At 36.8% G+C, this 142,187-nt stretch overlaps 14 protein-coding genes, 4 long non-coding RNA genes, 1 other non-coding gene and 1 pseudogene across 38 annotated transcripts; 8 read left to right on the top strand and 12 right to left on the bottom strand.

Annotated features, from left to right (window-relative positions):
• Nucleotides 1–50,348: 50,348 nt before the first annotated feature.
• LOC147486525 (uncharacterized) lies at nucleotides 50,349–51,043 on the top strand. The gene is made up of 2 exons (XR_015200800.1): nucleotides 50,349–50,581; nucleotides 50,720–51,043. It is a non-coding gene; the product is annotated as an uncharacterized LOC147486525 (long non-coding RNA).
• Nucleotides 51,044–54,304: 3,261 nt separating this feature from the next.
• On the top strand, nucleotides 54,305–56,048 carry LOC147486524 (uncharacterized). The gene is made up of 3 exons (XM_086573763.1): nucleotides 54,305–54,512; nucleotides 54,556–55,155; nucleotides 55,276–56,048. The coding sequence occupies exons 1-3, from the start codon at nucleotides 54,305–54,307 to the stop codon at nucleotides 56,046–56,048; spliced, it is 1,581 nt and encodes a 526-aa protein (XP_086429889.1).
• Nucleotides 56,049–56,631: 583 nt separating this feature from the next.
• On the top strand, nucleotides 56,632–57,788 carry LOC147486523 (uncharacterized). The gene is made up of 2 exons (XM_086573762.1): nucleotides 56,632–57,009; nucleotides 57,081–57,788. Exons 1-2 carry the CDS (start codon nucleotides 56,632–56,634, stop codon nucleotides 57,786–57,788), a joined length of 1,086 nt encoding a protein of 361 aa, XP_086429888.1.
• Nucleotides 57,789–57,821: 33 nt separating this feature from the next.
• LOC147486522 (uncharacterized) lies at nucleotides 57,822–58,743 on the top strand. The gene is made up of 3 exons (XM_086573761.1): nucleotides 57,822–57,878; nucleotides 57,973–58,455; nucleotides 58,615–58,743. The coding sequence occupies exons 1-3, from the start codon at nucleotides 57,822–57,824 to the stop codon at nucleotides 58,741–58,743; spliced, it is 669 nt and encodes a 222-aa protein (XP_086429887.1).
• A 919-nt stretch (nucleotides 58,744–59,662) lies between these two features.
• Nucleotides 59,663–63,366, top strand: LOC147486521 (uncharacterized). 3 transcript variants are annotated; one of them, XM_086574943.1, is made up of 6 exons: nucleotides 59,663–60,575; nucleotides 60,855–60,933; nucleotides 61,962–62,137; nucleotides 62,568–62,631; nucleotides 62,736–62,796; nucleotides 63,064–63,366. In XM_086574943.1, the coding sequence occupies exons 1-5, from the start codon at nucleotides 60,411–60,413 to the stop codon at nucleotides 62,750–62,752; spliced, it is 501 nt and encodes a 166-aa protein (XP_086431069.1). In that variant the 5' UTR covers nucleotides 59,663–60,410; the 3' UTR covers nucleotides 62,753–62,796; nucleotides 63,064–63,366. The 3 variants fall into 3 exon arrangements, 2 of the variants coding, with proteins under 2 accessions (XP_086431069.1, XP_086431068.1); XR_015203000.1 differs by having other exon boundaries at nucleotides 60,196–60,575; nucleotides 62,224–62,631; XM_086574942.1 differs by having other exon boundaries at nucleotides 60,196–60,575; nucleotides 61,962–62,188.
• A 347-nt stretch (nucleotides 63,367–63,713) lies between these two features.
• Nucleotides 63,714–65,357, bottom strand: LOC147486520 (uncharacterized). The gene is made up of 2 exons (XM_086574944.1): nucleotides 64,040–65,357; nucleotides 63,714–63,957 (listed from the first exon to the last, which is right to left on the bottom strand). The coding sequence occupies exons 1-2, from the start codon at nucleotides 64,377–64,379 to the stop codon at nucleotides 63,941–63,943; spliced, it is 357 nt and encodes a 118-aa protein (XP_086431070.1). The 5' UTR covers nucleotides 64,380–65,357; the 3' UTR covers nucleotides 63,714–63,940.
• Nucleotides 65,358–67,519: 2,162 nt separating this feature from the next.
• Nucleotides 67,520–68,677, bottom strand: LOC147486519 (uncharacterized). The gene is made up of 2 exons (XM_086574941.1): nucleotides 67,850–68,677; nucleotides 67,520–67,738 (listed from the first exon to the last, which is right to left on the bottom strand). The coding sequence occupies exons 1-2, from the start codon at nucleotides 68,208–68,210 to the stop codon at nucleotides 67,722–67,724; spliced, it is 378 nt and encodes a 125-aa protein (XP_086431067.1). The 5' UTR covers nucleotides 68,211–68,677; the 3' UTR covers nucleotides 67,520–67,721.
• MEE60 (maternal effect embryo arrest 60) lies at nucleotides 68,628–69,632 on the bottom strand. The gene has a single exon (XM_086574940.1). It carries the CDS (start codon nucleotides 69,310–69,312, stop codon nucleotides 68,758–68,760), a length of 555 nt encoding a protein of 184 aa, XP_086431066.1. The 5' UTR covers nucleotides 69,313–69,632; the 3' UTR covers nucleotides 68,628–68,757.
• LOC147486517 (uncharacterized) lies at nucleotides 69,607–75,040 on the bottom strand. The gene is made up of 6 exons (XM_086573760.1): nucleotides 74,875–75,040; nucleotides 74,582–74,719; nucleotides 74,024–74,434; nucleotides 73,802–73,966; nucleotides 69,981–70,033; nucleotides 69,607–69,822 (listed from the first exon to the last, which is right to left on the bottom strand). The coding sequence occupies exons 1-6, from the start codon at nucleotides 75,038–75,040 to the stop codon at nucleotides 69,607–69,609; spliced, it is 1,149 nt and encodes a 382-aa protein (XP_086429886.1).
• A 5,808-nt stretch (nucleotides 75,041–80,848) lies between these two features.
• On the top strand, nucleotides 80,849–80,920 carry TRNAP-AGG (transfer RNA proline (anticodon AGG)). Its single transcript has one exon. It is a non-coding gene; the product is annotated as a tRNA-Pro (tRNA).
• Nucleotides 80,921–82,426: 1,506 nt separating this feature from the next.
• LOC147486515 (uncharacterized) lies at nucleotides 82,427–86,366 on the top strand. 15 transcript variants are annotated; one of them, XR_015200845.1, is made up of 7 exons: nucleotides 82,653–82,880; nucleotides 83,199–83,237; nucleotides 83,357–83,479; nucleotides 84,298–84,425; nucleotides 84,814–84,924; nucleotides 85,029–85,060; nucleotides 85,339–86,366. It is a non-coding gene; the product is annotated as an uncharacterized LOC147486515 (long non-coding RNA). The 15 variants fall into 15 exon arrangements; XR_015200832.1 differs by lacking the exon at nucleotides 83,357–83,479 and having other exon boundaries at nucleotides 84,328–84,425; nucleotides 84,868–84,924; XR_015200836.1 differs by lacking the exon at nucleotides 83,357–83,479 and having other exon boundaries at nucleotides 84,328–84,425; nucleotides 84,847–84,924.
• Nucleotides 86,367–94,752: 8,386 nt separating this feature from the next.
• LOC147486513 (uncharacterized) lies at nucleotides 94,753–96,596 on the bottom strand. Its single transcript, XM_086573202.1, has 2 exons — nucleotides 95,372–96,596; nucleotides 94,753–95,078 (listed from the first exon to the last, which is right to left on the bottom strand). The coding sequence occupies exons 1-2, from the start codon at nucleotides 95,766–95,768 to the stop codon at nucleotides 95,047–95,049; spliced, it is 429 nt and encodes a 142-aa protein (XP_086429328.1). The 5' UTR covers nucleotides 95,769–96,596; the 3' UTR covers nucleotides 94,753–95,046.
• LOC147486514 (uncharacterized) lies at nucleotides 95,830–96,324 on the bottom strand. The gene has a single exon (XM_086573759.1). It carries the CDS (start codon nucleotides 96,322–96,324, stop codon nucleotides 95,830–95,832), a length of 495 nt encoding a protein of 164 aa, XP_086429885.1.
• Nucleotides 96,597–97,072: 476 nt separating the features above from the next.
• On the bottom strand, nucleotides 97,073–109,649 carry LOC147486511 (uncharacterized). 3 transcript variants are annotated; one of them, XM_086573199.1, is made up of 7 exons: nucleotides 109,510–109,649; nucleotides 108,949–109,046; nucleotides 108,808–108,875; nucleotides 98,617–98,730; nucleotides 98,344–98,506; nucleotides 97,564–97,710; nucleotides 97,073–97,474 (listed from the first exon to the last, which is right to left on the bottom strand). In XM_086573199.1, exons 2-7 carry the CDS (start codon nucleotides 109,024–109,026, stop codon nucleotides 97,448–97,450), a joined length of 597 nt encoding a protein of 198 aa, XP_086429325.1. In that variant the 5' UTR covers nucleotides 109,027–109,046; nucleotides 109,510–109,649; the 3' UTR covers nucleotides 97,073–97,447. The 3 variants fall into 3 exon arrangements, with proteins under 3 accessions (XP_086429325.1, XP_086429326.1, XP_086429327.1); XM_086573200.1 differs by lacking the exon at nucleotides 109,510–109,649 and adding an exon at nucleotides 109,244–109,261; XM_086573201.1 differs by lacking the exons at nucleotides 98,617–98,730; nucleotides 109,510–109,649 and having other exon boundaries at nucleotides 108,949–109,209.
• LOC147486512 (uncharacterized) lies at nucleotides 101,439–105,381 on the bottom strand. Its single transcript, XR_015201588.1, has 3 exons — nucleotides 104,755–105,381; nucleotides 102,219–102,259; nucleotides 101,439–101,648 (listed from the first exon to the last, which is right to left on the bottom strand). It is a non-coding gene; the product is annotated as an uncharacterized LOC147486512 (long non-coding RNA).
• Nucleotides 109,650–119,723: 10,074 nt separating the features above from the next.
• LOC147486510 (Adenine nucleotide alpha hydrolases-like superfamily protein) lies at nucleotides 119,724–121,469 on the bottom strand. Its single transcript, XM_086570179.1, has 4 exons — nucleotides 120,579–121,469; nucleotides 120,375–120,484; nucleotides 120,157–120,275; nucleotides 119,724–120,072 (listed from the first exon to the last, which is right to left on the bottom strand). Exons 1-4 carry the CDS (start codon nucleotides 120,751–120,753, stop codon nucleotides 119,982–119,984), a joined length of 495 nt encoding a protein of 164 aa, XP_086426305.1. The 5' UTR covers nucleotides 120,754–121,469; the 3' UTR covers nucleotides 119,724–119,981.
• A 5,805-nt stretch (nucleotides 121,470–127,274) lies between these two features.
• Nucleotides 127,275–128,908, top strand: LOC147486509 (LURP-one-like protein (DUF567)). The gene is made up of 3 exons (XM_086571763.1): nucleotides 127,275–127,635; nucleotides 127,890–128,126; nucleotides 128,453–128,908. Exons 1-3 carry the CDS (start codon nucleotides 127,402–127,404, stop codon nucleotides 128,594–128,596), a joined length of 615 nt encoding a protein of 204 aa, XP_086427889.1. The 5' UTR covers nucleotides 127,275–127,401; the 3' UTR covers nucleotides 128,597–128,908.
• A 2,906-nt stretch (nucleotides 128,909–131,814) lies between these two features.
• Nucleotides 131,815–134,539, bottom strand: LOC147486508 (uncharacterized). The gene is made up of 8 exons (XM_086573758.1): nucleotides 134,448–134,539; nucleotides 134,215–134,324; nucleotides 134,073–134,143; nucleotides 133,855–133,956; nucleotides 132,444–132,449; nucleotides 132,227–132,316; nucleotides 132,018–132,181; nucleotides 131,815–131,905 (listed from the first exon to the last, which is right to left on the bottom strand). Exons 1-8 carry the CDS (start codon nucleotides 134,537–134,539, stop codon nucleotides 131,815–131,817), a joined length of 726 nt encoding a protein of 241 aa, XP_086429884.1.
• A 2,031-nt stretch (nucleotides 134,540–136,570) lies between these two features.
• LOC147486507 (uncharacterized) lies at nucleotides 136,571–139,784 on the bottom strand (annotated as a pseudogene). Its single transcript, XR_015202764.1, has 8 exons — nucleotides 139,774–139,784; nucleotides 138,667–138,789; nucleotides 138,162–138,277; nucleotides 137,931–138,058; nucleotides 137,746–137,837; nucleotides 137,378–137,608; nucleotides 137,029–137,120; nucleotides 136,571–136,843 (listed from the first exon to the last, which is right to left on the bottom strand). The product of XR_015202764.1 is annotated as an uncharacterized LOC147486507 (transcript).
• A 58-nt stretch (nucleotides 139,785–139,842) lies between these two features.
• Nucleotides 139,843–140,566, bottom strand: LOC147486506 (uncharacterized). Its single transcript, XR_015201452.1, has 3 exons — nucleotides 140,419–140,566; nucleotides 140,247–140,305; nucleotides 139,843–140,165 (listed from the first exon to the last, which is right to left on the bottom strand). It is a non-coding gene; the product is annotated as an uncharacterized LOC147486506 (long non-coding RNA).
• Nucleotides 140,567–142,187: the final 1,621 nt, after the last annotated feature.

Here is a 142,187-nt window from a genome sequence, read left to right as displayed (position 1 = left end):
AGAGATGATGTTATCTTTGATGAAACATCAAACACAAATCATGTCAACCATAAAACAAACAATCCAACTGTTACATCAAAGACAAAAACAAGCTACCAATGATCACATTGAAACACAAGAGATCAAAGCAGTCACAACCTTGCGTTCTGGCAAAATAGTTGTCAATAGAGTAGTCTTGCCCAAAGATCTTGCACCTATAGAAATACCCGATGCAATACCTATATTACCAGAACAAGAATCATAAAAACGGATACCTCCCAATGTCCCCTTACAGAAATTCTAGTTCCTAAACTATCATCTCCCACACCTGACCCAGTTAAGAAATATAAACCAAAAGCACCATTTCTAGCACGCCTGATGACACCCAAGGATGATAATTTTTTTGATGAAATCAGAGAGACATTCAAGAATCTAACCATAAATCTCCTATTTCTAGATGTCATCAAACATTTACCTAAACATGCCAAATTTCTCAAGGATATGTGCACTAACAAAAGAAGAACTAACATTCCAAAAGATGCCTTCCTTACAGAACAATTTCCATCCCACACAGAAACTAATGGAATCGTCAAGTATAAAGACCCCTGCTCGTCTGACCATTCCTTGCACTATAAGAGATAAGTACACAACTACTACTTTGCTCAATCTTGGAGCAAGCATTAATCTACTTCCATACTACCTATTTAAACAACTCGGTTTCAGCGAGCTTGCACCTACAACTATGACATTACAATTAGCCGATCGCTTTATTAAATACCCAAAAGGCATAGTTGAAAATGTCTTAGTCAAAGTAAAAGATTTTTACTACCCTATAGATTTTTTCATCATTGACACCGAAGTAGCTCATGATTCTATACCTATCATTATAGGGTGTCTCTTTTTGGCAACAGCCAACGCCCTTATCAATTGCCGCAATGGATCTATAATCATATCTTTCAATGGAAGTTAATGTTTTCAAGATGATGAAGCGGCATATGGAAGAGGAATTAGAAAGAGAAGTGAGTATGATAGAAGATGTTATCCAAGAATATTGCGACAAGACTTTCCCAAAAAATGATGTGCATTAATTCGTATCCTTTAGAGACTTTAATTTTGACACAGATCATTACATGGAAGAGACCAGTAACAGCTTGGCATCAATTCCCTTGTACAATTCGGATGATGATCCACCCACACATAAAGAAAACCTACCAGCCCAAGTGTTCACTGTGGAAAAACAAAAACCTGTGGAAACTCTGTTACCCAAATCACCCACATTTGACTTAAAAACTCTTCCTCCTAATTAACTTAAAATACATTTATCTTAATTTTCATGGCACCCATCCCATCATCATCTCATCCCAGCTAACAAAAAAAAAAAAAAAAACGTCTGATCAGGGTGATTCAAAAACATCGTTCTTCCATTGGTTGGTCTCTTGATGATATAAAATGAATTGATCCAAAGATTTACACTCACAGAATTGATCTAGAAAAGAATTCTAAGACTTATAGAGAACCATAATATCGGTTAAATCCAGCTATAAAAGAAGTAGTGCGGGAAGAGATCTTATGATTACTGAATGCCGGAATCATTTATCCTATATCTGACAGCAAGTGGGTTAGTCCTATCCATGTGGTACCAAAGAAATCTGGGATTACTATGGTTCGTAATGCAGATGGAGAGTTACTTCCAGAATGAATTCCTATCATATGGAGGATTTGTATTGATTACAAAAAACTGAATGCCGTCACAAGGAAAGATCATTTTCTCTTACCATTTATTGATCAGATGCTTGAACGCCTAGTAGGACATGCATGCTTATTATTGTTTCTTGGATGAGTACTCAGGATATTTTCAGATTTTAATTGATGAATCCGATAAAGAAAAGACCACCTTCACTTGCCCTTTCGGAACCTATGCTTATGCACGTATGCGCTTCGGTCTTGCAATGCACCTGCCACATTTCAACGCTGCATGTTAGGTTACACATTTTCAGTGATATGGTGGAGAGATTCATGAAAGTTTTTATGGATGATTTTTCTTTCTATGGGGATTCCTTCGACGATTATGTATCCAACCTTTCTAAAGTATTGGCGCATTGTCAGGAAAAAAAATCTAATCCTCAATTGGGAGAAGTGTCACTTCATGGTAAAAAAGGGAATAGTGTTAGGTCACATAGTGTCTAAAAATGGTATGGATGTCGATAAAGCTAAAATAGATAAAATTTCTACTCTACCTAATCCGCGGAACATTTGTGATATACGAGCCTTTTTAAGCCATGCTAGTTTTTATATAAGATTCATTCAAAATTTCTCAAAAAGTGGTAAACCTTTAACCAATCTTCTTATAAATGATACACCATTTGAGTTTAATTTAGATTGCATACAGGCTTTTGAAACTTTGAAATCCGCCTTAATAACTGCTCCTATAATTCAACCTCCTGATTGGTCGAGACCATTCGAGCTTATGTGTGACGCTAACAACTATGTTGTTGGCGCCGTACTAGGTCAAAAACATGATAATGCACAGACAATTATTTACTATACAAGTAAAACGTTAAATGAAGGTCAACAGAATTATACAACCACTGAAAAAGAATTTTTAGCCATTGTCTATGCATTAGACAAATTTTGTCCTTATTTGGTAGGTTCAAACACTATAATTTACACCGATCATGCAGCACTTAGATACCTTTTCACAAAAAAGGATGCTAAGCAGAGATTAATCCGATGGATCCTTCTCCTGCAGGAATTCACATTAGAAATTAAAGATAAAAAATGAGTTGAAAACGTGGTGGCTGACCACCTCTCTAGATTAACCAATGATAGCGACAGTGATTCCGAGTCTGTCTCAGATTCTTTTCCTGATGAGCACCTTTATGCTATCCTGTCCGCACCTTGGTATGCTGATATTGGTAACTATCTGGTGATTGAAGACACTCCACCCTAGTAGAATAGAAATCAGCAGAAGAAGTTTTTAGCACAAGTAAAGTACTATCATTGGGATGATTATTACCTTTTCAAGTACTGTCCGAACCAGATTATCCGACGTTGCATTCCAGATTGGGAACAATATGTCGTTCTCTCTTTTTATCACGAATAGGCTTGTGGGGGGCATTTTAGTGCCAATAAAACCACTTCTAAGGTCTTACAATGTGGATTCTACTAGTCAACACTCTTTCGTGATGCATTTCTTCATTGCAAGGCATGTACTCGTTGCCAACACATCGGTCGTATCTCTACACGTAACATGATGCCCTTAAATCCCATTCTCATAGTGGAGATTTTCGACATCTACGACATCAATTTCATGGGACCCTTTCCCACATCTCATGGTTTCATCTACATCCTAGTCGTCGTAGACTATGTATCCAAGTGGATAGAGGTCATACCATGTCGTAACAATGATAACAAAACTGTAATAGCTTTTATAAAAGAAAACATTTTTTTCAAGATTTGGTGTTCCAAAAGCCATCATTAGTGATGGCGGGTCACATTTTTGTAATCGAGTCTTTGAATATGTCATGAAAAAATACGGAGTAACCCACAAGGTTACAACTCCATATCATTCACAAACAAGTGGTCAAGTGGAAGTTTCAAATCGAGAAATTAAATGCATCTTAGAAAAAACAGTTAATCCAAACAGGAAATAATGGTCTCTCCGTCTAAATGATGCCTTATGGGCTTACCAAACCACTTTTAAAACACCTATAAGGATGTCACCCTACAGGCTTGTTTTTGGAAAACCTTGTCATCTGCCAGTGGCACTAGAGCATCGCGCCCTATGGGCAATAAAATACCTTAATTACAATCTCGATATGGCAGGTAAGAAGCTTAATCTACAAATAAATGAACTCAAAGGAATTCAAAATGATGCGTATGATCTCTCTAAAGATTATAAAACCAACATGAAAAGGATTCATGACAAGCATATTTTATGAAAACATTTCAAAATTGGTCAAAATATTTTGCGTTATAACTCAAGGTTACATCTGTTTCCAGGAAAATTAAATACTCAATGGATTGGTCCTTACATGGTCACTGCAGTCACCCCACACGAGACTATCACCTTGAAGGATCCTAAGGATAACAACACCTTCCAAGTTAATGGTCAGCGCCTAAAACACTATAATGAGTTACGGTCTATGGATGTAGAAGAAACCATTCTCAAAGATCCAATCTATGAGAATTAAATTCTCTGTTCCGTGATGTATTTCCAATCCTTTCATTCCCTTACATCTGTTTCTTTGGAGTACATCGGAAAAGCTAACTAGACCACTCCACTTAGAGTGTGTGGTGGTAAGTGTCGAAGCTTTGAGTCCACATATATCTTGCATCTCCAAATACTCCTGTTTTGATCTTCTGCAATTCTTTCTTATGCTTTCTAAGTTTTGCAAGTTTTTCTTCCAGTTCCATAGTATATGCCTCACAGAGAGTCAAAAAACAAAAGGAAGCCAGAAGAATTGTTTAGAAAACACATGTATAGAAGAAGAAAACTAGAAAAATTGTTTTGAAAACACATGCATAGAAGAAGCACTATGGTGTCGTGAGTATCTCACTACAAAGTAGTCACAAAAGAAATAAATATGCATCTTTATAGTAGGATCTTGGAACATGTTATCCAAATCAAGGACATAAAGGTTCATATAATCTTTACATGTTTGGTCCATTATATATGAGGTGGAACGATGGAACATATTAAGTTTTTACTTGAACATTGAATGACAATTCTACTTTATGGAATTATACCCATAATCTTTTCCTCAGATACACGTTCTTGATACCCACAAAGATTCAATACATACACTTGTAAAATATCTATTAACCAAAAATTGTGTCGTGAAAATATGAACCCTAGCACGATTAAAAATAAACAAACAAGAAATATCTTTACTCTAACGGAAAATCCTATAGATCCTAAAATAATTATAGTGTCTGATGCTGGCTATATATTGTTTAGTTTCTTACGTATCATACATATTACTATTTCTAGTGCAAAAGGTGTCATTGAAGGCGGTGCTTTGAATTTATTCCCCACTGAGAGAATTGGTTTATGCAACATATCAGCCAATTTCGAGGCAATTTATTGTAGAACGTAAAAAAAAACTTTCCTAAATATTGGAATCAAATTACATCTGAATGGTAAATCAGAACTCTCAAATAAAGAATAGTCTTACTGTAAGTTAGATATTATAGTTTAGTCCTACTTGTAAGTTAGATATTAGAGTTTAGTCCTACTTGTAAGCACGTGTGACACACGCTCAAAAGAGCAAACGGCATGACCACAGTAAACTAAGTTGACTGACGGCCAAGTAACGGAAGTAGGACCAAAACCTAATATTTCAGCATTTCTAGACCAAAGTCTAATTCCATAATAATAGTAGGACCAATGTCTAAAAACCCCTATATTTTATCACTGCTTTTGTAAGAATCATTTATATATATCTCAACATAGTTTTCAAAACTAAAATGATATTAGATTTATATGAAAATTAAAATCTTACATTCCAGAGTAACCAAAATGATACTAGATTAACGTATGATTTTATCTTCATGCAGAAACCCTCTATCTTGTTAGAGATATCCTTTAAGAAAAACAAGAACCAAAAAAAAAACTCGACGAGGAGTCGACTTCTAGAATTAAACAAATGGTGTAACCCAAAGTGAAACCATAAATTGCTTAATCTTATCATGCACCTTTTTATTATTATCTCGAGAATCTGACGTTAAAAAACTCATTTTGAATAAAAACTTCAAAAATTTCCTACCCCTTTTCTAAAAATTCTACAAAATTTCCAATCGCTAAAAATTTCAAAACAAATTTCAAAAACTTCTTTTCTTCCCCGGCCCTTCTACAAATCTTTCAAAATGTCTAAAGACAGTTCTTTTCCACCGAGCAAGGCTCAATGGAGACGTGTACGCTCTACTTCAGAAGTTTTTCTTTCTCTTCTGATTGATATAAAACATGATATCTAGAAGAGAATTTACACCACCACGCCCGATGCAGGAAAAAGTTCCTACGCTCGCAGACGGCGTGCATTCAGGGAGAACTGGCCGGTGCTTGAGATGTCAAACACTAGACTGCCTTGGGCTTCAGCCGAGAAGTGAAGGCTCAGTATTTACAGTCTACATGTGCCTTACACCAAAGCACAGAGCTCAGCTTCATAGAGTCATCAAACCTTCTGGTTGGGATTGCCTCGAGTCTTGGGGATCTAACTTAAAACGACCCACATTTTTACAGTTTTTCAAAAATATAATCCAAAAAAATTAATTAGTCTTTAATTTTAAGTTTGTATATTCTTTCCACCATCCGTTTCCTTTGCTCTCGTAACACTCTTTTTTATTCATTCTGCTATTTGTGTGCTTTGTTTTCAAGTTGGCATACTCTATTCTTTTTAGAGCTCATTTGTGTATACAACTTATGTCATCTTCACGCTTCAAGGCGTTCATCTATCATCTTTTGTGTCATATAACCTTGGATCAAAGCATGTGATATACTGTTGGATAGGATTTTTTGCGTTGATCGTTTAGACAGTTCGTTTGTCCGAATTGAACCAATAACGAAGCGGGGATTTGCATTTTACACGTTACGAGACGGGACGGGACTTTTTTGGTATTTCAGCATTTCATTTGGGCTTGGGCCAAAAATTCAAAAACCTAAAAACCTAGCAACGGACGGTCGTATGCGGGTTTATAACCTAACCACGCGATCGTCCGACATACCATCTTCTCCAATCAAAACCCTAGCTCGCACACTCAAAGCCAACTTACGCCCGTGCTGCGCCTCAACTTGCACCAAATAAAAAACAGTTTCAGCTACAACTTACCCACCTTCACCCCACCTCATATCCACTTTCAATTTAACCAAAACACCCTCCAATGGCTGCCAATCGAAAGATTGTTCCCGAGATGGATTTTTCTAATTTCTTTGATTCGGGGATTTTTTATGTTTTCTTCAGAGCACAAATCCTTCGAAGAGGTTGGAGGCCACTCTTGCTAGAACCCACTGCCCATTACTCCCCTTCTCTTGTTCAATCTTTTTATCGCAGCTTAGCTCGCGATAATGAAGGCTTGGTTACCATATCGTTTGGGCGTCGCTCTTATGTATTCACTAGGCAGACAGTTGGAGCGGTTTTGGGCATGGAAGCGCGACACGAGGTACTCGAGAGTCAGCAGTTTCATGGCATAGTGTTCGATTTTATGCACTCTACTGTGTTAGAGGGCGAGTACGTTAATGGTTCCACCTGCGCAAGGCAAACTTCTCTGAGAAAGAACCAGTTGGTAGTGGCAATGTGGATTGCGCACAACCTTGTAGGTCGACAAAACCTTCAGATATCAGTAAGTCGATCCTTCACAATCTTTGGATTTTACAGACGCGGAACAACGGGTTCTATATTGCTTCTTTCCTGTGGGACCATTTTTCTCAGTGTAGACGGAGTACTGCTCCCCTTCCTACCCTTGTAACTAGGCTCATGCTTAGTTGGGGAGCAGCAGTTTCGAGTGATTTTGTCGTAGTCAAGTCTGCCACATTCACTCCTGTCTACTTTCATTACGTTCAGCACAACTGGTCCCGAAAGGCTGTATAAGAGATCGAGCACGGTCTCGACAATGGCGACGCTCCACCTCCACCTCCAGTAGACTACTTTGCTCTAGGAGCTCTGTCTCAGTTCATGCGTCACTTGGATGCTTTACAATTCATGCATGAGGGTCAGCGCTTACTACATCAGCAGTTGACTACTATTCAGTAGGAACAGCGCACCTTTCGGGATAGCACTCTCCAAATGCTTCAAGAGCTGTGAGATGAGATAGTTCCACAAGCTTCTGAGAGAACCCGACGAGATAGGAGAGACAGGAGTAGCTCAAGTTCATCTCGACGTCGTTAGTTATCCTGCGCAGAATCTGACTAGGCAACTCCCTAGTGCCCGCATAGTTATATGTAATTTATTGTCGTTGTAGTAACTGTTTTTACTTTCTGCACTTCTAGTTTTTTTTAGTATCATCTGTTATGTTTATCTGTGTTTTGTGGAATGTATGAGGATTTGTGGTATATTAGCAGAAGGACATACAAATACATCATGCCCAAATTTTTCTTATTTTCTACACTATGCATGTTTTACAAATAAAATTCCAAAAAGCCAAAAATTTAATGTTATAATAATTACGTTTTTTTTTACCTTTTAGATAACCCATGTATTTCTCGTTCTATATCTATCAACCCACACTCCAAACTTGTTTGCGGGTGATATATTTTCATAACGAAGAACATAGTACAAGTTACTGCCGTCTTTGCTCATGTTCTTATGGTAATCTCTTTCCTTTTCTTCATACTTTGAAGACAAAGCATATTTCTATTTTGGGGTGTGGTATAGTAAGATTTTGCAAAAACTAGGCATTATTTATTAGCATTTCTTATATTAAATAGATTTTATATATTTCTTTCTTTCTTAAAATATTTTGAAAAGACCAAAAATATTTTTTTGTTTAGTACTAAATGTTTTGTTTTCCTTTTTCTATGATTAATAAATAGTTCAGAAGTCTCATTATAGCAATAGAGTAAAGATTCGTTTTTTGAACTCAGACTAATATACATACCATAGTTTCTGCACCTTTTCATGAATGGCATGCATCAGCATTTGATTGTATATAACAGTGAGTTTCCGATACCAAGGTTAGAACAATAGTTAAGTTCCATATCCTATGAGAATCTAGTCAAAAACTTCATCTGAATGATTATTGAGTGATGACACAAGGATGTCCAGAAAGAGAGATAACACGTCCACTTGCTTGATCACCACGTCATATCCTAGGAGAGAATTTAGGCCCTTTTTGGATCGATATAACCAAATAAACGTCAAAAACCCAAAAAGATAATTTTTCCTCTAGTTACCCCCCTTGAGCCTTCACCAAATTCTAAAAGTCTTTTTATTTATTCATGATCAATCCCTGAACCGTTACCACACACAATAAAAAGTTTACCTAACTGACGAGTTGAGAATTGGATGATACGTAAAAAGAGAAGAGAAGGCCTTGTACAAAAACAGAATAGATAGAAGCTTCAAAAGAAAAATAAAATAAAGAAAAGATTCAAAGATCGAAATCCCCCAAAACTTCAAAATCAAAAGGAGTCGATTCAAAAGAAACAAAAGAAAAGTTAGAACTCCCAAAAATTCAAAATCATATGGAGTCACAAAGCCAAAGGGCTAAAAGAATGAATCACAATTTCGGAAGCAAAGAACAAAACGAGGTTTTTCTCTAGTTACAAATATTCTGAAGACCCAATTTCTCAACTTATTAGAGTTTGTTTTCCCTTCCTTTTATTTCTAAACCACTACTTTAGCCCCGTAATTCCTAATAAAAGACCTCTAGCTCAACTAGGAATAGGATGGTGTCATAATAAGTGGATATTGTGATCAATTAATCGACCCCGGTTTTCTTGGACGTCATTCGAGTATGTGAGGAATAAAAGTGCCTTTTGCACTTGAGAAAACGAAACTTGAGTAAATCTATCAGAGAGTTGTAATTGCAACACACCCCTATGAGGACCTAACTTAAGGACGCTCTCCAAAAGTTTCGGAAACGACTCTGCTTTTGCATTTCACCACTCATGTTTTGCACGTTTATATTTAGATGATTAAACTACTGTATATATATTATTCTGAGTTCAAAGGAGCTTTTCTTTATTCCCTGCTAGTGAGATGTATAAACCTATGAGAATAAATAAGGAAACAATACCCTTTGTACTAAATAGAGGAAGTTTGTGAGTACCTTCTCTGAAAAACTCTCATGAGGCTTAAGCTCGTCCACTAGGGAATTCCTAGTGGTTTAAGGCCTTATTGCATATGATCTTAGTTTTTTCTCTCATCTTTTGCTTGAGAACAAGCAAAATGCTATTTGGGGGTAGTTGATCAGTCCCCAAATATGAGTTTTATTACCTTTACAATGCTTCATATATGCTCTTCTTATGCTTAATGAACAGTCAACTTATAGCTTTTGCTACCGTTTGTAGGATACAGGTCATTTAGGACGCATATTCTTAATACGTGACATTTAGCACAAAAAGGATGGCTATTTACGCTGCTTGGGAAGATTCCAGCTTCGGAGCAAAGTTCCCAAAAAGTCAAGGTCAAAAGTCAAGTAAACTGTCAAAGTTAAAGAATCAATGACTCAAGGCTGAAAGCTACAGACTCAGGGACCTAAAGTCAAAATCAAGACTTCTAATATGTGGGATTAGGTCAAAAGCTCATAAGCTTGTTTCTAAAAGGAAAGGTATAATTGTAAATGGTGTCCTATATAAACCAAAGTTGTAGAGAAAGATCTTTACCCTAGATCTAAATCTTTGGTCATTAGGAGTAGGTTAAATGTTTTTATTTTAAATTGTTATTTTCTTATTTTCCATTTTCATGTTCTTCAAGCTTTAGTGTAAACTAAGTTCTTAATCAATTCAATACAAGTTTTCTTAATCATTTTAATACAAGTTTTCTTAATTATTTCAATACAAGTTTAAGATTGAGAGTAATTCCAAATAGCCAAAAGAGACTAGGAGAGAAGAGTTACAAAGTTTAGTGTTTCATCCATCAAAAACCATCCTCTAAGATGAACCACCACTATCAAGACACATTCGCCACCACCCATCACCAGGTATACAATTACACTCCTGTTTCTCTCTCGCTTTTTCTCTCTACCTCTCAAATATCTATTCCTAACATTTATACAAAAAAGTTCACATAAAACTACACCCCATGGCCTCCTCCCAACCATTCATAAAGATTGATGCTTGGAACTGTCGAGGAAGTAAAAAACCCTCTATAGTTAATTATATTAGACAACAATATAATATACATAAGTTTAATATCTGTTTTATTATGGAATCTAAAGCTAACTACCAAGATAGTCACGCTCGTATTTCATCTCTCCCTTTTGAAAACTTTTTCATCCTTCCTGCTAATGGTCTTAGTGGAGGACTCTGGCTTCTCTTGAACTTATCTATTAAAATTAAAATTATTTTTACTTCTCAAAATATTATTCATACAGAGCTCTCTTGTCAAAACATTCAATATAAGATGTTTGTTTCTTTTATTTATATATGCCCCCTATCAAAAAAGAACGTTTCTTTTTCTGGAATCATTTAAAAAATCAACAGAACTTTTTATATGGGAATTGGATGTTGATTGGTGACTTCAATGAGATACAACATCCGTGGGAAAATTTTGGGAAGCCTTTTAAATCTACAAAAACTTCTAATGAATTTGAAAATTTTCTTTCATCTGCTGATTTACGAGATTTAGGTTTTTCCAGGGTTTTTTTTCACTTGGTCCAATAACCAATGGCTCCTTAGCTTAACTAAACAACGATTAGACAAATCTTACCTCAATGACTCTGCTCTACACAACTTCCTTAACGCCACCCTTTTTACTCATCCCATTACTCACTCTGACCATAGTCTTATTCTTTTTTACTCCAATCCAAAACAAGAAAAACTTAAAAAACCTTTTTACTTCCAATCAGCTTGGACCCTCGACCCATCTTATAAAGAAGTAGTAGCTTTAAACTGGAAACCTCTACAAGATAATCATTCTATGGCTTTCGTAAACATCATGTCCTTGGTTAGGAAAAATTTGTTGCTGTGGAATAAAAATCACTTCAAAAAAGTGGGCACTGAAGTGCAAACCTTGCTTCAAACCCTGAGTCATATCCAGCTTACTAACCCTACATATGAAACTATATATAGCCTTAAAATATGATATTAAATGTAGGATTAATGATATTAACATGCGCCAAGAAGCATATTGGAGAGAAAAATCTAAATATATTTAAAACTTACTTTAAGAAATAATAATACTAGATTTTTTTCATAATGCTACAAATGCTAGAAGAAGCCATAATAAGATCATGATGTTAAAAGATAATGAAGATAATTGGTTGAAGAATAGAAAGGACATTGGTAATCATATTGTTGATTTTTTTTCTTCCCTATTTACATCTACTAACCCTAGTGTTCCTGATTGTATTCCCTTTGTTGATTGCTTGATTGATGTTATGGATAATGATAACTTAACTCAACCTATATCTTTAAATGAGATTCATGAAGCCTTGTTTGCTATGGAACCATGCAAGGCCCCTGGGCCTGATGGTTTTACCACCTTGTTTTATCAAGATAACTGGAACGTGATCAAGGACGACCTGTTTTCTGTCATTCAACATTTTTTTGATAATAATTCTCTAGACCAGACCTTTAATCATACTAATCTTACCCTTATACCTAAAGTTCCAAACCCAAATCAGGTGAAGAGCTTTCGTCCTATTAGTCTTTGTAATATCATATATAGAATTATTGCAAAAAATTTGGCCAACCGTCTCAAGCCCCTCTTGCATAAGATCATTTCACCTATGCAATTTGCTTTTGTTCAACAAAGGCAGATCCCCAATAATACTATTATTCTTCAGGAGATTTTACAAAAGCTAAAAAAAAAAAAAAAGGCATTCATGGGTGTATGGTTGTTAAACTTGATATGTATAAAGCTTTTGATCAAGTTGAATGGGTTTTCCTTTTTCAAATTTTAAAACGTACAGTTCAGTTTTTGCTCTAAATGGATTAACTGGACTAAAATCAGTCTTACATCTACCTCTTTCTTGGTTAATCTTAATGGTTCTCCCTTTGGGAAGTTCACTACTTCAAGAGGGATAAGGCAAGGTGACCCCTTATCCCCCTTTCTATTCATTATTTGCACTGAATTCTTTTCTAGGCATATTTCGCATTTGATAGCTACAAAGCATATTCATGGCATCAAGATCGATTTCTCACTCTGCTATACCTATCACTCATTTAATGTTTGTTGATGATTGCTTTATTTTCATGAGGGCTAACCTAGCTGAAACTCATAATGTTCTTAAGTGCCTTAATATATATTGTGATCTTTCTAGCCAATTTGTGAATTTTAGTAAAACCTCTCTTATCTTTAGTCATAACCTGCATAATAGACATAAAAAGATAATTTCCATAATCCTTAAGATCCCTTTAGCTAACTGTAATAACACCTATCTAGGCATTGACTTCAATCCTACTAAACCCAGTTTTACTAGTTCTACTAGAATCATGAAAAAAGTTTTAGATAAGTTCAAATCTTGGAATAACAAATTTTTGTCCATGGCTGGACGTATTACCTTAGTTAAAAGTGTAACTTCTACTATTCCTATATATGCTATGCAAACTAATCTTTCTCAAAAATCTCTTTGTCATCAATTAGATATGTTAAACTCTAATTTTTGGTGGGGCGTTAATGAGTTTAATTTGGGAATCACAAGATACACCTGTTAAATTGGAATGCTTGTTGTGTCAAAAAAAAGTGTGGGGGGATTAGGTTTTAAACACACCTTCTCTCAGAATAAGTCTCTGCTAGCTAAGCTGTGTTGGAAGCTTATTACTGAGACTAACTCTTTATGGATAAAAATTATAAAAGCTAAATATTTTCAAAATGTAACCTTCCTTAAAGCTAAAGCTTCTAAATCTGCTTCTTTGTGGTGGAAAAATATCATTCGGATTAGAAATGAGATCTCTTTTATATCTTGTTGGATCATTACTGATGGTCGAGGAATCGACATTTGGGAGGATAATTGGATTCCATCCATTCCTTGCAAAAGGCCTGTTGGTCCTCGGCCACTGTTGCATAATAACATCAGGTATGTCTCTAATCTCATTGATGATGTGACTCACTCTTGGAATATTGATCGGCTCCAATCCCTTTTTATTAAGGATATTCAAGCTGAGATTTTAAAAACAAAGATTCACTCCTCTAATATGGATCAAAGGATGGTTTGGTCCTTAGAAAAAATGGTAGGTTTACAGTCAATAAATCCGCGTATAATTAGTTTTATAACCAACTACCTACTTTTGTTGTGTCCCTCTCTTTGAGTCATGTACAAAATATTTGGAACCTAATCTGGAAGCTGAATGTACCACATCGTATCAAATTGTTTGCTTGGAAAATCATGCAAGGTATTCTGCCAACAAAAAAAGTTTTGTTTGATGGGCACAGTTGTGACTCAGATGTTTGCCCGAGGTGTTTATCTGATTCTAAAACGCTTGAGCATGCTCTCTTTAGTTGCTCATGCCTTGAAAGAATCGGGTTTGCTTCTTCTCTGGCTCTTAACTTCAGTAATTGGCCTAGGCATTTCACTATATATGATGTGTTCAACCGTATTATAACTCATAGTTTATCTAAGGCTTGTACTATATAGAATCTTACGATTCTTGTTACGATAGCTTATATTATATGGATAGATAGAAATAACATGGTCTTTGTCTCGATTTATAAGAATCTTAATCCTAACCACATTCTTAATCAGGTCTGTAAGTCTATTTTACCTGTTAAGCCTCCTATCATTCTCAGATATCTTATTCCTAAGTTTCACATTCCACTTCTCTTCATGCTTGCTACTGATGGTGGTTTTGACCCTATTTCAGAAAAAGCAGGTGTCAGCTACGCTATTAATAGTTGGAATGGTGAAATTCTCATTACAGGAAGCAGGCCCAACGCAGCATATTCAGTAGAGGATGTAGAGTTGCAAGCTCTAAGGCTTGGATTGCTTCAGGCCTCTCAGCTTAATCTATGCAAGGTGGTGGTTTGCTCTGACAAATAGGCTATTGTCAATGCTGTTAATGGAGTGTCTTCTGATATCTCTTGGAGTCAATCGAGTCTTTTGCTAGAAATTGTGGCTCTAAAGGCAACTTTCAGTTTTTGTAAATGTGTTTTTTGTTCTAGAAGGCTGCTTCGATCACCCTGCCCACCTTTTGGCTAATGCAACCAAGTCTAGTATGCAGTGGACAGGTGCCTATGTCTGTTAAGTCCAGTTTTAAACAGGTCCAGTCTGAATTGTATCAACTTTTCGCTATATGCTAATGAAAGTGTTGTGATTCAAAGAAAAAAAAAAAAAAAAAAAAAGCTATACTGTTTGTGGATTAGGAGAATTATTCCTCTGGTATGATGCACAACTCGTGTTTGTATTGTCAATTTTCGTAACCGTCAAACGAATGCACACCAGAACATATTGCAACTTTGCAAGTAGCCAATTGACCAATACTACTCGCACCACGTTTTTTAAAGAAAGAACACTTGATTGCATCAGCGAAGGAATATACGGGCCCAATGCCGAATTATGCAATCCAGCCCAAATGGAGTTTAATACAGGTTGGGCTGTGGTAAACGAACATATTTCAATTGTGACAAACTATCTTATTGGATTTGACATGTATTCTCTCCGCAAACCCAAGCATGAGCATATCCTAAAGCTCAAGTTTTATTGAGCCCATTTCAAGTTGCATTCACACATACTTTCGAGATTGTTCCACCCTAATTCTCTAGGTATGTCTGCCTATATTCCATCGTCGAGCCTCTTATCCATATTCAAAATTTTTGTCCTCTACAAATTTGAGTTTATAAAGAAATTGACAATTTGACATAGTATCTCAAATTATAATAGATCTCAGAATATAATCTTATTAGGTGAAATTGCACGAAAAATAAAAAAATGCTCACTTGTGTTTATTTCTAGTGTTATCCCTATAAAAGAGAGTGTTGAGAGTGCTCCACTCCAATTCTAAACATGTCCTATATATATATATATATGTTCTATCCTCCAACATCTCTCCAGTCTTGATATTCAAATAGTTTATGGAAAAATTGTCAATTGGACACATAACTATTAAAGTCATGTCAACTTTTATGTGTTGATATTTGTTTACTCAAAAATAACTCTTTAATTCGATCATTTGCCTACAACCTCTACCTAGCTATACATTGTCATTTAGTCATTCACTTGTTACAACATGTCCTCAATTAGATCATTTGATTGACAGGCAGCTACAATGACTACTGAGCACTTTCCTTCTATGTGGTACCAGAACTGAGCTCTCTACAACTGGCAGGAGACCGAAAGCCTATGCTGTTGGCTGGTTCTTCTTAACAAAAACTACTTGAACAGTGGTCGGTAACTGTGCTTGAAAACAAAATGTAAACTGATAACATGGTTGAATGACCAGATAACTAGAAACTATTCATGAAGGTGTACGTACGCGCCAAAGTACTATCTGAATCTATTTGTATAAATTATACACTTGAAAATGAAAAATAAAATGTATGATGCTTTCTCCGACATTCTTGTGTCAATGCTTATCTACAATTAATTAATTTCTTTTCTTCAGATTCATGGGCCATCTTATATTCTTATCCTTCAACTTTACTATCTCAGTATCTTATCAAGCATTACATGGTTATCCACTTCACAAGTGCACACTCTTAATTATCATATCGAAATTAACAAATTAGTTTGCAACCGGCCATTTTTGTCATCCCTATAGCTAAATATCAAAACCTATGGGTAAACATTTATCCTTACTTTAGCAATTTAGAGTACTAATAAGGAGGGCGTTTGCTTTCTATCATTTCATGCGTGGCCGGAAAAGAGTCAGGTTCTGTGCCCCTCTAGTGGCCAATGTATATATGAAATGTATGCCAACATTTCCTTTCTTGTTGGTCTAGCTTCACTTCCTTCCTTCCATTCTGCTCTTCAGTGCTTTGTTTTAAATGGATATATATATATGATATGGTCTGCTCTTCAGTGCTTTGTTTGAAATGGATATATATGATATGACATTGTAGATTTGTAGGGATATGATGAAGTAGTACATATAGACATATAGTTCTATCAGCACAATCTCAAGTCACAACCACTCTATTAATTTATTATCTAGAACTTTAAGTGGGACACCTGTAAATGATATATATACAACATAAACAGATAGATAAATGATGATGGGATGAATAGCAGTTCATCCTTTTGAGTTAGATGCATCAGTGAATGGTCCTCATTATTCAGATCGACAGATTGCTGACCAAAATACCTTCGTGGGCTTCTTATCACCCCACCAATCATTTTTTTTTTTATCAAAAGGGAGTTAGCCCCTAAAAAAGGGCCGACTTAACTAAGGACCGTGTTGAAACAGGGTCTAGACAAAAATACGGAAGGGTGGGTTCCTCTACTTCTAAAAGCTAAGTTATGGGCGACAAAGTTCAGGATCCTACTAACATAATAAAATTTACACTCAACTAATTTAGATAATAAAAAATATATATAATAAGCTATAGACTTTGCTCCCCATAAAAGCATTGTTCCTCTACGCTCCAAGACAGCAACAAACTAAGGGTTTGACCGTCTGACAATATTACTACTTTATTGATTTGCAACCATTGTGCTAACTGTAATCCTTTAAGGAAAGCTCTGGCTTCAGCCTCTTCTGTGTCTCCAGCTCTAACCCTGTCATGTCCGGCTCCAATGCATACACCAACAGAGTTCATAAAGCAAAACCAAGACCTGCTTCGGTGTAATTGTCAACCCAAGATGCATCTGTAGATATATAACACCAATCTGAGCCTATTGATAAAACATAATTTACACACGTTTTTATTGGCTTTCAGTTACTTATTTTCTTAAGTCCGAGGTCCACAGTCCAAAGTCCGAGGTCCAAAGTCCAACGTCCGTATTAGTCGTACGTTTTAGTCAAGATACCTTACTCACGTGGGATTGGTAGGATAGGTCGAGTAAGGGATCGTCCAAACCTTAGGGCTCGGATAGGTTCACAACTGGAGTTACAACTTTAAGTGAGAAGGATTTTTAGGCTTCTTTTTAGTTGGTTTTTAATTAAAATAACGGTAATGCAAATAAAATAAATTACTACGGCGATTATATGTAAGTAAACAAAATATAGAGAAACAGGAAGAGAGTTAATCATGCTCATGCAAGAATCATTTTTTAACAGTTTTTATTACCAAATCACTACATCTCTAATTCGTCTCGTTTAGAGACGGCGCCGAAGTATTGATCCCTAGTGCATGCCCACATCTTTAGGTCACATTTCACTAGCATAAGGAGTTTTAGTAATACCGCATCTACGGTATATTATTTACGCTCGGCTCGATTTCACATCAATTTGGACGAATTGGAGAGTTGTCCGACACCGGAGAGTCGTAGCGAGGAGATCTGGAGCATCGTGATCCAACTTTTGTACAGTCGATCATTTTGGACCCGGATGTTAATTCTATGCCTAATTCTAAGTAGTGATTCTAGAATATTAACGAGTCAATCCGGATTTTTTACACGAAGCAAAGATAACCCCCCCACGAGGGGGATTAGCTCATCATCATAGAATGAATAATAAAACTTCTTTGTATACATTAAGTAAATAAATGCAGGACGAGAAATTAAACTAGAAAAGAACTAACTCTTATTAAGGGTAAAATAACTACGATTATAAAAGTCTTTGAAATGGAAATGGCGGAATGTAAGTCTTGAAGAAGAAAAAAAACTAAAAGCGTAGCTAAAGCATTAATATCTTTGAAGACCTTATAATGAAGGCGACCCCTTCATATATATAGGCTGATACAAGAGTGATTCGTGAATCATTTAATTTAGTTTTGTTCGGTAGCTGATTTATTTGTTCAAAACTTTGAGAATCAAAGTTTTGTTTTGATATGTTTAGCTTTTTGTCCTTTTTCTTTTTAAGTTTTTGTTTCGTAGCTTTTTGTCCTTTTTCTTTCAAAGTTTTTGAATTGGTACGTGTCTTCTCTCTTGCCAGGTGGTATCAAATTGAAACTATCCTTTGCCACCTGCCTATGCTGACTCATCATGCCTTATGGGCCCGCAGAGTGTGTCCAGTGGCAGCACCGATTTTGGCGTTTTTACGACTTTTTGTCCTTCTTGAGAAGTTCGTCCGCCTCGTCGCTATGGCAGCTTCACTAGCCAACGTCGGCACCTAGATTTATCCGATTTGAGCTTCGGGAGTTTCCTGCTTCTTTATATGTGGGCCCGTTCTGCACTGATTTTGTTCTTTTGGAAACTTCGACTCTAGTCAGGCTTTGTTGGGCTTCACGGAGATTGAGTGGAAATTCCAAATATTCCAGTATTTCTGTTCTTGGCAGCTTCACTAGCCAACGTCGGCATCTAGATTTATCCGATTTGAGCTTCGGAAGTTTCCTGCTTCTTTATATGTGGGCCCGTTCCGCCGGTTACATTCTTTTAGAAACCCGGCTTCACCGGGTCGAGTGGGAAACTCCAAATATTCCCGTATTCCTGTACTTCGATGCATGTTTTATCACTATATTCATTTTAATTGCGGAAACCTACAAAAGTATGAAAATATAATTATTACATGATTATTAAACACATAATCGACCAAAATGCTATGTCTCTCGGGGTTTAATATTACAGTTTTTGGTGCTTATCACACCACCCCCAAACAGCACTTTGCTTGTCCTCAAGCAAAGAAGAGACATTAAAACGATAAGTGGTCAAAAAAAATGTGTTGTCCTAAGCTAAATCTCATTTCGCAGAGTGCGGTTACATTGACCGTATGCAACAAGGCCTTGAACCATTAGGAATACTCTAGTGGACGAGTTATAGCCTCGTGAGAGTTTTCCAGAGAAGATACTCACAAATTTCATTTATACTACAACGACTCAGTAACAAAGGCTTGTATCCTTAATTAATCTCAGGTATCTAGACATCTCACTAGCAGGGGAAACAAGGATTCTATTATTTCAAAATTCAAGTTAATATACATACAATAATCGAAACATCTACGTATGAGCATGCATGTAGTAATCTAATAATGAAATGTACGAGCAGGGCCGTTTCTGGATCCTTTGGATAGCGTCCTTAATTAGGTTCTCACAGGTAGGTGTCGAAACACAATTTCTCTCTTATTTTTCCACTCAAGCTTTGCTATCTCCGGTGTCGCGGTGGGCACACGTTTCCTCACATACTAAATGACGGGAGGAGGGCGAGGTCAAGAAGTCACAACTACTACTTATTATCACACTATCCTATTCCTAATTGAGCTAGAGGTCTTTATTAGGTGTTATGGGGCTTAGGTGGTAGTGTAGAAGAAAATGGAATGGAAAATTCAAAATGCTAAGTATGAGAGAATAAGGTCTTGAGATATTTATACTAGAGAATCCTTATTTTCTTTTCCTGCTTCTAATATGGGTTTCCATACTTGGATTTTTCAAGCTTTTGTATTCCCTTTGATTTGATCCTTGGGGAAGTTCTAACCTTGATATTTCTTTTGATTTTTGGAAACATATTTCTATTTTCTTTTTTTTTTTTTCTTCAAAGCAGTGGCGATTTTTATTTGTGACAAGGGTTTTCTCTTCATTTTTTCTCAAGACTTCATCCTATTTCTCATACTCATCATCTAGGTAGGCTTATTTATTTGTGGTTACTAGATGGGTAATTTTTTTTTTTTTTGGTGAAGTAGAAAGGATTAATGAAGCGGTTCGATTGAGGGCGACTAGCGGTAATTTTTTTTACAGGTGTGAATTTTTTGCTATATCGATCCAAAGAATGCCTAAATTCTCGCCTAGGATTTGGTAGTGATCAAGTAAGTAGACGTGTGAACTTCTCTATTCGGAAGAACTACTCCTTTGTGTCATTACTCATATATCACACATTTTGAGGCTTTTGGTTAGATTCTTACGGGATATGAAAACTAAGTTGTCTAGCGTGGGTCCCAAAACTTCTATTTGTGTACATTTAATGATAGTCGGTGCATGAATGCTCATGAAAAGATGTAAAAATTATTGCATATGTATTAAATTAAGTTTCTAAGGACAAGTCCCGATTCGATGCTAGGGGAGATTTCTAAATATTTTTTTCATCATAGAAAGGAAGCGAGAATTTGTCACTAAATCGTTTATTTAGACATTAAGTAAACTATATACAACTATGCATGCCTAATTTTTGCAAAAGGTTCTCACCACCCCAAAGCAATTCGGACCTTTGTGTCCTCAAAGTGTTAAGAGGAAGAAAAAGTATACCCGGAGGCTTTTGAGCAAAAATAAAGTGACATCTTCCACGAAAATTTATTGTAACACACTATATATTATACATCATAAAAGTAGAAGCACACTGTTAGAGTAGCACACTGTTAGGTCATTTATTTATTTCACATCAAAACATAAAACAAATATGTACATGCATCAACTCACATTGCCCCAACCTTGAACTGGGGGATAGTCCTTCCTTGCCTCGTCCCTGTAGAAATGTCATTCCTTCGCATCCCGCCAATCTATCATAGCTTTCCAGACTTCACTCCATTTCCTCTTCTTTGCATTGTCTAGATGAGCTATCATTTTTTCATCATTAGGGAAAGAACGAACTTTCTTAAGATACCTTGCAGGGCGTGTCCATGTCCGAAATCGCAAGGAACGAATTATCTTGTTTGTTGGACACATAGAGTCGACCTTTACCCAATCTGAAGGTGGTCGCAAACTTCGTGGAAGTATGTCCTCACTATCCGCATCTTTATGGCGGCGGGGTGATGATATAGTGTTGCCGAAAAAGACCGAGCCTTCTTAAGATTCTCAATTACTAGTTTCGTAATGTCGAAGGTGGTACGTTCTTTGGGCCAATGCATGGAATGTCTTACCGCGCCTTTGATGCCGTGGAAAAATGCCAATCTCCCATGATGTTGAAGAATAAATAACATGGCGGTTCAACATTCATGGTCATATTGGCTAGTGGAATAGTGAATTCGGCCATCGGCCCGACCAAGACGTTCTTTGACGTGGGCAAGGCCATCGCCATAGCGGGCAGCAAAATCTTCCCTAGAGTAGTCATTAAGGTCATTCTCTATCGTGTGAAAAAAATTGTGACCTGTTTAGACAAGGATAAACAAATATTAGAGCATGATGAGAATAATTAAGTAAAAACAAATTACCATACGAAAATTAAAAACTAAAAAGAAAATGATAAATAATATAAAATTGCAAAATATAAATGGTTTCATTGGCCCAAGTAACGGCGAGGATCCTTTTGTGGGAGGAATCCGTTTATAAGATTCTCTATGCCGTCAATCCGTTGCAGCGGACTGTTTGCAACATTTTGTTTTAAATGCGGTAAATCTCGCGTGGTTCTCCATTATGAGAGTGTGATTTGCCAAGAATTGGTTGTGGTCGCGTGCAAGAATTGTGCTTGTTCCTCTTCATTTATTGTCCATGCAGTCCCGAAATTCAAGAAGGCTAGTGATAATAATGTTTCGACGTTTGAATAATGTCATCGGTCCTTGTTGAATTAAGCGAAGCCCTTCCATGGGATTAAATCGTTACATAATGCATTTTCGGTAAAGATGTTGTCGGTGGAACAATCTTCGTTTGGTCCCAATACCGACATGGTTCTTTTTGACGTCGGGGTTCGAGAATCCGTTCCTACATACTGAGTGAATGGTAAGAATGTTGGCTCGTTCAAGAGGTGTATGAGGAGAAGTGCTAGAAAAACCCCAATGTATCATGATAAGTGTCACAATGGTTGGTAAAGGGGCTGCCTTTTTCCCCGCGCGTCGCGATTGCATTCGAGAAATTTAATAATGCAAAATCATTGCAGTTACTCTGCGCAAGACCCGAGTAAATGGAGGAGGGTTTGGTTATTTCGGAAGTCTTAGATGTGCCTAGGACATTATGAGCTACCCATTGGATCACAGATAATTGGTTCTTTTGTAAAGATCTCTCGATAAACAATACGGTTTTTCGGTTGTATTAGCCGTGAAGGATAGTTGCAAACATCGGATGCGGATATTATCGAAAGGTGAATCACGAAGGTGAACTCCTTGGTTTGTAATAGGAATTTGAAGTACCTCAGAGATGATTTCTATAGTCAATTCATTTTCGCATCCGTTAGCACGGACAAAGAATTGTCCGTTTTGGAAATAACCACTTTTATAAAATAACAAGACCAATTCTCTGGAATAAAATGCTTGCTTATGGTGTAAAAGAGGGTACCATCCTCGACGTAATAATTCAGTGTCAAAAAAGGGATGAAAAAGACCATTTTGGAAATTTTCCATAAAATTTTGCTCGGGCACGAAACTTCAAGTGAGGGCCATTAAAGATGGAGTGGTGAAAGTTAATTTTGAAAGGAATTTAAATTTTTGAGGTGCCTATCCTTGTTATAAATAGGCACCCATCGAAATGTAAAGATCGTTTGAAGTGTCGCGAGTGAAGTAGTTAGACCCGTGTATCTTCTAAGATATGCGCAAAAGTGGATGTAGTGTGGATGAGAAGAATGGGGCATGTGACAAGGAGTGCCCCCTTTGTTTTTTTTTGTTTTTTTTTTGTTTTATAAAAACGTAAGTAGAAGGACAAGGAAAATGTAGGTATACGATTACACTAAGATGTAAGAACGTACAATGGTATGAAAACACAACACAATGATACGATGACTTAAATACAAACCTAAATGTTAGATAGAACTATATGCCACATTAACAACATGACTATAATAAAACAACCGAGCATGAAGACTTGAGTAGCATATTCAATCTGCTGCTGCTCAAACTTTTCTAGTGCATCCATTAATCTTGAGCTTGGAGTGGTCCAAAAACGGTTTTTAGAATAAGAAGTGTAGAGGGAAGAATATGAAATGAGTGAATATGGAGGAAGAGTTGAACTTATTTATAGAAAGAAAATTGCCGTTTTCTGACCATTTTCTAGATGTGGTCATGACCGTTTTCTGACCGTTTTTTAGTTGTGGTTCATGACCGTTTTTTAGATGTGGTTCATGACCGTTTTCTGACCGTTTTTTGATGCGTTTTCATTATCGGTTTCTGAACGTGTTAGTTACGTTAAAATTTGTTGTTTAAGTATGACATGTGAAATATATTTATATATATAATTTATTATTACCAATATATGTTCCTACCTATATACTATAATATTAGATATAGCTAATATATCAAGATAAAAATATTTAGGAACCATCTACTATTAAGCTAGAAAATGCAAACACGTAAATAAAATATCGATATAAATATTATACAAGACCGGAAAAAAAAATCTAGCTCTTATCGATGATCCTCTCGGTGCTATAGCGAGAATCCCGAGGCTGCGGAGAAGAAGAACGGGGAGTCTATGACGTCGTGCGATCTGAGAGCTCCCGTGGAGGCTAACTGCTCCTGGATATCACCAAGAGTATCCATCACACGAGCACAAACCGATCTTTGGCTTTCGCCATGAACATTATTTGAAACGGTTACGGCGAGTAAGCATCTTGTCTGAAAATGCGATCATGGAGGCTCTCATTTCTCTTTGGAATTCACCCATCTTTGTCGTCATCGACTCATGGCGAGTGGTCATATCTGTCCTTAACTTCGCCCAAGGTGCGTCTCATCGATACGGCGAGTGTACATGTATCTCGGACCACATTCTTCGCGCGTAGGGCCTCTATGGGTTGGGTGATCTTACCCATGGCGATCTCATCAAAGTATGGTGGGTGAGAGGATCCTACGCTAAGCGTGCTTTCGGCAGCCCTAGGTGTTGTGGGTTCCCAAAGGGTCTTGTATGCATTTCTTAAACACCGGCATATTCTCATATTGTGGTATAGGGAGTAGTGGGGCATGGAAATCCCAGATTAATCATGACTTGCGTTACTAGAGCGGCAAGGGGACTGACCTAAGAGTGGCATGTGTGATAATATCAAAAAGAAAGGTAACGATGCGAAGTTACCCTTTCGCTCTGGAGGATCGAGAGAAGGTGGAGGAAGGTCTTGTTGATGTCGGAAGGCTTGAGGTGCCAATGGCGTTCGGTCCGACCATTGAGTCAACGCTAATTTGGTTCCGTCGCGACCACCGTGGCCGATCTGGCGCATTTTTTGTCGATGTTGTACTCTCCCTCGATAAAGCGTGTCGAGCATTAGGTCGTAAAGTCCGTGGGGGTACACGGACTGCTGCCGAAGTCGATGCACATGGTCGACCGGTGGAATGCCCGTGATCCCGGAGAGCAACACGGTGTGACCGTGCCGCACACCCTCGACGGTGACCCAAAAATGGTCGCCATTAAAGCTTCCATTGTCGTAGAATTTCATCACCAAATCCTTGGAATAAAGCCCTCCATTGGCATATAACAAACTCTCCCATCCTCTAGAGTGAATTTCGTGATCAAAGAATGGTGCAAACATCCCATTTTCGAACAAATTCCCAAATTTTTTTTCAACACAAATCCGCCTGTTTCCGGCCATTTCTGGTTGTATAGAGAGGATGGATATTGATTACTGATGAGGGGGAGAATTGGGATGATCTGACGGAAGGGATTCTTGTTTGGAGTTGTGATGGTCTCGCGCGAGACCTGGTTTTAGTGTGGGGGCTGTCTGTCGCGCGAGGCCGATTCGAGAGGGGCAAGATCCGGTTTTAGGAAGGCGAATCGTGGATTTGTGACGCATGTTATCGGGTTGTTTGGGTTTAAATGGACCGAGAAATCGATATTTTGGTTAGGCCTAAAATTTTCTCGAAGCCCAAATCAAGCCTAAAGCCTAATTTAAACCTAAAAATCTAAATGCGTACCCATGACTCGTTTGGACTCCGAATTGGACGAATGAGATATCGAAACGATCGGCACGAAAAATTCTATCCAATTGTGTGAGTCATTCTTGAAAGTCACAATTTTTTTTTTTTAAGAGAAGGAAAGTGTAAAGGTTTTATTTACATACAAGGGAGATATACGCGAAAAACACTGGATGTCCATGGGAGTCACCATCTTAAATCATAGACAATTGTCATGTCGGCTCTAGAGCGAACCCAATCCAGCTAGACTGTGGCTTCACCTCTATGTATTATGGGGTTAGGGGGAGGACGGTACCATCTGGGACCGTCTTGCTTCTGATCTAATAAAATTGCCCTTTTTACATACGGCTATTCTCAAACCGCCCCAAGGGACTCAAAGTAACCAATTCTAGGGTTGGTCTGGTGGAATCCATTGCCCGTTTGTGTTCCAAGTATGCAACATCTGAGGTTTGACACGAATCCCTTGTGCAAAACTTAATGCAAAGGGAAAAGGTAACAAAATAAACATATTTACAAGGTGAGTCTTTTAACGTCAGATCCTCAAGACGAATCCCAACCTGTGGGAGAAACGGCGAGGGCGACGAAGATTATCCTGCGCAGGTGGTGTTAGACAAAAGTATACCTTAAACTGGCTAGTATCGGATAGGAAGTCCGGGCCTAGGAGCGGAAGGGTGTTTGGCAATGCATACACCAGCCCATCCTTCGCGCACGTCGTTAACGAGCAAAAGAACTACGACCATTTCCTATTCGTGATGAGTGAGACTTACACCAAATGATTAGTTGAAGTTCGCGAGGTAGAGAGTAGAAAAGGGAAGAGAAGGAAGGAGGTGAAATTTTAGGTACCCATCGTTTACCCGAAAACACGCGTTTGCTTTCGGTTCTGAAGACATTTATACTCGGTTTTGCAAAAGAGTTTTTCGTGGACTAAGGTTTCGGCGCTTGCAACCACACACTTCAAAGAACTTTGGAGATCATAAGATAGAAGATGGCCCGGCTACCAAAATGGTACCCTCTATAGAAACAAGATTGAGTAATGCCAAATGAAACATCTAGTCGATGTAAACTGGATTACGAAGAAGAGTCCGTTCAACATCGGTGGCGTAATTAGTCGTGGTAATGTTTTAGGCGTTGTCCATTGACTTGAAATTATTTGTTATCTTTTGGATTAAGCAAAGAGATTGCCCCATAATGTTTCATAGGTGACACAATGAAAGGACCGGACCATCGTGTTTTCAATTTACCGGGGAAAGATGTGTAATCACGGAGTTTATGACAATTAAAACTTTTGGCCAATTTTGAAATCCTTACGCAAAAATGTGCTTGTCGTGCACTCTTTTCATATTAGCTTTGTAGGATTTGAGAGATCATAAGCATTACTCGAATCTCCTCCATTTCATTTAATTGCGGTTTTAAGCTTTCACCTGCTACCGATGATATTGTAATTGAGGCTTTTGATGGCCCAAAATGCACGGTGCTCAAGTTCAACTAGCAGATGACAAGGTTTTCCAAAAACAATGCGGTAAGGAGACATCCCTATAGGTGTCTTAAATGCTGTTCGGTATGCCCACAAGGCATCCGATAAGCAAAGAGACCAGTCCTTTCTTGATGGGTTGACAGTTTTCTCCATAATAGATTTTATCTCTCTGTTGGAGACTTCCACTTGGCCACTCGTTTGTGGGTGGTATGGAGTAGCAACCTTGTGAGTAACTCCATATTTCTTCATTAAAAACCCAAAAAATTTGTTACAAAATGTGTACCCCATCAGCGATGATAGCTTTGGGAACACCAAAAGCGAGAGAAAATGTTTTCTTTTACAAATCTCACGACAGTCTTATGGTCATTTGAGCGACATGCGAGTGCCTCAATCCATTTGGACACATAGTCTACAGCGACTAAAATGTATAGAAAACCTTGAAAAATAGGGAAGGGTCCCATAAAATCAATGCCCCAAACATCAAAAATTTCCACAATCAAGATAGGATTTAGGGGCATCATATTTCGTTTGGTAATTCGACCTAGGTGTTAACAACGAATGCAAACTACGCAATGTTCGTGTGCATCGCGAAAAAGGGTAGGCCAGTAAAAACCACATTGTAACACCTTGGCCGCATTTTTATTTCCACTAAAATGACCTCCGTAAGATTGTTCATGGCAAAAGGATAATACGTCGGTGTGTTCCCGATCTGGGAATGTGGCGAATGAGTTTAGTCGGAACAATACTTAAAAAGAGGTAGGGTTCATCGAAATAATATTTTACAGTGGATAAGAACTTTTATGATCGGGGCGTGATTAAAAGGAGGGACTTCCTCAAGTAACTAGGTAGTTAACGATATCCGTACCATGGAGATGAGAAAATAGAGTACAAGTATTCGATGCGGGAAGGAATCAGCGATAGCCGGAATCACTATCGATGTCACCAACTAACCTTGATAAATGGTCGGCTCACGACATTTTCGGTTCCTTTCTTGTCTTTGATTTCAGGGTGAATTCTTGTAAGAGAAGGATCCAGTGGAACAATCGTTGTTTTGCATCCTTTTTCGCGAAAGTAAGTACCGAATTGCGGCATGGTCGGTATATCGATGGTCGATGTTCCAACTAGGTAGGCTGAAACTTATCCAAGGTATAGACAAACAGCTAGGAACTCTTTTCGGTTGTGGTATAATTACGTTGGCGTCGTTAAAGAGTTTTACTAAGCGTAGTAAATGACAACGGGTTTGTCGTCACGTCGTTTGCCCTATACGGCACCAATAGCAAAGTCGCTAGCATCACACATCGATTCGAATGGTTGAGACCAATCGGGGGTTGAATGATAGGAGCGGTAGTCGAGGCGGTTTTAGAGTATCAAAAGCTTGTTTGCAATTGAAATTGAAGTCAAATACTGCATCCTTAAGCAGGAGATTGGTTAACGGTCGAGCAACTTTAGAAAAATCTGAATGAATCTCTGTAAAACCCAGCGTGGACCTTAAAAAGGCACGGATATCCCGAACTGTACGTGGGAAGGGTAGCGAAGAAATTTTAACAATTTTAGCTTTATCAACCTCTATCCCGTCTTTTGAAACAATATGACCTAGAACAAGTCCTTTGGTAACCATGAAATGACACTTCTCCCAATTGAGTACCAGATTTTTCTCTTCGCAACACGTTAATACTTTAGAAAGGTTGGATAAGCAGTCGTCAAAGGAATTTCCGTAAATGGAAAAGTCGTCCATGAAGACTTCCATATAACGTTCCACCATATCACTAAAAATGTGAAGCATGCAGCGTTGGAAAGTGTCTGGAGCATTACAAAGACCAAAAGGCATTCGTCTGTATGCAAAGGTTCCAAAGGGACATGTGAAAGTTGTCTTTTCTTGATCGGCGGGATCGATGACAATTTGGAAGTATCCGGAATAGCCATCAAGAAAACAGTAGTAAGCATGACCGGCTAAACGTTCTAGCATCTGGTCAATGAATGGGAGAGGGAAGTGATCTTCACGGGTTCTGGCATTACGTTTGTGATAGTCAATGCAAATTCTCTATTTTAAAGGAATGCGAGTGGAGATGCACTCACCCTTTTCATTTTGCACAACTTGAATGCCGGACTTTTTGGGAACAACATGGACAGGACTAACCCAGTCACTATCTGAGATAGGGTATATGATACCCACATCAAGTAAACATAGAACTTCCTCTCGCACTGCTTCCTTCATTGCGGGATTAAGGCGGCGTTGTGGTTCTCGTGATGTCTTTGTGCCGTCATCAAGATGTATACGATGCGTGCATATGCTAGGGTCTATTCCCTTGATATCATCTAAGGACCATCCGATAGCGGAGCGGTGTTCACGAATGACATGAATCAAACGTGTCTCTTCGTATGTAGTCAAGTGAGCAGAAATTATTATAGGGTGACTACCATCGGGATCGAGATGTACGTACTTCAAATCAGGGGGTAGAGGTTTTAAATCCGGAGTTGGAGGATTGGGGATCAAGGATTCGTGAGGGATCATCTCTTCAATGGAAAAGAGCGAATTCGGTTCTTCTGAATTAGTTTTCACCGAAGCATTAGGGTCAAATAGTGGTACTGGCTCTAATAATGCATGGACATCCCTTATGTACGAGTCATCGTCAAACTCCGGATTATCAAAAGAAAGAAATTGGTGTATCTCGTCTGGGGCAAAAGAGTTTGTGAAATAATCATGTTCCAAACTATCAACCAAGCTAATCTCGCCCTCCATCATAGGATCGGGAAACTATTTCATTAATTTGAACACGTTGAGTTCAATGAGAAAGGTTTCGAAAAGACAATGTCATTGAACCGTCCCAACAATTTATGAGAGCGTTGGCAGTTGCAAGAAAAGGACGTCCCAAGATGATAGGGATGGAGTCACAGGCTACTTCAGTATCTAGGATGACAAAATCAACTGGATAGTAAAAATCTTAGACCTTTACTATAACGTTCTCTACTATGCCTTTTGGGTACTTAATGGAGCGATCCGCGAGTTGCAGAGTCATATTGGTAGGTTTCAATTCATGAAGACCTAACTGCTTAAATAAGTAGTAGGGAAGTAGGTTAACACCGGCACCTAGGTCTAAAGGCGCAGTAGCGGTATACTTGTCGCCTAACGTGCATGGTACAGTTGGTCGACCTGGGTCCTTGTACTTTACCACACCATTGGTAGTGGTAATCGAGGGAAACTGCTCAGTGAGGAACGCTTGTTGAGGTACATTCGTACGACGTTTGGTGGTGCACATGTCCTTCAAAAACTTGGCATGCTTGGGCAAATGCTTTAGCGATCTAGGAAAGGTAAGTTTATGGTAAAATTTTGAAGGTTTCCCGGATCTCATCAAAATGTTCGTCATGTTTGTTCTTTACCAAGCGGGCGGGAACGGAGCTTTTTGGACGGAATCACGCATTACAAGGATCAATGGTATCTTTTCCTAGGGACGTAGGTGTAGATTTTGATGGCACAACTTCGTCCGTTATAGGTTGCGAGGTAGGAGTTGGAAGGACGTTAGTCGTGGCTTCCGTCGATTCCTCGTCTGGCATACGTATATTATTGTCGATGGTTCGGCCAAAACGAAGAGTGGTAATGGCATTTTTACCTCACCACGGCTTGGATTACTAGGTCCGGTGCATTGTTGAGTTCAAAGCGGTGTTTGTAGGCTTAGGGTTTGGAACCGCTTGGCGGGGAACACGCCCTTTTGACTTTTATCCCGAGCTAACGGTGAAGAGACCATTGGATAGAAGCTAGGATTTGATTCTGTTGATTCATGTATGTCGGGGAAAGTTTCAACCGTTTTATCGGTACGTGGATTGTACCAAAGGAGGAGCAGGGAACTAGTTCGCGGTTATTATTCACGGGTTGATTTTGGTAGCCATATCCTTGGTTAAGCGGGAACAAGGTTCGCGGTTGTTTTGGTATCCCATATTTGCGTTATTGGGAAAATTACTTTGCCCTTGCTGAAATTGTGGAGGATTTCCTTGACGATAGGAATCGTAGTTCGGTGGGTGGTCGTCTGAGAGCGTTGTTTGCCACTGAAGGAGCTTGTTGTTGGATAGGGGGTGCCCAAGCTAAATTCGGATGTTGTCGCCAGGTGCATTAGGGATGTTGAAAGCACAAGCCTCTTGAAGGTTGGGGAGGACACTCAGATACCAAAGGACAATAAGAATCGGCGCTTTCGGGACTTAAACAAAGAGGGCATGGGGAAGCGTTGGCAGCCATGACCTGTTTGGGTTTTTGTTCATTTACTTGTACCGAAAGAGCATCAACCTTTTTGTTTAGGGACTCGATTAAAGTTTTTAATTCCGGATCGGGTTTGACCTCAAACATAGACGTAACTTTGGTAGGAGTATCTTTAGAAGATCTAGAAGAATCAGTGTTTCCCCAATGGGTGCTTCGTGAGGCCTGTTTCTCGAAAAGTGTATGCTTCAAGATGGCGTCCTTGTCCATGAAACAACCGCCGTTCATGATATCTAATGTTTCCTTTTGATGGTCAGAGAGACCATTAAAGAATGAACGGACTAATACAGCGGTGTCGAGTTGATGATGGGGACATTCGAGAAGTAGATCAGTAAATCTGCTCCACGCTTCCGAAAAGGATTCCCGAGGAGGTCTTTGGCGAAAAGAATTGAATCTTTTGAAGCATTTCGTAGTTTTTCTTCGAGTGTAGAACTTTATCATGAATGCTTGAACAAGTTTGGCCCATGTGTCAATGGATTGCGGCGCTTGTCCAGCAAGCCAAACTGAAGCTTTATCAGCTAAGGTGAAGGGAAACAACCTAAGCAAGACTTGTTCGTTGGTAACGGTCGGATGGCGGAAAGTGGTGACTACTTGTTGCATCCGACGAAGATGATTGTACGGTTTTTCATGGTCTAACCCATGGTAAACAGGTAACAAACCGAAAATGTTTGGCGGAATACGAAAATCACCTACAATCGCATCGAGTTTAATGCAGGAAGCAGGTCCTTCCTGTAAGGCAGTATAGAAATCCGAAAGGGGTTTCTCGACTGTGAGATTTTCTTCAGCCATAATTAAAGGAGATAATGGAAATGGAGATGTTTGACGAGGTTGATTTACGGAGGAGGAACTATGCCTAGGAGATAACATAAACAGTTGTTTCTTGTATTTTCGACGATGATATGTAATTTCTAATTCCTTATGTTTACCAGACCGTAGTCTCATACAAATATAAATTTTAATTTAAGGTTCATAAGGAATGAATAATGACTGGAGGTTTTAGAATTTAGGAAGGAGGGAGTTGAAGCACGTCTTCCTGAGCTATTGCTAACTCGAGTAGGGAACCTAGGATAACGTGTGAATATTCCAGCAGCCAGGTCACCTGAGAGAATTGAGGGAGGTTGTTCGTGCTAGCACGTTCCTTAATTAGGCAACCTCAATTTTTTTTTCAAGTTTCCTAGGCACTGATGGAATAGGATGATTTATGATGGTGTATTATGCGGGGTGTTATTAAGATGATTTAGATGAAATTTTTAATTACTATTTTTTTTTTTAATTTTTTTATTATTTTAATTTAAGTAATTAGTGTATTATGGAGACGTGATTACGAAATATGTAATTAAAAACGATAGATGCCAAAATAGAAACTAACTAACATATACTAGTTTACGCAGAAAGTCTACCCATGCAAATCTATATTACCTATACGTGCAACTATGTGTAAGTTATACGTGATCTAGGGGAATGTCGAGAACGAACTCATGCAATTGAATACCGCGTATGTGAATTGATGTAACATACACATACAAAAATATTCTAAGCAGGTGGTTTGGCCACGCGATATATCAAAAATATATTGAATCATATTAATTGTGTTACGTGAATATGTGATGACGAACCACCTTTACATGCACAGAGTTCTCATGCCAATATACAAATATACGAGGTAAAACAGGTTATAGCAAATAATATCCTCGACAAAGTTTGAGGAGTTTAAGAGTTTGAAACACGGCGGCCCCGCGATTCCTCAGATAGCGATCGACTACTCCCGAGCTTATGCTTACTAGTAAAAACGGGACCAAAGAGCCCAAAAGAGTAATCGAAAAGGAAAGTGGCATGTACCTGAAACCGAGTGTTGATACTCCGAGGTTAGTCTCGCGTGCTACTAATTCAGTCGTCCGAGACTCTTTTTGTCCGTTTCAAGATTTCAAATTCCTCACGAGTACTTAGGCGTGCTAATGAAAATAAACAAACTTGGTTCCGAGATATTTGTTAGTAGAAAAAGTTAAGGTAAACTATTTCGTAACTTGTTAGTATTGTAACAGAAATGGAAATTAAAAAGATGAGGAGGTAAGGGAGGGGTTTTTATGGATGTATTCCAGTTATTACGTTAAGTCTAGAGTCCTTCGGCGTGCAGCGGCGCCATTTGATAAAACACGATTTTACACACATTTTTATTGGCTTTCAGTTACTTATTTTCTTAAGTCTGAGGTCCACAGTCCAAATTCCGAGGTCCAAAGTCCAACTTCCGTATTAGTCGTACGTTTTAGTCAAGTTACCTTACTCACGTGGGATTGGTAGGATAGGTCGAGTAAGGGATCGTCCAAACCTTAGGGCTCGGATAGGTTCACAACTGGAGTTACAACTTTAAGTGAGAAGGATTTTTAGGTTTCTTTTTAGTTGGTTTTTAATTAAAATAACGGTAATGCAAATAAAATAAATTACTACGGCGATTATATGTAGGTAAACAAAATGTAGAGAAACAGGGAGAGAGTTAATCATGCTCATGCAAGAATCATTTTTAACAGTTTTATTACCAAATCACTACATCTCTAATTCGTCGTTCGGAGACGGCGCCGAAGTATTGATCCCTAGTGCATGCCCACATCTCTAGGTCGCATTTCACTAGCATAAGGAGTTTTAATAATACCGCGATCTCGGTATATTATTTCCGGCTCTGGCTCGATTTCACATCATTTGACGATGGAGAGAGTCGACACGACAGTCGCGACGCGAGACATTTTTTGGGTTCTTGACATATCTGGAGCATCGAGAATGATCAACTTTGTACGATCTCGATCATTTTGGGACCGGATGTTAATTCTATGCCTAATTTCTAAGTAGTGATTCTATAATATTAACGAGTCAATCCGGATTTTTACACGAGCAGCATAACCCTCCCCGGGGGGGATTAGCTCATCATCATAGAATGAATAATAAAACTTGCTGTATACATTAAGTAAATAAATGCAGGACAGAAATTAAACTAGAAAAGAACTAACTGTTATTAAGGGTAAAATAACTTACAGTATTAAGCTGCTGAAATGGAAATGGCGGAATGTAAGTACTGAAGAAGAAGAAAAAAACTAAGCGTAGCTAAAGCATTAATATGCTGAAGACCTTATAATGAAGGCGACCCCTTCATATATATAGGCTGATACAAGAGTGATCCATGAATCATTTAATTTAGTTTTGTTCGGTAGCTGATTTATTTGTTCAAAACTTTTGATATGTTTAGCTTTTTGTCCTTTTGCTTTTTAAGTTTTTGTTTCGTAGCTTATTTCAATTTAAACCACCGGTTTGAATTGTGCGATGTCTTCTCTCTTGCGGGTGGTATCAAATTGAAACCATCATTTTCCACCTGCCTATGCTGACTCATCATGCCTTCTGGGCCCGCAGAGTGTGTCCACTTAATGTGTCTAGTGGCGGCGCCGATTTTGGCGTTTTTACGACTTTTGTCCTTCTTGGCGAGAGAGTTCGCCGCCCGGGTCGCTATGGCAGCTTCACTAGCCAACGTCGACACCTAGATTTATCCGATTTGAGCTTCGGGAGTTTCCTGATTCTTTATATGTGGGCCCGTTCTGCACTGGTTTTGTTCTTTTGGAAACTTCGACTCTAGTCAGGCTTTGTTGGGCTTCCGCGGGGATTGAGTGGGAATTCCAAATATTCCCAGATTCTGTTCTTGGCAGCTTCACTAGCCAACGTCGGCATCTAGATTTATCCGATTTGAGCTTCGGAAGTTTCCTGCTTCTTTATATGTGGGCCCGTTCCGCACTGGTTCTGGTCTTTTGGAAACTTCGGCTTCACTGGGTCGAGTGGGAAACTCCAAATATTCCCGTATTTCCCAGACGATGCATGTTTTATCACTATATTCATTTTAATTGCGGAAACCTGCAAAAGTACGAAAATATAATTATTACATGATTATTAAACACATAATCGACCCAAATGATATGTCTTTCGGGGTTTAATATTATAATTTTGGGTGCTTATCACCTATGCTGGGCCAATTGGTACTCCTGATAAGTGGTTGGTTGTTCTTGGTGATGAGTGTTTATCGATACTCAATTTATTGATACGTATCGTGGATATATCCCCCTCTTTGGGGATATTTTACATTGTTTAATATGCAAATATCGTGGATATATCTAAAATATCGACAAATACCGTGGATATTGTATATATATATACAATATTGAACAAAGCTTAAGGTTAAGGAGACCCCAACCTATATTAAACTCTGATATAAACCTTGCCAGCTTTGTCCTCCTCGACAATTTTCTTGAGATACTCATCAAGAGGAGGTACGTAATACAAACACTCTTGACCTCTACCTAGACTTGCTACATAGTTTGCTGCCTTATTACACTCCCTATAGACATGGTTAAAACTAACATACAAGAGTGTTGCAGCAATATCTAATATGGCATTTGATATATTGAGACACGCCCACAGTGGCTTGTCTTTCCTATTCAGAATTTGCACTGCCTTCAGAGAATCCGATGCTACCATTACTTTCTTCTGATCCATGAGAACACTACCCTTCAGTCCCTTATAAATTGCATTTAGTTCTTAGAATAAAACAGACCTTGTTTCGCTCTACCCATTGTAACATAACATGGTATCTCCATCAGCATTTCTTACTATCCCACCATATCGTGCTCCCTCAGCAGTTAGGGATCGGATCCATCAGTATTAAGCTTGCAAATGTCTCCAATAGGCATGATCCATGTGCATTGCTTATAGCTTACCTCTTTGTATTCAACTCTGATTCTCAGTCTTCTCAGAAGAACTCTTGCTCCTGTTGTATTCTTCACTGTGACTAATTTCTCTTGCAAGTATCTTTTCATATCCTCTAGTAATCGATCTCTCACCTTTTTCCAAGGTTGTTTAGTGTTGTGAAACCTTCGGAAGTTTCTCTCAGTCCAGATGTGACTGATGGTAGCACATACATATGCTTTCAAAAATTTTGCTTCCAAGTCATTTTTGCTGCAGAGTTTCATCAGATGATGCCACTCACTATTTACATCATTATTAAAGAAAAATCTCATACCGAGGGCTTGCTTAACACTTTTCCAAATGGGCAAGCTATAGGAGCAGCTAAAAAACAAGTGTTTAGAATTCTCCCATGATTGCTCACACAAACAACATGAAGATTCCTGTAAAATTTTCCTTTGTATGAGCCTGTCCTGAGTCGGTATACTTCCTGAGAAGAGCTGCCATGAAGTAAATGAATGTTTGGGGATCACCAACTTGCCCCATATCATGTTATACCATTTTACTTTAGTTCTTGGAGTTCAAATTGCATCATATGCATATTTGGTGGTGAAATCCCCATAAGCTTACGGTGTCCATACAATTCTATCTTCTCCAACATAGTTATTGATCTTTGTTCCTAGAATCAGACTTGTCAATGTGCCTTGCTGTAGATTTTGAATCATTGCATTTCAGTTCCCATCTGTAATAAAAAATACTTACTCTTGCTTCTTCTAGGAATTGAAAACTATCTCTGGCTTCCTGGCAGTCAAAAAGTAGTCTTCCTTCTAACCATGGATCATGCCAGAAGGAAATAGTTTAATTTCACCTGTGGCCAAACTATATTTTATAAATTTCATTGCAACTTTTCTTATTTCTAGGATCTTCCGCCACGCCCAAGAACAGTCACTAGGGACCTTCATAGACCAGAAAAACTTCCCTCTTATGTTCTGACTCCACGTCCATTGTGTCCAGATACTCTCTTCTTTTCTTTCTATCTTGTATACCAATCCACAATAAACTTCTTGATTCCAAACTTTAAGGTCTAGAATGTTTAAGCCACCTTCTCTCTTGGTCTTGGAAGTGCACTTCTTGCTTGCATGTTGCAACTTCTTTGTCATCTCTGGACCACTCCATAAAAATTTGTTACAAATTGTAGTGACTTGTTCCAGTACAGTTGAAGGAAATACAAACGTTCTTGCCCAAGAGACATTTCTTGATATATCATGATATATCATTTATATTTATTTGAAATATAATGGTAAATATTAAATAAAATTGTTATCTAAACAAAATATCCTCAAATATCGCAATATATCTTAAAATATAGAAAATATTATAAATATCGCCAAAATTTGCAGTTGTATATATCTTTAAACTTATCGCAATATTTTGTACTATGCCACCAATAATTCAATTCAATGGCAAAACAACTCTTATTGTTTTGTTTCCATGTATATTCAAACAAGGGGGGCATTGCACATAATGTTGTGAAACCAAATGAATTAAACATTTTTTTAATTGAGGTCTGGTGATGCATTGGAGAATGGAGATCCAAAAGGAGTCTGAATGCCAAATGATAGTCCCTCGATCTGTAGACTTGTAGTATCTTGCTATGAGTACTCTTGCTATAGTCTATCTATAGGTTACGAGAATACGAGTCTTATAAAAAAATTTAATAAATAAACTATTTAATAAGATGACCTTTTTGACTTTTTTTTTTAGGAAATCATTATGTTAATTTTTTATGTTTTAGGAATATTATTAAATGTGCATTTTTAGTTTTAGGAATATTAAACACTCTAGGAAAAATATTCAACGATTATTAGTGTTAGTATGGGAAAAAAAATTATAATAACCGAACTCCTTTCATTAATAATCAACTAAAGAACACTATAATATATATATATATTTGCAAGTAGAGCTAGAGTATATATATTAAATTTATGTGCAGGCGCAACTTGTTGCACGCTTGTGTTAGAGGTATCAATTCTTTTTATTTTTATTATTATTATTATCAGATAAAATAGATAATATATTAATGAAAACCAATAAGTACAAAGTACAGTACATTATATACTTCTCCTTAGATCGAGGAGATAGTTAAGGGAGATCCTCATTTACGATCTGTTATAGTATGGCTAGCTATCTCTATAGAAGTCGCCAACATGTGCCCTCTACCACAAAGAACTCACACTCAAATTGGAGTAGTGTCCTAATTCACCATCAAATCTGTAAAAGAGAAGTTTCTCTTGTCCTTGTGCGCTCCCATCTAGAACCATAGAATACCTTTGATAGCCTGAATGATTCTATCAATCGCTAAACCACCGTTACAGAAAATCATATTGTTCCTTGAGTTCCATAACCCCATATGATGGTGTATGGTAGTAGGCACCATCATTGTTCAAAAACTTGAAACTTGGTTAAGCTCGAAATTTAATTGAGTCGAGTTGGATTGAAAACTCGGAAGTCAACTCGGCAAGTTGAGTTGTCCACATATGTGTATATCTAAGTTTTTTTTTTTCAGTTGAAATTCTATTAGTGATCTTGTAAATATGATTTCAACAAGTACCAACAAAATGTTGTCTAGGTGGTTAGAGTTGCACTAATAGTTCGAATTTCTGCATACACATTTTGTGGAAAAAATTACAATATTGTGTGTGGACACATCAGACTCGGTGAGTGACTCGACCAGTTTTCTCAACTAGTCATGTAAAACGAGTTTGTATACTGAGTCTCATCGAAATCCAATTGAGTCGAGTTCCAAGTTAACTCGACGAGTTTTCAAACAATGGGCACCATAGCTGAGCTTTGAATCCATTAAACATTGGATGGCGGGGCAATTCCTGAGCATATTACACACTGACGTAAAATGGGAAATTGAGAAACGGGAGAGAGAGCACCAAACATGAAGCGATTAGGGATCACTAATCCTCTGTTTCTCAAATTGTCGACTGTAAGATCCTTCCCCAAAGAGCACACCAAAAGAAGAATTTGATTTTTTAGGGGACTTCAATTTTCCACACGATCTAGTATATGGAAATGGAGAGGTGGTAGCCGCCCCATCTACTATCTTTAACCAGTTGAACGTAGAAAGATTTCACTGTGAAAATTTTCTCTTTAGACCACCTCCACTCCCATTCATCATCACCATCGTGGAGGTTAGCATTCGCTAGAGAAGCGTTCAAGGCAGCAAGAGAGATACCCACGCTCTCTCTAAAATTGGGTCTCCTCAAGTGAGGATTCCAAGTCACTACGTTGCCTTCAATAGTCATATGATTCTCTACCACACTGTTGTTATTGGAGGCATACCTATAGATGTTATGAAACTTTGCTGCAAAAAAGAATATCCCCACACCATTTGTCAAGCCAAAAGCGAGTGTTATTACCTCGGCCCACACAATGATGTATCCCATAAAAGAAGAGTATTTTAGAAGCAAGTATTCCCCTCCACAAACTGAACCCATAAATAGACGTCACGTTTGGCGGTTGCCCTCCCCTAGCTAACTTGAGTACCTTACTTATTGATAATGACAATTCTCCATAAGGCTTCACTTTTGGTACCATATCTCCACAACCACTTGGCTAGTAATGTTTGATTCATTAGTTTGAGCTTTCAAATCGCCAAACCTCTTTCATTTTTCAATACACAAACCTTATCCCATGCTAGCATATGAAACTTCCTTTCTCTTCACAAAAGCCCCACAAGAAGTCTCTCATGATTTTCTCGAGACGATTAGCCACACAAAAGGGAATAGTCAACAAGGACATGACGTATATAGCTAGATTTGACAACACACTCATCACAAGTGTCAACCTAACACCCTTAGAAAGGAGCTTTATTTTCCAACCGCAAAGTTTGGTATGGAAGGACTCCACGTACGACCATGTTCCACACATCTTTGTTTTTGTACTTAGCACTAATGGGAAAGGCTAAGTACTTACAAGGGAGAACATCCACATTACAGCCCATAGTCGCAGCCAATATGCTTATGTTGTCGACAAGGCCCACACTGATGATTGATGACTTGGAAAGATTAATTTCAGTCTAGAGATCGCTTCGAACAGTAAAAGGATGGATTTTATCATAAGGGTGCAATCTGATGACGCATCAGTTAGGAAGAGAGTGTCATCCGCAAATTGGAGAATACCGATTTTCAATGTGCCAATGGAAAAACCCTTTAGCAACTCCAGATCCATCTCCTTTTAAGTTAGGTAAGCCAAGGCCTCTATGATCAAAATAAAAAGAAAATGCGATATCGGATCACCTTGTCTTAGACCTCGTTGTGCTCTAAAGTTGTTGTGTAGCAGTCCATCTACCATAATTGATAGGTGCACACAAATGTACTTATCCATTTCCTCCATTTCACACTAAATCCCATACACTTAAGCAAATAGTCCAAGAAAGACCAGTAGACATGATCATATGCCTTGGTTATATCCACACACTTTAATTTGCAGAGAACTCCCATGGTACCTTGATGCAATCTTGAGTCAATGCATTCATTTGCAATGAGTGCACTATCAAGGATTTGATGCCCATCAACAAAAGCACGATGGCTAGAAATAAGCTTGGACAGTATGCCTTTTTGCCTTGAAGCGAACACCTTCGATATTATTTTGTATATGCCTCTAATTAAGCTAATTGGTCTATAGTCACCCAAGGCAAGTAATCCTTGTTTCTTTGGAATCAAAGATATGAAAGTAGTATTATTATGCCAATCCAAGAACTCGGTGTCTTGAAAATCTTTCATATAACCACCAACATGTCCTCCTTGAAAACATTCCAAAGATTTTTATACACTAGCATGGGAAGCCCATCGGGACCCGTGACTTTATCATCTCCTAGTTCTCTAAAAGCCGAAAATACTTCTTCATCAGAGAAATCAGATTCCAGACCATCCCTTTCAATAACATCTAACTCATCGAAAGCCAACCCGTCTATGTCCGGACGCTCTAGGCGCGGATCTTTGTAGAGTTCAGTGTAGAAGTCGACAATGTGCCTTACATGTCCACCATCTTGATTGACATGGCCATCAATTAACCAAGATGAAAGGTTATTACTCTGGTTCCTCATGTTTGCCATTTTATAGAAGAACTTGGTGTTATTCTCTCCATCAGTAGCTAATTGAGATCTTGATTTTTGTCGCCAACTAATCTCCTCTAACTTCAGTAGTTCTTGAAGATCATTTTTGAGGTTGGCTCTCTCAACTACCCCATCGTTAGTAAGAGGGGGTCTTTCTTTCTTCTTGTCGAGGTTTTCAATACCCAAGAGTTTAGATTCAATCTTCTTGTCCACTCTCCCGAACACTTCCTTGTTCCAAACTTTAAGTTCAGATTTAAGATTTTTAATCTTAAGCCCCCACACATATATGTTGGGATGGGCCTAATGGGCCTTGATATTTTGGTAACCATTTGCCGAAATGAACCGACTGAAATTTCAGCTACATTCTAAAACAAAGTTAGGGTATATAAAAGAGAGTGTGAGACAAAAATTGGTTGCTAGGGTTTGAGATTTGGTGCCTCTCAAGAGAGCTTTGGAAGAAGAAACACTTGAGTCTTCTCTTCATTTCTTTATGCCCAAACTCTTTGGTAGTTGTCTATACCATTCAAAGTTGTAGAGTTGAAAGAACATTGTTGTGAGGAGAGAAAAAGAGAGATTTATGAGTTTCTTCTTGGGAAACTTTGAGGATTCTTTAGAATCAAGGTGAGAGCTTATTGTACTCTTTTGAATATTCTCTCTATTGGAAATTTCTTTATTTGGTTGTGGATTAGGCGCAAGCTAAACCACGTGAATCTTTGTCTCTCTTCTCTTGGTTGTTTATTTGAATTGGTGAGTAGTTTACATTGTCTACTACTTGGTTGGTTATTTCTTGCATAGTTGATACTTTGTTTGCTTTGGTTGGTTGTGATTCACCACTCCTCTCAAGTTGTTGTTGTTGTTAGTGCCATTTGTAGTTGTTATCGCTTCCGTTGCACAATAAATTTGTATCGGAGCTAAATATTCTACCTTGGCTTAGTTGGTGGTTGTTTGTGGTGGAAGTTTGGTTGAAATCATATTTTTGGTTTCATTGGTTGTTTCCGCGTTGGTAGTGTTTGAAGAAATTCCCAAGAAGGTGTTTCTTTTGTTGTTGGTATTTGTGGTGTATGAACATTGTGAGGATGACAAATCCTAATGATGATGAGACTCCTAATGACGTTGGAACTTCTTCTAATTCCAAAATAAAGACGGTTAGTGTGGGAAAATTTGATGTCGAAAAGTTCAATGGCAAGAACAATTTTGGCATGTGGCAGTGTGAGGTTCTAGATGTTCTGGAAAAAGAAAATTTGGATGAAGCCTTGGAAGAAAAACCTGAGGCAATGTCAGAAGCAAAGTAAAAAAAGTTGAATAAACAAGCTTGCGGGTCTATTCGACTTTGTTTGGCAAAGGAGCAAAAATACTTTGTTATGAAGGAAACCTCCGCTGAGGAACTCTAGAAGAAGCTTGAAGACAAGTATATGACGAAGAGCATTCATAATAAAGTGTTCTTGACTAGGAAGCATTTCCGGATGAATTAGAGGCCAGGTGTTACCTTGTCTGAGCACTTGGATGAGTTCAATAAGCTCGTTGTTGACTTATTGAATTTGGATGGAAAAGTGCATGAGCACTACAAGGCGGTATGCCTTTTGAATTCCCTTCCGGATGATCTCAAGTATCTCGCATCTAATTTGATGGCGAAAAAGGAAAGCTTGGATTATGAAGTGGTGGCTACAGCATTGGTGAATCATAAGTATAGGAAGAAGGACCTCGCAGTCCATAGGGAGTCATCTATGCCTGAAGCTTTGGTTGTGAATGGAAGAAAATATGAAAGGAATAATGGTAGAGGTGGTGGATCTCGCTCTAAATCAAGAGTGAGACGTGATCGATTAGATGAAGACCAATGTGCCTTTTGCCACAAGAAAGGACATTGGAAGTTTGCATGTCCCAAGTTGAAATCAAAGGACTAAGATACTTTGAATACTGAAAGTGTGAATGTTGCACAAGATGGAGGTAGTGATGACGGTTCAGATTTTTCTTTTACTGCTTCGATGGTTGGTTGCTCCACGAGTGAGTGGATTCTTGATTTTGGATGTTCTCAGCATATGTGTCCCCCCAATAGGGATTTGTTTACTAGCTTTAAGGAGCTAGATGGAGATGTTCTATTAGGTAATGGTCATATCTGCAGAATACGTGGAAAGGGAACTATCCGGTTGAAGATGTTTGATGGAGCAGTTAGAGAATTGGTCGGAGTGCTTTATGTATCGGATTTGCAATCTAACCTCATCTCTTTGGGTTCTTTAGAGTCGGATGGTATGAAATTTGTGTTTGAAAATGGGGCTCTAAAGGTTGTTGTAGGTGCACGTGTGGTGATGAAAGGGACAAGGCAAAAAAATTTGTACTTTCTTAATGGAAGTTTGGTTGGTACAGGTGGAACTCATTTTACTTGTATGGTTGTCGAAAACTTTACCATGAAGGAAGAACGTGGTTTTGGGAAGAAACAAAAATTTGTTTCTTTTGGGCATTTTGATTTGAATGTATGTTCGGATGTTGGAGAAATATCTCAAAAGGTGGAGATTGATGTCGGTCCTTGTTATTTAGATGGGTACACAACTGATGATGGAAATGAAGCCACAGTTGGAGTTGTAGATGCTCTAGGCCATGAGCATAGTGAAGTTGTGAAGCCATTTGTTGTTGGAAGCCATATGAGGTTTCGGGGTGTTGGAACATCTCCTACTCTAGGAGATGGTATTGGAACATCTTCAGTATACTTAGTGGAGATGATATTTGGTACTTTTGACCCCTTTGTGTTGAAGTTTGTTGGTGATCCCTTGAGGGACTCACGCCTTTTCGAGCACTGATATGGCATGGTTGTTTGATTTACCCCTTTTTTTGGGGTATGGAAGAACTACGAAGGCTTGATCCCTTGATCGGGTATGTAGGCAACCACTTTGTGGTGTAGCCTTTGTTGGGTCCTTAGGGACATTGATGGTTAGATTGGTTGGTTCTCTCTTTGATGTTGGTTGGGTGTAGTGCTTTGGTGGTTTTGGTTTGGTGTAGCGGATTGGTCGGCTCGAATTTGAGAAATTCTCACCGAGGTGGAGAATTGTTGGGATGGGGCTAATGGGCCTTGATATTTTGGCAACCATTTGCCAAAATGAATCCACCGAAATTTCAACTACATTCTAAAACAAAGTTAGGGTATAGAAGAGAGGGTGTGAGACAAAAATTGGTTGCTAGGGTTTGGGATTTTGTGCCTCTCTTGAGAGTTTTGTTCATGTCCAAACTCATTGGTAATTGTCTACACAATTGGTTATTTATTAGATGAGAGATTTGTGAGTTCTTCTAAAAGGGGACTTTGGGTATTCTATTGAACAAGGTGAGTGTGTAATACTATTTGATTCTCTCAATTTGAAACTTCTCATTTGGTTGTGGATTAGGCGTAAGCCAAACCACATAAATCTTTGTCTCTCTTATTTGGTTGATTGGTTTGCTAATTTGGTAAGTAGTTATATTGTTTACTACTTATTTAGAAGTTATTTAGTTGATTCCATACATTGTAGTTGTGCGTTGTTGCTTCTAGCGTGTTTGATATTGGTTGTTTGCTTCCGTTGCATTGGATTGGTGTGTTTCATAGTTTTTGGGGCATAACAATATATAACTTGAATTGGTTTTCCAAGGCAAAAATGAAGTCCACCACTCCTCTATCTTTTGACTTAGGGAAGAGTCCTCCAGCCACATTAGCTCAAACTGAAAAGGCCTCAGTTTTCTCGTCACCTTGTTGCAATCGAGCATAATAGCTCTGTGATCTAAGGTGAACTTTGGCAATGCAGTTAGCCTTGCCACCCTTGGTCGCCAAAGTCTACGGATGAGATGAATATGTCAAGCTTCGACATAACTAGGTTCTCTTTATTATCCGACCATGTGTAAGTCGCACCTTCCATAGGGAACCAGTTCATGCTTATTTTCAAATTTAGCAAAGTCTCTCATGCCCTTAGTGAGTCTTGTCCTCCCTCTCTTCTTAAATTCGAACCGAATAACGTTGAAATCACCGCCTATGCACCCCGACAAATTAGACCAAGCTCTAATGTCAACCAACTCTTGCCACAAATGATCCCTAAGGGTGTGTTTGTTAACTGGCAAACTTCTAGTGGGAAAATATAAGATTTGCCAGTATTTTCCCACTATAGATTTGTCAGGCAAATTTCTAGTGGGAAAATTTCAGTTTGCCAGTGTTTGTTTGCTAAAATTTATAGTGGAAAAATATAAGATTTGTCATTTTTGTCAGTGTTTGTTTACATGGTTTTTCTCCAATGGCAAATGATATTTTAACTTTTTGGAGATAATTTTTTTTTTGTTTTCAAACTCAATAAAGTATAACAAAAAATAAAATTAAATAAAATTAAAGACAATACAACTCAACTTTAATAGTATCCATAAAATGCCTTATCAAATAACCATAAAATAAAGTGAAAGTGCAATGAACCATAACAACTATTATTATCCGAAGACATATAAAATGTCATTGTGCCTTGGAGAAAACCGAAATTTTAGCTTGAGCATAATAACTCTTCTCCACCTCGCTAAAATTTTAAAAGCGGATGTTCAGAACCAAATGCCGCATTTGAAGAATTTGTTTCCACCAATGCTCTTGTTGTTACCTCCTCAATACCATTTATTATATGCTCAACAATCTACTAGTGAAGTTAGTGGGCACCCAAAGCAAATTTGTCCATGTAATCATTTATATAAAATCCGGAAGGACTTGATATTTCCTCTCAACCCCCCTCGCACATTTAGTTTCACCACACTATGTTTAGAGCCTAGAGGACTCCAATCTCATTCTTCTACTGTTAGAGCACAATTTAGTTGGGCTGTTATCCCCAACTCCTCAAGGTTCAGAGGCGCTGCATTGAACTAATGTTGCACCCCTTGCTCAAGATACTTGTGTGATGCACCTGCCTTTGAATAAGTGTTTGCAAAACTGAATATGTTGCATTCCTTGTTTGAAATAAACACAGTTCCTGTTCTTCCACAATGGTATAATTTGTGGCAAATTTGAACTCAAAGTTAAATGCATTCGTGATAGCAATGCTATCATGTTAGCAAAAAGTAATTTCTGATTGTATTTTCAGGATTTGACTTGCTACTGGTCTCAAAGACTACAAAGAAGAAGCAACAACATCGCGAAGACAAAGAATAGCAAAGACAAAGAGCAGCATCGCAAAGCACACCACCACAACTCCACCACACACACCACCACACCAGCCCACCCACTACACACACAACAGGTTTACTTCTTTCTTTTTCTCGTGGTTTTAGTTTGAGGGCCTCGGCAATTTGTTAAGGTTAACACCCTAAACGAAGGGGTTGGGATATATCCTCAAAGAATCGAGACTTCCTAGTCTTCTTAGCAAGAGGTGTAGTGCTTCTAGGACCACTAGCTCTCGGTTTGAGAAGTATCCCCACCAAAGATCCGAAGGAGCACCAATGAACAAACATATAGGACAAAATGTTAAACAAGATGCTACTATGCTTATTGCTTACATGACAACATGACATACAAAGCCGTGCGGAAGGATTCAGATTAAGGCCATCTTTCTATGTTTGCAATCAAATTCAGCCTACTAATTTCTGCGTCTTAACACATCCACTTCAATGAGAACCATTTTAAAATAGTTAAAAGCTATTACTTAGTGTGTTATCTTGTTGGCGGTTTATGTGTAAATTTGTTAGTTTGGGATTAATATTACAATTCTCTCATTTTATATAATTAAAAGCAACCAAGAAAAATTATTATGTACATGTAACAATGTCTCATGGTAAACATACATCAAACATGAATTACCTTGTTCTATATATATCTCAACCCAAGAAAAGAACCGATGAGAGAGATATGACTTAATGATAACGAAGTGTTTCACCAATTCGTGGAACACCCCAATGACGAACCTGTTTATCAAATAAAAGAAAGGAAAAATATGAGTACAAAACCTATTGGTAACTACTTGTTTAAAAGCTCTCATAGTCTAAAAGCTGTATTTATTTGGCTAACTAACGTTGTCAAAAATCAAAACATTGAAAACAACTTCATGAACCAATACACCTAGCTACCTACTTGGACTAAATTAAGTAGATTTGGTGATAGCACCAATGAACTAACTACACAGTCTCTCCATCTTTGTATTAACCGTTGTGGTCACTGGTCAAATTGTATAACCATGAAAACAGTTAAAATTAATTAATTAAACATTTGAAAATTAAAAAGTTTTGGTCACAGAAAGAAAAACATAAAAAAAAAAAAAAAAAACAGTAAAAAAATGTGAGACTGAGATTGAGAAACCTAGAGTTTGAGAGAGAAAGAGAGATTGAGAGAAAGAGAGAAGAGAGATGAGAGAAAATACATGAGAAGAGAGCAAGTTGATGAGTTGATGAGAGGGGCAGTGAGAAAGAGAGGAGAGATCGAGAGAGAGGGAGAGGGAGAGTTGTTTCTATTTTCACCGGGTGACTAATTTAACTTTGGGGGGAGGTGTTTTCTATTTTCCCACTTCTAGTGGGATAATTTGATTTGCCGGCTAATTCTAAAGAGTATTTGCCAGGGCCTTTAAATACACCCAAACACTGACAAATGGTACTTCTAGTGGGAAAATACAATTAGCCATCCCCATTTGCCAGTTAACAAACACACCCTAAATCTCTTTATCCGTAGACACTAGTAATGAGGCAGTTGAGGTCATCAGCTATATATAGCGGTACAATAGATGGACAAGGAGTATGCCCTTTAAGACGGTCTTCAACAACAATTTTGGTAGTGTTTCAAACCATGATAATGCCTCCTGAGTGTCCAGGACGTCCTATAGATGGTACAAAATGCCCCACATCTAATTCCATTGAGGTTGCCAAATCCCACTTTCTTTAATCACCCTTGCTCTAAAATCTTCAATTCCTGGATTAATATTACGTCACCTTGAGAATACCGAACAAGTTGTTTCAGACTCCCTTGAGCCGCTAAATTACATAACCCCCTCGCATTCCATGACACCACTTCAATCGTCATTAATAATATCAATTCTTCTTAGAGGTAGGTTTAAATTAATATAATGGATGGATCGCATTTTGGTAGGTATAAATTAAATTAAAAGCGCTTTACATTATCATCCGCCGTGTCGAATCCACCTAATAAGAGTTTATCGAAATTTCTCACCAAAAACACTTGACATGAATGTGAGAGTTAAAGCATTCAATTGCAATCAAGTACATTGGAAGGTTAGCGCAATTTTATTTGGAACCGACCGGTACAGGTACTAAGCTGATTGGCGGGTGTCTTACGAACTTCCCAAAGGTAATTGCTAATGGAGGAATGGATCTTTCTAAAGTTTTCTTGTAACTTCTTTATATCGAGCATAAGGGCATCTCCAATGGAGAGTGTGAATTTACACCTCCACATCAGCTCCAGGTAGGTGACATTAGGATGTTACACCCTCCGCTCTACCTTAATTTATAGATTGTTAATTTACACTCCGATGCTTTTCCAATGGGCAGTTTTTACCAATTGCAAAATAAGTAGACAGATGACCGATAACGTCCGAACAATATAAAAACAAGGATATCACTTCATACACCGTTCCAAAGTAAAACTTAATTTAGATATATCTTCAAGAAGTAAAACTTATTGTTCTTTTTCTATTTGAGATAATACACATCCAACTTCCCCACATCATACAATATATAATCCTATCTCTTTGAAAAGTGAAGATATATCTTCAAGAAGTATCATCCTACATTGGAACAGAGTAAGGAATCTGAGTTTGGGGGAGGGGCCCACAGGCACAGTTGTACGGGGCACTCTCAAAATGTGGTGCGGTACTTGTGTGTGTGGCATGGAAGCATAGTTTCAGATTTTGGAATTGACAGAATTCCAATGGTTTGAAATTCCGGCAAAACATCTGATATATTCCGACCAAAATTAGAATTAACATTTTCCAGCCCTAACATTATTGTGATTTTGATTTCTTTAAAAACCAAAATATCTTATGAAATTCTGAGTTTTCATTTGAAATCTCGAACTGTGTGTGTGTGTGTGTGTGGGTGGGTGGGGGTGGGGCAATTACATTGCATTGCGCCCTTTCTATATAACGGTGTCTTTCATTTTATATGGGAAAGATTTCATTCCTATATTTCATCATTTTTTAGAATATCTCAACACCAACTCAGATGTCCACCTTTATTGTTGATTCCTTGGATTTCAACAGATAGCCAGATATCACATTATTGCGATATTTGTACTATGACCCCCAAGTAATAGTAAGTTCAGTTTATACGGGACGGAAATAAATCGGGCATAATTCGGTTTCCATTTTAAAAAAATCGGATAAAAATTTGATCAAATATTCACTGTACAAGAAACATTTGTCTATATGGTAGTTCCGTGAATAATTCGATATTTTATGATAAAAATTCGGTAAATGATGTATATATAAGCCACTTCTATCTCAGAAAATATAAGTCAAAACCATATAAAATCACTTATATTAATTGCTTTAATTGAAATAAAAACATCTTAACAATGAAAAAAAACTCAAAATTCCTTTTGAACCACACATCTTCTCCTAACAAATAGGAAATTTTCTAAGAAAAAAAATTAAATTTTTTTTTTTAAATCCGAATTTTTGGGACGAATTATTCCCGTACTTGTTTAGAACGTTTGATACCCAATTATTCCTGAACCTGAATTATTTACGAACTATTGCCGTTATATTCGATTTCAATTATACTTCAAAAATTTGTGTTTAAAACACAAATAATTTGCAAATTTACTAATAAGAGGTCAGGTCCCCAATGTCCCTCTGGTCCTCCCCATGTAACTTCTTAGTGGGAATGTAAATGGGGGAGGTCGGGCCCGTCTCTGTCTCTGACTTCGATTTTATTTACCATATACCCGCCCCAATTCCCACTTGAAAGTAGTTGGGGATTCCCCATTCCCACCTCATATAGGTACCGGCTCCCCATACCCACTCCATTTCCCATTAACCAACTTTGAAACAAAGAAAAAAAAATCATGATTTGTACTTATCATACTCATCTAACTAACTAATTGTACTAAAAACTTTTAGATCATTTAATAAAAACTAATAAGCTTTCATAGTAGTTTAAGTAGTAAATTAAATTTCCAAATACAAAAACTATATTTTAGCTTAATAATATCTAAGTCTAAATATGTAACCAATAATATATTTCATATAGCATAAAATGGCTTCAGTGGTTTGAGGATTACTTTTCATAAGAGGGGTATACAAGTGAAAAAAATTTAATTAAAAAAAAATAAAAATAAAAAAATAAAATAAAATAAAATATATATATATATATATATATATATATAATAAAGCAGTTTGGTTTTTTATGCTGTTATATCAAGCGGCTGTGGAGAAAGCAGTTTTGGAATGATCCTACGGTAATTAAATCGCTTTCTTCTAAGAGTCCTACTTAAAAACCCCTTCTTCCCCCTTTTTTTTCGCGCATTTTTTATTTGCTTTTAACTATCCCTTTTTTTCACGCATCTTTTATTTGCTTTTAACTACCCTACTATTCCTGGCCTCGTGATGTTATTCTCATTTAGTTACTTGAATTCTGAACATGCAGTGTGAATCATTTACAAGTGCGAACTAAAACGGATCTTCAACGTGCATTATCGGAAGTTGAAAGCTGCATTGAGGACAACGCCACTTTCCACAGGTTTCATATATATTCATTACTTTCTTAATCAGTTTTATAGTTTCATTCAGTACATTGCTAACAATATTTGGTCGAATAACTATTTATTTGTTCATCTAGAACAAACAGCTGAATATTTGTTTGTTTTTTTATTAACAGATTACATTCAGAGTGGAGTAGCAGCCCAGTAAAAATAGCAAAAGCTGACAAGAAACAATTTCGGAAGCAACGGGGTTGGAGGCAGTCTCTTCTCTATTGTAGATTCTGATTTCTCCTATTTATCCACATTAGTCAGTTCAAACATGCAATCAGTCCAAATGTTATACCTCAATGTGATAAAATATCTTAAATAATTCCCTTTTCTGCTCTATTAAAAAAATATTGATAGAGTAGTGCTTTGAATTTATTGATAGAAACATTCAGGGATATGTAACTCACATTCAGGGATATGTAACTTATTTAATGTAATTATTGCTTTCATCATGTGTATCTTCTATTCATTTTGTCGGCTAGAAAATTTTCATGAATTCTATTACTACTTGTTCAATGCAAAAGTGAATGCCTAGACAGATCTCACGGTTTAGTTTTTGTTTGAAAGCTCAAAGATTAGTCTGTCTAACATAAGTTTACTTTGACTAAACGTGAAATAATTTTGATTATGAAACCTAATTAACAAGTTCTGTGCATCTTCATTTTGCTTATTCTCCGGTACTTCCATCTTTTTGGTTATCTTGCTTTAGTTTTCGTGAACATTACATGTGTGCAAAAGTGAAAAATCAAATGAACTTCCAAGCCTACTTCTATATGATCGAATCTGATGCCAACAACATTTGTAAATTGCTAGGGCAAAATTAAGTTGGCCAACATGAGTGACATTTTTCCTATGAGGCATTGAACGTCCATGTCTTATCTTCCAGCTATTGCCATGCAGAGACTACTCCTAACCCTTTATTCTACCAATGCCCGAATCAAACGAAAGCACATTATATCAAGAAAAAAATAATTTCATCAACATATCCTCCCACCTAAAATACAAGTCCCTCGATGTCTACTAACTACTATAGTTTGGGGAATAATGTGCTCTTGGTCCACACTATGTATCCTAATATATTCAAGGAGAAAATTTCTTATATTTATATATGTCTAATATATTGTTGCATATTTCTTTTTTAGACCGTTGATAATGAAGTTGTACCTCTGAATTTCTCTCCAGCTTTTGATGAAAGGTACGTGTGTGTATATATATTTTGAGATACTTAAAATAATTTTTTAACATGAAATTGAATAGTGTAAAAATAATGTTTAATGCACTTTTGTAAAAGCAGAGTGGCGTAGCCACGGGTTAAATTCTAGTCTATATAATAAAGCAGCTTGGTTTTTTATGCTGTTATATCGAGCGGTCGGATATAATAAAGCAACTTGGTTTTTTATGCTGTTATATCGAGCAGTCGGGGTGAAAGTAGTTTTGGGACGATCCTACGGTGATGAATCAATTTCTTTTAAGAGTCCTACTTGATATAAATCTTATCTAAATTGATTCCAATTAGAACTTGATATTAATCCACATAGATATATATATATTATGATATTATCCAAGGCTATATAAATCTTATCTACATAAAACGGTGATGAATCAATTTCTTTTAAGAGTCCTACTTGATATAAATCTTATCTAAGTTGATTCCAATTAGAACTTGATATTAATCCACATAGATATATATATTATGATATTATCCAAGGCTATATAAATCTTATCTACATAAATCTAATCCAGACTACTACTACATAATAAATCTATAGACTTTGCATCGATCTTAGCTTCAACTACTTATTTTGCATTTGTCGATATTGTTTTAGGTTTATTTAGAGGTGTTATCTCTTATTGAGTCCTGTAGAGTCCTGTAGAGTTCAGTTGAAAGTTGTTCAGGTTATTTGGTGGCATGCCCTCCTCGATTTGGTAGGTTCATCCGTTAAGTTTGTTGTCGATAAAGAGATGGATTGTTTGGTTGACAATCAAATTTTGTTTTCAGCGAGCAACATTAGCGGGACGGCCTGATATTTTAGTTTCGACACCAGCTTGCATTTCAACGTGCATGTCAACAAATGCCCTTTCTACAAAGTCCATTCAGGATTCACTGTCAATCTTAGTTCTAGACGAGGTGTGTCCCTATTTCAATCTATTCATCCTTTTCTCTGTTGTTCTTTTATACTTTATTCACAAAGTTATTGTAGGTCCCAAAAGCATAATAGGTTCATATAGTATAATCCGTTGGTTGCAACTCCTAAAAGAAGTATAATCATCCAAATTGTGTTTAAGATGTATGATAACTCCTAGGAGACTTTTGTTTCAAACAATGCTCTTTCATTACCCTTTTAACACACTCCGCTTGACGGCTATACATGAAGTTCTGATGTTAAGCGCAGCTATTCTTCCAATAAGTCTATGCACACTAAAGTATAGTACATGCATGTAGCTTTGGTAGAAGTTCCAGTGGATCGGAACTCTTTATATTTTAATTATACAAAGTCGATAACTCTAATTGGAGGTACTGGTGACATGGTTGCATTTTACACGACTCCGAACCTCCCTTAATAGTTGTTCCTGATCATAGTTGTATACCACTTTCATTTATTTGCTGCACTTTTCTTATCAATGTTTGATTATCAGCCATGGATAAGGCACCACCTGCAAGTGCATTTGATGTTTCTGTTGTCGACGCACCACCTAAATCTACCAATGAACCTACTACATCTGCTCAGGTATTTGAAGTTCATTTTTCATAGTTTGGTTATGTTTGATTCTTACATGATTTCAAACTTTTAAATTTTGTAACAAAGAAAACTCTTTTGTTAATTTGACAACGTTCTCATTTAATTTTTTATGCCGCTTTTCATGTACCTTGCATCATGCAGCAAAGAGAATTAGATTATATAAATCGAGTACGTGTGCATAAACAACGGATTATTGACCATGTGCTTGCTACCCTTGCTAAGGTATGTAACATATATACGTTCATTATATGTGGTGGTTGTTTACTGCCTTCTGATGGTTATGTTTTATCAAATATAAAATGCAGGTTTTGAAAAAACAAAGAAATGAAGGCCATCAAGTCCAATCACCTCCTGTGCAAAATGAGGTTGTAGTTACTCCTCCATAATCCACTCTTAATGTTAGTCCGACCAATGCTTTTACACCCTCTCAGCCTTCTCGGCGCAAGTTGGCCCAACTCAATAGAAGAGAAAAGGAGCTCATAAGTGGTAGAAGCAGCAAGCGAACAAGAAGGAACTTAGAAGCATGCCTTCAAAATATACCTGTGTCCATGTCTTCCCATATGTAAGTTTCATTTCTTTGTGTGTTTTCTATAGCATTGTTTTCAATCAAAAATATTTCCGTTCCTAACCCATTATGAATTTTTTTTTCTACATGTTAGTGACACCCAAAACGAAATGGAAGTGGATGATCTTAGTGTTAGTCCGACCAATGCTTATACACCTTCTCATACTTCTCGACGCAAGTTGGCCCAATGCAATAGAAGATAAAAAGAGCACATAAGTGGTAGAATGAACAAGCGAACTAGAAGGAACTTAGAAGCAGACCTTCATAATATTCCAGTATCAATGTCTTCATATATGTAAGTTGAATTTCATTGTGTTTTCTATAACATTATTTTCAGGAAAAAAAAAAATCCATTCCTAACTCATTAGGATTTTTTTTTCCTACATGTTAGTGACACCCAAAGCCAAATGGATGTGGATGATTATTTTCAGCCCCTTACAGCTGGTGTCAATATGGCAGAACCTGCTAATATGCACAACAATGTCCGCCATTATCTGGGAAAGATGGATGTGGAATGCTCCTTTTGTAAAGCTCTGCACTGGAAAGATGAAAGGCTAGCAAATACATCGATCAGTCAAAAGACCTTTTTTTGGGATGTGTTGCAAACAAGGAAAAGTCAGTCTTTCTCTACTTAGTCCATTGTCTCTTGCGATTCAAGATCTATATGATGGTAGTGACGCCAAAGCCAGGTCATTTAGACAACATCTTCGTCAGTATAACTTGGCTAATGCATTTACCAGTCTCGGTTGTCAACCGGATGACCGAATATTCAGCGGTAGCGGTCCTATTCCATTCACCGTTCATGGTGAATTACGCCATCAAATTGGATCATTACTACCAGAACCTGAGAAAGAAATGATTTATGCTCAACTATATGTTTATGATTGCCGGTGCCCTTTGATGTGCGTCATCGCGAAATCCGAATTGAGGCGTGATGTTTTAGATATCATTCGTGAGTACACCGCCGATTGTAATAGATTTGCTGAAAAATTTCGTCAAGCATATGATATATTGAGTGCTCACACAACTGAGGAAAATGACGTGGCAGCTTATCTCCATTATAATACATCTACTGACCGACGGCGATACAATCTTCCTTCAGCAAATGAAATTGCAGTTGTTATACCTGGGGATGGAACTGAAATTAGAAGCACAAGGGATATCATTCTTAATTATAGATCAGGCAATGCACTGAAGCGGATTGATGAATGTAATCCCGCTTATCTACCCCTGCATTATCCTTTGTTTTTCCCTCGAGGTGAGCTTGGATGGTCAACCGAAATGAAACTTTATGATGTCAATGACGACGATTCGAGGTGATTGACTCAGATGGTGTTCTATGCATATCATTTGTTCGAACGTCATACTGAATATTCAGCAATACTCCGTGGTGGAAAATTATTTCAAGAGTTTTTGTGTGATGCTTGGGCCTCTACTGAGCAAAATCGGCTATACTATCATTATACCCACCAAAAGGATCTTCGTGCTGAAGTGTACATGAGTTTGACAGATTTAGCTGAGGGTACGGATCCTGATCAGGTTGGTCAGCGGTTTATTTTGCCATCATCATTCATTGGAAGTCCAAGGTACATGTATGAGATCTTTCAAGACTCGATGGCTATAACACGTTACAATAAGCATCCAGATATATTCCTTACGATGACGGCTAATCCTCACTGGCCAGAAGTGCAAGAAGCCCTTTTGGAGAACCAAAATGTGTTTGATCGACCTGATGTTCTTGCCCGTGTTTTCGAACTGAAGAGAAGATCTTTAATGAAATTTATCAAGAAGAAAAATGTGTTTGGCCGTGAAGTAGCTCATGTGTACACCATTGAATTTCAGAAGCGTGGCCTCCCGCACATGCATGCACTCTTTTTCCTCAAGCATGAAGATAAAATTCGTACCGCAGCCCAAATTGATCGAATTATATCTGCAGAATTTCCCGACCCAGATAAGGATCCCTTGCTCTTTGATACAATAAAGAGTTGTATGATCCATGGACCGTGTGGTGTTAAAAATATGAACTCACCGTGTATGGAAAATGGCAAGTGCACAAAGCATTTTCCACATGAGTTTACATATGCGACAACCATACAAAAAGACGGTTATCCACTTTATATGCGCCGCAACACGGGACGGTCTATATGGTGAAAGACAAAGAGGTTGGCAATAGGAACGTTGTCCCATATAATCCACAATTGGTGAGGATGTTTAATTGTCACATTAATGTCGAAGTGCGTGCGGGATTGCAATGTATTAAGTACATCCACAAGTACATCTACAAGGGCAATGACAGAACAACAATGGTGTTGGACGGTGGAAATGAGATTAAACAGTACATTGATGCCAGATATATTGGACCACCAGAAGCAGCTTGGCGGCTATTTGGGTTTTCCTTACATGAAGAGTTTCCAACTGTTGTAAAGTTATCTCTTCACTTGCCAGGTATTTAACACTTGATTAAACAATTTTCATCAATATACTATTAAGTTATACTGGAATGCCATACTGTTAAGTTATGATTTGTTGCCAGGTATGCATCATGTTGTGTTCAACCCTAAGGAACCGATGGAGAATATTCTTGAGAGGGCTTAAACGACAAAAGTCGAAGTCTCACTTCATTCTTATTTGTTGTGCTTCAAATCGGATGCTCGGGCCTATACTTACCAAGAATTCCCGAGCACTTTGTTTGGCACAAAACGAAAAGGTATGGACTAAAAGAAGCAAAGTGGTTATGCTATTGGCGGGATGTATTTTGCCAAGCCCAACAAGGGAGAGAGGTTTTACTTTGCGTCTACTATTGACCATCGTAAAGGGCCCAACATCATTTGAGGATCTTTCAAAATTTGAAGGTATTCCTCATCCAACATTCAAGGCTGCGTGTGTTGCACATGGACTTCTTGAAGATGATGGAGAGTGGATACATTGTTTAGAAGAAGTGACAATAATGAATACTGGATATCAGCTAAGGAGATTGTTCGGCATTATTCTGTTGGAATGCAATCCAGTGCAACCACATCTGTTGTGGGATAGATTCTCAATAAGTATATGTGACGACCTAGCGCACAAATTACGAACTATCTTCAACATTCCTAATCCATCAAAAGAGCAGGTGACAGATATTATATTAATGCCTCCTTCATGTAGCCTATATTATATTATTAATACACAATTTTCCTGCAGGTGACAGATTACGGGTTGCATCTATTGGAGCAGTTCCTCATGGAATCTAAAAACAAAACTCTAGAAGACTTTCCCCCGATGCCCCGACCACTCAAAAAATGGAACAAAGGGATTGGAAATAGACTAATTTGGGAGCAACGCCAACTCCAGTTTGATTTACAAGATGAACAAATCAACCGTAACATTGATCGTCTTAACAATGAACAACGCCATATGTTTGATACCGTGGTTGATTTAGTCATGCAAAATGCAAGGGGAATTTTCTTCTTAAATGGAGCTGCAGGTAAAGGAAAGACATTTGTGTATAATACAATTGCAGCTAAATGTCATCATCTAGGACATATTGTGATTGCAGTTGCCTCATCTGGTATTGCGTCGCTTTTATTAGATGGTGGTAGAACAGCTCATTCAACTTTTTCTATTCCTTTTGATGTGTTGGAGAACTCTATGTGCGGCTTCAAAAAGGATTCGCTCCAAGCAGGTTTGTTTAAAGAAACAAAACTGATAATTTGGGATGAAGTCTCGATGCAACATAGGTTTTGTATTGAAGCAGTCGACCGTTCACTCCGGGATGTTTGTAACAATGAAAAACCATTTGGTGGAATCACTGTTGTTCTAGGCGGTGACTTCCGACAAGTTCTGCCAGTTGTACCACAAGGTGAACGTGAGGATATTGTAGGTGCATCACTGAGAAGGTCTTTGCTCTAGAAACACGTCAATGTTTTATCTTTGGTGCAAAATATGAGATTAGACAGTGACTTGCCAGAGAATGTGTTGTTCTCCAATTTCTTGATGGAGGTAATACTTAATTTCTTGAAAAAAATAATGTTTTTTTGCTGACCATTTTAAATTATACACAATCACTCATCTCATATGCTCTTGAAATTTTCAGGTTGGAATGAAACCAGAAAAAAATGTTCAATTGCCGCCAGAGATTCAAAATTGTAGCAATCTTCATGACTTGCTAAATAATGTATATCCCTATCTAAGTGAGCAGTATGAAGCTAACCCAAATTATTTGACCGAGTGGACTATCCTTTCAGCACGCAACGATGACGTTAGCACTATAAATGCTACGGCACTAGATATGTTTCCTGGGAAAGAAATTGTTTGCTTAGGTGCTGACAAGTTAAAACATTTACCCGGTGTTGTTGATAGTGGAAATGCAAATAGCTATCCGACAGAGTACTTGAACTCACTCGATCCTTCTGGGTTGTCTCCATTCAAGCTTACTCTCAAGAAGGGATGCCCAGTAATGTTGTTGAGAAATATAGCCCCAACAGATGGACTTTGTAACGGCACGCGCCTAATGATTGTGTGCACAAAGCCACATGTGGTGCAAGTTCTAATCTTAACTAGAGAAAAAGCAGGGAATGTATGCTTTATCCCGAGAATATCATTAACGCCTTCGACCAATGAAATACCATTTCAAATGACCAGACGAAAGTTTCCGATTCGATTGTCGTTTGCAATGACGATAAACAAATCACAAGGGCAATCTGTTAAGTACGTTGGTATTGATTTGCGAAACCAGGTATTTAGCCATGGTCAATTATATGTGGCGTTATCAAGATGCACTTCTTCAAAACGAATCAGTGTCATCCTCCTTCCTGATTCTTCAAACCACACAACTAATATCGTGTATCCTGAAGTCCTACTTTAGTTTGAGAGAAGGTGTATTTCGTAACTTTTGAGCTTTGATGTTTATTTCTCAATTTCTTTTTATACATATGGTTAGGAAATAAGGAACCCTTCATTGTATGTGAGGATTTGAATCTAGATCAGCTAACAACGAGTGTGAAATATTGACTGGTTGTTATGTCATAACATTTTGCTAGATAGAGGAATTTGTTTTTTGGTTTCTAGACAACAATATTTTTAGATAAAAAAAAATACAATATTTGATAGGATAATGATTTCTTAAATTTTCTGATAAATGAATGAATTTGATGCATATGTTTATATAACAAAGGTCATCATAATCCAAAACAATCTAAGTAGCATACACCCTCCTATAAGTACTCAATATTAATTTTGTAAATAATAGTTATTAGATTTTTGTGTTTCTTTTGCAGCTTCTAATTTAATTAATAAAAAAATGAATAACGTTATGACTCGAGTGGCATAGCCACGGGTTAATTTCTAGTATATATATATAATCGGTCGGGGACCTTTCCCGTCTCCGCTTAAAATTAGTTGGGGATTCCCCATACCCATTTAATGCTCCCTATACTCGTCCTGTTAGGGTCGGATACCATGGAGCCCCGTATCCATGGCCCATGGGTAATATTTACATTCCTACATCTCAGCCTCTCGTTAACAAAATCACAGAGCCACAAATTGCAGCAACTTTAATCCTGAAATTGATTCCTTAGGAGTTCAGACCAACATTCTAAGCGGACAATTTAGTGGTCTTTCCAACAAGAGAGATAATCCCTGTTGAATCTTCTACACAGATAATGGGATGTACACCACGTGGCAAATAATTGAACACTAGTACAGCATGCGGCGACCCTCAGTAGCACTTGATGTATCTATACTCTTGTTCTCGCATTATGCTGTCACATTATATTTCTTCACTCACCGGCCTCATCCATTCTTCTTGGACTCAACCAACAGAAACCACTCCACCATCCAAATATATTTCACATCCATTCTACACGTACCCTATGATCATAATATGATGGTCCAAATTCTGTTCATACTTCATAGGTCCCACTTAATCTTCAAACTTTATGATGACATGTTACATGGACAGAGAGAGAGAGTGAAGTTCATGAATAATGTGAGAAGAGGAACAAGATGAAGACCCTACACATTTGACCAGACAACAAGATAACTGATAACTGGATAAGGTTGTTTTTGTTTTTGTTTTTCCCATAAGAGCAAATTGAAGAAGGAAAAAAAATACTTCCACTAGATGTAAAATAAGCAAGACACTTGGCAAACAAGGCTGGAGAATAGATTTAGTGGATTCACAAGATCAAGATGTCAAATTGGTGAAAGATATGATACGGAGACCCACGTGTCAGCTTATTAGTTAAGCTTAACTAAAGGACACATGGCAGTCTTTTTGAGCTTATAAAAATAGATACGTTTCATTTCATTTTTTGTTGAGACACAAGATCTTCACGTGCTTTACTTGGCTTTCTGTTTTTGCTGCTACTGCAAATCTTATCTGGTTTTAAGTAGAGAGCTGATTTGTTTTTCTTTCGTTCGTTGTTATTACTGAGTTAGTTGTCAGTGGTTATTTGAAGAAAAATCAAAAGAGGTAGTTTTGTTAGTTGGGCTCTTTTCTGTTGTTTGTAGAGATACGTGACAGGGAAAGAAATGGAAGGTGGCAAAAAACCAACTGCTTCTTCTTCTTCTTCTTCTTCACCTTCAACTGGTTCTTCAATATCTAATGAGCTTTTTGGACCAAAGGGTGGTTCTTCTTCTTCAAAGAATAACTCTTCAACTGGGAGTTTCGACTCTGTTTTCGCACACCCATCAACGGTACTCTTGAACAAATGATTCTTTTTTCTAGGGAGATTTTGCTAGTTTTTGTCTTTGATCATACATTCTGTTACTGGGTTGTTGATTGATTATGTTATTTTTGTGTGTTATACTGTTATGTTATTTGATTGGTTGTTTTGATGAGAACATGATAACTTGGACTATATTTTGCTTTTTGGTTAGTTCTGTTATTATTTGAGTTGAACTTTACACAGTGGAAACTAAAAAGAACTAGAGTTGAATCCTTTTTTTTTTCTGTTATGTGTCTTTGGGTTTCAGTATTCACGCTCTGAGGTGATTGGGTCATGGAGAAAGCAGGATTCAGGGAATCAGGGGTGGAACAAACAAGATTCTACAGGTTTGTGAATTTTAGGCAGTTAATTGGCCTAGTAATGGCTAGTGGTAAAAAATGGTAATTAATTATATACATTCATATTTATGAAATACTAGGGTATTCCCGTGCCTACGACCCGCAAGATCTCGTCGTGCCTGCGCACTACCCTGACAACTCGTCGTGCTTTCGGTGCGAAACAACACGTGGCTCATTCGGCGCAAGGCCAATCGCACCTTCTACCCGCGAAACAACTTGTCGCGCTTTCCGTGCAAGACCAGCCCAATTGCCCATTATCCATAAGCCCAATAGTATTAATTGCGCCAGCCAATTGTGCAGTACCATGTCAAATTTGGAGCCTAACAGTTTATAAGCCAGCACAATTGTTGACTTTTGGCTGATTTTTGGATAGATCCCATGATATTGATTGTACTTAACAAAATTGTACAAATCCTCCAAACACTTGGATCTGCCAAGTCATATTTTGGTGAGAATGATTATTTACCGTTAGATGGGGCCTTTTGGGCCCACACTTCCCTATTTTGTTAGATAGAAGATGATTCTTTGACAACATTTATACAGAAGATCATGTGTATTGATAATTGATGTTAATGTAGCATGAGATTGTATTTATGTTTGTCAGAATCTCGTTCTTCAAATTTCTATGTCTAGAATCTATGAAAACTGAAGCCTGTAAAACAGGTCTCGCTAATCGCAGTCTTTGGTACTAGTAAAGGAAAATAGTCATTTATATGTACACTCATTCACATGTGGTGGATATGTATCAATTACCAATTAAGTCATTTAGAGAAATATTATCAATTCGTATGTTGTACTTGCATGGACGAATATGGGCTTGTGGTAAATAAGTTTAGTATGTTCCGTTCAGTACTCGGTTCATCGGTTGCCCTCTTACGCTATACAAAGAGGCGGTAAAATTCCAATTTTAGCAACCCTATTTCAGAATAACTTGTTTTAAATATATATAATGGTCTGGTAAAGTTGTATGCAAGTCAAGAAATCCTCCAGCGTCTGAAGTTGTATGTCTGGTTCAGGAAATGCTTCACAGACCACTGGAGGTCAGGGGCAAAATACATCAAACAGAGGCCAAAGTTCCATTTTCCAAGATGAGAGGGTTGAACCACATTATCTTAGCTCGTCTATTTTCTATGGAGCTCAAGACGTCTATTCTAATCAATCAACTACTCGGTCATCTGTACCAGCTCAAACTGTGAGTATATATATAACATTGATATGTTTATGCAATGTACCAGCTCAAACTGTGAGTATATATATAACATTGATATGTTTATGCAGAACGTCACTAAATAATTTAGCTAACCTGAGAGGGGAGGGTTCTTGACATGTACCGTCTGGGGTCATAGGCATTGGCTCAAGCAGTCAAAGGTTTTTGATTGATAAGATGATAAAACAAGCCTAAAAATAACCCCGGGCTTGGCCCTAGAATGAATGAGCTCAAGCAGCTGGTTCCTTTTAATTCCAGCCCTGCATGAAAGACAATCTGCTGGCTTTTGTGTTCTGGGTTCATTCTGACTGACATAGAGGAGAAGTTTTATATAGATCATTCTTTGTAATTGCAAGGAGAATAACTCTTCATTAAATAGGTATATTCTAATATTCATTATTCTGTGGTTCACCAGTACAAGAAAGATGGTGAAAATGATGATCCAGATGGAAGTGCCTCGAGAGGAAATTGGTGGCAAGGTATATACATATTGTAGACGATGATAAAATAGCATTATCTTCACCAAAAGTTTGACTTGGGAAGAATTCTAACGTAATGAAGCCTTTGATTTCTCTTTCGACAGGATCCCTGTATTACTAGGTCTTGTATACCAATCCTTTTGGACTATAGGATCAGATAATAAGGTATTTTAATTATCTTAAAACAATTTCTAGCTAGCTCTCTTTTTCCCTTCAGATGCCATACCGTTTTGACTTTTCATGCATTACTTTTACTTTATTCCTTCCTGTTGATGAAGTTACTTTCAACGAAGTTAAGAACTGAACAATCCATATCCAAGTTATGTATATGGCTAAGAAAAGCATATCCTACATTCCTTTAAGATTCTGTATATGCACCTTGGCCTTTTTGGAGACTTATATATTAATTGTTTTCGATTGGTTTCTTTACAGGGACTTCATGAAGGGTCTTTGTATTTGAAGATAGGTGGTGGTATACAGTGGGGCAGTATTGACAGATTTTGCTGTGGATCGTATTTTGTTGGTTCTACCAGTGAAATAGGAGTTGCTACTAGTGAATATGCTTAGTCAGTGATATATGTGACAGCTATTAGTGGTTTCCAGTAGAAACTTGAACTATGATGTTAGCTCATCTTAAGTGAACCAATCGATCTTCTGTAATTAATGTCATGTAATAAGCTGGCTATTATTAGCTATAGACAGATATATCCTTGGAGACTCTCATCTCCATTTTCATGTCATTGGGTTACATCTGCATGTGTTAAAATCACAATTATTCGCCTGGATCCAATTATGGTGTACACTTAAAACAAGTATATATATAGTGACTTTGAAATAGCCACAAAAGATAGGTCTAGCACAGGTGGTTGAATATTATAATAAAGTGTTCAAAAGTACATTTTAATTTTTTTATTCTTTAAGACGCGGTACGTTCGTTAAGTCAATTAATGGTGATGGTATTTAGTCTGGAGCACTGCTGTCTTATAACTTATAACCCTTTATCAATATTACCTCAAGAACTTTGCCTCCCAGTGCACACCAGATTTGTGTATCAGTGTTTAGTAGGAAGTGAGTCATAGGAAAATACAAACAGAAGACGATATTAAGTTTATAATTCTCCAAACAGAACAAACACTGAGGAAATACATACAACATTCAGATGTTTGCAAATCGATCGAAGGACAGAAGCCATTGCTGACTTTTATTGGCTACGCAACAACACTAGGTAGACGATATCACTGCGCCAGTGATGACAGACAAGTATTCTGTCCAGTCCATGGCCTTCAATTATTTGTCTTCCGGTACTCCTTCAAGGCAATGTGTAAGCTGCAAGCCAAGCACAACTGAGTCCATCTAAAGGAACTCGGAACTAAAACAAAACAAAATTACAGTATAAAAGGACCCTCACCTCCACACTTGATTCCCACGGGACGATTAACAAGGTTGCACCGCTTGGGAAGGGTAACAGCAATTTCTGGGACAGCTCCAGACATTTTTGCAGTATTGGACAGCATAACGGCACAGAGGCAGCTAGGGTTCTGGCCAATTTTTTTAATCTGAGAACAACAACCATCAGAAACTGCAGCATTGGCATTTTGTGCTGCAGTTGCACAAGGAGCCAGTTTCCAAGCCATGTTGTCTGGGGACGCTTTTCCGCATTCCCCTGCTCCATTAGCCCTTTCAATACCAGCAATGCCTACAATCAAAAGAAGCCCCATAATGCAAATGTACTTCATTGAAGATTCCATTTTCTGTGCTTAGATGAACAATCTCTCCCCAACACATGGTTTTATAGTGTAGCCTGAACACCAAAAAAGTGATAGCACCTTAGACCCACTCAGGCATAATGGAGATACCACTACAGGCATACAGTGTTGTTTATTGCACCACTTCAGAATCTATTGGAAGAAGTTGGTAATGCAAAGCTCATCCCTTGTCATCAACATTTTCCTTCTTCAGAAATGCCAAATATTTTCTGTTAGCAGAGGGAAACCAAGACGGAATATAAACAGATCAATGCTCTAACCCTTCTCAACTCTGAAGCAATCGGTCTTCCATCTTCAAATGTAACTGTATAAAGGGCCTCCTCCAAAGAATCCAGCTTGCACTAACTATATACATATCAAAGATCTAATCCATCCAAGAAAATATATAAAAACTAAAGTCCTATACCCCTCTTCCATCTATTTATATCTATAGAGCCCCTCCAAATAAGCCATTGAGCTCAGTTCAATTCCTCCCCAAGTCACTCCCTGTAACGCATAACGACTTTTAGCTATTACTGTCCTATTATGAAGGTTAGAAAAAGGAAGAAGAACAAATCAATTCTGTTTTCAGATTTTTCAATTGATTGATCATCAATTCTGTTTTCAGATTTTTCAATTGATTGATCGTGTTCACATATTGGATATAAACTATAAGCAAGATGTCACTTCTCAGGAACCATACATAACCGAGCAAGCACAACAAAACTACTTATAAAAAATAACTCTCTGACCATCCAGCAATCATCTCCTGACCATTTAAAGTGGCGGTATCAGGAAAAGCAAACTTCTAAATGTATGATTGTATCATTACGACTTACACTAATTCTCCCTCATCATGTAAATATTTCCATTTAAGAAAACTTCGTTAAGGAAACCGATCACTGCTGAGACCCATCCCTCTCCCTACTCAACAATCATGATAGGGCGGTCGCTGTTCTACAAATCCGTTTACCATGACCCATCAGGAACGGGCTCCCTGAATTCCAAATATATTTTCGTTTCTGAAGCAATCCCATGAAGCTAATAACAATGAATAACAATGAAAATAGGTGGTTATGTTCAGATATGCATGAGCATTTAGCAGGCACCAGAGACTTATAGCCTGTTTAACTCTTGGAACCTGATGCACTACATCCAAGCCCTCAAGTAAAGCTGACCGAACTTACACGTGTCCAATTCAAAATCCACCTCCAATAGAGCCCAAAACTAGTATCCAAACGCGATACCAGATATATCAAATTCACAGCCCTACAGGCCTCAAGCAAGAGACAAAGTAGCATTGGTATGTAAGTATGTAACTTACGTAACTTGAGAAATCAAAATGAACACACAGCACAATCTGCACAGGAACAACCTCTACTACTAAACATACTAGGCTGCATTTCCCCTAATTCAATTCCTACTTTAACACAACAGTCAAAGAATCACAATCAGATAAACCAACATGCCTAACCATAAAATTACTTCCAAAGAAGAAAATATCTCATTGCAAAGTTTACAACTTACAACAACACATCTAATAATAGTATAATACCAATGAAAAATGAAAGTTCCTTCCTCAAAAACCCTAACCCTAAAATTGAATTTCTAACAGTATCATACAAATGATTGACGTCTGGCTCAATGAGCTATTCATAAAAGCCACCACAAATTGCGCTAACTCTCCTGCGACACATGATAACATCTTCCAATGATTCACCAAATGGATATAAACCAGTATCTTCAACTGGCATCTCTATTCTCAAAAACTGTAACCAAGCAAGCAGAACAAGATAACTTCCTTATTCAGAATGCCCCTCTAACTTTCCAGCTATATCTAGACCAAAGTTGCAGTATCAGGAAAGTGAACTTCCAACTGTATCATACAAAAGATTGACGTCTGGCTCGAGGATCTTGTCATAAAAGCCTCCACAATTGCACTAATTTTCCTAGGAAATTAATTCCCAAAATCTCTATTTATGAAGAATTTATTAGGAAACTCTGTTACTGTTGAGCCTATTAGATAGTCAATATGCTGATTATTCACTCCCTGAACACTCTTAAAAGCTATTTCCCTATTCCATCACACCATTTCTGGCTCATCACAAACTCGAGTATTCACGACCAATCAAGTTTAATTGTTTTAAGATATCCGCCTACTTTTTATAGGTTAACGAATACCTATAAACTCGTGATTATGCTTTCACGGTTCTAAACAGAACGGAGCAAACAATCCTAGTCAGTAAAACCTTCTGATACAATCAATAATTTAACAGGGAAATTCATAGCGCTTTACTTGCATAGAAACTTCTAGCTCATCACGAACTCACATATTCACTACCAATCAGGTTTAACTGTTTTAAGCAATCCGCCTACTTTTTCTAGCTTAACAAATACTTATAAACTTATTATCGAAAAAAAAAAAAAACAAATACCTATAAACTCGTGATTATGCTTTCAAGCTTCTAAACAGAACGGAGCAAACAATCCTAGTCAGTAAAACCTTCTGATACAATCAGCAACTTAACAGTGAAATTCATAGCAGTTTACAAGTTATGACATTCATACACAACTCAATCACCACAATTTTCAGAATTCTTAAGCAATCAGCCTAAACTAGCAATACTACCAAATAATTGATAATAAAATTAGACCACATTACAATCTACATTCACAATATATATCTAAAATCATACTAAAATTTCAATTCCTACTTATACACAAGTACACAACACTCATAAAAATCACAATTAAAGTAAACTACACGCATAAATAATAAAACTAACATCCAATAAAATGTGACTCACACTACATCTCATTGCAAGTCTGCAACAACAATTACATTTACTAAAAACACCTAATGCATAAACGCATACAAAACAAACATAGTGACTTTGAAACAACCACAAAAGATAGATCTAGCACAGGTGGTTGAATGTTATGATGTTCACGACTTGATTTTTATTCTTTTTACTGTTTAAGTTCGTAAAGTCAATGCTGATGGGATTTAGTTTCAAGCACTGCGGTGTTATAGCCATTTATCAATATTAGCTCAAGAACTTTGCTGCCCAGTGCTCACCAGATTTGTGTATCAGTGTTTAGTAGGAAGTGAGTAATGTTTAGTAGGAAGTGAGTAATAGGAAAATACAAACAGTAGACAATATTTAATTTAAAATTCTCCAAACAGAACAAACACTGAACAAATCATAAGACAGAAGCCACAGCTGGCTTTTATTGGCTACACAATAACACTAGGCAGACAACGTACATATCACTACGCCAGTGATGACAGACAAGTATTCTGTTCAGTCCACGGTCTTCAATTATTGTTCTTCCGGTACTCCTTCAAGGCAATGTATAATCTGCAAACCAAGCACAGTTGTAAAGCTTTGAGGATTAGACAATGAAAGGAGTCCATCTAAAGGAACTCAGCACTAGAATAAAAGAAAAATACAGTATAAAAGGACCCTCACCTCCACACTTCATTCCCACAGGACGATTAGCAAGGTTGCACCGTTTGGGAATGGTAATAGCAGTTGCTAGGTCAACTCCAGCCATTTTAGCCGTATTAGACAGCAAAACGGCACAGAGACAACTAGGGTTCTGGCCCATTATTTTAATCTGAGAACAACAACCATTAGAAACTGCAGCATTGGCATCTTTTGCTGCACTTGCACAAGGAGCCAGTTTGAATGCCACGTTGTCTGGAGACTCTTTTCCGCATTCCCCTTTTCCATCCGCCCTTTCCATACCAGCAAAGCCTGTAATCACAAGAAGCCCCAGAATGCAAATGTACTTCATTGAAGATTCCATCTTCTGCTCTTTGATGAACATGTTCCCTCCCAGACCCGGTTTTATAGTGTAGCTAGAACACCCAAAAGGTACTAGCACCTGAAAACCCACTTAGGACTAATGGAGATACCACTAGAGGCATGCAGTATTCTTTATTGCACCACTCATTCTTTCTGGAGAAGTAGGGGGATTTACTCTGAAGGAACCTACCCTCATCATTGATGGATAGAGCCCCTTTTTTTGACTTACACGTAGCAAATTACTTTCTATTGCTTTATTGGATAACTAATAATCATCCTTGTCATCCCCATTTTCCTTTTCCTTGGGAAATGCCAAACTTCTTTCTATAAACGAATCCAAAGAATCCATTGTTCATCCTTTCCTTACATTAATAAAGGGCCTCCTAAGAAGCCACTGATCTCAGTTCATTCACTCCCAACGAAGGCACAACAAAATGAATTTTCTGGTAAAACTTATATTGGATTATATTTCACCAAATGGATATATCTAAACACATAACAATAAAAGTAAATTACGAACAAAATTGAATATAAAAGCAAGTTTACAACAACACATTCAGTAACTCAAACTAACGCGTAAAAGCATACAAAACAAGACTAACATAAATCAGAAGAGCAGCAGGAACAAAAATAACAAGAGGAACAATAGCAGCAATACTATATCTACTCCCACTCCCACAACTCAAACTCCCAAGTTTAAACTGCACAACATTAATCAACCCAAACATCATAAACCCACATCCACAAACTGACCCAGCAGCAATACCCAATATTCCAACACGTAATAATGTCTTATTTACCCTTGCCATCATCACGCTATAATCATTATTATTTTTTCTTCCAATCTTTAAAACTTGTTTTAAAGACAGTGCAATTAGTGATGAGAAGAGAAATGATGCGAATGAGAAGACTTGGAATGTTATTAAATCTTCTGCTGTTTTACGTGACGGGAAACATTTTGGATCTGTTATTAAACTGTTGTTTGGATCTGTTGGGTTATAGGCTAATCCGATAAATACGGCTAACATGAATAATGAGTTCACGTTTACTGTACTGTCTAGTGCTGTTATGTATATGCTCGTTCCGAATTTTCTGGTGCTTCTTGGGATTCTTTCTGGGGACATTTTTTTTTTTTTTGGAGGTTTTGGAAGTTTGAAGAAGATGTGTTTATTTATTCGTTTGCAAACTGCAATGGGAATTTATGCTGCGTTACTTTTTAGCTCAGCGCACATGCTAGTTTGAACTTGGAAGAGAAAGGTGGAATATAGGGCTGGGCCTGACCCGGTCCAGATTAAAAAAGTATATGGGGTATGAAAAGAACAAAAAATAATGAAAACGCCACAGGATCGAACCCGCGTGACCGGCGGAAATACACGCCACTATTTATTTTTATATTTTTTTGGTAATCATTTGTGATTTTATTGATATAAACATGCAACTTCCTGCTCCAGATTATGTTGCAACCATATTGGAGCTACATTAGATCTTCTACTTAATACTTTTTGATAATCCACCTCCAGAATATTAGCAAGCCATAGTGGAGGGTTCTGTGTCCAGTTATAGGATTGTGGGTATTTCACTGCAAAGCTAGCTAGTATATGTGCTGCTTTGTGTTCCACTTCTGTGAACACAAGCTATATTTACATTATCAAAAGCGTTCAAAAAGTATGCTGCATCAGATAGAATTCCATTTGATTTCCATCCTACACTTGATGGCTTCCCTTGTAAGTGATCGGTAACAGCTTTTGCATCCATCTCTACTACTAAGTTAGTAGTTAGATGCCCTCAGCACCATTTGAAGACTTCGAGCATCTGTTGGGTCTGAAGCCCATCCTGAAGTTGTACCTGCAGCCAAAAAAATTCCATTTTCATCTCTTAAAACATATCCAAACCCAGCTCTATTACCTGTAATATGGTAACTAGCATCCACATTTAGCTTATGATAGCTTTTTTATAACACCCCGTCTTTTTATTTGCTTTTTCTATAATAATATAAATATTAATAATAATAATAATGTAAATAGAAAACAGAAATAGGATATCCAGTAGTTTTGAAAAAAAAGCCCGTAAGTAAGTAGATAGGTTTAAAACCCGGGTTTTTCGGAGAGGTTTGAAAAACTAGAAAATAAGGGTTTCTCACGTAGAGTTTTTAGGAAAGAAAAAAAAAAAAGGTGAGAGTTTTACTGAGAGGAAAAAAAAAAAAGGGGTTTGAACAAGAAAGATCGTTGTCGACTTCAGTCTTTGGAGGTTTTCGATTTCGGGGAGCTGTTCGGATTATAACAGTGAGTAGATATTTTATCTTTCACAGAACCAATATTTCCAAGTCTGTGTAAAAACTTTACTGTTGATATCTGCTAATCTGTAAATTCTTTCTGTTCAATTATTCGTCAGTGTTATTCTAAATATCGCTTTTCTACATACATCGCTCGTTAGTTGTTCTTCTTTGTGATCGACTTAGTCTGGGTACTGTGTAAACAAACTTAAGTAATAAAAAGACGATTTTGAATCAAATTTAATTGTTGATATACGTTGGATATAAGCTTGTCCTGTTGGAGTTGGGTAAGCCGATTCTATTGGGTTTTGGATTAAGGTGGTGATGTAGATCAAGTTGGTATGGATTTGTTGATTGAATTGGAGATTTGAAACCGTGAGGGTGATAATTGATGTTAGAAGGGTTGTGTGTTGAGTGGAGGTGGGCTTTGTCAAGCTCCTAATGGCTTTAAATCGGCACCAAACAAATCCCTCTCTGGATCGTTTGGATTAATGTTTTGATTAGTTTTGTTGTGAGTTTATGGTTGGAATTGAACATGGAGGATGTGGGGTAAGGTGTTGAGGGTTGTGTGTTGAGTGGAGGTGGCTCAGTGGTGCCGAGCGATACCTGTGGAAGCTCTGAGAGAGCTTTAATGGCGTCGGTCGTTTTTTTTCAGTATAACAGAATGGTGGATTGTTGATATGGGTAGCTAGGGTTTTTCTCCCTGAACCAAACCGCTGGGTTTGTTTTACTAATGGGTGGCCGGTGGTGGCTACATCGGTGGTGGAGGCGCTGATGGAGAGTTTATGAAGAAGGAGATGAACAGTGACCACGATTTGGGCTTGGGCCAAATCGTGGTGGGCTATATGTTTTTGTTTGTTTTTTTTATTTTTAGACTATGGGCTTTTGGGTTTTTGGATTTTAGGCTAGGTTGACCAATATTGACTGTTGACCAGAGTTGACCGTTGACTTTGACCAGAGTTGACTGTTGACTTTGACTAGGGTTGACTTTGACCAGTTGACCCGAAAATTTGACTTTTTCCTAAAATTATGATTCGGTCTATTAGAATAAGTCTAGGACTATTAGCATGTTTGACTTAGGCTAGGACCTTTATAAATATACTTGTGTACGTGTATTTACTGCTTTGTGATTTTTCAGTCTTTTGCGATACACAACGTTATGACACTTATACATTCATGAAATTAATAACGCATAAACCAAAATTAATTGAATCAAGATTTTCCTACGTTCTCTGAAATAATATATACAATAAAATACAATAATGCGTAAACAAAACTTACCGCACCCTTTTAGAACTCTCCACGCCTCAAGTTTTAGAATTGAGTTTATGACTGATGAAGTCATATGTAGGTGGGCATTTATTGAATGTGTCATAAATGGCCCGTTAGTGTTATATAAGGGTATTCATTGAATGTGCCATGAATGACCCGGGTATTCATTGAATGTGCCATGAATGACCGATTGTAGTTGACCGCCCCTAAAGAGGAACTAAGGTATTCGCCCATGGGTTAGTTGTATTCCTTGAATGTGCGGGAATGTAGGATTGGGTATTCCTGAATGTGGCGGGAATGACCCGGGCATTCATTGAATGTGCCATGAATGGCCCGTTAGTGATATGATAGGTATTCATTGAATGTGCCATGAATGACACGAAGTTTTGTGCCCAAAGAGGTCGTGGAAATATGTGTATGAAAGCCCAGAGATGGCTATGATATTGTGGTATTCGGTGGGAGAGAGGCACACAGGAATGTGTTATTTGGCAAATGTGTGGAGTGCAAATCGTGGAGTAGGTACTAAAGGGTGGGTGTACAAGAAAAGTAATCGAGTAATTGACAAGAGAAATTGATTTGTTTATACGAGCGTGCTTGGGTTTACCTTTGAATACATATAGAATATCTACATCTGTTATATATACAAGTTCTAACTTTCTTTTGCAGGAGGGTAGGACTTAATAATATTTTGTGTAGGGACGCGGTCCTACCCTTATACAACGGCGGATATCGGTAAGTGTAATTCAATTATTTAGATATTAAAAGGAGTTATTAGAATGAGTTAATACAATGGAAGTTAATAAAATGAAAGTTTTGCTTGGGAAGAAACTATGCCGATTGAGATGACGAAACTAACTGTCTTCCAAGCTAAGAATGATTAGGTTATGATAGATTTAAAGTGTTAGTTGAATAAGTAAAGTATGAAATGATTATATGTATTTAGTCTACTCATACCAGCAAATTCAATTTGCTGACCCATGTTTGCTTTGTTTTGGCAACGTGGGTGTGTTCTTGGGAACATAGGTGGAAGGCAAATGGAACCGCGGGTGATTGGGATTCGCGGCCTGGAGCGGTCCGTTAGTTTTCTTTTAGGTTTGATTTCTTTGTTGGAAGAATGTAATAACATAGTTTATTTTTTTCATGGCATGAGGACATGGTAGTGATGAACTTTATTTGGAGAGTTGTTTGATGTTTTATTTGAAAGGATGTTATCTTAATAAAGAGATTTCGGATAATTATTGGGATTATTTTATTTTAAGTTGTTTCTTTTATGACATGGCTATTAGGGTTTGTATGTGTAGTATTCTCCGTCATAGTCTGGGTTTTTAAACAAGTGAACCTAGTGATGTTTGAGATAATTATATTTCAAATATTCACTTTGTTATTGTTTAGAAATTCGGGCTGTGACATTTTTGGTGGTGATTCCCAATTTACAGATGTGGGAACCTTTGTGATATTGGTAATCACTCTATGATTTGTAGGATCAGAGAAGAAGTTAACAATTATTTTTGATATTCTAAATAAGGATGGAATAGTTTTATTGTGAAACACAGTACACCTATCTCTCCAAATATTAGAATACAAAAGCAAACAAAATTTTGTCCAAGTCTCATTGTGGATCAGCCAGTCTGTAGGTGGATTAAACCATAAACTTATCCATTCTTTAACTTGAAGCTGCCTAAAATTCTCAAGTCTGATTAGCCAAGGGGTTTGGTACCAAAGAGCCCTAGTAAAATCACATTCTAAAAGAAGATGATGTATACTTTCAATTTTAGAGCCACATAGCATACAACTCTTGTCAGGTATATAAATAATAGTAGCCAAATGATCTCTAGTTGGAACAACATTATTGTATAGCTTCCATGCTAGTAAAGTCTGCCTTGGTGAATATTTGTTAATCCAAAAAGACAGGTAAAGAGATTGAATTGAGGGTGTCAGAGAGTAGTGTGTACTTAGATTATTATACATAGATTTAACAGAGTGAATCCCTTTTTTTGTTAAGTTCCAGTGCAAAGAGTCTTGCAGATTAGTATCAGACAAGTGACTACAAAGAATATTTCTAACTATACCAGGATCAAATAATGAGTTTAGGATCTCAATATTCCATGATCTAGAATCATTATCAATCAGTTGAGAAATAGTAGAGTAAGAGTTATTAACATAAATAGAAGGTGGAACTTTACCCAGGTGAATGTTTGGTATCCAAGCATCATTCCAAACATTAATATTGGAACCTGTACCCACAAGCCAAATTGAGTTTCTAATGATGAGAGGTAGTATATGTATCATACCTTTCCAAAACCATGATGAGTCCTTGTTTTTATTTTCTTGAGGAAGTGAAGTATGTGGGAAGTACTTAGCTTTGAGCTGTGATGCTATCAAAGAGTTTGGATTAGTAATCATGTGCCATAAAATACGAGAAAGATGTGCTTTATTATTAAGATGAGTGTCTCTAATACCCAACCCACCAGATCTTTTGGATTTACAAATGAAAGACCAACTTTTCAGGTACATAATTTTGGATTTGTCTTGATTTATCCCCCACCATAAATCTCTTTGAAGAACATTTATTTTATCAGTAACAGAAATAGGAATGAGAAATGTACTAGAAATGTACTCATATGATACACAGGGATGGCAGTCAAGATAGATTTTTATTAACACTGTTCTTGCAGCTTGTGAAAGCAGTTTACACTTCCATCCTGCAATACGAGCATTTACCTTGGTGATTAATTCAGCAAAAATCTCTGATTTAGGTTGTCCTAAGAATAGTTTAGAACCCAGATATTTTTCTCCCACCTCAATTTTTTTCATGTTTAAACATTTTTGAATCATAGCAGCATGATTACCTTCCAGATTTTTGCTGAAGTGAATACCAGACTTATTAAAATTGATTTCTTGGCCTATTATGGCGCAGAATTCATTTAATACGTCTAGTATAGTATTTGCTTCCTCCATGTTAGCTCTGCCAAAAATAAAAGCATCGTCTGCAAACATAAGATGTGCTATAGGAGCACTATGATTTGAAATCTTGATTCCATGCAGTTTGTTCTCATTGGTTTTTTTTTTTCAATTAATCTAGAGAGTACTTCCATGCAAATGATGAAAAGTAGTGGAGAAAGGGGGTCTCCCTGCCTAAGACCTTTATTTGAGGTGAAGTGACCATTAGGGGTACCATTGACAATGACAGAAAAGTGTGCAGATGAAATGCACTGGTTAATGAGAGAGATAAAGTGTTGATTAACCCCCAGAGAACTTAAAATATCTAGTAAAGATTCCCAGTTAATCCTATCAAAAGCCGTAGACATATCTAATTTTATAGCCATCAGGCCAGAAGAGCCTTTTTTTTTCTTTTCATGGTATGGATAATCTCGTGAGCAAGAATCACATTGTCAGAAATCTATCTTCTAGTAACAAAAGCACTTTGATAAGGAGATATAGAGGGGAACAGAATAGATTTAAGCCTATTAGCTAGAGTTTTCGAGATAAGCTTATAAGAAATGTTACATAGACTTATAGGCCTAAAATCAGTACAATTTTCTGGGTTTTGGATTTTGGGAATTAAAGCAATGTTTGTGTGATTAATGATATCCAGAGAATGTACAGTGGAGAAGACATTTGACACCATGTGGAAGATGTCATCACCTATAATATCCTATGAAGAGTGATAGAAAATAGTAGGGAAACCATCAAGTCCAGGTGACTTGAGGGCTCCCATACTAAACATGACTGCTTTTACCTCTTCCTTAGTAATTGGTCTTGTGATATCCTCGTTTTTCTCTTGAGTAATGATTAAAGGAAACAGAGATGAGATATTATTTGTGTTAGCCAGAAAGGGAACATTGAGAAAAGTTTTAAAGTGTTTTACAAAAGCTTCACTTATGAGTCTCCACAAATCTTGTTCAGTTTTTAACCAATCAATCCTGTTATATTTCATATGTCTCAAAGTCTTTATGTGAAAGTACTTTGTGTTTCTATCACCCTCCTTTATATCAGAATCTCTAGATTTTTGCTTCCAAATCTTTTCCTCACAGTCAAGCAGAGAGTCAAGAAGAGTTAAAGTGTTATGCTCTAAAAGAACATTTTCTTTAGTTAGAATCTTCCCTTGAATAGATTCTAGTTCCTGCTTTAAGACTTTTATTTGGTTAAAAATATTTCCAAAGGTGGTTCTATTCCAGTATTTTAGAGCTTTTTTTGTAGAAGCCAGATGATTTTTAATAGGAAGCACAATTGAGTTTGAAAAGAGATTCAGGTTGCTAGTATTCTAGGAATTATTAACCACAGATTTGTAATCTTGATGATTGATCCACATGGATTGAAACTTGAATGGGACAGGAGATGAGTGTGGTGGAGGTTGAGAGTTGAGTAAGAGAGGGCAATGGTCAGAGCCTATAGCTACTTTGTGAGATAAAACAGCCTCAGGGAATAAAAATAACCATTCAGAATTTACTAGTGCTCTATCCAACCTTTTCTGGATATTATCTGGAGCAGTTATCTTATTAGACCAAGTGTATGGATAGCCTTTATAATCTAAATCAATAAACCCTTGAGTATTTATGATATCATGAGCAGGTTCACCATCATTATATTCATAAGGTTTCCCTCCTAACACTTCAGAGGAAGAGAGAATGTCATTTAGATCACCAATAACCAAGATTGGGCAGTTATGATTTGAAAGTTTTCTAACAGGGTCCCAACTTTGACTCCTAAGAGGTTTATAAGGGCTACCATAAAAGAAACATGATATCCATCTATGTCTTGTACCTCTATTTAGTTATGAGGTGATAGAGTTTGTCGTTGAGTCAAGAATTATAAGATTGACTCCTTCCTTCCAAAGAAGGCACATACCTCCAGCTAAATGAACAGGTGGTATAATGAAATGGTATGAGTAATTGCACTGATGGATGAGGGAATTGATGGTAGTGATTGAAGCTTTAGTTTTAGAAAGGAACACAATATCAGGATTATTTACAGAGATAAGATCATGTAAGTGTCTCATAGTGGAAGCATTTCCACACCCTCTATAATTCCAGGAAAGTGCCTTCATATATTAACTACTGGTGACTGATCTGGTTCAGTCACAAACCCATTTGAGGCAAGGGGAGCTAAGCAGCAACAATGATAGTATTTAATACATCTACTCTTCATGTTTTTAAAAACCCATGTGAAACAATCTCGGCCATCATAACAGAAGCAGGTAAGTTGCATATAGAGGAGATTGTTATTTATAGACATGACAAACTCAGAGATGACAGAGTGAGACCAATTTTTAGACAAGTGAATATATTGGATATTTAACATGGATTTTTGACGCATAATACTTTTATAACAAGCAAGACATATATATTCATTTTTAAAACCAGGTAGACTTCTATAAGCACATTTTAAACCAATATGAACAAACTGGATATAAAATTTAAGAATTGGAGAATTGGGGGACAGAGGAACCTAGGATTGAGGTGAAGATCCGGAGCCAGAGCCAATTTCCCATGTATGCAAGTTTGATGGATCTTCATGATGATATGACAGTACTGCTACTGATCACTATCATCATGTTGATCACTCATTTGTATTGCCATATTTCCTCCCATTCAGCATGATGATAGTGATTAGCAGCAGTACTGTCAACTAATAGATGTGTGGTTTCATCTGAGAATTGGTTGTTTTGATCCCAACCATGTTCATTCCAGAGAGATTTGATCACCAAACCCCGTGCTAGAAGGAGTTGTGTCACATTTGGGCTGTGAATTATATCAAGGATAGCCTCATTTGAAGGAACCGAATTTGATGGATTTGTGGTTGGTGTTGGTGTAAAATTTTCTTTTTCTCCCATTGGAATTGTGACATTTGGCTGTATGAGTTGGATGACATTTTGATTTGTTGAGATTGGATTTAATGGTGGGGGGAGAGGGATGTACAAATTTTCAGCCTCTAGATCAGGTGTTTTGATTGGTGTTGGGTCAGTAATGAAAACCTTTGATTGTCTTTTCTTTAGAGGACGTGAATCCTTTGACTCAAGCAATATTTTTATTCTTTTGAGGATAGTTTCAGTTAGTTTCGATGAAGCTGATGCTGGTTTTGGTGGTCTTGGGGGTTTGGGATAATTCTGTGAAGTCGGTGATTTTGATAGGTTTTGGGTTAGTTTGGTAGGAAGCGGAGAAAAGTGTGGTTTTGTTTGGGTTGGATTTTGGTAAAGGTTGGGCTTTCTTTTTATGGCCTTTGGTTTAAAGACTTTGATTGGTTTGGGACTTGATAATGGATCACACCAAATCTCCATCCCTTCTAAGCCCAGTTCCTTGATATCCGGTTTTTCAATTGGTTCATCTATTTCTATGATTTGCACCGTTTTTTCTTTCCTTAGAGCCACCGCAACTTTTTCGATAGTTGTCACACGATCTACACATGGTAAATCCACAGTTCCCTCAAATCTACTCTGATGATGCCTTATTTTATCTGAATTCATGTTACTTGTTATCTATGGTAGTACTTGTGGAATGATTTCTTTTCCCGAATAAGTGGCATGTTGTTGGAAATCTGTCCCGATTGCCGTGATCCGAAGGAGTTCGGTCACTGTTGGTGGTGCTTCATTACACATGGATGTATCATGGGTGAGTCGAAAACATTTTTTGTAAGAGTGGAAAGGAACACCTGAGTATTCAAATCCAACCCATGTTGGTCCCATATATAGAGTTTCAGTCATTGTTCCTTGACTGAGTGGCCTATGAAGATCCACCTCTACTTTTGCTCTATACCCAGCTGCCATTCTTGGTGCGTTTTCTGCTGGATCAACCTCTCGAAAGATACATGCCGCAGCAGCTAGGAGCTTTATCACTTCAGGTGATTGATGCTCTAATTGTAACCCAATAAAGGTGATCCAAAAGAGGGTTGTGTCAAAAGCAATATGTTGTGGTGAGAGATGGAGGGAAAATTTCTTGAGTACTAGAAGATACCCCATAATCTGCCATGGTTCATTCTTAAGGATTTTATTTTTATCAATCTCATTCTCAAAAGTGATAATGAAGAAGTTTCCTTGTATTACAACTATATGTAACTTCTGTTTTAGGTTCCATTTTGCCCTTAAAGCCCTCATCACTTCATTTGGATCTAGCTGGGTATCGGTGAAGAGTTTTCTGATCAAAGAAGTTTTCCATTTTATACTAGTTTGGAGCATCAGATCTCTTGGGATTTTTATCAGTGGATTTGGTTCTCTGGAGTTTATTAGATGAGCTTGTGCAAGAACATGGATGATGTTCTCCATGAGAGGTTTTGGGATTGAATTTTGGGTGATATATAGTCGGTGATTTTTTTTTGTTTTTGGTGAAATGGTGTATGTATTTTTGGTTGGCCTGGTGGTTTTGTCAGTTGATTGGAGAGAAGGAGATGTACTCTTATGATATTTAAAGTTTCAATGCTTCTGAAGTAGGGTGGTCGTGGTATCTGCATAGGCATATAGGTAGTCAGTCTCATAGTCAGGTGTAGTTCTATCTGTAGGGATATCTGCCCAGATCTGCTCCAGTTATTCTCGAAGATCCATCAAACTTTCATAGAGTAGAAACTGTATCCAGCCATAAGACATAAAAAATGTTAGTGTGAAAACCCAAAAATCAAGAAACCGAAACCTAGAGTACAGATTGCTCAGATAGTAGGTTGTTAGCTTGGAAACAAGAGAAGACCTACCAAATAGCAGCAGAAAAGAAGGATAAAGAAATTTTGAATGTACTGAAAAACAAGATTTTGACTCAGAGGATATAAAAGAGTGCCATTGCACACTGTGGGTTTCAATGACTTCCCTTCTTGAGACAATGGACAAGATTGTTTCAAATGAAGGCTTGATTCCTTCGTCAGATTTGGCTGCAAGAACATCTTTTTTTCCCCCTCATATTCCCGATCTTCTTTGTGTAGTACTATCCAGTATTCTTCCTCCCTCCATTCCATACCATTTTTCCCGGTTCTTTGTTTGTTCTTATGTAACTCCTTACCTCCCTGTACGAGGGATTCCAAAAATATGTTTAAACTAGGCTCTAATGGATTCAGTTTAGATTCAGGTTAGATTGTCTACTTTCACATTCATTTTGTTTTCATCTTTTGCAGGTATTTCTTTCATAAAGTGAGTTGTCTTGAATTGAACTATGGTGTAAAAAAGAATGTGTCTTGGTCTCTCTTCACAAATTCTCTTTTTGCGATCTCTTATGAAACACATACGCATTTCTAGGTGGGTTGTGTCCGCGTAAAAAATGTGGTCAATTAAACAAGACACAAGTCAAGATGTGGTCAACATGGTCAAAAAGGAAAAAATAAAGCAAAATAATGTAAAAAACTTAAATTTTTTCGATTCTTTTTTTGTTGAGACTTGCATGCTTTTAAAGTTTAATTAAGAAATATTTAGCTCAATTTTGTGACTATTTATCTTAAATAGTTTTGAATTTATGCATTATGATACATTTAAATTAGTTTTTTTACTGTTTAATTGACATAAAATAAAATTACAATTATTAATTAATTTCTATGTCTTCTGCTGCGTTCGCGTCTTACTATTTTTTAGATATAACCGAGTCACCACGTCTGTGTCTGCGTCCTACAATCAACATATCAGATCTCTCATTTTTAAAGAGCTTTAATTTTTCTGCAAAAACTCTCCTCATCATGCCCTCTCTCTCCCCAAAAAATAAAAAAAAACACTAATCTCTATTCTTACTCTCTTCATTTCTACAATTCTACATGCGAGTCTTGTGAGTTATGATGATTTTCTATTTCTTTTATTTTGGTCTCCTACTCTTTCTAATCTATTGCACTTCTACGTCCTATTTACTTTTTACTTTTTCAATTTTTTTACGGAACGGCATCACTCACCTTTCAATTAGTTTTAGAAAATAAAATTAACATTATTCAGAATGGCTACAAAACGGTTAGTATTTGATTTAGTTTGCAAGTTTAATCCATTCCGTTAATTAAGTTGAGACGTTGAGTAGTAAGCTGAAGTCTCTCAAACTCAAACTCACTAAGTCACTAGTATATGAGAAAAGGACACGCACGTTTGTTGTTTAACGGATTGTGATTTAGAGGTTACTGCCATGTTTCGAAATAATATTCCTAAAACCAAAACAAGACATCAAAAAGGGCATTTGGTCTAGTGGTATGATTCTTGCTTAGGGTGCAAGAGGTCCCGAGTTCAATTCTCGGAATGCCCCGTTTTGTTCAAGCAACCATTTCGCTACAATTTTCATGAATAAACAATAAACCACGTTACGTCTCTCTTCCTCCAGGTTTTCCTTGGAGCTTATGTTAGTAATCATTTTTTATTTTTGCTAGGTTTGATAATCATGAAATGTTTGATTAAATGTGTTTATGTTTCGATTTTGAGGGGTTATCAAACATCTCTGAATTTAGTGATTTAATTCACATTAGCTTGTCAAGATTGGGATAATATGCTATTTCATTTATATTTTGCACAACGTGATTTATTGTCAGCCAAGTATTATCTTACTATATTAGAAAAATATAGGGTAAGAGAAATAGTGTTTTGGTGTCACATTTGTGTCCGTCACAGAGACAAAATGGTAATTATCTGATTTTCAAAGATTTAAAAAAACCAAAACTAATAACATAATGGTAAATATTTGAATGTTTAAGTCTTAAAGATAAAAACGGTGGGCCAAGCATAATAGTGTCCACGCATTATTTTATTTTATTTTATTTTGTTTATTTTATCTCTTTTGTGGACCCTACTAAAATAAAATAATTAAAAAATATATAAAAAAAAAAAAAACGGTATTTTTTTTCTCTCTCCAACTGTAGGCCCCACTTATTCTAAATATTTTTTGCTATGGTTAAATTGTCTTTTTATTCAGTTTGATGACGTTTTGATTTTGTGTGTTTTTGGACAACAGAAAATGGTAGGTGTTGAAAGGCTTCACACAAGACGTCAGCAATAGATGCCTAAGAATGAATAATGGCAACATACCTGTACAATTAGGGATAGAAATTGCATTTACATTTTTCCTAATATTTTTTTTTTTTTTTTTTTTTTTTTGCATGTTAGAGATGTTGGGTGTAATGTGACTGCAAGGAAAATATTTTGTCTCAGAGTCACTTAGTAAACATGTGTACAAAGACTAATATGTGTCACAATACAATGTGTTTAATCAATTGAAGGAAGTGATTATTAGTTAAGACATATTAAAGAGATGACACAGGAAAGACAGTATATTGTATATATTTATCACTGTGTCAAGTGCCCATTTATTTGGATGGTTTAGAATGAACTAATCCATTACTATGACCTCATTGTTGAAATTTGTTGATTAACCACTGGATCACGTCAATTCTTTTATTTGTTGTTTCTGACTCGCTTAGTTGAGTAGTAGTGGTAGCATCCAACTCAGCTTGCAGGTGTGCGACTGATTGGAATGCTTATTGCCCCCAAATAGATCATAAATGCTATCCTCCACCAGTACCCATGTGCTCCTAGAACTTACCCGACCTAATCTATAGAGAGAATCTAACTCATATACCCAAATATGCTCTAACGGTCTGACCTACCACCAAACAGTTCATACACTTAATCCGTTGAGATAGAGGTCCTTGGAATGTGTTGTGTTGACTAACACTAGAAATCTCTAGCGATGCTCAATGCATTATTTACTAAGTTTCCCATATATTGTACGACAAACCAACAATACTTTTTCTTTTTCGTTGGGGGGTATTACACGGATAACTTTGTGGATAACAAGCATGCTTATGTATGATTTCGCCTAAATTCAGTCTTTTAGGGTGCTTCCATTGTTTTTCACCATGTAAGGACCATACAGTATAAGTTAGATCAAAACCATTTTGAATGCCTTTGGACTTCGTCAAACAACAATCTTTTCCCGTTCCGACATTATACAAGGACAAGGACATGAACCCTTCATATCTTTTTTATGCCAAATCAATAAAATTATCCACCCTTTGTCTATAGATGGTGCTCACTCGGTTTGGTTCATGAATCCACTCTTTCTGAATTGGCCGTGACATTCTACCCTTATGTAGGTACAATGATAAGAAAGAAAAAAGAAAGGTAACTCTAGAGTTAGTTAGTTTGAACTTTGAAGAAATCATAAATTTGAGAACATGCTCCCTCCTTCTCAAAGAGTTTATTCATGGAAAAAGGTAGGTGAACTTCTTCTCATACTTTAGATTCCTATGTTGCGCTGCCCTTCACTCGTACTTTAGATTCCGATGTTGCTACAATTTATCCTTTTCCAAAGTTTATTACACTTCGTCATATGTTTTCTTCAATATTGAAAGTCCTGCTTTGTTACATGAACTTAACCACTTAACCATTTAATTATTTAAAGATAGGGTCACGAAACGGTTGCCATTTGTTCTCAAGATCAACGCGTCTGGATTTACGAATCTTATTATTGCGTTTGGATTTCCCGGTCTTCTTACTACCAAGCGTTTAAAGAATTTTGATTTATTTCTCAGATGCGCACTGCCGCTTCACCGAAAGGGAATCATCAACGGGTACACATCTCTCTCTATTATTTTTTTCTTTTTCCTTATTGTGGTATTGCGAATTTGATCACAAGAAGATGTGCTTATTTATTATTTACTCAATTTTGAAAATCAAAGTTCTCTTGCAGTAGGGTTCACCATTCAGTTTATTTGCTTCCACCTAGAGTGTTATTTTATTCTGCTCATCAATATTTTTGCATCCTGATTAATTGTGAAGCGCGATGGTTGAATATCACAATTGTTGACCCTAGGTATGACCCACTTCAGATAATCCTAATATTTCATTGCTTATTGTTATTCGTTTAATTCTTGGCGTAAACCAAATAATTATTGACTCATCAAATGATTACTCATAAGTTATTAAGTTATATAATAATGCATTCTTGTGTTACTGGTCCAAAGCCCAAATAAAAGAGGATGGAAAGAGTTATACTGTGATGTTGCATAAGGTAGAATATTACTTTTCCACCGCAGCTTGACGAGGTCTACCAACTCAGGCAAATATACCCTTTTATAGGTGTTTAGTAATTGTTAGAATAAACCAACTCAAATTATATGCTCTGTCAAATCGCGTGTCAAGAGATAAATGAAGCTAAATGCTCTGTCAAGAGAGGGGCATTCAGTCTGCCTGTGGATTGTCGTCTGCATTGTGCTTAAATGACACAATTTGTAAATGAATGCACACTTCGCTGCAATCTATTATAGCTACATTATGACACAATTTGTAAGGATTTTAAATCAGGAACATTTTCTTAGCATCCCTTTAACAAATAAAACAATACATCACGTGATGTATATTTTTTTTTTTTACTTTCTCTATTTTTTGACTTGGAGAGCATTTATATTTCATTGTACAATGGACTGAACTGTAAATAACTAAATATATTAATAAGGTGATATGTTGTTGATACATTGCATGATATTAGAGCTGATTAAAGTGATATGTTACGCCGAAAATGGTTTTTCCATAGAACCATATATTGGTTTTTCCATAGAACCATATATTGATATTCAGATTCAGCCATCTGAAGTCTCATTGTTTCTTTTGGGATGTCGCCTTCTACAACAGTTTGTGGTTGACATGTGTGTCATATTTTAGACAATGAAGATGAGATTTTATCGGGATAATCAGCAAACTATTAGGTCCGAGTTGTACCAAGACATTCAAGATGCACTAAACTTTGGGGAGACATGCAGGTACCTTATATTTTCGAGCATATCTCCACATATTCTAGCTGCACATTGGCATTCTCCATTTGATATTGTCTATCTATAATATGATTCAAATTGATGGTAGAGCTTGAGTACAAAGTTTATCCTGTTGTTATCACCATTTTCACTAGATGTGGACGTGTATTGGCTCATTAGATACTACAGTTTAGTGTTGTAGAACTTGCATTTAGCTGAAAATATTTGTTTTATGAGTTCCCAAAGTCATCCCCATATTGCGCTACCACTGGAAATTTCCTAGCAGTTAAATTTCATGAATAGACAAACATTGGAATTTCATGAATAGACAGACATTGGAATTTCTGTTAGGCAGTTTGTTCAGTAGAATGAACATGATCTTTTCATTCTCTTTCAGAAAAAATATCGCCTAATAACCAAGCCGTCTCAGGTGATATCTTTTTTGCCTTAGGAGTAATGGATCCTCCGCTACTAACGTTATGGATTGTCATAATTTTCTTCGGCGACAGTAAGTTCTGTCTCACAATTTCAATTTGGTTTCTTATTTAGGAGTTTGATAATTTATGCGCGCTTTTGTAAATATTAATGACGGCGGCATGCACACTTTTTCAGCTGCAAGAGCCTTTTCGAATTTTCACAAGAAGGTGAGATAGCACATTAAGTAGTACAATTTAGTAGCACAGAACGTGCTTTATGTAGAAAATGATAGATTACGGAGTTCCCAAAGTCATCCTAACAACGTGCTTCCCTCGGAAACTTCCTAGCGATAAATGTTGAGAATAGTCAGTGGACTTATTACCGAAAACCTTAACGGTTTGTGATTTCTAATAAGCAATTGGTTACTAGAATATCTGTGATTCCTAATAAGATAAATAGCTTATTAACCAAGCCGTAAAATTGTCTCTGGTGGTTTCTTATTCAGGAGTCTAATAATTTCTGTGCGCTTCTGTAAATATTCATGATTGTGGTTTGCATACTGTTTCACATACAACGGTCTTTTAAAACTTTTACAAGATGATGGCTCGAAGAAGAAATACTGTTGTGGATAAGTTTCTGCTAAGATGAAAAGAGAGAAGCGCATAAGATTTTCCTCTCAGGAACTAACGACTGCTACTAACAATTTTGCTAACGTTTTGGGTGAAGGTGGGTTTGGTGCACTTTATAAAGGAATTTTATAGATAATGAAGCTCCAGTAGCAATGAAGATTCTGAATGGGAGTTCTGACAAGAGAATTGAAGACCAGTTTATGGAAGAAGTGGGTACCATTGGAAGAACCCATCACTTCATTCTGGTTCGACTCTTTCGTTTCTGCTTTGAAAGCTGTGTTTTGCAAGCATGGATTTATGGATAAAGCCTCCAAGGTATTCAAGGAAGGGGACTATGATGTCTGCAAACCGAATGCCATAACTCATCATCGTTTCACATGAAGTGGGGTAAATGGATGAAGCCTTGATAACATGGAGGGTGGGGATGGATCAGAAAATTACAACGACCGTTAACATGCTAATAGATCTACACGACAGTCTTCACTCATATCTATAATAGTTTAATTGTTTCCTATTTAGGAGTGATGCAGAGACTGAAGAAAATGTATGTTTCTGATCCGTAGCAAGCAAGGGTATGTCAGATCATGTATAAGACTTTGATAGAGTTCATGTCAATGCCGAAATCGTTGCTCGAGAGCTCCTGAGGAAAATGCTTCTTGGAGTATCGAGCCATTTACTACATGAAACTAGTACAGTAGTTTTGGAGTTTTACAAAATCGAGTTACCTGCTTATGATAGAGAAAACACCCAGCAAGGCTTGAAAATTGAAGATTGTAGTTTTACAAAATCGAGATACCTGCTTATGATAGAAAAAACACCCAGCAAGGCTTGAAAATTGAAGATTAGTTACCTAATTTGTTACACATTGCCCCTATTATATCTATGTTGATAATATATTACTACTTCCACAGGACGTGAATCTTATATCTATTTTTTCTTCTTCTCTTACAAACACGTTACTCGATGCATTCTTAAGAAATTCTTCACCAGATTTTGCATATAACAAAGCTATGTACCATAAATATTTTTGCAAGTAGAACGTCTAACAAAAAAATTGAAATCGAATAGTGGGATCTTGTAGCAAATTAATAGTATAATTCAATTTTCATTTTGTCTATCACGTCGCACGTGCCATTTTGCTAGTTTTCTTATAATGAACTTTTCATGCCATAACTTAACGTTAAAAATTCTTCAATTTAAAGTAATTGAGAATTTGAGACGCCTATCAAAAAATCTTCAATTTTAAATAAATTTGAGCCCAAACCACCCTATGCTTTTGGTTTGAAAAATAACATTCACCCACATAAAGTCAGTATGTATCAATATTACAAGTTTCAACGTTAAAATAATAGGCAAATAAAGTATGTGAGGAATGGAAGCATTTCCCAAAAACCGTATGATTCACTTGTTTGCCCACACGGCCACAATGGAGGACAGTATAGAAATATTAAGAAGAAAAGGGAGAAAAAAAAAAAATGATTTTCATACAATGAGACTCTGTAGTGCAAAAGGACTTTTAAACTTTGGAATGGAAGGAATTTCTTTTTTCCGCCTCTCCTGTGAATCAAGAATGGCTTGCGAGTTATGACTGACGTTCAGGTCATTTACTCTGGCTCTCGGAAGTCGGAATGCAGAGCATAAGTCTCTTCAACAAATCAATACCACATAGCCGCTGATCCCTAAAATTGCCATGTCAATTATGTTGTAGCTTCTGGACGTGTACTCAGTATCGAAAGTGAGCCCTCAACTACATTACCAGCAATCTTCCACTTGGTGTCAATGCCAAGATAGTTTGTCAAGACTTTCTTCATTCCATTCGCATGATGAGGAAGCTTGGAGTTATTGAGGAATGAGCCAAAAGGCGGTGCAGGAGTGAAGCTTGGGTTAGTGAACTTGCTCCACATTGAGTGCCTGAGACAGGCACTGGATACGGAGTTGAAACCTTGTTGTGATCAATCACACTGACGGTAGAAGCTGATACAAATTGATCGGAATGCTTGGTCAAGTCGTCCACATAAAGCACATCATCAATCCGGGTAACAATGTTAAGAGGCCAGGCTCTCCAAAACTCTAGAGTAGCTCTCGAGAATAGATTTTCCAACATCCAGGAATAACAACTCAATAAAATCAGTTGAACCGACACTAATGCCAAAATGATCTTGGACGTAATTATTGAATTTTTTGACAGCCGCCTTTTTATGCTCAACCCAAGTATAAACAGTTCCATGTTCTAGTGCAAGATGTTGTGATTAAGCAACATATAAAAGAGAGGACATACACATTGTTAAATTGGATCTTGCTCATATCTAAAGCTGTCTGTGGGAGACCAGGGAATCGCTGCTTCAGGCAAAGCAAGAGGCTTTCTGCTCTGTCAGCAAGCAGTCCCCTCTTATCTACATCAACCATCATTTCCTTGACCATCCCCCAGGATGATTTTGAACTGGAGCGGTTCATATTTGGGTTTGCTCTTTGACACCATACATACATTGAGGCTTCAACACGGTTAGCGATCTCTAAAACCTGGTGTTCTGAGGACAAAGCAAAGCAATCAAGAAGACATTCAGGGGAGAACTGATCGGATGTTATATAACGGTGCATGACATCACCTAAACTTGCTCTTCCATTCTGAAACCAAATAAGCAAAAAGACATTCCCTTGTCAGTTCCTATTTGTTTCCTCAATAATGTAAAACACTAAAACTGAAGAATCTATTACTATATTTGTGCCACATAGTTATACCTTAGGAAGAGAATCCAAGTAGGATTCAGGCACTTCCATATCACCCAAAACAATGGTGTTGATAGCCATGGATTTGATTTGTACATTCTTGTTTGTGTTGCAAGTGCTTTCCCGAATCATCATGGAGACCACAAGGAGGGACACAAGGTACAGGAAGCCACCATTTCTCCTCTTGGCGCTGGACTGGTCTACGAAATGAGGCTGAGCCATCGCCTTCAGGAGCTAAAAATCCCTTGGGGTGTCGCTAAAACTCTCTAATGTTTCCTGTCAGAAGTAGAAGCTCCATTAGTAGCATAACCGTTGAACTTGAACCAAGGTTTGGGAGTCATGCGAATCATTCCACTTACAAGATGCATGTGGTCTAGTTTACACAGAGCAGGTAGATTGATATAAAGATCACGATGTAGATTGATATAAAGATCAGATCATGGTCTGCAGGTCATGACCTGAATAATAGAATATGAAACAATCTTTAAAATAATTTCATACACAGTATTGATTTACATGTTAATATGCCTTCACATTAGTGAAATGATTTATATACTACCAAGGAAATTTACAAAAGTATAATTCTTAAAGCAATACGACGGCTACTATAGGTGTTCATTGTATAATTCTTAAAGCAATCGATCTAAAATTCTTAAAATGATAATCTTAGAAAATTTAACATAGCTCTACAAATTAGTATGATCACCTCAAGTTTGCTTCCATCAGAAAAGTTTGCCAAGAGGGTATTAGTTCCACAATATGATCACTAACACAAAGAAGCCATTCCATCTCTCTTCTCCACATTGATTTCTTCTCAGATGCTAAAGGCTCTAATCTCCAAAGTTGACCAAAAAGTGTAGCTAAAGGTTGTGTAATCACAAACAAACAAGAAAATCATTAAAATTAAGCTAACGCACAAACCACTGAGAAAAACAATCAAGCAGTTGGTGAGCAAGACACCATTACTCTACCAAACCAAGATAAAAATAAAATCATACCACAAGGTTAGTAATGGCATTCAAAATCGCCAAGGCCGTGCAAACGCCTTTCCCACACCCCGACATATCTTCTCCAAGTAACAATTTAGCAAACCTCTCTTTCATCATTGCAATCTCTACACAAACATTAAAGTCCAGAATTAAATTGCAGAACATAATAAGCAAAATTTCTGTCTAAAATAAAAGAAACACCAATTACTAGTACCTGAAACTTTAGAATTTTCTTTCTCATTTCTCTTATCTTCCAAATGTGACTTCTCTTCATCCTTATTGACATTTGAAACTACACAAATTTTCTTTTCAGGCGTCTCAATATTAGGCCAACTCAATGGTGAAGATGAAACTGAATCTTCTGAACTTTTCAAGCCATGTTCTTCATCTGTTGTATTCGTCGTTGTCGCCTCGGATGTTGAAATACCAGAACTAGTACTACAACTACTACTCTTACTACATTCTTCTACTTCCTTCACTTTCTTCACTTTCACTTACATCACCCCCTTCTTTTCTTTCTTCTACAACTACTACTCTTACTACATTCTTCTACAGTTGAATTTGAATCCATAAAAAACTCACTTTCTTCACTTTCACTTACATCACCCCCTTCTTTTCTTTCTTCTATCACTTCCACTTTCTCAATTACCAATCACTCCATTCCCACTTATTGACTTAAAACAACATTGTTCATACTCAAATACTTGTTTTTAGCTCAAAGGGGTTGATGAAATATATGTATAAAAAAACAAACAGTGTTTTAATGAAAGAAGTAGTTGAGCTTTCACTACTACTCTTACTTTTTCTAGTATACTACTGTTTTTTCTGTTAAAAAACACAAAGGTGTCTTGATCGAGTTAGTTGTTGTGCTTTAACTTTGTTAACATTGAGGACCTGTTTCAAACATTCTACTTGAAAAATTGATTAGCAGCCTCATCAAGTCATAATCAAGTGAGCGTATGCGAACGTTTAGAGTTGGCTTTATTTTGAGAGGGCGTAAAATGTGTCTTGGCTGCTGTCTATCTGTGCCCCCACCCCCTTAATGGTCTCTCCCTCTTCTCCACCCTTCATCTCCCTCCATCTTCCTTCTCTCATCTCCTGATCTTCTCTTCATCTTCCTCCTTCATCTTTCCCCCTCTCATCTCCTGCTCTTCTCTTCATCTTCCTCCTCTCATCTCCTCCCTTGCTACGCTCACGCCCCCACTGCTATGCAGTTATTCTAGTAACCTTGATTATATTTGTTAGCTTGCAATACACATTGAACGTTGCATGATGCAATCCGTTGCTGTGTTGCACAATTGCACCATCGCATTCCTGTCCACATGTTCTTTTTTCTAATACGGATTGCCTCTAAAGTCTAAACTAGAACTAAGAAGAAAGGGCACGAATTAAAGTTAATAAGCTAAAAAGGTGTGTCTGTCTGGTAGCTGTTCCTGCGTTGGAGATTCTGAAGCTAGAGAATCACACTCCCAAAATCTAGTTATACTGAAACACCTGAAAGGCTGGAATGCTCCTAAATTTTTAAAATTAAATCCCAGTCAGTTAAGCTATTAACACAGATGCACTTCGCGTCTTCACCAGATTAGCGGGTCTTATTCAAGAACCCATAATGGAGTGACACCATTGCAAGTCTTTTTAGCATTGTTCAACAATTTTATATACACTAAGCAAAATTGCAGTGTCCCATCTCTGGAATGCAATTTCCAACTATCGGAGTATACTTGTCATGACATCGCATTTATAAAAAGTTTTGAGTAGGAATGATAGTCTGATACACTGGTTGGCATATTAAAGCAAAAATGATCATGTTCTACAAACCTGACATTAAGAACTTTTGCGTTCGATGGGGCCTCTCTTTATTTCAGTTTAACCACCACTCCAGTTTTTCCCCCACACCCATTCAAAATAGAACAATGTCTTCTAACGGTTGCAAGTCATCTTTCAAATAAGAAGCCATTATAACAATGGAGAAACCTGAGGTATACCGTACATAGTTACCATGTGGATGGACTCACACAGTTGCTTAAACAGGGAAAACACCTACAACTCCTACAGGCCCATTTGTGCCATTTGTTTACTCTAACTTTTACTATCATCAAGGAGCACTAATTCCCTTGGACTAGAAGTTCGGTGGACGGTGGTTAGGACCAAAGAGTGGAGCCAACAAACTCAACCATAGCACATTCTTACTCCCTAAAATAAAGAAAAAGAGTACCAGGTTGGAGCTAATTATGAAATTTTTTGTGCTAATAGTAGCTCATCAGCTCATGTCAATTCAGAACTTGATTATTACAATAATATGTTGTGCAAAAGTTATGTACTTATCTGTGATTGCAAGGCAAGACAGGGAGGTGGTCCTGTGCTAAATGAACCCATGGGCAGGGACTACCGGACTAGGGTGCTGCATCTTACCACTCTTTTGAGGCCAAACGGCCAAGCTGTTTCAAGTTTCTTTTCCCCTCCTGCTAAAACCTAACTATACGCGTAACTTAAACTGCCTCTTTTGGTCTGTGGGGCACCAACAAAGCTAGTCAGCTACTTCCAAATCTAACATTGGAACCATATGGCATTTCGAGCATGTAGTAGGCCAAAAGAGTTCAGCATTCTCAACAACTTGTAAAACCAGAGAATTCAATTCAATTCAGTTGTATATTTTTTTGATTGTATTCTAAAGAGGTTACAATTGTTTATATAAAGATTGCTACAAATAGAAACAAAACAGTCGGTGGCTTGAGAAACACGGGGCACAGGGTGCTCCCTGTTTGTACTGGAGAAAGGCATAGGGTGCGCCCAAGCTACTGGACTTCGGTCATGCCTGAGGCGCGGGGTGCGCTCCATCATGCTAATATCTGAGCTCGGCCTGCGCTCTATACATAAAAAGCAATATACAGCTTTCTACACTCCCTCTCAAGTTGGTGCATAGATGTCAATCATGCCCAACTTGTCAACTGAGCTATCAAACACCTTATGAGATACACCTATAGTAAGAACATCACCTAATTGCTCCTCTGAGGTTACGAACGGAAAACGAATAACCTTCCTGTCAAGATTTTCTTTAATAAAATGACGATTAACCTCCACATGTTTTGTTCGATCATGCTGAACTGGATTATGTGTAATTTGAATGGCGGCTTGATTATCACAATGTAAATCCATAGGCTTTTGAAGCTTGAAGCCCAATTCCATCAAGACAGTACGGATCCACAATAATTCACATACTCCGCGTGCGGACCTCGAAATTCAGCCACGTGACTCGATCCGGCAACAACTTTCTGCTTCTTACTACGCCAAGTTACAAGATTTCCACCAACAAAAGTGAAATATCCTGATGTAGAACGTCTATCAGTTCTATCACCAGCCCAATCTGCATCTGTGTATCCTACAATATCCAACACATCATACTTTCCAAACAGTAAACCTTTGCCCGGTGCCTTCTTCAAATACTTTAAGATACGAGAGACTGCATCCATATGTTCTTCACTAGGACAATGCATAAACTGACTCACCACACTCACAGCATAAGCAATATCAGGTCTAGTAGGAGAGATAAATTAACCTTTCTACAAGACGATGATACCTTCTTTTATCAGTAGAAACTTGATCAGGATGAATGGCGAGTCCATAATTCATCTCAATGGGTGTCTCCATTGGTTTGCAATCCAACATTCCTGTTTCAGCAAACAAATCTAGGACATACTTTCTCTGTGATAGTGAAATCCCCTTTTCAGATCTTGCAATTTCAATGCCCAAAAAATACTTCAGTTGTCCTAGATTCTTCATTTCAAATTCTGCCGACAAATACTTCTGCAATTCATTTATTTCCTTCGGATCATCCCCTGTAACGATCATGTCATCAACATACACAATTAGAGCTTTAATCTTACCATCTTTGTGTTTGATAAACAAGGTATGGTCAGAATTACTCTGTTTGTACCCAAAAACTCTCATTGACTGTGTAAGTCTTCCAAACCAAGTTTTTGGAGACTGTTTCAAGCCATACAAAACCTTCTTCAGTTTACACACCTTCCCAACATCTTTGGGATGGTTCTTCACACCTGGAGGCATATCCATGTATACTTCTTCCTCCAAATTCCCATTTAGGAATGCATTTTTCACATCAAGCTGGTGTAAAGGCCAATCTTTATTTGCTGCAAGCGAAATTAAAATTCGGACCGTATTGATTTTCACCACAAGTGCGAAAGTCTCCTCATAATCAATTCCATAACGTTGTGTATATCCCTTGGCAACCAATCTCGCCTTATATCTATTAATAGTTCCATCTGCATTAAGCTTCACAGTAAACACCCAACGACATTCAACAGTCTTCATTCCAACAGGCATATCAACTACCTCCCATCTTACATTTTTTTGAAGGGCTTCCAATTCTTCATTCATTGTTTTCTTCCATTTTGGATCTTTCAAAACATCTTGCACGTTATTAGGAATAGATACAGTAGATAGTTGATTTATGACAAGTGCATGTGACTTAGAAAGGCTATGGTTAGACATAGAGTTAGCTATAGGATATTTGGCATTGGCTTTGATGTCTGGTTCATATTGTTTCTTAGGAACTCCCTTACTAGTTCTTTGTAATTGTCTAGTTTCAAGACTTTCTAACTCAACAAATTCATTAACGGTTATAGGAGGTACCTGAGGCGGATCATTTTGATCGAGATCTTCAGTTATTGATGTAGAGGGGGAAATGTCTTGTACTACAGTTTCAGATACATCTGGATCATGTGCTTCTGTCTCTACTGCTACAGGATCAATTTTTGCTTCAGGAACTTCAAATCGTTTCTCCAAGTGTTCCAATTCCCCAAAGACATTAGGATTCCCTTCACCGGCACTCTCCCCCTGAAGGGAATTATGGGAAACTCCCCCTGAGTAATACGGGTCGGATTCATGGAATGAGACATCAAGAGATATATGCATCTTGTCAATAATTGGATCATAACACATATACCTTTTCTGAAACTCAGCATAACCTACAAAAATACACTTCTTCGCACGAGGATCAAGTTTACTTCGTTCTGGTTGTGGGATATGAACATAAGCTGTACATCCAAACACCCGAGGCTCCAAATTAGGCATAGATGGGATAGACAAAAGTGTATGGAGTTTCTGATAAAGATTCTAAAACTCAATTACCCGTGAGGGAGTACGGTTTATAACATAGGCTACTGATTTCACTCCTTCACCCCAATAGGATCGAGATACATTCATGCCAAACAAGGAAGCACGAACAACTTCCAACAACTGTATGTTCTTCCGTTCGACTAAACCATTTTGTTGGGGGTACCAGAATTGGAGGTTTGATGACAAATTCCAATTGACCAGCAAAAATCAGACATGAGGCCATTCACAAATTCGCCACCATTATCGGTGAAAAAACCGATAGATTGGTGATCTTTGTGTCGCCACCATTTTGTAAAACCAAGTAAACATCTCATATACATCACTTTTGTTTTTCAAGAATGACACCCAAGTCATGCGAGTGCAATCATCAATAAAAGTCACATAATAGCTTAACTCGGAAAATGAAGAAACTTTGGCAGGACCCCAAACATCGAGTGAATTTTCATAAAAGGAACCGGACATCTATTAATACTTGGTGAATATGAAATACAATGGCTCTTGACCAGTTCACAAATGTCACAATGAAACTCATAATCACTAACAACTGAAAATAACTGAGGTTGCAACCTCTTAAGATAACTAAACGAAAGATGACCTAACCTACGATGTCAAAACCACACAACTTCTTTTGCATTTTCGACCCTATTGACCTGATTAGCTTGCCCCAGAGAATTCTTCTGTTTCTCTCCAGTTTCTGTCAAATCCAGATAGTACAGTTTCCCCCTTCTAACACTATAACCAAGGACTTCTCGAGTCAGAATGTCCTGAAAAACACAGAAGGATGGATAGAACATCACAGTACATGTAAGTGCTAGAATGATTTGACAAACAGACAATAGGTTATAAACAAGGGATGGAACAACTAAGACAGATTCAAGAGTGAGGGTTTTAGATAACATAATAGAACCTTCTCCGCTAACCGGAGTTGGAGTGTCATCTACAGTAGAAACAGCGGTTTAAGATGAAGCTCTAAGACTTTCCACAATGCTAGGGTTATTTGTCATATGGTCAGATGCACCCGAATCAATTATCCATGTACTATTCGAAATAACCTTACCATTCATACATGATTGAGTTACATTAGCCGAAGTATGGTCTGGATGTCCATGCACAGCATTCGCAATGGCAGCCTTACTTATATTCTTTCGTGGCCTCTTTGCGAAGTCCCACCAATCAGGATAGCCAATCACTTCATAACATCTCTCCTTGCTATAACCCAATTCTTCACAAACACTGCACTTTTTATCTGCATAAGGATTGGATTTACCTTTAGGGTGGCGTGAAGAACCAGAGAAACCGGGTGGAGTAATTGTCTTGCTATGAACAACCAAGACAGAAGATTCAATTGATACAGCACGCCCCATAGCATGTTTCTCCGATTGCACCTTGCGAATATAAACATAGCTTTGCTCCAAGGAAAATTTAGGGTCCTTGCGAAGAATCTCTCTGATCATACTCTGAATCGAGTCCACGCAAAAACATATGAACCCGCAATCTGGACATTGTTGACGTGTCCTAGACTACAGCTACAACATTGTTATTATGGGAGGTCACCCTTTGATCAATCTCCTGGAACATGGCCACCAATTCGTTGTAATAGGAAGGAATGGGTCTCCCATTCTGCTTTGCTTCAAAGCACTTCGTATTCAATTCAAAAATTCGAGTTTCATCAGAGTCATCATAGGTCTTCTCCACAGCCTCCCAAATGTCTTTTGCAGTAGGAAGACGAATATATCGATTCATAAGAGAAATCTCCATAGAATCAATAAGCCAACTTTTCACCTTTTTATTATCTGTTGCCCAACCTTCATATTCGGTCGAATTCATATCCGGTTCAACCTTAGCGCCAGTCAAAAAACCAATCTTTCCCTTTGCTCCAATACGCATCCGCATAAGAGGAACCCATATGGTATAGTTGGACTCATCTAAAGAGATAGATTTTGGGAACACTGAGTTGTCTTGTGGGGTGTAGTGGTGATGAATGACGTTTGAAGAATTGTTGTGAGCCATTGCAGAAAAAATAACAAAAAAATTAGGTTTAGGGTTTAGGTTTTGGAAAAAAAATTAGGTTTGAGATTCAAAGATTCACGGATTCAAGGATGGTTTGATTAATGATTGTAATACGCAACGGATTTCAATGGTTTGGCTCTGATACCATGTAGAACCAAAGGATTCAATTCAATTCAGTTGTATATTTTCTTGATTGTATTCTAAAGAGGTTACAATTGTTTATATAGAAGTTGCTACAAATAGAAACAAAACAGTCGGTGGCTTGAGAAACACGGGGCTAAGGTGCTCTGTTTATCTTGGAGAAGCTAGGTGCTTCTAAGCTACTAGACTTCGGTCATGCCTGAGGCGCGGGGTGCGCTCCATCATGCTAATATTTGAGCACAGCCTGCGCTCTATACATAAAAAGCAATATACAGCTTTATACACAACCTGTGTGATCTAAACTAGGTTACATTGACACGCCGTATTAGACATGGATACGAATTGTCAGACACGGCAAAGTATCAAAATTCGAGGTAAATTACATGCAATATGTGTCCGACACAGACACGTGGATACGTATCAGACACGGATTTTTTTCAAAATATGGCATGTCCATGTAACCTAGGATCTAAACAACTTTAAATTGAATTCTTCTGAGTGTTTTGTGATAGTCTAGGCACTATGTATAAATGTACCTCAATACTGCACCTGTGATCTCCAACACTGAACGGACTTTGATGATCAGACCAGATTGACCAGCAAGAAATAAAGATAAATATCAAATAGCTTTAAGCAAAATGAGATGTAATTGTGTTCTTGTTGTAAATATAAGTGTACAACTAGATGGCAGGTAAGGAGAACCAAGACCAACCTCTCATTCCACTGTAGGATGGCGATTTGGTTTACTACACTCTGAAAATGTGTGCCATCTTTAGTTTCAGTTTTTCAGACCGGAAGAGTCCTGAGCAGGAAACAAATCCATTTAGGACTTCAATATTAGATCTGAAAAGTCATGTTCTTGCCTACAAATGACCATTAGAATGTCAACAAAAGCATTTCTGACGATGCATTAGGCATTATATTTCCCCGTACACCTGGCTAGTCAAGATTCATGAGCTACAGTTCTACATTAAATGTCTTATCAACTGGGAAGCTCCTCCATTAAGCCCTATCAAAAATAAGTTACAAAATATTATTAAGGAACTTCACGAAACAGCAAGAGTAAACTTCTAGACATTAGAATAAAGCCTAATTCACCTGCGATATGAACAGCTCAGCATCAGTTCGCTTGAGAAAGTGTATAGAGTGGCGTGCGAGATTTGGTGATTGATCGCTAAGAAACACATCACCAATATCATCAAGGACCCTGACTTTGATGTAAGGATCCTTTGGGGGAACCATATCCTGGTGATTATACGATAACGAATCAAAACTACTAATCCATGAGTACAAATCTGTGTGCTTGAGTGTGTGCATATTTAAACATACATGGACAGAAAGAAAGCTTTCGACTCTCTGACAGCATAGCCTGTTGAGTCATAACGAAAGCTACTGATCATAATGAGAGCATGCTTCAATACTTGCTATAGCTTACATCGTCAATCAAGCCTAACTCATTCCCTTGCCAAATAATTTAACTTCCTCACAAGGGAAAATAATTTTTTCTTAGAAACTGATTTAACATCAATATTGAAATAAAAAATGAAACTTCAGTGGCTGATCAATTACTCTAACAGCTAAATATCTTATGACGGTCAACAAGATGCCAGTTCTTCCACCTTATCTTTTTGATGCATTTGACACATTTACCAGTCCTAAACTAAGTTCAGTATTCCCATTGGACATCAACAATTATGGCTGTAGTTGGAATTGTGGGAAAGCTGCTTGTAAATTGATTTTGACCCATTTTTGTTTGTATAAAGCTAGAAAAATACTAAGTTACAGCAATTCCATACATGCTCCAATATTATATACACTTACACTACCACTGTGTCAGTCACTCAATTGTGTATGACAGACAGAGGGATAGAAACTTACCACAGTCAAATCAACTTCCATCTGTGACATGTACGACTCTAAGGCTGCAGAGTGATTCTTGAAATACTCTTCCTCTGAGTAGTTAACCTTTTGCTGAACTTCTAGTGGGAGGACAGCCCCCACCTTCCATCTCAAACTTTGGATAACTTCTGTACGATTGTACCTGGTTAGTAGCAAAATCATGAGATAAGAAAATAAAAAGATGAAATAAAGCAATGAAAGGTAGCCAGAACCCGTTTCCTACAAACAAATGAGCACGGAAAGAATACTCACACGTAAGCCATAAGGCAACGCTTATTACGTATTAAAGCAAGGTGGTGAATAACAGCACCATAATGGTCTGCATTTCTAGTTGTTTGTATGTCCAATCCTTCTTCTTGGATTTTCCTGTCAATAGATTATATAGAGGACGAATACTGGAAATAGTTAGAGACTAACTGATGTAGAACATTAGTCGAGTCTGTCAGTGTCATAAGTGTGTGCCTATGTTCCCTCTACATGTTATGGGCGTGAGCCCCTTAGTTGAGTCCAAGCTTATGGTTCGAGTCCATTAGTTAGTTGGACACATATCGTGTTCCTATTGGTTTATGCTTTCTAGATTTACTTTAAATAATAGACTTGTAGTTAGGGTTTCTGGAGTTGTGTTTATGTGTGTGATTTGTGATTGAGAGATTCAATAAAAGAGTGATTTTTAGGTCGTCTTTTAATTGTGTTTCAATTAAAGTGTAGATTCAATTAAACTGAAGCTTCTGCCAGTAAGATCTACATTATCCTCTCAATGAAAAACGTGAGGGTGTACCCCTCAATGATGGCGCCGCTCGGCTGCCGGCAGGTGTTGAAGCCCCCCTATTGGGCGCTCCACCAATTTTTGATAAGTACGAAGATCCGATTTGGGAAAATTTTGTGACTCACTTTGACAAACGAAGTGATTTGTTTTTCAAAAAAGCACGATTGCAGATTTGGATTTCCTTAAAGAAAGTCACATATGTTGGTGAAGTTACAAACTTTCAAGACGAGCCATTGGTACCAAAAAAATTTGGTGCATCTTCTGGTTATTGTTTTCATAATCTGTGTGCAAGAGCATGTTATGGGTTACTAATTTTAAGCTAGGAAAACTGCTACAAATGAAAAATTCATGGTCAGATTCCTTCCAGCTGGGGTATTGGCCGATTTCCTAAAGCTTGTAGACGTTGTTCTCTTTACCTAAAGTTTTTGTTTATTAGAAATTCGGTAACGAATTTTTTTCGGTTGGGGAAAGTGATGTAGAACATTAGTCGAGTCTGTCAGTGTCATAGGTGTGCGCCTATGTTCCCTCTACATGTTATGGGCGTGAGTCCCTTAGTTGAGTCCAAGCCAATGGTTCGAGTCCATTAATTAGTTGAACACATATTGTGTTCCTATTAGTTTATGCTTTCTAGGTTTACTTTAAATAACGGACTTGTAGTTAGGGTTTCATGAGTTGTGTTTATGTGTGTGATTTGTGATTGAGAGATTCAATAAAAGAGTGATTTTTAAGTCGTCTTTTAATTGTGTTTCAATTAAAGTGTAGATTCAATTAAACTGAAGTTTCCGCCAGTAAGATCTACATTACTAACATAGTTCTTGAAGAGTATCAATTGCTTGCAAAATTCTCAAAGTCAAGACATAATTGGGCACAACCGCACAATGACACAGTAATAGATTATAAGGTTCGGAAAATGATCGCAACATGAAGATAGCCTGGGCAAATATCCTATACTGGTAAAAATGTTCCAGAGAATATGAGCGCTTATTCAACTGTGTTTTGAGTGGAAATTGGGTGAGATGCGTCAGTTCTTTCTATTAAGATTACGTTCTCTTTTCAGATTTCCTGTTTTTTTCTCCTTCCTACTTTGAAACTTGAATATCAGAAGGAAAAAAAAACAATCTGCTTTACCATTGTTGTGAGCCTAAATAGTCACCTGACATAATGAGTACTTTCCTATGGCCACACAGATTCAACATTACATTTCCCATTTTTAAGCATTATGTTTTAGAAACTAAAAACGAGTTCAGCCCAGCCACTTGCACTAGAGGATACACGGTATGGAAATACTTTCAAATTTTTAAATCTGTCGCTCTAACATTTATCTGATAGTATGATTTTTTGAATTCTAGTTATAATCTAAAAAATAATATAAAACATTAGGAGGGGTTGAATATAATTTGAGTGACATGAATGAGGTTTTCTAAATTATTTTAAATAATATGAAGCTAAGTATAATTTCAATAAAGTGAGAGAGTTTTTGATAAATTATTTAAAAAGGAGGGAGCCGATTAGAATAATTAAGGGAGGTGGTTCTAAAATCATAAAATAGAGAGATTACAAATATACAGTTCGGTTGAGAAATTTTGCTCCTAAAAATCCGGCTATCATATAGTGTATACTAGGTATAACCCGTGCCTTCAGCACGGTTGTCTTTAGGTTTCTTAAAAAAACAAAGTTAATATATATAATTACTCAATATAATTTGTTTAATGTTCACCAAAAAAAACATATATTCCTATAAGACATGTCAACTTTAACATGTGTAGTTGCAGTTTTTGACTTAATTGAATAATTTTTAATTATATTAATATGAGCTCTTATGGTCAACACAGTACATATTTTTATTTAGATACTTTAGTAGGATTTTTTTTTAATAAAAAAAATATAGTTAATTGTTAATGATGTTATTATATCCAATTGATCTACATTTCTAGTGGCCATGTTTATTGGTATAGTTTTTTAAATCATGGAATATGTCTAGAAACTTGACAATGGTATATGTATTTTACAAAATAGACCTCTTTAATTAAATATATTGCATACAAAGACACAATATATAGTTAAGGAGCTACTTAATGCTTACAATTTGCAAGCAATGCAACTTGTACAACTGACTCCCACCAAATATCACCTTCAATAAACTTCATTAAATATGTGTCTACTCTTTGTACAGATAAAAGTAAAAAACTTTGATGAAATAAAATACACAACAATACAATATTAACCAAATATGCATTAAGTTAAACCCATTCAAAGGTCAACCACCCATAAGGTCAAGCTTCAGTGATGATCCTTCAAAAATGCCAACTTTTACTTATACTTCTAAATTCATTTTGGGAGGTTCATCAATTTCCACAATCCACTTGTATTCGATGGACTATAAGGTTGGTGGTACCTTGTTGTCAAGCCAATGCAAACACCTTATACTAATTTCTCTTGGGCATTCTTGATTGAGACGTGTTTGATGCAACTGGGTGAATACCCATTCCAATATATGCATTAGCTAGGTGTTGCAGTCCTGTGGAAAAGAGTAATGTTAGACTTTAGGAGGCTAAATTTCTCATCTAGGATTATCCGGAAAAAAAGAGCAATTTAACATCGCTCGACTTTAAGCTCGATCAAGTCGGCTCAGCTTAGTGAAATTTCCACTATTTGAAAGTACTTATAAAAACAGATCTAGCCATCAACTTAGTCAAATCTCAAAAAGTCTGCACTACAATAACTGTTTTTGGTTCCCAGTTGATTCGAAAATTGTATCGATTTCAAATACCATAAGAATTCTATAATTCATAGATTTTTTCCCGGCTTTCTTGAGAAGAGTCCTAGGGATTCTTATTGTATTGTGAAAAAGAGATGCATATGTGTACATTTAGTCCCAAATTAGGTATGGGGATTGTGAAAATCTATTTACGCTACCTTCTGAAAATTTTGGTTCTACATGACACCACTCATGAAACCATTTAATCCAACAATGGAGGATGAGTAACGACAACAACACAAAAATGAAATCTTTTCAACAAATTAGTTAGCATATACGATAAAAAAAACATTCATTCCATTTCAAAATCTATAAAGAAAAGAAAATGACCTTTATCTTGGAAACCACTATTGTGGAAGTCACAAACATACCTGTAAAAAAAAGGGAAAATAAAAAGTCTGACTTCAAATAGTGAAGAGTGACTACAATGAATACACACAAATCATTCCCAAACCAAAAATTGGTTTTATAGACATGTTGCCATTGCTAGCTTCTTATATACGTCTAGTCCATATAATATTCTACTACTCAAAAAACCCTAGCAAGAATCATTAACACCTACCATGCTAGCCACTACTTCTTCCACGAACAAATTCTAACTAAATCAGGGTAAACTATTATGCTTATATGATGACCCTCAATGCAATTAAATTTGAAAGCGTCTGACAAAGAAAACAAAAGTACTTCCTACCATTTTCTTGGATACATGCTATATATAAAACAAAGTCAAAACATTTGCAATTAATTTAGGATCATAACCCTATTCATCAATAATAGGTTGGTGCTAACCTCGACCCGCATTACGGTATGTCAGCACTCAATGCATGAACACTTGGCGATTGTAATCTTAAGCACATACATAAACTATTATTCTTAAAGATGTGGACCTGAAAGTATAAGATTCAACAAAAGTTTAGAATGAACATCCACACAAAAAAAATGTTAAACCACAAAAACACGAAGTACAAAATTGGTCATATTATGAATAAACAAATTCATTCTTCAACCATATATGAACCGCATAAACAAACTAATATAAATGACACCCAAATGCCTCAACCCCACTAAGCTATATGTATATTAGAAAATAACATATTGAGATAAGGAACAGGAGTATTTCTATCCAATATTATCAGGTGAAAGGGAATGCCTGGTGCTCTAGGCTCCCCAAATTGTGTTTTTGATAACAATTTGCCTACGGAGGCCAACCGGTTCAATCATGAAACAATGGCCACTACAATTATTAGGAGATGAGATCGAGTATCCCTTGTACAACAATAATCCTCTCTTATTATCTTCCTGCTCACCCCGCTTAAGCTATTATTGTTTTAAGGTTACCACCCCATGCTTTATGTTGCCGCCTCCGCCTTTAGGTAGTATCGCTTGTATGTTTGCCAACCTTTTCAACTACCAACTTGCCTCTCATGAATACACAATTCAGTATGCAAACACGACCACTATATACTATGGCAACCCAAAGGGCATAGTTTTTAGTTCAAACCATACTATTTTGCAAAGCAGGATATAATTAAGAAAATCGACCCATGTAGAAACAACCACGACAAACCATGGAAAGTATAGTCTTAAGCATCTTTGGAAAAGAAAAATAAATATGAAACATAACAAAGTCTATGTAAGGATCAAACAACTGCCGGTTGCAAGACTTTGAGTCTACGTGTGACATAGTTTTTTTAGTTCAAACCATACTATTTTGCAAACATATATAATTAAGAAAATCTGACCCATGTAGAAACAACACGACAAACCATGGAAAGTATAGTCTTAAGCATACTGGAAAAGAAAAATAAATATGAAACATAACAAAGTCTATGTAAGGATCAAACAACTGCGGTTGCAAGACTTTGAGTCTACGTGTGATTGGAACAATTAAAATTAGAAATAGGATGCCCATACCATTTCTATGGAATAAAATAAAACCTAGAAGCCTATGTTTTCTTACAATGCTTCTTGTCTCGTTTTAAGGCTCACTCAACCAACTTCTTGTGTTTTGTATTCTTTCACGGCTCTTTCCTAAATATATGAAGTCAAAGTAATAAATTAAGGAGGAACATCTAAAATTAATGTCATCTTTCACTTTTGCTTTTTTTCCAAATCTTTTGGTAAAGTAAAGGCTATATAGTATGTAATTTTTTTCATGAGTAGTATACCTTGTTTAGAAAAAACCAAAGTTTAGAAAAAATACTACAAAAAAGAAAGAGAAAAAAAAAAAAACATAATTAAGAAACCGTAACTTAAAATGAGCAAGTATGACACTTCACCCCAAAGAAATCTGAGATCCATGAGAGACTGATGAAGTGGGATAAGGCGTCTTCAACTCAAATAAAAGTACAGTAAGAAATGAAAGTATATAGTCCAATTCATGCCAACGAAACATTAAAAATCTACCGAGTTTAGTCCTTTCAAAAAGAAAAAAATAAAAGAAACAGAAAATTAGTGGTTTAGTAACTATGCAAGGGTTTGTAACGTGTGTTTTGAATTTATTATCCTTGATAATGCTACTTTTCAAGCTAACACTATAAACTCATTCCCAATTCATATTGTCTTCTACTCAGTCACCTACACCATCAACATTCATAACTACTCTGAAAATTAGCATGTACTAATTTTTTTAGCTAGATCAAATAATTGCTTATGGATAGTGATGTAAAATAAGTCGTCACTATCACTATTTGAACAATGATGATAAAGATATTCTTAATAGATAAATTCAAACATGCACGGTCTAATAAAATTTCATGTGATGTAAGCGAGATACCTCGACAAACGATAGGAACAAAATCGCAAACTACATATTCAAAATTGATATGGCAAAACAATACAACAAAAACTCTATTTAATATCAAACCTGGGTGGATATAAATTATTTGCCATGGAGAGAATACCAGCACCAGTATGTTTCAACTCGGGTTTTATCTCATCAAATTTCTAACCATTTATTGATTCGCCACCACGACTTGTACCAGTAGGATCTCCACCTTGCACAACAAAATCCTCAATAATGCGGTGGAATTTGACATTGTCGTAATAACCTCTTCGAGATAGCTCAATGAAGTTTCTACAAGTTCTTGGAGCATGTTTGTAGTACAACTCGATAGTGAATGGACCCATGGAAGTTTCTAGTGTGACCTCAGGTGGTCCACCTTCTACACATGTTGACTGTACTCAATCCCAATGTGTTAAGATCCAGTCCACAAATGCATGGTTCTGCCAGAGTATAAGTAGACCAACAATGGATGACCTCTTAAGCTTATCAATAGTTTCTCCACAATGTAGCACTTGTACTAAAATAAATAGCATAATACGACAAAAAAAATGGAAAAAATACAATTAGTAAAGTACACACTTTTATATCAAAAAAAGAGAGAATGGGTTAGAGTAGTTAGTTAGGCAACTAAATTGATGCATATTTCATCGGAGTCGTTGCTTGAAAAATTGTCCATATGTAATATTTTAGAAATACATGTAATAAAAGGATGAATCATAGTCCATATTGCACAAAGTCTGTATAAATAATTGAAGATCAATTTCATCAAATAGATACTAATCAAAGCAAAGGAAGGACTCAAAGACACCATAGTGCTAACCCACAATGATTGCAAATCAAGAAGAGAGAAAGCACAAGTGTTAGTATTCAACACAAACTAATTAGCCCATCTCTCATTTCTCTCTACCTTACTCTTTCTTTCCTTAAGTTTCTAGTTCCAACCAAACCTCAATAAAAGGCCACTGATTTCTTGTGTTTTTTCTACCAATTTTGTTCCTAATTAAACATACATTTATGTCTCTTTTACTTCTTGTTGTTCTTATCTTTCCCCTGTCTAGCTATTTAGGTAACTTCTCTTAGCATATTTCTTTCTCACGTAGTGCTACATCAAATTATGGCAGAGTGGAAGAAAAAATATTTGGCATTCGGCCCACAAACCACAAAAATAATAAAAATCACATGAATCACAACCAATACGCACCCAAAAATATATATTAAAATGTCGGCCCAAAAGTTATGTGCAATGTAGGAACAAAAATACCCAAATCTATCTGTACACCAGGTTCCCCAGAAAATCGTGTGCAAACATAAAGTCTTATGTTTCTTCGAACATCACTCACGCATACCAAAAGCAATGGACAGAGGTGACAAATTGTCACAGTGATTTAATCTTCGATGTACAATCCAAGGACTTCCCTGATGTAACTCTCCTTTCCTCCATTAGAACTGAAATTCTTCAGTAAAGGGAATAATGAAATTCCTACTTAATTGGAACAACAAAAAATATAAAAAGGACCAATCATGGAAACGTGTACATCGAAAAACAGTTTTCACATTTATAGTTATGTACTATCTTGAAACTCATTAGAATTTAGAAGGAGCTATGTACCAAAGAAATTCTGAAATTTGGACGAAAATAAAACAAAATCACAATAATTATATCAAATCCCATAATATTGAACTACTTAAATTTAGGGAATACTTTCGCAATTCGTACCTTTTGAAGACCTTTCATGAGATGGTTATAGCAAGTAACTTTTTGGAAATCAAGAACAGATGGAATATCTCACTAAACATGAGAGTGATTGTGTAGAGGCTTATATTTATAGTGGGAGAGTTAAGAGACTCCATTAGAGGCGTTTTCGGTTTTCAAGTCAATAAAGAAGAAGTTAATAGAGATTAGAGAGGGAGTTACGACAAAGAGAGTTTAATTGCCCAAGAAGTTCGCGGGTCTTTAAAATTGGGCGTCGGGGTTTCTTTTCTAAAATACATGTTTTACTCTTATCCAAGCCCAAGCCCAAGCCCAAGCCCAAGCCATTCATCTCACTTGAATCCTCCATCATATCTTAGGCCTAAATCCTAATACAATCTTGGCCACCCATTTTTGGAGAAGGCAGTGGGAGAGATGAACAATTTTGGGGCTTTAAACTTGACCTCACCAGACCATAGTAATTAGATGGAGAGCATTGAGGGTTCAAAATATATTGTTTGAGAGAAAACTTTTAGATTTCAAAAGCAATTCAATTCATCCACCCAAAAAAATTCCATTGTATTATGGTGGAAATGGACGTTTCAAAATTTCTTAAATGGTGTAGAAATTTAAATATAACTATTAATACAGCTGTATTTTTTTAGTAATTGATTAACTTTTTTTAATACAATCCTTAAAAGCACTTAATAAATGTCATTAATACTTTTAAATGGCATTGAATAGGAGTTTCAAAATGTTCTAGATCGTATATCTGTCCCAATCTAACTCAGATCCCCACGCGATCCCGATCTCTCTTTGTCTTGCCATTGTGTTTTATTATAATAGGCGTAAAGGGTCGAAATCGAAAACTAATTGAAGGGAAAGCAAATTGAATCATGTAAAGAACACCTGTTGGAATCACGGCAAGAAGAGTTCGGTTAGCTGAGGCCGAAAATCTAGAGCAAGAAACAAACAGAGAACATGAATTGTTAAATGAACAATTAGAAAAGATGGACGGTGATGTAAAGAAATAGGCATTAGTAATAGAAAAGCACCTCTTTGAACAATGCCGAAACTGGAGCGAGAGTTTAGCGATTTGTGAGAGGGCGAATGATCCAGGTTTTATACTGAGAGTAGAGGAGCAACGTAAGGGAAAAATCATTGTTGTTTTAATAGCAGTCAGTATTGGTTATTTTGGAAGGCCAAATGAGAGAGAGGAGTTACAGTATCTGTGAAATTAGTCGTTGAGGATAGGCATTTTTATGAGGATGTGAAATTAGTGGTTGTGAAATTAACTCATGCCGTTTCTTTGAGAGCTTGAAAGGTGGGAGCGCTAGACTATACTATTAGTGGGAGATGAAGTTGGATCGTTCGCTCACTCAATTTAATTTATCGTGCTAGAGTGTAGTGTGGTTGAAGCCCAAGCCCATTCAAATTAGATCCGGAAGTCAGTGTTTAGAATGTATATATTTGAGAAAGAAAACTCATAAATTAGTCGTTAACTTTGTTTTAAATGCAATAAATAGGAAAGAGCCAAATGGGAAAGAAGAGCAATTTGATTTATGCCCATTATTTTTTTAGTAATTGAAAATTTGATAATATTAAGAATCCAATGTACAACCAATGCATGCATTGCATTGAATTTGCATTAAAAGAATTCCCTCATCAATTAATAAGGGCCAATGAAATTAAATTGATAATATTAAGAGTCAATTCTCTCATCAATTAATAAGGGCCAATGAAATTAAATTGATAATATTAAGAATCCAATGTACAACCAATACATGCATGCATTGAATTTACAACATTTAATTCATTAAATAAATCTGTTTAAATGCCATTGAGAATTAGAAACGGTTTCAAAATGATATAAGTCATACACGTGTCTCTCTTCAGATCCCCATGCACACCTAACTCAGATCCCCACGCGATCCCGACCTCTCTTTGTCCTGCCATTGTGTTTTATTATAATAGATATATATATATATATATATATATATATATATATATATATATATATATATATATATATATATATATATATATATATATATATATATATATATATTTTTTAGCATCATTTCTCTAAAATAAATCAATTTCCCACTAATAAAACCATTGAGCCTCCCAAATAGAAATGATAACGGAATAGGCTTTGATCAACTAAACATTGACCACAATGAAATATTTGATGAAGACAGTGGTGGTGACATACCATCAAAGAAGGTAACTTCTACTCGAGAAGTCGAAAATACTACTAAAAATTACGACTTTAGTCAAAGAGCTATGCAATATTTAAAATAACACACCAGTGAGAAAGAATATCAAATTAGGCATCATTAGATCCCAAACATTACTTACTTCATCGATATCTATGTAACAGTGGCGTTACCCGACCAAAACCTTAATACAGCACACAACAAAGTCATGAAAAAAACATATACCTCATCATGCCCTGAAGCTCAATGTGGTGTGCATCACATTCTTTAATTACTTGATCAAAAGCGTCAGTCTACGAAAAACATGTGATTACAGATTAGCAAAAAAGAAAGATAAAATTGAGGTATGATAAATTTGGAGCTTACATCGAAAGAAGAAAGTTGACCAGGCTCATTGGTGGAAAAATCTTTCAATAATTGAGATGCCCTTCTTCCATACATCATCTATTTCGCTTCCTCTTTTTCTTTTTTAACAATAAATACAAGAAATAGAAAGGTATTAGAAATTTTTTGAGAGGGAAAAAATCTAAACTATTATTTCGAAACCCGGCCGTCTTGACACGCGTTCTAAATTTCGGATGTGAGGGTGAGTTTGGTAAGACATTTTCCATGGTAAATTTGAAGTGTTTGACTGCAAAATATTCAAGTAGAAGAAATTTACATCTTTCTACTTGGCAAAGGATGACTTCCAGACATTTTTGCCCTATGATGCAAGGAGTTTTGTGTGATTTGTGTCGTTGTGTACATGCCAGTGAAAGAAACTGCTCTGTTTGTTGTAATTAGAATCCCACTTGAGAATTTAGAGTTTCACCCTTTGATGACCATGTAAATTTTAATTCGGATTGTTAGCTTGTTAATTAATTAACTTCTATACAAATAAATAATTAAACACTAAATTACCCCATTGCTAAATAGATGAAAATTTACCTACTACAGTAGTTGTATCAAGCAAATCTGAAACCTCCTGAGCTGATTTTGTGGCACATTTCAAGATTAAACAATTGAGTAGAGATTGAAGAGTCACATTGAACCAACTAACAAGCCTAAAATTAGAGTGGGGATGGAACCACTTCCACAAACCAAACCAAACCAAACCGCACCATAAAATTAGAGGTCGGAAAAATTGGATGATGATAAGATCAAAATTCATATTCATATTCATATTCAACCAGCCTTATAAATACTAATCTAATTGACTATCTCTTTCACACATTTAATTGACCGCGAGTTCTGTTTCTACATACAAATTGTAGAACATTATAGCCAAGAGCCCAAGACAATGAAACTCTCTTGGTCTCTTACCGTCCTCTTGGTTCTTTTCCTTATCGCCTCTCATGGTAATATTCTCCAATCCCCTCTCATTCTCTCCTTCCCATTTGAAGGCTTTACGTGATGTGATTAAAGACTTTTGGACTTTAGTTTTTTCCAGCTTTCTTGTCCATTATATAGTGATGAATGATCACAACCATTACCAAAGTTCATATGGACTCGTTTAAGGCTCATTCAGATGGAATTATGTTTTAGTAAAGTTGCGAATGCACCCCAATTTGTCATGTCTACTATCCATTCGATGTCGCCAATACATTTGGCTTCTATTTTTTGGTAACTGCAATATATTTGGCTTCATATAGGCTGTGTTTGGTTCAACGAATTTTGATTCTCAAAGAAAGAGGAAATCCAGAAACTAATTTGCCAGAATCCATTTTTGAGGAATGTGTTTTCTAGTTGTTTGGTTCACAATTTTAAAAACTGGTCCACTGGATCAAACCCCACCTAAAACCTGATAACCTGATAACTCTATACACGAGTGATTTTCTAGTTCCTCTCGAGCGACGAAGATGGAATAACTTCAGCAAATCTCGGCCGACAGACAAAAGGAAAGCAACTTCTCTCGTTTTAAAAAGGATGTTGTTTTTCTCAATAGTGGCCCTGAATGGAAAATGTTTTCTCTGTTTATCATTTTCCGTGGTCTACCAAACACCTAATAGAATTTAGAATCCAGGAAAACATTTTCTTTTCTCCCATTTTTCGTGAACCAAACGTAGCCTTAGTGTGATATGTAAGGTGGAATTTGAGCTGAGCGGTTCGGGCTCCGCGTAGAGCTCGGTTCGAGTTCGTTCATTTAGTAAATGAGCCAAGCTTGAGTCTATATTATAACTGATCTAACAAACGAGTTTGATGAAACTCAGCTCGATAAGTTCAACTAGCATCATTGTAGTGTAAAATAACCGAGCTACTCGGGCTCGTTCATATATTATATGAGCCAAGCTTGAGCTTTTTAACATAGTGAAGCTCCAATTAATTAGCTCAAATTCCAAACCCGGTTAACTATTTTATAATTTGTTGGTACTAAGACTCGAATCTTGGGTAACTATTAAACAAGTTAGGATCTCTACCATTACACCACAACAACTTTTCTATAGACTAAAACTTTGGTTTATTGGAAAATGAAATGGTTCTAAGACCACCTAGGCCACTAATGAAGTTGTGAAAATGTATATACTAAGTGAATTATATAATATTTTCAACTTAAGTATTGACCCACTGGTTGAACCAGTGACCCACTAGTCAAACCAATGACCCAGTGACCCAATTTCTTTGCTGGGTCAGTATTCGGACTGAGGCTGAGTCCAATGGCTCTCTATCCCTTTAAAAATAGTGTTAAAGTTAATAAAATAGAACTAAAGTCAACAAAATAGAGCTAAAGTCAAAGGATTTTATTCTCTATCTCTATTTTACTTTCTATATATATAGAGTAAAATAGAGATAGAGAAAAATCCTTCGACTTTAAACTAATTTTCATTGACTTTAAACAACTTTATCGACTTTTTAATTTATATTTATTAACTTTAAAACATTTTATTAACTTTAACACTACTTTTAAAGGAATAGAGAGCCATTGGACTCAGCCTGAGTCTGATAACTATGTGATATGCCCACTTTTCAACAATTTATATTTTCATAGATAGCTGTTTTTTCGATAAATATTATGTAAAATATATATTAATTAAGCTTCAAAATACAAAGGTTCACCAACCAAAAAACTTGGCGGAGACTGTACACCTGAAAATCTCATGGCCCATTGAGCTACTAAGTGAGGCTCACCATTTGCTAATTGCTATCGATACTTTGTACTAAAATCCTGACATCGATTTCCAATAACATTTGCAGGGATCATCAATGGAGAAGCTAGAAAAAGAAATTGGAAATGGAGGAGCAGTTGTTATACAGGTGGGCCATTCCCAAAATGTGAGCTTCTAAACTGTAGGACTCATTGTCAAGATATGAACGGTCGTTATACGGTCAAAGGAAGTTGTGCTAGCGATTATGAATATTGCCACTGCACTTGCTGAAAATCTAGATATCACTATCCGTTACTGAAAAGGATTGGAAGCAAGTAAATGGTGGACCTCATGTTCATTAGACGGATTACTATCATAACCAAATGTAACTTCTTATATTGTATAATAAATTAATTACAAAAGTGTGTGACAAATGCACCAAATTATATTTCTTGACAAATGCACCCCTTTAAGTTGCATAAGAATATATCCACACACATGGTTTTCTGGCGGGAAACGAAAACCGTAGCGTGAGAGTGTGATATGAATAATATGATTTACTCTAATACTTCTAAACATTTTGCTTATATGGCAATAAGCCAATAAGTGGTGGCACAAACACGTACTCATAATGTTTTCGGTGACTGATCACTGATCAGAGTCTATTAACAAACTAGGCTGGATTATTGGTTTCTCCAGCTGATGATGCAGAAACCTCTTACACAGTTACACTTCTCCGTCCCGAAGAGGTGATCGATCCCAAGCTGACTAGCTGTGTCTTGCATGTATGTCAAACATCATGTCTCGCATTAAACAAATTACTTGTTGGTATACGACTAACTAAATTGATTGTCAAGATTCGTGATAAGTTGATGGTGAAAATTGTGAGTACATAATAGCATTAGCAATGCAGGTGACTATTTTCCCTTCCTTATCACCGCCACCTCAGCACTTATTTACTCCATTTTTACCAAATTGGTGAAAACCAAGGTGAAGTTGTGCAATGCAGAGGTGAATAAAATATCTCGGACGGGATGTTAGATTCCGTCTGGAAGTTTTTGATTGAGACGGAATGTAATATCCAGTCTGGTTACTCAATATGAACAGACGCGAACATGTTCCATTTTCACTTTCTTCCCAGCCTCCATTGCGATTTTCAAGCCTTCATTAACAACTTTATATCACAAACATCCATTCCTAATGACTTCTCCACCCCCCCCCCCCCCCAATGCATCCCCACCAACCTCACCACATGAAGAGCGTAGTAAATGGTTTGGAAGTTTTAAAATTAAAAAAAAAAAAAAAAAAAAGGTTCGTCGTCGCGAACGCAAAATGTGGGCGAGGAGGATGAGGGTTCAATTTTCCACCGCGTTGTGAAATCGAGGAACACCCACCATTAGCGTCAACTTCGGTCCGACACGTAACCAATCGAGTGGCGGAGTCTCAAATAAGTTTTAGATTTTTTTTTATGTTAATTATTATTATTTATGTTAGTTTATATCAAGTTTGTTGTTATGTAATTAGTTTGAATTTGTTGCATTGTTTTAAAAAAAATTAGTTGTAATTATATCATATTGCGTGTTGGTTGAATGTAGGAAGTACACCTATAGAAAGTGCATTGTGCACTTTCAAATATTGTATTGTGGTGGCGTTCTATGAAGTCAAAAACGGATCCTAATTTTGCCACGGTTACCAATATTATAGCCACCACACCATTTGGGAATTTTTTGAATTCTAATTTGGAACAAAATGATCAACCGTTGTTGTTTGAGATAGTTGAGCGGTGGTGGCAAACTACCCACACATTCCATTTTCCATGGGGTGAGCTTGGGATTATCCATCTTGATTTCACAATGCTCACGGGTATCCCAATTGGTTATGGAGATGTCGTTCCTTTTGATGAAAATTTAGAGGTTTTTACTACGGCGATGAGTTTCTTTGAAGGTTTTGATTTGGATGAAGATGATAAGGAAGACGGGTTTTTGAGATTATCGGCTGAGCAGTTTAAGGGAGGAGCTATAAATATGAGTTGGTTTACTTCGAGATATTTGAATAGACTCAAGGAGAAGCCGAAAGACTATCATATTAGTAAGGAGTCGATCCACGAGTATGTACGTGCCTTCCTCTTCTACTTTGTTGGCACGGTATTATTTGGATATGCTGATAGTTATTTACGTATTAGGTGGATGGCCGCTTTCTTAGACGTAGAGAGGATGTGGGATTATGAGTGGGGTCAATCCATCTTGGCATACCTTTACCACCGGGCTAGACCTCATGATTGAGACGAAAAGCCGCTAAAAGGCAATTTCATGCGGCTTTGTTTGGATTATACCGGTAAGTCTTATTTATTAAGTTATTGTTTCATTTCATTTATTTATCTAATTGTTAATGTTGACATGTCTATATATCTATCTATATATCTATCTATATATATATACCTAAACCCCCTCTTCCTATTGATTTATTATTTGTGGTACGAACATTTTCGTGTGATGCATCTTGTGTTGAAGAAGTTGGAAAAGGATGAGACTCATGACCTGATTCCACGTATTCAAGTATGGGGGCTTCATCGTAGGAAGAGGGGGTATGGGGATCTATCGCATAATATTCACAACACTCGTCAGCAGATTGAGCTTTTAGGGGCTACCCGCATTGAGTGGCAACCCTGGGCCGAGTCCTTCATATTTCAGACCCCTTATGCGGATATTCGGATGTTCGAGAACACCGAAGTCGCATGACTATCCTATATATGTCATAGAGCAAGGTTTTTTTCTCAACGGCGAATGATACTTATAGGGTCAGTAACTGCATGATACCTTGGGGTTAGATGTTGGCGGCAAGTATCTGGAGAGATTGTTATACCTTACCCACCACTCATAGATATGACAGCCTCTGATATTCTTCCTGCTACTCTTTCACACTATAGAGCAAACCCAAATGATTGGCCAGATGCATCAGCTTTCATTTTTACGGGAGACTATGACTTGTATTAGAAGAGGGTTAGTCGAGGTCTCTTGCTAGGTGCGTTATGAAAGGGTTACCTCTGAAGCATTGAGGCCCGACATTCATTTCTCAAAAGGAGTGGAGTTGCCACAGTTACAGCCCAGGGTGTTTCATGATATTCACATACCGCAAAGAACTTCACATATATTTAATGAGGATGACCTTTGGCACTGGAGCATGATTACTTCTCAGGGGTAAGATATGAGCATACCTATTCCACCAGTATATGTCGCAGTGGTAGCAGATTTGTCAGTACAGTTTGAGCAGTTAGCCGAGGTTAGTATGATTTGAATTTATTCATGATTTATTATTATTATTATTATTCACTATAGCCCCTAACATGCATTTGTTTTGTTAAACAAGATGAAGTAAGGTCGGAGCTCCTTAACTATAGCTCTCTCAGTTATGTCATGCGTGCGCCCTTCATGGAGTCCTCTCGTCGCAGTTTTGAGTGCTTACAAGAAGAGAGGAATCGAACTTTGCAGTTTCAGAGACGTGTGCAAGAGTTGGAGAATGCTGCAAGTGCCACACCTCAAGCCCAACCTCAACCAGAGAGGCGACAACGACGTAGGGGGGAGAGCTCTTCGACCGAGCCTTCTCGTAGGGGGAGGAGGTCTCAGTAGATATTTTTTTGTAGTTTGTAATAACTGTGCGCCATTACTTGTCTTATAGCGTTTGGGATTGTTGTTTGTAACGGCTATTGATTTAGCAGGTTGTTTTTTTTTTTATGAATTTTGGATATGAATATGTCATTAAACAAAGGAGGTTATGTCCAAAAAATTTCAGAAATTATAAGTTAGTTTTTTTACCGAGTTTCTGTGTTAGACTTGGGTGTTGTTTATGATTGTTGTTTGTCTTATTTATAATTTCCAAAGTATATTAGCAGGTTTTGGATATGAATATGTCAATAAAACAAATGAGGTTATGGCAAAAAAATTTCAGAAAATTATAACTCCGTATGTTTCCAAACTATAAGTTTGTATGTTTCCAAAAATTTCACATTCGTTTAACTTATTTCACTCGTTCCAATAGTTCGTAGGTTAGGCTAAACCTTGCATTTAACTCATTTCCTATGTCCTAGTTGAAACAGAAAATTTTGATGGAATATCACTCATTTTTGCAGGTAGTTTGGTCCTGACAGGTTTTGACAGGAATAGTGTATAGTGTAGATCAAGACGGAATGTAACATCCCGTCTGGTTCATGGTTCCTTCCCATTGCGCCTTTTACTATTGCATACATTGGATTTGTGAATGGTGGGCCATAAATTGGAATTATTGAGAATACATTTGGATAGACATTTGGATACAATGTGTTGTCACTTGGAGAGTGAAAAAAAATCTGATAAAATGTGTTGTCAATTGGAGAGTGGACCAAAATCGAATTATTACATGTGGGGACCTTGTCACATGTGACCTTACCTTTCATATTTCGTTTTACTCTTCTTTCTTTTAGATCAAACAAACAAACAACCATCTTCTTCCCCACAACCAAGCTAAAAATAGAAAAAATGTCAAGAGAAGAAAGAATTGCATTTAATCAAAGGTTATGGGGAGGATCTAGTAGTAATAGTTCGTCTTTTGGTTTTACCGGGTCGTCTTCTGGTACTTCCGCTAAAGATGACTACATGGAAAGAGTAAGAGATGAGCATAATGATATGATGAGGTGAAGGAGGAGGAGGAGGTTGCAGTTATTATCCACTGCTGGGGCATTAATGACTCAAGCAGCCATTGAACTTGGAGATGTGGATACAGAAAAACATGGTGGATCTGTGAAAGGCTGAGAGTACACGTTTAAAGATGGTGGTGATTTCAGTAAACAAAAGATAATGAGGGATTACTTCACAACACCGTGTAGGTGGCCTCCTTATAAATTTAGACAAAGGTACAGGATGACAAGAGAGCTTTTTATGTATATGTTGAAAACTGTTGCATCATTCGACGATTACTTTAAAGACAAAGTGGATGGATTGGGTCGGCAAACAATTTCTGGGTTACATAAGGGACTAGCTGCAGTTGCACAATTAGCAACTGGTTGTTCTTCTGATTCAACAGATGAGTATTTACAAATTGGAGATTCCACAGCAAATGTATCTATGAAGCGTTGGTGCAAGACAATAATCACGGCGTTTGAGGAAGAGTACTTGAGACGACCAACTGAGGTAGACACTGCTAGGATATTAGCTGAAAATGCGGCAAGGGGTTTTCCAGGAATGCTTGGATCAATCATTTGTATGCCTTTGGGTGTGGAAGAATTGTCCAAGTGGATGGGCTGGAACACATGTTGGGTACAAGAAGGAACCAACTTTGGTACTTGAAGCCGTTGCAGACAAACATTGTTGGATCTGGCATTGCTTTTTCGGATTACCAGGTTCGCATAATGACATTAATGTGTTTCATCGTTCTCATATTTTTGAATCATTAGAGCAAGGTAAGCCTCCTGCTGTTGCATTTAATGTGAATGGTAATGACTACGATATGGGATATTATCTTGCTGATGGTATTTACCCAAAATGGGGCACATTTGTTCAAGCCATTTGTTATCCAAGAAATAAGCATGAAAAGATCTTTACTCAACGTCAAGAAGCTGCAAGAAAGGATGTTGAGAGGACATTTGGAGTTTTGCAGGCACGGTGACATATTGTTAAGGCTTCTGCACATTGTCATAGTGTTGTTGTTCTTGGAGACATAATGAAGGCATGCATTATAATGCATAATATTTGATTGTTGAGAATGAACGTGAAAGTGGAGTTTGGAATTAGAAAGGTCAGAGGAAAGAAACAATACCTGATCTCTTTTCAGGAAGAGAATGGTTTTCATTTTGTCTATCAGATGATTGAAGCAAGAAATAAGATCAGAAATGAAGTTACACATACTAATCTTCAAAAGGACTTAGTTGAGCATGTTTTTAATTGGACTGGCATTGAAGAAACAACAAATCCGGTACCAATTTATGATCCAAATTGGTCGGATCTAGAGGAGGGAGAAGGAGGCGAAAATTAAAATGGAAATGAAAGTGTATATCCTATGTATTTCCTAACGTGAACTATGAAGTTCCAAAGTATTTCTTATGTATTTTCTAACGTGAACTATTAAGTTCCAACATATTTCCCATGTATTTCCTATATAATTACAATAAGTTCTTATGTGTTTAATGAGTTGTATTTTTATCTCACTGTTTTTAATTGTATTTCTATGAAAATAATTATATTGGAAAGAACATACATAGTGCATTAATTAAAATCAACAGTGATATAAAAATACATCGTTCATTAATTAAAAATACAATGAAATAAAAATACATAGTGCATTAATTAAAAAGACAGTGAAATTAAAATACATAGTGCTTTAATTAAAATAAAATACTAGATATTACATACGCTTAGTTAGAGCTAGAACCACCTCTAGCCCTTGCCCATTCAGTACGTATTTCAGCTTGTTGTTGCTCGATTAAAAAAGCAGTATCGGGATGGAGGACACTTGTATCGGTCGCTAAAATCTTAGCTTCATATTACATCTTTAGAAGCCGATTTTTTTCCAATTGAACTTGATTTTTTTCCATTTGAATCCGATTTTTTTCTTTTCTTACCATCACAGTTCTTTGACCATATGCAAGTTCCCTTTCCCTAAGTTCTAAGTATTTTTGTATTTCATTTGCATCCTGTGAAAATGTATCCTCTAAACGTATAAAGTAATCCTCCAACATACCAACTGATTTTTCTTGGTTCCTCTTCTTAGACTTGGCTTTCTTCGATCCAAAAGGACGCTCCATTTCTTGAGGACGCTCAATTTCTTGAGAACCCTCCAATTCAACTCCACCAACACTTGGTGAATTAGAAGTTGAATCTTCACCATCATTTTTGCGACATTTTCCTTTTGTGGGACGGCTTGAACTTGCCTAAAAAACATTACTCTACTTTGGATTATCCTTGAGTATAATGTAACAATGATCAAGTGAAAAAGCCGTTTTTTCTTGTAGTTGGTACGCCATTCTTGCCTCGGACAACTAAAAAATAAAATAGAAATAATTAGACTAAAATAATCACTAAAATAAGACTAAGATAATTAAACTAAAATAATAATTAAACTAAGATAATAATTAGACTAAAACTAAAATAGAAATAATAAATACACAACTAAGATAATTAGACTAAGACGGAAATAATTAGACTAAGACTAAGATAATCAATAAATTCTAAATTGACAACGTTATAATTACCCGACTTTATATTGTTGTACTACTTGCATGTCGAGCCTCCACCGCATTCACAATTGCCACGAACTTGCTCATCATTTTTGAAATATATTTCTATCTACCACTAATTGAATCAGAAGACCTATCTGACCCACATGCTTGATTGAACCATTTTGTTACACGATTCCAAAATCCTTTTGCATTTTGAAAAATACCAACAATGGAGTCTTCACTAATTTTTATCCAAGCAAGACATAGAGTTTGATCTTCGAACATGCTAAAATGAGTTTTTGCTTTTGCTTGAGTGCTACCACTTATTTGAAATGCTTAAGTTGATGTCATTTGATATTTTGTTTTTTTGAAGAACTGATTTTAAAGAAGAAGAAATATGATATATAATTGTTGAAATGAAAAAAATATTGTATATATACCAAAGTTTTTTATTTTGACTGTTTTTGACCGTTCTGACTTTCTAACCGTTGGTGAACTAGCCGTTAGGACTCCGGATGGGATGTTTGACTCTGTCTGGAAAAAAAGAAATATAGCGAGACGGGATGTTGGATTCCGTCTGGTGAGTTTTGTAATCCAGACGGAATCTAACATTCCGTCCGAAGTTAACAAGTCAGCCACTATCTCGGTGATGAGTTTCACCTTGAAATCAACTGGGCAAAATATTCACCAGATAATCACCTTTGCATTGCAGAGCAGTTTTTGGCTAAAGCTGGTGACTATAGTCACAAACCCCTTGAAACCCCTGCATTTCAAATGCTCTAAGAAGAACTGGAGGAGGTTGGAGGTGATCACTTGTGCGTGGTGCGTGGTGGGGTTACATCTTTGTGTATTATCGAAACAAAAAAAGGAGTTACATTTTTGTGGTTTCACACTTTCACCAATACTTCATTTTACTCGCCCAAAATAAGAGCTCAAACTAGTATGAAAATAAGAGCTCAAGCTAGTCTGAACTCTGTATCAGCTTTTTAATGCAAATCAACAAAGTTCTCACTTAGAAATCAACATAAGAACTCAAGCAGAAATTAAAGCGCCATAAATCCAGTTTGCATATAGTTTTTAGTTTTAGCACCTCAAGACATCCATGATGCACAGTACCATATGTTGTATTCATCTCATCAATTTCGATGGAGTTATTTCTTGTGGAAACTAGGATCCTTCACAACCGTCACTGGGCAATTAGCATGTGTGATCACGTAATTAGTCACACTCCCCAACAAAATCCTGTGTTCACAATCCCAAAAAAATCAGATCAAAATTCAAAACCCCCCAATTACAGATCCACATTAATTAATTAATTTTACGTACCTTTGAATGTTTCCAAGTCCTCTGCTTCCCATAACCAAAGAATCAAGCTTCAGATCCACAGCTGCATCACATAGTTTCTCCCTTGCATCACCCCAGTAAATTTTTGTCGCTATTGTCACCTAAACAACGATAATGAACAAAAATTAGTCATACCCCATTCAAACATCAAAAATTAACAAACCCATCTCTAAAATTGATTAAAAACAAAACAAGATTACCTCCTTTTGCCTACTAGTAGTATCAAGCAAATCTAGAACCTCAATATCAGCTTTCATGTCATACTTTTTCATCACGTCTGGTTCTCTAAACTCAGATAATGGAATCAAAGCTACAAAAACAAAAGTCAATCAAGCAATAAAAAAAATTTAAAAAAACACACACACACAAATTGATATGTGGGAGATCATGGGTTGGACACTTACGTGAACCAGTTGTGAGCCACATAGAGTTACGACTTTCATCAGCAGAATCAGATTTAACATGAATAACATAAAGGGTATCACCTTTATCAAGGAGATTATCAATAGCCCATTGTGCAGCACATTTACTGCTCTGTGAAAAATCAATTGCCACCCCAATTTTCCTATCTCCTCCCATTTTTTTTTCTTGAGATCTCTGAATAATAAAAGAGTTGTAATAAGCGTGAGAACAAGACTGAATGGAGCTTTAATTGAATGTAGACACGATGGTCCGGTTCCTATAGAAACTGCAAACCAAACCATCTTGTCGGCTTTCCATTGTTAAAACCAAAAGCGAACCGAACTGTTGTGGAGTAGAACTCGATATAAAACCGAACTATTTAATGGTTTGGTTGCGGTTCCGCTATTTGGTTTCGGTGGTTCCGGCCAGTTATTAGACTTGCTATCAAGCTCCATATCCAAAATATTTTAGGCCAATTTAAAACCAAACACAACATATTGAAACCATAGTTATTGGGATTTTAGAATTTTTGAAATTTTAAAAATCTAGAAAATCAAAATTGATATTATTATTATTATATTTTTGATGAAATTAAGGGTTGGGCAGACCGTGACCTGTCTTAATTAAAATCTAGTGTACGTACAACCACTCGCATCCTCCTGAACTATTACAGCTAGCTTCTCCTCCAAAAGACCTATATGACAAGCTATACATGCATCTTCATTACAAGACTTTGCAATAAAATCTGTTGCCCGATTGCCTTCTCTGTAGATGTGAGTAACTTCCAAACTGGTAAGAGTCATCTTGTGTGCTTTTATTGCTTGCAAGACATTCAAGCAATACCACGGGGCATCTTCTGTCCCATTGACGATGTTCACCGCTCTTTCTGAATCAGAATTGACCTGCAAGGAAAGGATTCCCATTCTAACTGCTATACTCAAGCCAGCTTCAATGCCAAGTAATTCTAGAAGCAATATTGACTTTTTCCTAGAACCTCCCTTGTATATGAGTAGTACTCTTCCCTTTGCATCTCTGAATAAGCCACCATAGCCAAACCAGCTTGTAAGGTCCCATCAGTGTTTAACATGACTATATTTGGAGGTGGCTTTTTCCACATCACCTGCTTTGCTACCTTGTTATTGAATTGCATTTGAATGCCCAACATGTCCAACATCACCCTTGTTGCTCTGGTGTTGGTGGCTTCCTTTAGTTCCTTTTGTAAATACAGTAGCATTTTCTTGATGATATCTCTAGTAACCTGTGAAGCAGAGTGATGTATCTTCTTGAATCTTCTACTATTTCTCTCATTCCACAGTGCATAAACTACTGCACACGCCATAGCCCTTAGAATCTCTGAGTCTGTAGTATTTTTCCTGGTGCTCCTAAAGATTCTATACCACTCTTGATTTGAGCTCTGAACATTCGGATCCAGTCCCATGCTTCTCTTAATTCCAGACCATACTTCTTTAGCATATGAGCAATCAAAGTAAAGATGATGAGAGTTTTCATTTGGGTTTCTACAGAAGATACATTCTGACTGATGAAGTATATTCTTCTTAATTAGCCTGTCTTGCGTTGACAAGCTGCCACTAAATAATTGCCAAGCAATAAATGAGTGTTTGGGGTACACAAAGTTTGCCCCACACCAATTTATACCATTTCACCTTTTCCCTGATGTTCTTGTGCCCCAAGTAAGCTGATTTTGTGCTATACTTCCCTGTAGAGGTAGCATTCCAAACTGTCTTGTCTTCCAGTAGGTGAGTTTGAATTTCCACACTCATGATCTTGTGTTTTAACTCTCCTTCAGGCAGTCCAGTAACCTTGTCATTCCATTGCCCTTGGTGAATCAAATCAGCAACAGTAGCCTCCTCAGGTAACCGAAGGAGTTGCCTTGCTTCTGCATTGTTGTGTAGACATTCAACTAAGCTCCAAGGATGATGCCAAGTCTTCTCCCCAATTGCTATCAAATAAATGAAGAACTTAATAGCCTTTCTCCTGTATGTAAGGATAGCCCTCCAAACCCATGAGCAATCAGTAGGTACTTTGAGAGTCCAAAAGTGTTTTCCTCTCAACTGATACTCCCAGATCCACTTTAACCATAGAGAGTCTTCATTGCTAGCAATTTTGAAGATGAGCCCGCAAATAGCTGCTTCATTCCATACCTTTGCATCTATGATGTTTAGTCCACCCTCCAATCTGCTGTATCTTAGTGTTTCATGACTTGCTTTATGGTGTTTCTTATCCATGGAAGGGCCTGACCACAAGAACTTGTTTGTGACTTTAGAAATCTTACTCAAAGCTCCTTTTGGTAGCATAAAAGTCTTGCCCCAATAACTGAGGAAAGATTGATCGAAGTACTGACTGAATTAGTTGCACTCTCCCGACAAATGTGAGCATCCTATTCTTCCAGTTTGTTATTCTTGAAGAGTACATTTCTATCAAAGGTAGGCAATCATTCATTCCCAATCTAGATGCTGTAAGAGGGAGTCCCAAGTATTTTACAGGGGGTTTAACCAGAGAAACTCCTATAATGCCTGCCAAATCTTTTCCTCCATAGTCAGAGATACTACCAGTAAGCATGGTGGTCTTGTTAACATTGAGTTTCAAGCCTGTAAGCTTGGAGAAAGTGTTTTAACACCTCTTTTACTCCTTCTACTGATCTTGCATTTCCTTTGCAAAATAATAATACATCATTTGCAAAGCATAAATGTGTGATTTGCAGCCGACTACATTTAGAGTGGTAATCTATCTTTTTTCCTTCCATGGCCTTCCTCATGAGCCCACCCCTAGCACCTCCATAACCAACACAAAGAGGTAAGGTGACATTGGGTCACCTTGTCTCAGTCCTTTTCTCCCTGCAAAGAGGTAAGGTGACATTGATATTATTTTAACCCATGTGGCCATATCATAATTTGATTTCGACAAATTTCAAAATCATTAATATTTCAACCCTATATTAGTATTTTTTATTTAAAAATAAAATAAAATAAAATATCTAGTGAAATTCTGACATTCCATTTGAAATCATGAACACTGATTGAAACCATTGACTACTTTAAAATTGATGCAAACATTAATAAAAAAAATTGATTATGCAAATTCACAGTTCCACACATAAAGAGACATGTTTATAATCCATTACATATTTTAATATGTCCCAATTGATAAGATAAATATTCATTGAGTTTAATATTGCCCTCCATACCATTTAACTCCACATATATTTACTATAGACTAATATACTCAAAGTTATTATATGGTTTGGTTTCGGTTTTCACTACAAACCAAAGGCCATAAACCAAAAACCGAACCTAACCCACCATAAATCAAACCAGAGTTACCAGGAACCGAAAAAACTGTCCGGTTTGGTTTTACGGTTCAGTTTTTGTTTTTTAACAGCCCTAAATGTAGACTACGGGCCGTACATGGATTTTGTCCGAACAGTGGGCTCCACATCATGTGCTTGACATCTCATCTATAACTGTTAAGGATTATTCATTATTGTAACAAAACGGCTACGGTTTATAACTTTATACTGGAACATGGTTTTATTTTTTGTAGTGGTTTTGATCATTTACGAGTGGTTATGGTATTTTCGTTTACGTTTTCTTGCGTCGGTTACGTGTTGAGATCTTATTGGAAAGGAAGTAACGTAGGGGAGTCACGTGTACTTCACGGGTTGATCTATTGAGCTACTGAGCTGTGAACCTGAATGTTCAAATTTTGGTCTTCCACACTTCCATTGAATCGGGTTGGCGGCAGCTACCAAGTGATTCAGCACTTTGTCTAACAAAAAGTACTCAGCATTTTCTTCCATTCAAAGTCTAGTCAAAGAAACAATATAAGAATTACAGGCAAAAGAATATATAGTTATTGTGGCGTGTTAGGAAGTGCCAAGAGTAATTCTTTTGCGCGACTAAATCCTAAGCTGGTCAAAATTGAATCAATGTGATGTTTCTAAGACAACAAGCGATCAGAAGCTAGCCCTGTCCGCATATTTTCTTTTGCTAAATAGGAATTGTATAAATATCAATCAATGTGAAGTATGACTGCAACAAAAACAAAAGGGATGATTCATGATTGTACATCTCTAAAATTACATTAGACAAAAGATAATTAAAATACGCATGTTTTGGTTCTCTATTCTTTGGACTAAATCATGGCAGCTCTTTTGCTGCGCCATTTACTGTAAATTCATCTAAAATGTCGTTTTTGAAACTGAAATTGCTTGGAAGTGTTGACGGAGGAATATTTAGGAAAACATTATTCTCTTCATATTCTTTGCAGTAAAATTGTAAACTACCTCTTATTCAAAAGCTCAAGTAATAAGCTCAAGTAGTCTGATTTACATGAATTGGTTATTTAGGGGCCATTTGTTTTTGCCTCTTATAATACCTTGACGTCTTATAACTTTTTATAAGATGTGGCCCAGTGATTTTAGACATTTTGTTTGTTTGTTTTTTGCCTCTTATAAGAGGCATTCTACTAAAAATGTCTTATAAGAGGCTCCAATTCTATAAGTACTAAAATTAGATCTACTTAAATTCTATAAGTCTTATAACTTGAAAAATAACTCAAACACCCCCCGTCCATATATCTCTAGCCTCATTTTTCTCTTCTTCCCTTTTCATTATCTTATTCTCCAAATAACTCCACTGCCCTAGCCACCACCGGCTACCACCACCACCACCACCATCACCAAACTATTAAAACCACCACCACCACCATCATCACCTCCACCACTACTACCACCGTACTATTTCACCACCACTATCACTACTACTGTGCTATTAAGACCAATATCATCACCTCCACTACCACCACCACCACCACCGTGCTATTAAAATCACCACCACTTCCACTACCACCACCACCACCACCATCATTACTACTGTGCTATTAAGACCAATATCATCACCTCCACTACTACCACCACCACCACCACCGTACTATTAAAACCAATATCATCACCTCCACTACTACCACTACCACCGTCAATTAAAATAGTTTCTTAAAATCGATATTTTAATTATCAAAATTGATTTGAAGCCGAAAATCAAAATATACGTTTGTTTCAAATTAATCTATTCAAGTTAAATGTGATGTAAAGTAGAGTTATATTTGTCAAATAATTATCTATAAGATGTAATGTATTTGTTTTTTCTATTTTTACAAGTGTTTATAAGAGAAACTTAAAATGAAAAACAAACCACCTTATAAGACCATCTTATAAGACCCTATTATAACACATGGTCTTATAAGACCCTTGTTTCGACCAGATATGATCAAAACATCAAGTGTTGATAAAAGAGACGAATAACGTAGAAAAGTAATTAGAAAAATGATGGTGATCGGGGGAATGATGAGACTGTACCTTGCGGTTGCCTACGTACCCAAATTATCAATGAGATCAAGTTTCAGGAACGTAGTTTTGAATGAAAAATAGTTTTGTATTTATATAGGTAGAGTAGAGAGTCCTTGTAGCTCAAGTAATCTTGTAGCTTGAGTAATTGTGATGATTTATAACTTTTCGGTGATAATTATCTCTTTGATAAGAAATGAATCTGGACATAAATCAATGTATATTAGTGGCAAGCCATGTGGCTAAGGTTCAACATTAAACACATGAGTTAATGGGCCTGTACATTAATCCATGGTATTAATGTTGATTAAACGAATAAAATGGAGATTCCTACCAATAGACGTTCGCTACGTAGGTGGGGTCGAAACAACCCTCTTATAACTTAATCCAAAAAAACAAATAGCCCCTTACAGTATAAACGATTTTTTTTTTGGTGAAGATATATTTTTATTATTTTATTGCTGCACCAAATGTGGAGTGCTAATTCCACGCCCGTCATTATATAATACAATACTTTCAAGAAAACGATCATGTGGGACAACCGGACAAGCCATCATTCAAAGTATGAGCTCGGAATGAAGTAAACTTAACATTCTCGATACATGGGACTCCCGTAATGCTTGAGAGGAGTTCGATGCAAGGTTGGACGCCATTTGAGCCGCGTAATTAGCCAACGCATCAGTCGCTTTATTTCCTTCACGGTATAGGTCCATATAATCTGGTGTGGTTGAAGGATGCTTTTGCCATTAAGAGTGATTCGATAATCAGGAGAGTAAATATGTCATTAACATGCTTAGGGAGACCCTAACTCCCTAAGTACCAACTTGGAACTTAAAAGTCTGAACTGTTAGACCTTTTCCCAAATCATGCAACGATTAGGCACCCTAGAGAATTGCTTTTAGAGATGCCAAATATCTTTTGGTATCTAGCTGTGATTTGCTTTTAATTTTGCCAAAGCTTGAAAAGTAAAAAAGATCATTTGATTGCTTGTTTATCAATGATATTTGCTTCGAAACCCCCCAACTTTCTGAGTGTCTTCTCTAAATTGCCCTAAAACGCAAAAGTTTTTCTGTTGAAAAACATATTCCGTGGGACTTAAAACTTAAAAGTCCTCAATTTTTCAAAAAGGGAAACTAAATTATTGAACTTCACCTAAGCACCAATGACTCATATGGTATATGGATACACTATAACCATATAGTACGTGTGGTTTTTGTCAAAAATGTGGCATTCGTGTATGTCACACTCAAAGGATTCTTCCCTTCTTTTCCTTAAAAAGGCAACTATTATTAGTCAAGGTTCTCTTCTTTTTTATTTCTAATAAGACCTGCCAAACCTTTGGATGCAAAACAACATTTTCCTAGTTAAATCCCAATCACGTACCACTTGCATATTAAGGAGATAAGCATCACAGAAACGTATTATTTTTCTTGAAGTTCAGAAGAATTCTTCAATTCAATTTGATGGCTTCCAAGGCAAATGTGGCACCTATTGTTAGCAAAATGTACTGCTCATCTTCGCAGGCAAATTTCATAGTCAGGAGAAGGCCTCATGTTGTCAATGGGGGAGGCTTTGTGGTTACAAATTACAGTCAGAATGTTGCTTTTAGAGTTGATGGTTGTGGTACACTTGGCGTCGAAGGAGAAGCGATTTTGAAGAATAGTGATGGAGAATCCTTGCTCGTCATTCGTCGCAAGGCACATTTCACTCCCTCCTCAATATATGTTTTATCACAAATTAATCTGCATATATGCACACACAATGTATACTGACAAGGCTGTTTTACGTGTTTGTCTGAACGTCGCCCATCGAAGGGTACGATGTCATCGTGAATACATACACGTACAAAACTCTATAAAACATGCCTAGATGTATATACACTTGTGCACTTGTATTCAGGTGTCCTCATTTTATTTACGAACTTTTATGTATGTTTTTTTTTGGCACTCAGGGTGGTCTTGTTCAAGCATTAAGCATCAATCGACAATGGAGAGGATACAAGATTAACTATGAAGGCGTAGAAAAACTGGTTTTCAGTTTAAAAGAGCCAGTGGTCTGCATTATAAAGAAAATTCCAATTAGGATCAAGGTTGAACCCGGCAAGAACAACTGGGATTTTGAAGTGAAGGGGTCTTTTCCTGATAGAGCTTGTACCATCATTGATTCAGAAGGAAATATTGTAGCTCAGGTAATCCCAACTATAGATTAGTTTGTGATTCGGAAGTCCTTATAGTAAAATCAATCATGTAGGAACCACATTTTAAGTTTCACATCCATTTTGCTTGTTATGATATTGTTAGAGAATATTATGTTCGATGCCCCCACGAAACCATATAGCTAATTTCTAATTAAATGGTGATCATCTATAAGATGAGGAGATCATCCATTGGAAAAAAAGTATTTTCGTTAACTACCATTCCGAAACTGAATGAAAATATTTAATATTCCGTAACTCCGTAAGTGATCTAATATGATTCTTACTTTTGGGATACTTCTTTTGTTAAATAAATGCAGGTCGGAGTAAAGAATGACTTAGAAGAAATGATATTATGCAAGGATCTATATCATGTGGTGGTGCAACCAGGATGTGACCAAGCCTTTGTGTTTGGAGTAATTGCCATTCTTGACAACATACATGGCGAAACTACCGTGTGCTGATTATAGAATGATCAAGAAGGAAATTAAGAGATAAGGCTCTTATCTTATTAAGTTAATCAAAAAGAATAAGAGAACTCTTTTCTCAATTAAAGGAACTCGAAAGGCTGTCTTTTCTGTCCAAGGACTTGTGTATCCATGAAAGTTGTGAATAGGAGAAGAAGGTTTTGGAGTTGTGTATTTAATCAAATTATTGTATGTTTCGATATGTATAAGTTATTTTTGTCTTTTATCACAGTAAAGCTGTGAAGGGTTGCATTTGTTATTGTAAATTCGGATAGAGTATTTGTGAAAATTCACTGGTATTTGTGATAAGTTTTTCTTCTTCTCAATATGTGATATGGTTCAGAATTCAGATCCCAGGAATTGTATTTGTGGCGGACTATATATACAGCTAGTCCAAATATCAATATTGTAACTTTGTAAAGTTGAACATTGATATATTATATATACTAGCAAGATGCATGCGATGTCAAACAAAACTTACCAAATAGTGTAAACATAATTTGGGTGAGCACATTTACAATTGACATATTGCCTGAGCAGACACACTGGCAGCCATTTAAAATTTGAATTGAATGGAACTCCATTCCTATTTGATTTCCAGACATATGTAAGCAATAAACTTTTAAGTATAGCTCCAAATCACATGTACTTTAAGCTTCTCATCCTAGCAAGTGCATGTTGCAAACGACAAAGATAAAATGTTAGTGCATCAAAAGAATCTATGTAACTTTATTCACTGAAATCAGTATCCAAACCTTAGGTAAATAGGTAATATGCAACCGCAGGTATTGAATTGGAAGAATGGGACATACCCTCTATAGTTGAGTCATTTGGTTTGTTAATCAATCATCCAAAATGGAGTTACAATGGCATATGCGGCACAACGGCATACTCAATCTACATAGGATATTACATCAATATAAGAATTAAAGTACACCAATAACAAAAAGAAGTAGGTCACTCTGACTTGTCCTCCACTATAATAGTTGATATGTTGTAACCATCTACTCGCAAGTAGCTACTCGCAGGTAGAGTGAAACGGGTGGGGAATCTATGGAAGTACGTTCTTCTTATGAGTGTTCATGCATTGGCGTTGGCTTGAAACTGGGTCCCAGATACGACCATAAACTTAGCAATTGTCAAAGGGAATGATTCTCGTATAGTAACTGCATTATGAAATGGAATGCATCATACTCACATATATGCACGAAATCATCAAGAATACAACCCATTGAATCCATTGATACTTCAATATTAATCGAGTATCTTAGGGATGAACTTAATTCAATTAGAAAATATTTCATTACTTATTTAAAGAGATTAAATTTCAGATTGTTATAGTTATCTAGAATTATAATTGGATAATCTTTTTATAATTCATTGAATTAGATATTTCCTATTCTAACATGGATATTTTAGGCGTTGGATTTATCGCCAATTTTCTCCAATAAGCACCACCAAATATAGTAATATACCATAATTGTTTTTTTTATTGTACATTATTCACGAAGATTATAGATGAAGATTAGTTAAGGGAGGTGAAAAACGATAAATACAAAAGAGTTAATTAAACGATATATATATAGAACAAAACAGTGTGTAAAGAACACATAAATTTACTCCAAAAATTTATAAGTTTTTTTGAGAAATATTCTTGACATAATCATATTGCTATACAGACATCAGTCCTAACCTCTTCCCCACCAAGGCATATTTTACCAGCTACCAACTTGGTTTATAACTGATTTAGTCTTTATTCTCATTCCAAATGACTAAAGAAGAAAAATATCAGAAAATTGAAACCGCCAAAGCAGTTCCAGAATGACCCCTATAATTCCATAAAGGATAGACTCTCATAGGGTTAAACCCTTTGGTTGCTTTACCAAAAAAAAAAGTCTCTTATAACTTGGATTCACTTTCTGTCATGTATATTGCAGCCTTTACTTCAGTGGGAAGGTTAATACTTAATAGCAACCCCTGCCCTAAGGAAAAACAAAATTTGGGCTAAACTTGAATTGGGTCTTGATAAAAACACCTTTACAAAATTCGCACCTAATTAGTGGAAGTTGTCATTCATTGATCTTGGCTCGAATAAACTCAATGGTTCACTTCCTGATAGTCTTTCCTCTTGTCTAGCACTGAGAGCTATTAATTTTGCTAGGAATAATCTCAACAGTCAAATTCCCGAAAGCTTCAAGAATTTGCAGTCCCTCTCTTACCTCTTGTTTTCTAACACCAGCATTCACAATATTTTAACTGCTCTTGCTGGTTTGCAGCAATGCGAGAAGCTAAAAACCCTTGTGCTCACCCAGAACTTCCAATCTGAAGTGATGCCAGCAGTTGAAGATCTACAGTTTGAGAACCTTACAACTCTTGTAATTGCATATTGTGGCCTAACCGGATCTATTTCACAGTGTGTGGCTAAGAAATTCTACCAAATTGTAGTTGTTGGATATATCGTTGAATCACTTGAGTGGAACCATTCCAAATTGGTTAGGCGGGATGCAATCCCTATTTTACTTGGATTTGTCGAACAATTCTCTTTCTGGAGAAATCCCAAGTAGCTTGACCAAATTAGAAAGCCTCATTGACCGTAACATCTCGTTGGAAGAACCATCTCCTGACATTCCATTTTTCCTTAGACAAAACCAGAGCAATGCTAGGGTGTTGCAGTATAATCAGATTTTGAGCTTCCCACCATCTTTGGATCTTAGCTATAACAACCTCACTGGACCTATTTGGCCAGAGTTTGGGAATCTAATTTGATTTTCAGCTTATACTTACGATTAATTTCTATGGATTCATTGTTGATTGTTAGATTGTACACTCTTACGCCAATTTAATTCTTTCTAAAAGTGGTAAAGAGCATGAGATATATATTGTCCTGGTTCTTGATCGTAGTAGTTAATATTCTTCACAATAGTACACAATACACAAATGATAATTTCATGAAAAGAAAAAGTACACATTACATATGATATGCTTAATGCCGTTAATGGTGATGAATCAATCAAAATGCATGGATGTTGGTGGAGTTGCATTGGTTCTTGTCCCATGGCGGCAGATCTTTGAATCATCAAGTATTAGCTTGCCTTTGTATCAATCAAAATCGAGCCTTTGCTAAGACCCTTTGACAAAATCAGTGTAGTCAAGGTCGAGGAAATCACCTTTTGCGTGTAGGATAAGCGATTGCAAAATAAATCATCACTTTGCCTTCAAATTTTTTTAGTAACTTTGATGTGTAAGCCATTTGGAAATACTATCCCTGCAGTCTTGACTACTTCTCCTCCCTTGATTTTAGTCCACCTGAAATAATTTCATAGTGTTAAATCGGTAATACATGTTAATGCATTATGCATGTCTTATCCACATACGCACAATTTTTTATTATTATAAAAATGGCTTGAATAATTATTACCTATATTTCGTTACCAATGAATGGAGAACAACAAACATTTTCAACTTTGCGAATTCTGCTCTAGCACATAATCTCATTCCTCCACCGAAAGCCATGAAACTCTTGCTACAAGTCCTTACATGACTGCAATCTTTAGGTGGAGCAAAATTGGGTGGATATACTATCTAGTAGTGGAACAAAAAAAGAATTGCTGGTATCAGAAAGGCAACCTCAGGAACCTGCAGTGTTGTACTCCTCACAGTCTCAGGGCTAACAAGTCCAAATGCTGAAAAAGGAGTGATTGCCCCCTCCTGCCCGATCTAGAACTGTTTTCAACAGATAAAAATTGAAGCATTCAAGTAAGTAAGAGTTGAATCAAGACAGGAGCAGATCTATTGGGGGGAAAAATTGACTAAAATATGCACTTTTCGGCAAATACACACGAACCATGACCTGCATATCTACAAAAATATAGAAAAAAGACTGTCAAATGGCAGGATTTCCAATAGAGCAAGATAATCAGTAATATTAACACTACTGAATGAATGGGTGCTTATGTTGGATACTAAATGATGGTTTTATTATTGTTATCTTTTTCATGTTGTACACATAGATTTTCTTAACCTATTTTGCATTTACTAATGAATATCTACTTACACCAAGCGAAAAAAAATAACAATAAGAAAGTTAAAATTAAATTAATATAAATCAGGAATGAATATACGCGAAAAATGTACTGAAAAAGAAAAGGTGTATGATTGCTGATAATAGTCTTTGCATTAAGCATTCACAAAATTTCTAACAACCCGAACTGAGTACACTACACCTGAAGTTTGCCAAAAATCAAATATAAAGAATACAGAATTTGGCCTTTCCAGTTATTTAAGACACAGCAGCAAGTCAACAATTTCAAGTGTTGAGTGCACGGTGCAAGTGTTGAGGATCTCTTAGTTTCACCTCCATACCAATCAAAACAGTTAATAACTTAATATTTTAAGACATTATAGACATCACCTTTGATGCTTAACATAGAGCAAATAACATGAAAACTCTTCAAGGTTTCTGAAGGACCCCAGCCTTTGCCTTTCTAAAAGATTTCTAATAACCGCACATTATGACGGAGAATGTTTTTTGGGACAATCTAACCAGAATTACAGCCTGGGCAACATCTTCGTTTCTTCCTGTTTATTTAGAAGACTGAGACATGGCAGCCCGTGTAACTAAATCAACACATCTGTAAGAACTATAAATATTCCTGCTTTTCATAATAGATTCTAACGGATGCTTGCCCAGTATGCAACACCAGCGCTGAGTCTGGGGAGGGTGGGATGTACGCAGCCTAACCCCTGCAGTTGGAGATGTTGCTACCATGACTCAATGCTGTGTCTGGGCCACAACGGGGATTGGTTTTTAGATTCTAATTATTAGCAACCATAATGAACTTGCTGCTCCAAAAATCACAGACTCAACTTCCACTTTTTCTTTTCTTCCTTATTTCTACATCTTACGTAATCGAGCTATGCGTATATTACTTCAACCATACACAATAAAATAGGGTACATACTACCAAACAAAGTCACGATCTAAATAAATAGATGAAAAAAAAGAGGACACTACTATAGCATCATATCACAAAGGATATCAGTCGGTACCACTGCACTCAAGTAGTCTCCTCTATAATGTCATTCATCTCAGAAATTGTTGGTGGGATCAAAATCACTTAAAGAACAAATCGCAGATGACAGAAGTTAACAAACTTTTAGAAAATAGGGTACATAATACTAAACAAAGCGATGACCAAAATAAAATAAATGAACAAACAAAAAATTAAAAAAAAAAAAAAAAAAAAAAAACAAACAGAGGGCACTACTGCATAATGAATCAAATCGCAAAGGATATCAGTCGGCACTACTATATTGAAGTAATCTCCTCTATAATGCCATTCAACTAAGGACACTGCCTGCAAGAGCCCATGAAAGTGGTTCAATTGGAGTCAACAAAACCCTAAACCTGTCACTAGTATTAATGCAAACAACAAATGATTTTTATATAGAGATGATAGAAGAATAGTGTCACCTTAAGATGCTTCAACCTTATACCGTCGTACTTGTCATCCTGAAGCCAGTTCACAGCGGATGTGACATGGCCTATAAAAATAGAAAAAGGATAAGCAAACATAAGATATAATAATAAGATGAAAGTGGATATTCAATTTTACCAACCGGATTCATCAAGTGGTTGAGGAGCCTCAATATGTAAAAGTTTTTAATCTTTTCCTGTTCTTCTTCGTTACCAAGTCCAGAGTTCATAAGAAGCACATCGTGCCCCCTAAAAAGTTAAGATAAGCTAAGAGTGATGTTCCTCAAGTAGCTGCAAATACAGTTGGTAAGCTAAAAGTAGAAACAACAGACAGACTCACATAGAGGTTGCCAAGATTCTTAGCTCTGGTACTGGGTTCCAGGCAACATAGTGGACAACTTCACCAACTTCCCAAATTCTAACACATCAACCAGTTTCAACCTCCCATACGCGTACAGTTCCATCACTCGAACCTTTAATCAGATTGGAGACGAACGTGTAATTTATGACATGGAAAACCAAATGAAGAGAAGAACTAAAGTAAAGCTTTCCTTACCAGAGGCTAGCCATTGGCCTGACACTCGAACGAAAATTGACATGACAGTGCCCTTATGACCTTTATATTCAAGATAGCATGTGGAATGATAAGGCTTTAGATCTTTCTTACTTGGTAACTTGGGCTTCAAAGATTCAGGATCAATGTTGATCTGGGCACAAACACGCCAAGTTAGCTATCATTGAATATATATTTCTTTATGTGGAAGAAAAGAAATTGGATATCACCTGCTTTATATAGATACATATGGAATAAGTCTATAGTTTCAGAAAATAAACCACACCAGACATTCACTTACACGTTTCTTCCGGGTTCTAGGACATAAGTACAAATCCAAACAACGATCAAAGGCTTCCTTGAGAGAATTAAGATAAGCTGGAACAGTTCTCAGAGACTCAAACCTAACACAAACAACATTGCCCAAAATGATTAAGAAGCCCACTATGAAAGAAGATACAAAACAAATCATACAAGCAGAGAGATGAGTTGCTTACCTTTTTGGGATAAACTTCAGATGATCCTCCTCATACAACAACTGATATTTATCAACCTCTTCTTGAGTAGGGATATATTCAAGTGAAGGATTGTAAGATCCTCATGACTTGAAAGAGAAAAGTTGTTAGTTTTAACTCGAAATTTTTGTTTAACAAAAGGAAGAAGGAATAAGAAGAAGATAATACCTAGTTATTCACTGTGTCCCTCACTTAGTAGCTTCAGATTAACTTGTAAGCCATACCTCACCATACCTGCTTCAGTCGAAAGGATATCAACCTCTTTAGTGTGTCCCAATCATTCCTGAACACAAAGAAAACCATCAGCAAAGCAATCGGCTTGCCAGAGACATCGATTCCATATTTAATGTCATTGGTTTTTGTAAAGAGAGAGATGAACAGAGAATTATAGGATGAGAAGGAGATAAAGAGAGGGGTCTTCCTCCATGACACTTTCTTCTCCGAGCTCTTCTCTAATTGTTTTTTGGCTACTTTTTTTTTGTTACACTCAGATTACACTAAATTTTTTGGTTATTTTTTTATTTCCTTTTGTGTTTTGTCTTACAGGGAAAAACCCAAAATTAAAAGAATGAGAGTACACTACAAAAAGAACGACTTTATCCGACTGACTATGGCTGTCGCGAAAGGTATTACTCGACAGCCAAGAACTGCCGCACGACCGTCGGAAAACACTCGGTCGGCATAGGCTTCCGACATTTATTAATGGTCAGAACAGGCCGTCGGGGTTGATGATCTATGCCGACGGTTATTCCCACTACTTTGGCCCGTCGGGTATTCCTGCTGTTAAAAACCGTCGAATATTGCCTGTTGTTACAAACTGTCAAATATTGACTGCTGTTAACAACTGTCGGCTATACCTGCTGTCACTAGCCGTCGGATAAGACAAGTGTTATATTGGTTATAATAATTTAGTACTAGAGAGTTAGTATCCGTCGGGTATTAGTTTTTTTGTTTTAAAAAAAATATTGGTTATAATAATTCTTTCAGGTATCCCAATCCCAACATTAAATTCTTTCCCCTCCAATTACATTCTTGCAGGTTCCCACTCAAATGCTACAAACGCCAATATATTCATAAAGAAACAATTAGAACAACAAAATGCTAAACTTAAAAGTACCTTGCTAAAAAACATTGAATAGTTTGTGACTTGCATGACTACAATAACATGATTGTTCAAAGGAGAAACAGGACTCCAAACCAAGATAGAAACAATATCGGGGCAAAATTTAAATTTAAGACCGAACAAGAAATGTAAGACTGAACAAACAGCCTAACCAAAAGGCTGAGAAGGATAAGCCTTTCCTCACTTCCATTTATACCAAAAAATATGGAAGCGTCTAATGTCAACTGTTAAGTGTAGAAACAATGAACAACGATGTATTTTAAGGACGATGAGTAGCCTAACCAAAAGATTTTCCCACCAAAGGATAACAACCCAACTCCAATTAATGTCAACTGTTAAGAACACGAAAACATAAATAAACAAATTAGGTTAAATATGTCAAAGGAGAACACGTACATCAGCAGAAAACTTCATTTGAGAATGAACAACTCACAATATTGTTTTCAGGTCTCTTCCAGTAGAATCCATGTAAGAAGAGAGGCAGTAGATTGCAGGCGGCAAGGATATAAATCATCAATGCATGCTTTCCCATCAACTCTGGAACAATAGTTGGTCGTCTATATCCCCACACATCAACCTATAAGAAGAACACAAAACAAGATTTTAGCTCTAGAGTGTTACAGTTTCAATATACGATACAACTGTAAACTAGTTATTGTACGTCTAAAAGTATATTGAACTATGAAACAAAATGCCAAACAAGATTTATGCAATGCATAACTAAGACACATAAGTTTGCAACGTGGAATTCAAATATCTAACTAGCACATAAATTCCAGTAAAGAAAATTCCAGCTGCACCGGTTGTAACACATGTGTAACTTGAACTGTGAAGGGCCTTGTTCACATGCATTCCTGTCACATTAAGTAGATTGGTTAGTTGAAGACTAGATTTATAGTTGTTCTTGTCAGACCAACAAATTCGAAGTTTTTATTTACTGCATGCAGCACTTCTCCACCAGTCCACAACCTCCATTCGGTTTGAAGATTCTGTTTGGAACCAGTGTAATAGTTCACGGTGGATAGGCATTAGTTGACACTGACCTCAGAAAATTCAAATAAAATAGAAATGAAAACAGAACGGCTTAAGTTAAGAAATTATACTAGCTTACCAGAAAAGTCTAAAATAAATCCCATGACTACATGACAGGAGGCGGGGATCATCCAGTACAATATTCTGTCTTTGTGTTCTTGCATGCAGTTCAGATTTAGATAAGACATCAAACTACAATTCTTTGTCAATGAAGAAATATTTAGTTGCACTAAGATGAATTACCTTGAAATGTACAATAACATGGCCATAATGTAACCCAATCATGCAGGTAACAACTGCCATCACCGAAATTTGCACAACATGGTAAATCAAATTTACTACACATACAACATAGTGAGAAGGATTCATCACATTTACTTTTTATGTAAACCTATGTTGGCATGAAAATGAAATTAATCCTGAAAATGCAAGAAAACCATAACAAACCTTAAGATTCCTTCAGGTTCAAAAGTAGACTGACACCAAGAAGGAGCACCTTATGGAAGTGGACCATAATTTGGTGACTTGATGGTACATTGCTGAAAAAGGGAAAAAATGGACGTAAAACATCTGACCAAGGAAAAATAGCATAGAGTAATCAAATTCTTCCATTATATTACTACAATCTTAACCTTTGTCCTAGAATATATAGCCTTTTTATATAGATGTTGAACTCCCAATAATGTATGATCTATCATTCCAATAGCATTGCAAGCAGGTCCAGTGTCTCCCCTTACTCCACATTTCACCTTCAGATGGAAATAAAAAATATGTACAACTCATTAGCTACAAATTTCAGATAGAAGGACCTGAAGTTCTGGAAATCAAGTTTAATATTAATACGAAGAGTGTTGAACCTACAGTGAAGGTCCTTGTTGCAATAGAAGTGCTTTCACTTGGAAGTTGGTATTCCCAATCAAGGACAAACAGACCATGCAATAGAGCCATGTGCACAACAGTAAGCACAAGGACCACCAACCTGAGAAAGAAAAGAGATGAGAAGGAACAAAATGACAAGTGATCAGGACCACAGGTTGAACCATTCAAAGTAACAATAATGAACGGTTTTCTACACATTGCTGCAATAATAAGAAAACAGAAGAGGAGGACTGCAAGATTCTGTCATACACAACTCTAGTATCCAAGACAAGAATCTATGAAATTCAAATTCTGATCTTAAAATGTAAAAAATAATGTTTCCATGGTTAATTATTTTCCTCAAAATATCATAACAAACTTTAATAGTTGTCAAGTAGCAAAGAAGAAAAAGGGCAACAAAGTGAAATAAGCAGAGAGTCTTCTCGTGATAAAAAACATAATCATAACCAAAGAGAACAATACTGTTAAAGCAATACATGTGAAACTTACCACTAAAATTGGTACTTTTTCAGCAATGACATTTCTGATTTAACGACATCACCACGCTTGAGCCAAATCTCACATAATGCATCCAACAAATATGCTATTGCGATTCTCTGAAGGAAACAAATGCTTGTTCATTAATATATTTCAAAGGAAACAACACACCATACACATTAACAATATGAATTCTTTTTATATGTAAGTCCTACTTGAATATCTACTAAACTGATGTTTACACAAAAGTGACAAGTTCGGAAACATAATCTTTCTACAAATCTCTTCACAGAAGCATGGACAATACCAACATTTCACAACTCACAAGATACTGACAGTTTGACATATCGATTCTTGTAGGAGTGTCAATGTCTTTTGAGTTTTTATTTAGTTATGCCCGTGTTACTCATTGTCTTATCATTATTGGCGTGTGATTAGTTGATGCCTATGTAATTTTAAAGATATAGGAATAATAATATATATCTCAAGGTAATAAAGTTGCTTGTAAATTTGCACTTCAGCAACAGCAAAAGCCTGAGGTGTCTAAAAGTGACCTTCGCAACATTGCGGTATGGAGCTTGATAGACCTCAATGAGAAGAAAACACTTGTAAGACTCAATTGCATTCATAGAAGCACTATGAGTGTGCCAACAAGGGAACCTGTTTGAAGGCAGAGATCTGAAAACATGAAAATGCAAGTTATGGAGGTTCAACAAGGACATGATAGATCCAATGCAATAATGGCCTTTGCACAAACAAGTTCTATCCTTGCGCGCACGAAGAAGATTTATTCACTTCATCTCCCAATATTATGGACCTAAAGCTAAGGCCCATGACTATTCCTCTAAAAATATGCTAAAGTACAGATCTTACATTCCTTTTTTATATTTATCTAGTCATTACTATTCTTGTATAGATTTTTCTATTGCCCTTTCTAGCACCATTTATGTTTATTTCAAAATATCAGCATAGATTCTAGCACCATTTATGTTTATTTCAAAATATCAGCATAGATTCGCACCAATTGAGTCATTATATTTATGGAGAACTATTTACCATTAGACTCATGATATTTATACTTATGGAGAACTAATTACCATTTATAGTAGTAAAACTTACTTCTGATCCATGTGCATGCCATTGCATGATCACTGAATATTAATGGGTACAAGGAGAAGACAAGCATGTACTGATTTACACGGGGATTTATGATTGTGGTACCTGGTGAATGAAGCACTCAAGAGTTGCCAATTTACCCATTACCAGTGCCATCTGGCCCAGGTAATCTGCAACGTTTTCTGATGCAATATATTCGCTCAGTATAATTAACAGCAGTAGCTGGTAGAGGGTATGAATATGGAACGCCTTGTTCTTCATTACGGGCTATCATTATTGTTCTGTAAGCACCATACACCAAAGGGCCGCTCCCGTCAATTCCCAAATCGGCTAGATTGCAAAAGACTATATTTCCTTTTGTTAAGTTTGGATTCATTTCGCTAGGAAGACAAAATCTATCAAATACATTAAAGGAAAATTGTCAAAAACCATTCGAGAAAACAAAAGTTGGTAATGAGAAAGTTATAGCTAATTACCCGTCTTGTACGACGGGGTAGAACTTTTCACTTGTAGGGAAAACATTAATTGCAGGCCCCTAATCGATACACGAAAAGTTCAAAGTTAGACAGTTGACATTAGGTAAAAGACATCCTCCATAACATATTATAAGTCATGCTAACATTGATAGGAAACTAAAGAAACTCTTACTGTAAGGGTTTTATTGTTCCCGAGTGTTATATTCGTTATGAACTTACGATCCGTGGTACTTGCTGCTATTGTCAGTATCCATGGTGCACCACTTTGTACAGTAACCGATAAGAATCCCCTATCTCCAACAGAAGCTGATGTGAGAATTCCATGTAACAAGCAGAAATCATAGAAGTAAGAAAAAGAATTACTTACATCTATAATAGAAGCCAAGGAACTTGCATATCGACAAGTGTGGGGCATTTCTTTTTATAAGAGTTTTGGGCATTAAACCAACAGGACGAGAAATAACAAAATAGCAGGAATCTACGCTGACCAGATAGGATGGGGATCAGCTTCTCATCCAAATCAATTTAAACAAATCAATCAACCACAATGAGAAACACAAATTCCAAACTAAACTAAATTTGTACATTAAATTCACTCTCCACTAATATCAATCTCTTATATAAAGCTAAGAAGTGATTTTATAAGTACCAATAGGGATATGACCAAGTGCTCAAGAACATCAACACCGTCTCTCGTCTGAACAGTGGTAGTTGAAATCAACTACAAAAATATTCATATTTATTAGAAAATAATTTTGTTAAACTATAATCACCAACAAAAAGTATATTCACCCTTACCCTAATGCCCTAACGCGTGCTAAGTTCCGTACTTTTCAAATCTAAAGATTTAAACTTAATGAAACAACCTAAAAAATCACTAAAACAAACGAAATCAAAATTTTATTTGGGAGAGAGAGTGAGAATGAGAGAGAGAGAGAGTGCACGTTACCTTTTTGGAGTGGGAAGGAGAGTTGAAACGGCAGCAAGTGTGAGGGAGAGACGAAAAATAGATTTTAGGAGTTCTTTTTCTTTTTCTTATTTTATTTTTCCAAATTAATTTAGTGGGAACGAAATTTGTTTGGCGCCTGATAATTGGGGAAAGGTACGCCGACAGTTGAAATTGGTTGGAAGATACCCAGCGGTTAGCAAATATTGCAAAATATTAAACAACAGTTGGGAAATTTCTTAAGTCCCTCGGAACTCACCAACGAGTGAAAACAGTCGCCCTATCCGAGGGTTAGTAACCCTCGTAACACCGTCGGCCACATCTAAGAATACTCAGAGAGTTTACCCGACAGACCTTCAGATTTGACCCGATAGACGAAATACGCAGGTAACTTCCCACAGACAGAAACTGTCAGCTATTCTTTATAGCGTCTGTCGGGTAAACTCGTTTTTTTGGTAGTGGTAGTAGTTTCATTGTGAGAAAAATAAATAAATAATGAGAAATAAAAGAGATGGGAGAGAAGGGTAAAGAATCGGTTCGTATTCTCTTATTAGACTTTTCCTTTTCTTAACCTCTTATTAAATAACCCAATTATTGCTAATTAAATGACATTTATAGTAAGGCGTACAATTGAGAATGGTGTGGATTTGGTTTTCTAATATACTGCCACATGAAAAGACTGATTGCTCCTATTTAAAGGTGTTAAGCAATATTTTTATTTAAGGACAATATCGGTACTAAAAATTTATAAAAGCATAAAAAGACAAAGTAGTCCTCTTTAATAAATATCTAGTCATCTGATTTTATTATTCATCAAGGGTATTATGCGTCATAAAAAGACCCGGATGAATTTAAGAGGCCACGATCATTATAGGCTATACTACTAGTAGAGATTGTTGTGAATTTTGTTTATATTACAATTTCTTTGCACTTTTGAATTATTTAAAGAGATCAATTTAAAGTTTGAAATGGAAGTAACTGTTCAAATATATTGA

Source organism: Coptis chinensis, chromosome 7 (genome assembly GCF_015680905.1).
Source record: "Coptis chinensis isolate HL-2020 chromosome 7, ASM1568090v1, whole genome shotgun sequence".
In the NCBI taxonomy this organism is placed as follows: Eukaryota; Viridiplantae; Streptophyta; class Magnoliopsida; order Ranunculales; family Ranunculaceae; genus Coptis; species Coptis chinensis.
Note: the sequence above shows the minus strand (reverse complement) of the source record. Positions and strands in the feature narration are given on the sequence as shown.

Coding starts and splice junctions, on each gene's coding strand:
- LOC147486511 (XM_086573199.1), bottom strand. CDS start 109,026: ATGATGTATGGAAGAAGGGCATCTCAATTATTGAAAGATTTTTCCACC. Junction 108,876..108,948: donor GTCAACTTTCTTCTTTCGAT/GTAAGCTCCAAA, acceptor TGTTTTTCGTAG/ACTGACGCTTTTGATCAAGT. Junction 98,731..108,807: donor GAGCTTCAGGGCATGATGAG/GTATATGTTTTT, acceptor ATCTATTGACAG/GAAAATCCAAGAAGAAGGAT.
- LOC147486521 (XM_086574942.1), top strand. CDS start 60,411: ATGGAAGGTGGCAAAAAACCAACTGCTTCTTCTTCTTCTTCTTCTTCA. Junction 60,934..61,961: donor GAACAAACAAGATTCTACAG/GTTTGTGAATTT, acceptor TGTCTGGTTCAG/GAAATGCTTCACAGACCACT. Junction 62,189..62,567: donor GCAATGTACCAGCTCAAACT/GTGAGTATATAT, acceptor GTGGTTCACCAG/TACAAGAAAGATGGTGAAAA.
- LOC147486513 (XM_086573202.1), bottom strand. CDS start 95,768: ATGATCAGAGAGATTCTTCGCAAGGACCCTAAATTTTCCTTGGAGCAA. Junction 95,079..95,371: donor AACTCAATCATGTATGAATG/GTAAGGTTATTT, acceptor TGTGTTTTTCAG/GACATTCTGACTCGAGAAGT.
- LOC147486517 (XM_086573760.1), bottom strand. CDS start 75,040: ATGTCTACGGCTTTTGATAGGATTAACTGGGAATCTTTACTAGATATT. Junction 73,967..74,023: donor CTCATCATGGTTTTGGAAAG/GTATGATACATA, acceptor TTGTGGGTACAG/GTTCCAATATTAATGTTTGG. Junction 70,034..73,801: donor AAACTCATTATTTGATCCTG/GTATAGTTAGAA, acceptor TTTTGGCTGCAG/GTACAACTTCAGGATGGGCT.
- MEE60 (XM_086574940.1), bottom strand. CDS start 69,312: ATGTCCCCAGAAAGAATCCCAAGAAGCACCAGAAAATTCGGAACGAGC.
- LOC147486522 (XM_086573761.1), top strand. CDS start 57,822: ATGAGATTAGACAGTGACTTGCCAGAGAATGTGTTGTTCTCCAATTTC. Junction 57,879..57,972: donor TCTCCAATTTCTTGATGGAG/GTAATACTTAAT, acceptor TGAAATTTTCAG/GTTGGAATGAAACCAGAAAA. Junction 58,456..58,614: donor CTAGAGAAAAAGCAGGGAAT/GTATGCTTTATC, acceptor TTGCGAAACCAG/GTATTTAGCCATGGTCAATT.
- LOC147486508 (XM_086573758.1), bottom strand. CDS start 134,539: ATGGAACTGTACGCGTATGGGAGGTTGAAACTGGTTGATGTGTTAGAA. Junction 134,325..134,447: donor ACTATGTTGCCTGGAACCCA/GTACCAGAGCTA, acceptor TTAACTTTTTAG/GGGGCACGATGTGCTTCTTA. Junction 131,906..132,017: donor TCATTGGTAACGAAATATAG/GTAATAATTATT, acceptor AAATTATTTCAG/GTGGACTAAAATCAAGGGAG.
- LOC147486514 (XM_086573759.1), bottom strand. CDS start 96,324: ATGGCTCACAACAATTCTTCAAACGTCATTCATCACCACTACACCCCA.
- LOC147486510 (XM_086570179.1), bottom strand. CDS start 120,753: ATGGGAGGAGATAGGAAAATTGGGGTGGCAATTGATTTTTCACAGAGC. Junction 120,485..120,578: donor GTGGCTCACAACTGGTTCAC/GTAAGTGTCCAA, acceptor TTGTTTTTGTAG/CTTTGATTCCATTATCTGAG. Junction 120,276..120,374: donor CTACTAGTAGGCAAAAGGAG/GTAATCTTGTTT, acceptor ATCGTTGTTTAG/GTGACAATAGCGACAAAAAT.
- LOC147486523 (XM_086573762.1), top strand. CDS start 56,632: ATGCTATTGGCGGGATGTATTTTGCCAAGCCCAACAAGGGAGAGAGGT. Junction 57,010..57,080: donor CTAATCCATCAAAAGAGCAG/GTGACAGATATT, acceptor ATTTTCCTGCAG/GTGACAGATTACGGGTTGCA.
- LOC147486524 (XM_086573763.1), top strand. CDS start 54,305: ATGGATGTGGATGATTATTTTCAGCCCCTTACAGCTGGTGTCAATATG. Junction 54,513..54,555: donor TGTGTTGCAAACAAGGAAAA/GTCAGTCTTTCT, acceptor TTGCGATTCAAG/ATCTATATGATGGTAGTGAC. Junction 55,156..55,275: donor TCCTTTGTTTTTCCCTCGAG/GTGAGCTTGGAT, acceptor CTGAATATTCAG/CAATACTCCGTGGTGGAAAA.
- LOC147486520 (XM_086574944.1), bottom strand. CDS start 64,379: ATGGAATCTTCAATGAAGTACATTTGCATTATGGGGCTTCTTTTGATT.
- LOC147486509 (XM_086571763.1), top strand. CDS start 127,402: ATGGCTTCCAAGGCAAATGTGGCACCTATTGTTAGCAAAATGTACTGC. Junction 127,636..127,889: donor TGCTCGTCATTCGTCGCAAG/GCACATTTCACT, acceptor TTTGGCACTCAG/GGTGGTCTTGTTCAAGCATT. Junction 128,127..128,452: donor AAGGAAATATTGTAGCTCAG/GTAATCCCAACT, acceptor AAATAAATGCAG/GTCGGAGTAAAGAATGACTT.
- LOC147486519 (XM_086574941.1), bottom strand. CDS start 68,210: ATGTTCATCAAAGAGCAGAAGATGGAATCTTCAATGAAGTACATTTGC.